This window comes from Gobio gobio (genome assembly GCF_949357685.1).
Source record: "Gobio gobio genome assembly, chromosome: 10".
Classification (NCBI taxonomy): Eukaryota; Metazoa; Chordata; class Actinopteri; order Cypriniformes; family Gobionidae; genus Gobio; species Gobio gobio.
The window spans coordinates 25,959,483-26,074,439 of record NC_137116.1 but is presented as its reverse complement, the minus strand read 5'-3'; the positions used below and the strand labels follow the sequence as shown (position 1 = coordinate 26,074,439).

Genomic DNA, 114,957 nt, shown 5'->3' with positions numbered 1-114,957 from the left:
GGGTGAGAAAGGCATAACTCCATTAACATGTTTATTGCAAAGATCAATATCACAATAGTGACTAAGTCCTGCTAGAAGCTCGCTGCTGAGTTCAGACTCAGAGCAATGCACTTTCAACAGGGTTTGATATTATTGTTTCCTAATAGTGCTGATAACACAGTTTGATCTGCTCATTTGCATTTAAATATGCAAAAATTGCTAATTTGGAAAGCCAGTAAGGTTTTATTTGAAAGTTGCTGATGATGAAGTCACTGGAGTAAATGGAAAATGTAATCAGTGTATAAGTGTTTATTTTAAATCTGGTTAAACGTCAAGAAACATTATTGTAGAAGCTTTCAATAGACAGGCAGACAGACAGACAGATAGACAGACAGACAGACAGACAGACAGACAGACAGACAGACAGACAGACACGCATATAGATAGATAGATAGATATAGATAGATAGATAGATAGATAGATAGATAGATAGATAGATAGATAGATAGATAGATAGATAGATAGATAGATAGATAGATAGATAGATAGATAGATAGATAGATAGATAGATAGATAGATAGATAGATTAGATGGACGGACGGACGGACGGACGGACGGACGGACGGACGGACGGACGGACGGACGGACGGACGGACGGACGGACGGACGGACAGACAGACAGACAGACAGACAGACAGACAGACAGACAGACAGACAGACAGACAGACAGACAGACAGACAGACAGATAGATAGATAGATAGATAGATAGATAGATAGATAGATAGATAGATAGATAGATAGATAGATAGATAGATAGATAGATAGATAGATAGATAGCTAGATAGATGATGGATGGATGGATGGATGGATGGATGGATAGATATCATTGGCCATTTATTTTGCGACCTCTTACAGTTTGAATTCAGTCCCTCTTGTATCTTGCCAACCGTTTGAATTTAATTTGGTATTACCTTACAGATTGAAAGATTTAATTTATCAAACCATGCTGAAATTGTTTTTTGAGTGGCCTCATGCATTCTTGCCAATAATGTTTGCAATATTTAGGAAAGAATACATCCAGTGTGACCAAGCAAAATAGTGTGGAAGTTCCTGAGCAGAAATTACAATTGGAAGAGGAAAGAAAGAGGAAAGCTTCATTAAATGACGTTTTCTAGGAGTAAGATACATCCTAAGAATCAGTTTGTTGTGAATTCATACAATTTTTTTTAAACAAATATTGAATCCCAGCAGATATCATCATTGTTATCTTCTACTTCTGTATGATATATCTCTGTACCTGATGTCCAAAATTAGTATCTGCTTATAAGACACTTCCAAGGATCTTCACAAGTAGTGTGAAGATACTATACCCCTCGTACTTCCATCCATTTCCAACTCTTGCATAGTAAGACAAGAGATATTAGTAGCCCATGGAACCCTGTATGGTCTCATGGCGGATCTCAGGCGCAGATAAAAGAAAAGGGAGGTACCTGGTAAATTATATACTTTACACAAATCATTAAACGACGAAGAACATTTCCCTCCCATATGTCAGCTAAAACATGAACACCTCTATCGCTCCATTCTGAAAAAAAACAAAAGGTTTATTGTCTGTAATGAGACTATGATTATGAAATAACAGAGTGTGAGAGATCATTTAAGGTTATTGTGACAGAACTTTGAAGCAGCACACCAGATAGAGAGAAGATATGTTATTATTGGGCCACAACGCATTCACATTTTTCAATGGAAATTAAATCTATTTATTTTTATGTTATATAATAGATTGTCTATGTGCCTAATGTGAAATAGAGGGATGGGGAGGGTGAGAACAGAGTTTTATATGGTCGTCGTGTGGGATGGCATTTATTATCAAAAAGAGTTCAGTGTATTCCACTTTATTTATTGATGTAGGCTATGTCTCACTGTAAACCCTAATGCTCAAAATAATTAATTAGTTTGAGTAGGGTAAGCTTAAATTTGAGCAAACTAGTTCAATCAAATTAACTTTTATGAGTATTTAGAACTTTGTTTTACTTTTGAGTTCACAAAACTGACACATTTTAAGTAATCTGAATTGTTTCATTGTTTTGAGTTTTATCAACTTGTTTCTTTTAATTTAGACAAACTTAAATATAACTGAAACTGGGCTCAGATTTCCCAGCATGCTTTGTCATGACACTTGAAAGGGAGAGTAAATGCTAAAATAAATGGGATATTTAGTAGTGTTTAATGTTTATAATTTAGAAGAGTTTCTGTTATGTGATGTTTTTGGGGGTATCATGGTGACGAGTGGAGCATGAGCTTGTTTTGAGAATAACAAGATATGTTAAATGTTATATTGCTGTCCTCATTCAGCAATTCCTGCGCTATGCTATGGCTATATCAAAGCATTGTGTTACCAATTAACAAATTAGCATTTATTGAATTAGGTAGCTAGCCAAGTTTCCACTACTAAAAATATATAAGTTGAGATTACATGAGCTATTATTAGCTTACTCAAATATTTCAAGTTGAGTAATTAAAATGTATGAGTACAAAATAAAAATCTGACAGTTCTGCTTACTAAAACGTTGAATTCCTTAACTTAAAAATTCAGATGTAACTGCTTACCTCAAATATTTTGAGTTTTGCCAACTCATCTGGGTTTACCGTGTACATGTAACTGCAATTCTTAAAAACAATTTGATCACAAATAATAACAGTAAACTGTAAAAAAAAAAAAAAAAAAAAAAATTCTCATCTGACCAATGAAATCTGTCTATATATTTGTTTTCCTCTTTTGGAAAGTCATAGGAAAGCTATTGTGGATTTCTTTGTGCCATTGAGGCAAATGGGACAACAAAAATTATAATTGTTGTAGTTTTCATTCCCTAGAAAAGTTGACCCTATATGACGACTTCCGCTTATATATAAAAAAAGCGTCTGTACATTTCAGCCTTGTTTTTACATTTGCCGAGTGCCCTTATATACTCTGAACAAAATTATAAACGCAACACTTTTGTTTTTGCCCCCATTTTTCATGAGCTGAACTTAAAGATCTGAAGACTGTTTCTATGCACAAAAGGCCTATTTCTCTCAAATATTGCTCACAGAGATGGGCACTCGAGTTAGTGACAGCCATTGAAGAGGAGTGGACCAACATTCCACAGACCACAATCAACAACCTGATCAACTCTATGCGAAGGAGATGTGTTGCCCTGTGGAGGCAAATGGTGGTCACACCAGACACTGACTGCCCCCCCGGATATATATATATATAAATCGTGCATTAATTTTCTTTCCTTCCTAGAAATTAGTTCATGCATTCCCTTGGAATCAAACCCATGCCCTTGGCCTGATAAAACTGAAGAAAAGTATAAAATACAAAAAGTTTTTATTATAGCCGTGCTGTCATGTTCCTGTCTCTTTCTCTTTTCCCCCCCTGCTGGTAATTTTCATACTCACGCTCTCCTCTGGGCACTTGCTCACTTTCACTTTGTCGCAGCTGTTCCTCGTTACTACTGAGAGGCTCGTTCATTCTACACCTGTCCCTCCTTTCCCCTCTGATTAGCGTCTCTATTTCTAGTTCTTCTGTCTAGTGTAGTCTCTAGTTCTTCTGTCTAGTCTTGTCCCGTCTAGGTACTCGCTGTTCGTACCGATCTACGGCCGTCAGCCAACCTTTTGTTCTATTTCCACGGACCGGTCATCCACCCGGGTCTACCGCCTGTGTTGCTTTTTGAAAGACACTTTATGTGTGACGGCTCAGCGGCCGACTTGCCAATGTATAATTAAAGAACTGTTGACTTGCCTTCGCCTTTGGATCCTTTCTCTCACCTCCTGACAGAATACTCTGGCCACACTTATGGATCCAGTGAGAGTGAAACCTTTCCAGTTTCCTCTCGAGATGCAGGGCGCCATGCTGGGCAGACACGAGGAGGAGCTGAACACCACTCGCCACGTCGTTGAGACACTGGCCGTCCAGGTGACCGACTTATCTGTCCAACTGAGTCGTGCCCAGGCTGAGGCGTCAACTCCAAGATCCCTCGAGGCACACAAACCCAGAGTTAACAACCCACCCTGCTACGCCGGTGAGCCCACCGAATGTCGTTCTTTTCTGACTCAATGTGAGGTGGTGTTCTCGCTGCAGCCCCTGACTTATTCCAAGGATCGCTCCCGGATCGCCTATGTAGTCTCTCTCCTGACGGGACGTGCGAGGGAATGGGGAACGGCCGTGTGGAACGCTGAGGCGGCTTGTCTGGGTCAGTACACTCTCTTCAAGGAGGAGATGCTCCGAGTGTTTGACCGCTCCGCCTACGGTGCTGAAGCCTTGCGCCTTCTTTCTACTCTCCGCCAGGAGGACCGGTCTGTCGCCGATTTCTCAATTGAGTTTCGCACACTGGCCACTTCATGTGATTGGAACGAGTCTGCACTCGTCGCTCGGTTCCTGGAGGGGTTGGGTGCAGACATCAAGGATGAGGTGCTTGCTCGGGAGACACCCACTCGTCGACCTGGCTATCCGGGTGGAGAAGCGCTTCGGCCTGCGCCGCCGCGCTCGCAGACTGGAGAGATCACTCCTTTCCGCTCCCCCACTCTCCACCACTCCGCCGGTGTCCGCTCATCCTGAACCTATGCAGCTGGGAGGTATTCGCCTCGATGCCGCCGAACGCCATCGGCGAATCACGAATCGCCTCTGCTTGTACTGTGGTGCGGTGGGTCACTTCGTTTCTGCGTGTCAAGTAAAGGCCAGAGGCTCACCAGTAGAGAGAGGGGACTGGTGAGCGCATCTGTTCAGACCCCTTCGTCACGTTTGCGCACTACTTTCCCTGTACACCTCCGCTGGCCGGGTTCGGCTGTCGACCGGGGCATTCCCCTCGTCGACCTTAAAGACGCTACTCCTGTTTTTGCCCTTGATGGTAGTACTCTAGCCAATGTTCGCCGTGTCACCATTCCGGTGAGTTTCACCGTCTCTGGCAATCATCGAGAGACTTTTTGGAGAGAGAATTTCTTTTTTTATTTTTCAGTCTCCCTTTACCCCGGTGGTTTTGGGCCATCCTTGGCTTGTTGACCACAATCCTCAAATAGACTGGTGCAGAGGAACTATCCTCTCTTGGAATTTGTCATGTCATGTTAAGTGTTTAGTATCTGCTGTTCCCCCTGTGTCTTCTGTTTCTGTGTTTCAGGAGGAGCCGGGTGATTTGTCAGGGGTGCCGGAGGAGTATCACGATTTGCGGGCGGTTTTCAGTCGTTCCCGGGCGTCTTCTCTCCCTCCTCATCGACCTTATGACTGTGGTATTGATCTCGTTCCCGGGACCATGCCCCCTCGCGGGAGACTTTTCTCCCTGTCGGCGTCTGAGCGCAAGGCGCTTGAGGATTACCTTTCCGACGCATTGAACGCAGGTACTTTAGTTCCGTCCTCCTCTCCGGCCGGTGCTGGGTTTTTCTTTGTGAAGAAGATCCGCGCTGTCACCGAGTGGCCCATTCCGGACTCCCGCGTCACGCTCCAACGTTTTCTAGGATTCGCGAATTTTATCGCCGCTTTATTAATAATTTCAGCCAAGTCGCGGCTCCGCTTACTGCTCTCACGTCTGTCAAGACCCGTTTTGTTTGGTCTCAGGCCGCCCAGACGGCGTTTGACCGTTTAAAGTCTCTTTTTACATCTGCTCCTATTCTCTCTACCCCGGATGTCACCAAGCAATTTATCGTTGAGGTCGACGCCTCGGAGGTGGGCGTGGGGGCCATCCTTTCCCAACGCTCCGCGTCCGAAGATAAGGTCCATCCCTGTGCGTATTTCTCGCATTGTCTCACTCCCGCGGAACGTAATTACGATGTTGGCAACCGCGAGCTGCTGGCTGTCCGCCTGGCTTTGGGTGAGTGGCGTCAGTGGTTGGAGGGAGCCTCGATTCCATTCATAGTCTGGACTGATCACCGTAATCTGGAGTATATTCGTTCGGTGAAGAGACTTAACGCTCGTCAGGCTCGTTGGGCACTTTTTTTTGCTCGGTTTGAGTTTACCATCTCGTTTCGACCAGGTGCTAAGAATGTTAAGCCCGACGTTCTTTCGCGTCAATTCGTTTCCCCGGAGGTGGCGCCAACCACTGAGGCTGTCCTTCCTCAGGGCCATGTGGTGGGTGCCGCGGTTTGGGGAATCGAACGTCTTGTCAGACGCGCACTGTCACGCTGTGTCACACCGCGCGGGTGCCCTCAGTGACGTTTGTTTTTCCTGTCCTCTGCCCATTTGGCCGTTCTCCAGTGGGGGCATTCGTCCAAATTGTTCGCTCATCCCGGGGTTAGGGGCACCATTGCCGCTGTTCGCCAGAGGTTCTGATGGCCCCCCCGGGAGCGCGACATCCGCCGCTTTATCGCTTCTTGCACCGTCTGCGCCCAGACTAAGTCTAGGAATTTACCACCGGCGGGTCTTCTCAGACCACTACCCGTACTCGCGCGGCCGTGGTCCCATATTGCTCTTGATTTTATAACGGGATTTCCTCCTTCGAGGGGGAGTACCGTTATTCTCACGGTCATTGATCATTTTCAAAGTCAGCCCACTTCATCCCATTACCTAAGCTTCCCACCGCCTGGGAGACGGCCCAGGTCGTTGTCGAGCAGGTTTTTCATATTATCGGTCTTCCCTCTGACATTGTGTCCGACCGGGGTCCCCAATTCGCGTCGCAGTTTTGGAAGGAGTTTTGTCGTCTTATCGGCGCATCTGCTAGCCTCTCCTCTGGGTTCCATCCCCAGACTAATGGCCAGGCAGAGCGGGCTAACCAGAATATCGGTCGCATCCTTCGCAGTCTTGCCTTCCGTAACCTTGCCTTCCGAACTTGCAAAGACAGAACTGCTTGTGGTCTCAGCCAACCCAGCACTTCACCCCAATCTCTCCATTCAGCTAGGTTCATCAACCATAACTCCGTCCAGGACAGCCAGGAACCTTGGGGTTGTGATTGATGATCAGCTAAAATTCACTGACCACATCACTGCAACAACCCGGTCCTGCAGATTTGCACTATTCAACATTAGGAAGGTTAGACCCTTCCTATCAGATCATGCCACACAACTACTGGTCCAAGCTCTCGTTCTCTCCAGACTGGACTACTGTAATGCTCTTCTTGCGGGCCTTCCGGCATGCACTACCAAACCCTTGCAACTGATCCAGAATGCAGCGGCGAGGTTGGTCTTTGGTGAGCCGAAGAGAGCACACGTCACGCCTCTCCTCATCAGTCTGCACTGGCTACCAATAGCCGCTCGCATTAAATTCAAGGCACTGGTGCTCGCCTTCAAAACATCCACTGGCTCTGCACCAATATACCTAAACTCGCTCGTTCAGACTTACACACCCTCCAGGAACTTGCGTTCTGCCAGTGAACGACGCCTTGTGGTGCCATACCAGAGAGGCATGAAATCGCTGTCACGGACCTTTTCCTGGACCGTTCCCACCTGGTGGAATGACCTGCCTATCGCAATTCGTGCGGCCGAGTCTGTAGCCATTTTCAAAAAACGTCTAAAGACACATTTTTTCCAGCAACACCTGACCGATCGAGAATAGCACTTATCATTCTATTCATTGTCTGTCTGTCTAATTTATTAAAAAAAAATAAAAAATAATAATAATATATATATATATATATATATATATATATATATATATATATATATATATATATATATATATATATATATATATATATATATATATATATATATATATATTTCTGTGCTAGACTAACTGAGACTTGTTACAGCACTTGCATATTGCTGATATTGTTGCCCTTCGACTGCTCTAGCTGCTTCTATTGCCCCCATTTGTAAGTCGCTTTGGATAAAAGCGTCTGCTAAATGACTAAATGTAAATGTAATGTAAATGTAAATGTAAATGTAAATGTAACCCCACCTCTTGGGCCGAGCAGCTTCCTTGGCCGGAATACGGCCACAATTCGGCTCCGTCCTCCGCTACCGGTCTGTCTCCATTTCACTGCTGTTTAGGGTACCAGCCTCCGCTGTTTTCCGCTCAAGATTCGGAGTCTAATGTTCCGTCAGCTGAGGCTTTTATCCAACGCTGTAAACGCACCTGGAGAGGGGTGAGATCCGCCCTTCTTAAGTCCCGTGGTTGCGTCCACCGAGCCGCGAATAGGCGTCGTATTAAGAGTCCTTGTTATGTCTGTGGTCAGAGAGTGTGGCTTTCCACTCTTAACCTTCCTCTCCAGTCCGCCTCACGCAAATTAGCCCCTAAATTCATCTGACCTTTCCGCGTTATTAGGGTCCTCAGCCCGGTCTCTGTCAAACTCAGGTTGCCGTCTCATTTGCGTTGCGTTCATCCTGTCTTTCCCGTTTCGTGCCTTAAACCCGTTGTTAGCGCTCCCCTACGCACCCACGGCCCCTCCCATCCGCGTCGAGGGATCTCCTGTGTATACTGTCCGCAGGTTGTTGGACGTTCGTCCTCGTGGGCGTGGTCACCAGTTCCTGGTTGATTGGGAGGGATACGGTCCCGAGGAGAGGAGTTGGATCCCCGACCGGGACGTCTTGGACCGTTTGCTCATCGAGGACTTCTATCGCTCCCGCCAGGCCCCTTCCTCGGGAGCGCCAGGAGGCGCTCGTTGAGGGAGGGGTACTGTCATGATCCTGTCTCTTTCTCTTTCCCCCCCGCTGGTCATTTTCATACTCACGCTCTCCTCTGGGCACTTGCTCACTTTCCCTTTGTCGCAGCTGTTCCTCGTTACTACTGAGAGGCTCGTTCATTCTACACCTGTCCCTCCTTTCCCCTCTGATTAGCGTCTCTGTTTCTAGTTCTTGTCTTTCCTTTGTTCTCTGCCAGAGTATTAATTCTATGTGCTGATGTGTTGCCTCTCGTTCTTCTGTCTAGTCTTGTCCCGTCTAGGTACTCGCTGTTCCTACCGATCTACGGCCATCAGCCAACCTTTTGTTCTATTTCCACGGACCGGTCATCCACCCGGGTCTACCGCCTGTGTTGCTTTTTGAAAGACACTTTATGTTTGACGGCTCAGCGGCAGACTTGCCAATGCATAATTAAAGAACTGTTGACTTGCCTTCGCCTTTGGATCCTTTCTCTCACCTCCTGACACGTGCTGTTATGTTTAAGTAAAACATAGACCACTGGGCCCCAGTATAAAGTAAAACATAGGCCCCGTCTACACAGGGAGATGCCGGCTCTACACGGAGGCTATAGAATCTAGCGGACGTGTTAGGTGTCGCCCAGCCAGCAGCTCTACAAATATCTGTCAGCGAGGCGCCTTGAGCCAGCGCCAAGGAGGAAACCACACTTCTAGTTGAGTGCGCTCACAACCCGACCGGGCAAGGCACGTCTTGGGACTGATAAGCCAAGACAATAGCATCCACCATCCAGCGGGCTAATCTCTGCTTGGAGACAGCCTTTTCCTTCTGCCGGCTTCCGTAACAGACGAAGAGCTGCACTGAGGTCCTGAAGCTTTGCATTCTATCCACGGGACAGAGCAAAGCTAGGGCTGGGTCTGCCTTCTCCGAAGGCAGGATAATGCCGTCAAGAGCAATGTCTTCATGGACAGGATTTTTAACTCTATGGACTGCAAGGGCACAAAGGGAGGTCGTTGAAGTGCTCTGAGCACCAGAGATAGGTCCCAAGAGGGTAACGAGTTAGGAGGATTTAGCCCTCGCACTTCTGAGGAACCAGAGGATTAGGTTGTGCTTTCCCAAGGACTCACCTTCGACTGCATCATGATTTGCCGCGAGTGCTGTGTCGTACACTTTAAGGGTGGAGGGAGACAGCCTTCACTCCAACCCATCTTGCAGGCAGGAAAGCACGACTCTAATCGAACACTTTCGGGGGTCTTCCCGGCGAGAAGAGCACCATTCAACGAACAGGTTCCACTTCAACACATAGAATGTTGCCTCGTAGAGGGGGCTCTAGCAGAAGTGATGATGTCTACCACAGACATGGACATGGAGTTTCCAGAGGTCCGGACGCGGGTGCCATAGAGTGCCCCCTCTCTGCCCCGCCCTGTTGGGCCAATACTGCGTAACTAACAAGACCTGCTCCTCGTCCTCCCTGTCTTTGCACAGTGTCTGTGCAAAAAGGCTCACTGGGGGAAACGCATATTTGCGCAGGTCCCGGAGGCAGCTTTGTGCCAGTGCATCCGTGCCGAGGGTCCCCTTGGTCAGGGAATAAAACAACCGGCAAGGGGTTGCGCCCGGAGAGGCAAACAGGTCTACCTGTTCTCCGAAGAGGTCCCATATCAGCTGGACCTCCTGGGGAGGGAGTCGCCACTCCTCCCAGAAGTGTCGGCTGTCGTGAGAGCTCATCGGCTGCACGATTGTGTGCACCAGGGATGTGAATGGCCCGAAGCGACCTCAGATGCTTCTGACTCCAAAGGAGGAGATGGCGGGTGAGGTGCAACATGCTGCAGGAGCGTAGACCACCCTGTCGGTTGATGTACGCAACGGTCGCAGTGCTTTCCATACAGACCAGTACGTGCTTGCCCGAGGACACCACCAGGCCTTCTCACCCACACTCTGCCCCCCCTGCACACTCAGACCACACTCGAGTCGGGTCCCTGTGTTCCACCTCGCTGCCCCACCCCGGGTACGTCTGTGGTCCCGTTGGTCCCACTTGTATGGTCTCTGGTACGGATAAGCCAGCGAGACGGGCTGGGGAGCTCTAGCCAGGCCCCCAGAGACCGCACAAATGGGGTGAGAAGTGTGGCTGAGAAGGCCTGGTGCAGGCACACTGCAGCCCTCTGGTGAAGGGAGAGGCATTAAAGCGTTGCATACTGCCAACCTCGCTCTCTTGTGGCCTAGGGAGGGAGGAAACTGCTCTTTTACTGAGAATGTGGGTACAGAACAGAAATAAAACGAAACAAAGGATTCTCCGCCCGGTCCTCCTCCGGGGGAGGGAGTGATGTGGACACCATCTCCCGTAGAGCAGCTCCTCTCTTCCCTGGGCTGCCTGTCTCTGGACTTGGTGGAGGCTTGGATGGGCTGGGCGACCCTTTTGCAGGGGTGTTGAGGAACCAAACCTTGTCGGGCTCATGCATGTCTGCCAGGTTTAACCACAGGTTGCGTTCCTGGACCACGAGTGTGGACATCGTCCGACCCAGGCAGTGGGAACATGAGTCATCCACAAACACTGTCTCAGCGTGCCGAACGCCCAGACACGAGAGACAACGATCGGGACTGTCAACTGGGGACCGATATCGACCGCATCCAGAAACACACGCTTTGAACACTGTAAAAAATTTCAGGCCTCTCCAATTTTAAATTTTCTAGTGACTGGTCACATCTAAATTTTTCAGTTGGCCAAATTGAATTTCTGTGAATTGATACAATTTAATTCCCAGAAATTCAATTTGGCCAACTAAAAAAATTAGATGTGACCAGTCACTAGAACATTTTAAATTGGAGACCTGAAATTTTTTACAGTGAAGGACTGGACTGATCAAACACACACAATCTTTACGATTTAATTTTGTTAAGGACCCAGGCAGGCTCCATGATGGCTTGTTGCCCCACTGTGAATTTGCACCCTGGTGCGGATTCATGCTTTTCAAAGACACTTGGGCTGTGTTCTCAAATGAGGGAACAGTACAACCAACAGAAACTAAATCCTCTATAGAAATGGAATTCTATCCACTAATTCATTGACAATCTCTTAAATTAATGAACATGCATTTCCCCAGTACATTCTGTGTATCATTACCGTTCGTATATTGTCTTTTATATTGCATAATGTTATGCATGCTTGATGATAGACTAGACTACTAGTTAATTTTAGCCTATCTAGCTGGTGTCTCCTATCAAAATATTCCTCATTTAATGACTGACACTTTGGTGAAAATCACTTTCTTATAGAATGCAGTGTGTTCGTTATATTTATCAGAATCCAAATGAACACACATTTCCAGCTCACTCCAATCATGCGAATGAGAATGCACCTTTGTCATTGGTCAAGCCAAACCTCAAAGGCGTGGCCTCCACACACACACCAGTCAAGTCAAGTCAAGTCAACTTTATTTATATAGCGCTTTTAACAATGTAGATTGTTTCAAAGCAGCTTTACAGTGTTAAACAGGAAAATAATGCAGCATAATTTTATTCAGCTGTACAGCCATTCTGGAAAAAACGCTGATGTCATCAGTTAATTTCAATTATCATACAGTGACAGTGTGGGCTTTAGATCAATAATTCGATCAGTAATTTAGTTTAAATGGTTAATTTAGTTTATTATTTAGATTTATTTCGATGCTTAGTTGAAAAATGTAGTGTCCCCAACTGAGCACGCCAAGCCAGAGGCAACAGTGGCAAGGAAACCAAAACCCCACCAAGCCATGTCAACCTCCTTCGACCACCACAGAGTCTCTGCAAGTTCACCGTCGTTCCTTCACTCAACATGGAAGGAATCCATTGCAACATCGGACTGAATATCTGGACGCCTTTCAAGGCAAATGCAAGTAACGTATATACAAATTTGCTGTGTAGTTAAAGGTAAAGCTGCAAACCCAAACAAAGGCCCTTGTAGTCTTAACTGGTGGTTCTCTCAGGTTTTAGACCTTTTCAATGCTTCATTGCTCTGTTCTGATCCGGTTTTCCGTCACTTCCACTCTTCATTCTACCCTATGTTTGTATGATTTTGTGTTGTGCGTTTATGTGAGTTTTGTGTTCATGTTTTAGTTAAATAAACTCTTGTGCCCGTTCATGCGATTTGATTCTGGTCTGCATATAAATACATCTTATACATATAAATACATCTGCTTATAAATTCGTCACTTTACCGAATCGATCCTAGCTATGAGCCAAGAAAGAGTTATTTTTCTGTGGCCACAGAAAATATCCTTTCTGAAGAGTTGATAGAAAATCAGTACTGCATGTCCGCTGGACGAACAGACCATTTGATTGTAATATTAATTCAGTTAGATTAAGTTAATTCGGTTAACCAATCCAAATATTCATAATTCATTGTAACGAGTTATGATTAATTATTAATATTTCCCCTTTGAGATAATTTGTTACACAGGGTCAAACTGTGTAGCTCTTTTAGAAAGGAAAAACTGCTCTGATAGGAGCTGAAGCACACAGGAGAAATGGCCGCGGCTCACAACAGTTCTATAGTGCAAGCCTGTTGGGTGCACTCACTCTCATTGAAGACGCCCAGCTCTGAGCTGTGAAAACAGCTGTTGATGTCACCGTGACCGTGACCACTACTGCTCGCGCTGTATCACCCGCACCAGATCCAGAGCGTCCCTCCCAGAGCAGAATCGTTGAGTAACCACTTGTAGAAAAACAACAAACTGAGAAAACAGCAGTCGTTCGGCTCCGAAGCAGAAAGCAAAGATGCGGTGCTTCCACTTGCTTATTCATACCCGCACTGCGGGGAGGAGCGTGGAATGCGTGAACTGCATGCCAATGTTCATTGGCTCGTTTAGTTACACTCAAAGTAGATTGGTCTCTGAAAGCGATCCCCAATTTGACTGAAAGGAAACAGTCTATATATTTTTTTCCTCTTTTGTAAAGTCATAGAAAAGCTATTGTGGATTTTCTGTGTGCTATTGAGGCAAATGGGAACACAAAAATGATATTTGTTGTAGTTTTCATTCCCTAGAAAAGTTTACCCTATATGATTACTTCCGTTTATGAGAAACCCGGAAATATAAAAAGCGTCACATTCCAGCCTTGTTTTTACATTTGCAGAGTGCCCCTATATATAAAACTTTGATTGTTTTCAGGGTATATTCTGCATTCATTTTCTTTACTTCTTAGAAATTAGTTCATGCATTCCCTGGGAATCAAACCCAGGACCTTGGCTAGTGCCATACTCCAATGTTTGAGCTTCAGGAACACACAATTTAGACGAAAGAACTGAAGGATTGCAAACCCAACTGATAAAACTGAACAAAAGTATGTTTTTATTATAGCTGTGCTGCTATGTTTAAATTAAAAAAAAGGTGTGAAACTGCACATACCTGCCTTTACTAGCAGTTTCAGGCAAACATTCATTAAATATGTTTGTATCTTGACTTTTGTATTTGTCTCAACAACATGTCAACTAAACAAGCACATTACATGTATAGTATCTTCATACTACTTGTTGTCCTTGGAAGCTTCTTATAAGAAGTTACCAAGTTTGGACATATGGTACAGAGATATATATGAAACGGAAATAGAAGATAACAATGATGATATCTGCTGGGATTCAATATGGGCCAATCTTGTTAAAAAAACAAACATGAATTAATTCACAACAAACTGATTCATATGATGTATCTTACTCCTAGAAAACGTAATTTAATGAAGTTTTCCTCATCTTCCAATTGTAATTTCTGTTCAGGAACCTCCACTCTCTTTTGCTCATTCACAGCGGATGTATTCTTTCCTGGATATTGCAAAAATTAGTGGCAAGGATTAATGAGACCACTCAAAAAACTATTTCAGTATGGCAATTTCGGACCCGCTTTATATTAGGTGGCCTTCACTACTATGTACTAACATTTTAATTAATCATTTGATACAATGCACTTATTCTGTACATACATGTCTTTACATTGTACTTACATTTTAAAAAATACCTTCATGTAATTACATCTGTAATTAATTTCTGTAGTTACATTTGTAATTACACAGTTTACCCTTCCCTTACACCTAACCTTACCCTTAAACTTACCCATACCACCACACCTGTCCCTAACCCTACCCGTATCCCACCTCAATATCAGCAAAAGTGTTTTGCAATACAATTTGAACACAGTAAGTACATTGTACTTATTTTTTGATGTAGGTACATAGTAGTTAAGGCCACCTAATATAGAGTGGGGCCGCAATTTCTAAAAGTAAGAACTTGGAATTGTATTTATTTATTTATTTTTATGTTATAGATTGTCTATGAATGTGCCTAATGTGAAATAGAGGAATGGGGAGGGAGAGAAGGGAGTTTTATATGGTCGCAGTGGGTGGGATGGCATTTATAATCAAAAAGAGTTCAGTGTATTCCACTTTATTTATTGATATAGGCTATGTCTTCACTGTAAACCCTAATGCTCAAAATAATTAATTGGTTTGAGTAGGGTAAACTTAAATTGAGCAAATTAGTTCAATCAAATTAACTTTTATGAGTATTTAGAACTTTTTTTTACTTTTGAGTTCACAAAACCGACACATTTTAAGTAATCTGAATTGTTTCATTGCTTTGAGTTTTATGAACTTAACAAACTTAAATATAACTGAAACTGGGCTGGGCAAATTTCCCAGCATGCTTTGTCATGACACTCGAAAAGGGAGAGTAAATGCTAAAATAAATGGGATATTTAGTAGTGTTTAATGCTCATCATTTAGAATAGTTTCTGTTATGTGGTGTTTTTTGGGGTATCATGGTGACGAGTGGAGAATGAGCTTGGTTTGAGAACAGCTATGTTAAATGTTCTATATTGCTGTCCTCATTCAGCAATTTGCTGCACTATACTATGGCTATATCAAAGCATTGTGATACCAATTAGCAAGTTAGCATTTATTGAATTAGCTAGTTAAAGCATTTGCAGAGTACCCTTATTTATAAGAAACTAGTTCATGCATTCACTGGGAATCAAACCCAGGACCTTGGCTAGTACCATGCTCCAATGTTTGAGCTGCAGGAACACTCTGAAATTTAGACGAAAGAACTGAAGGATTGCAAACACAACTGATAAAGTAGCCTACTATACAAACAAAAGTATGTATAGCCGTGGTGCTATGTTTTAGGTAAAAATGTGTGAAACTGTGCATACCTGCTTTTACTAGCAGTTTCAGGCAAACATTCATTATGTTTTTATCTTGATTTTTGTATTTGTCTCAACAACATGACAACTGAACAAGCACATTACAGGTACATTTGTTTAACACTTTGCATTCAGGCAGTATCTGTTTACACTGAGTGCAAATAGCCAACCCTGTTGACAAAGGCTAGTTTAGTTTCACTATCTCCGCCCACCATTGATCAGATTTTTTTACTTCAACACAAACAGTATACTTGCATTTACATTTTGTGTGATTATCACCTATCACTATTACAGTAGATAGCACCCACAGGCCGGTATACAGTCATTTTTACCCTTTATGGCATTCATTTTATTTGAGAAGGTTTTAAAAAAGTCAACAAAAGTGTTAGTTCACCCAAAAATGAAAATGATCCCATAATGTACCCACCCTCAAGCCATCCTAGGTGTATATGACTTTCCACTTAGAAGAAACAACCACTGATTTAATTCACTCACAAATGAAAACACAAAAAATAGTTGTAATAAATGACTTGAACTTTATTGCATTTTGTGCAGACAAGTCTATAAAATGGTCCAGAGAAACCATTATTCATAGAACATAGAAGCTTTTGACAAGATAAAACAATAATTTAAGATATCTAGTTTAAATATATTTTCATATAACACAATTGAGACACAATGTTCTATTTATTTTTAAAATATTAAACTTGCATGGACACACAAAATAAACAGCTAGGCTAAGATAGAAGAAGACTATAATGTGTCATATATTTACAAAAGCAACTGCCACGGTTTAACCTCTCTTTTTCCAATAAAGTGATATGTCACAGAGTCATATACGTAAAGAAACAGAAGCACTCCACCTTTTTCCCTTTTACAGTCACGCTCACAAACACACACTCCTTTTGACTCCTTGTGAGAAGAAAACATAAAACACATCACTAATCAAGATCACTGTCTTTGGATCTACACTGACTACCATACAAAAAAAAAAAGTGTCAAACTGCCCTCCTATGGAGAAAGTAGAAATGTTGGCTGTGTAGAAACGCTCTTGCACACATTGCTGGGAAAGTTTCAGAAGTATCAGAAGACGTACGTTGCCATTAGAAAATCACAATCAGTGCTTAAGAATTGGAGCTGAGGCCTGGAGATTAACACACCAACATGCTGAAACGGGTATCGGGAGCACTGAATGAATGATGAATAATTCTCCTGCCAATCTAAAGTAACTGCAAAGCCCCTTCTGTCTGGTGTATCCCAACTTGACAGGATAAATCAACTGTGGCAACTTCTCTTCCCATGATTAACTTCATCAAGTCTGGCTAAACAGCCCATTCTATATGAGTCAGCATTCTCAATATTGCATCTGAACACATTCTCATACACGCCGCTTCAGCAATCACTCTGAAATAATCATTAGCACCTTCTGAAACACCTGCAACTGCAAATTCGATTAGCTGGTTATTTTATAAGCCCTGTTAGTCGACTAGTAAACTGCGTTATACCAGTATAGAGCACAACAATGCCCGTCTCACCACTTGGTTCCGAAAGTAATACTTTTCCCATTCATTTCTCCCATAGGGATTTCAAAAAAGTCTTTGTTAAAGTGTTATAAGCAATAAACCAAGCCAACCAGCTACAAGATGAATCATAACTTTACAAACTTTGGTTGGAAGCAAAAAAATACAAAGGTACAAGACTGTGTACTCTACGGCTTTAGTGAGAAAAAGAACTACAATGCCATGAAGCATTGCGAACAGTGTAATCAAATTAAAAACGATGCAGAAAAATAAAATATGCATGTAAAAATGTTGATTATATAAACAATTTACTTTAAGTTTATTGCAAAATATGTCTATTAGTGCTGTCAATCGATTAAAATATTAACAAATTAATTTCACAATTTTATGTAATTAATCACGATTAATCGTACCTAACATTACAGTTTTTAACATATTTTCATATTGTAATAATTTCACAGTTAATCTCCAAATTAATGTAGAAACAACATAAATACATTATATTTTAAATATTTGATCTAACAGGTAGGAAATATCATTAAAGTTATCAAATATCTTCATAAATTATGCATAAATTATCATTTAAATATAGATTAATCTTTATTAAAGCTTACAAAAGTTATTCAGTCAAGAGCAGTAAGTGATTTTCTCTTTGTCTTTTGTTCTTTGATTTACATTAAAGACAGACAGCAGCAGGTTTATTAGGGTGCTGTTACTTTAAGATCTGAAGCACATGACGCGGATCTCATTTTCTCACAACTCTTTACGTTCATTTAAGACTTTATTTAGGACTGTGCTTACGAGGATACTTGACAAAACGGGAATTTTGGCATACTTTTGTGTGTTTTTGTCATGTCATGAAAGAGAACTAAATGCAGCTCTGAAGCGGCTTTCTGTGTGAATGAGTCAAGTGTGTGAAATTTACAGACAGTACAGATTTAAGTTTTTTTTTTTTTACATCTTATTGTGCTTGAATAGTTTAATAGTAGTTGAATGAAAGATAGCGTAATCATATACTGTAGCACAGCCAAAGGATGACGAAAAAAAAATGGATGCTGCGTTAATGAATAAATAATTAATTTGCCCTTTTTCGACTGTATGGTGGACTTTTTCTGTACAGCATCATGGGTAATGTAGTTATCCACTACGAATTCTGCAGTTAAACCCAATTATTTTAAAACTAAGTTGAAATAATGCTGGTTGATGGCTTCAATAGAAGCAAATACTATCAATTAACAACCTCGTAGCTCACAGTAAGTCCTTAAAGATTTATGTTATCATTAAAAATGAATTTCCTTATGGAGTCAATGAATGGAGTTTTTACCTTTGGAACCAGACTGTTGCACTCTATAGCATTGTTGCAGGAGTTCCATGTCAACTTTGCATAAAAACATCATGATTCATCTATATGCATTCTAAGGGCACATTCTCACAGAACACTACTTTTCCATTCTTTTTCAATGTAAACATGTACTAGACAATCTTCTTTAACCACTGCGCTCATGTTTTGCGACTTTTACAGCGTCTTGCGCATGACACGCCGTGCTAAAAATGTGACACTCAAATTAAAATGAGTTAAAACGCGTCTCTAGACCTTGCACATTTTTTCGTTCTACTGACAGGCGTCTGACCCTAAGGGGCCATTCACACAGAACACACTTTTCCATTTCACCGTGCTACTTTTCCATTGTGGAATTTTCCATAGATGGACGTCTTTAACCGTTTCGCTCGTGTTTTGTGTCTTGTGCACGACACAGCGTTCTAAAAGTTCTACGTTTAAATTAGTTCAAACGTGTCTGTAGACCTTGCACTTTCTTGTTCTACTGACCGGCGTCTCACATTTTTAACTGCAAAAGCGAACCCTAAGGGGCCATTCACACAGAACGCATTTCAATTCACATTCAATTCAACCGCGCTACTTTTCAATTGTTTTTTGATGTAAACACGCGCTAGACGGATGTGTTTGGCGGTTGGCTTGTGTCTTTTGCAGCGTCTCATGCATGACGCAGCGTTCTAAAAACGTGGCGCTCAAGTTAAAACAAGTTCAACTTTTTAAACATGCATTTTTTTTCCCCACTGACTCGTGTTTTTAACAGCGAAAGCACGTTCCAAGTGAATCGGCCCTAAAGGTGTTTACTTTAGGTTCCCTACAACAGTGCTCCACAGCGAGGACACGAAAGAAGAATAAAAACACCAACAAATGTGATGTAGATATGTGAAAAAGAAACACTAACTTTGAAATTTTCACAGTGCTCATTTCTAGTTATGCTTTGGCCAATTTGGGGTGACTTTAGAGTTTACCGCCCCTTAGGGAAGATAAGGAACGACATGCTATACAACACAAGGTTTATGACACTTCTTTATATCTTCAGCCTTGGGGAAGGATAAGACGAATCTGATAAAATGATATCGAAAAGCCCTTTGCATCGATGTGAATTCAATTCAGATATTCTATATATATCATGATGAATGGGACTTCAGACATCATTGTCATCCGCAGAGTGAAACCTCTGTTATCCAACAGCCAATATGGCTTAATCGCGACATAGTCCCGGCATGTTTTTCTTTGCATGACTTTAAATAATGTGGAAAGTTCTCATAAAACTGCAAGTCACCCTGGCAGATACGGAAGCTCTGATTTCAATCTATAATACCTATACCACTATAAACAATTCAGTAGAAAGTAATTTTAGATCCTCAAAGAACTTACTAAACTGTAATTGCATAGGACTCCAAAGAAGCCAAAACTTGTCTTTTGTGTTGTAAATTCTAACGTATGGTACAGCAATGCAAAAGTTCCTTCAGATAAGATTATCATTTTAGAACTGAAGCAATAAACTTGGAAGAATTATGATAGGTAGCACTTATTACGTACTTTGCAATTTCTGTTTTGGATAAAAAAAGATCAGTTGAGCATAACTAGAATACTGATAAAGAAAACATACTTAGCTATAATTCAAATTCTTTTTGCAAACAACGACTTGGTTAAAGATCACTTCTAAGAACTTATAGACCACAACCTTTACACACTACCTTTCTACTACAAGTGTGAACTTTGACATGACAACATATGAGGAAAGATGAGGTATGTTTGGATAGTATAAGGACAGACTGGCGGTGACATTTTGACCAACCATCTGAGTCGTTTTGCCTGTCTTTGAGTTGTAGTCCTCAAAACCCTGTAAAACGTTTTTGGGCGTCTGAACGATTCGATTTAAATGCAAAAAACATCTATAAATATTGATTTTTTTTGTTCCTTTATTTTTTTCAGTCTTATGTTTTGGGGGAGTGCAATATATATTTACATTTTAATGAAGGTAGCAGCAACCTTAGCACAAGTCGATTTTAAAGTTTAAAACATACATTTAGTTATTTTCCTTTTTAAGTATCACAGTTACACAAGACGATATTTTACTAATCTATTCAGTAATCTGATATATTCCTTTTTTTATCATTGCAATTTTACAAAAAAATAAAATAGTTTTTTAGAGAAATGTTTTTAATATCTTCTATTTCTACCACACATGGACTAAATAATATGCTCGTGCTCGTGAATTGAACAGTCCGCATCAGTCGCTCACAGATGCTGCTTAAATGTAGCAAATTAGTGTCGTCTTTACAAATGTAAAAATTAATGAAAATGTCAGACATTCATGGCAAACATTAGACGTGATTTTAAAATACTATGCGGTTAAAATATGCTTTTGTTCACAAATTTGATTTGGTGAAAAAGGATGATTTCATTACAATAAAACTGCATCTGGTTTACAAAGTAACTGGTAATATCAGATACATGATATGTTTTGATGCCGTGACCCAGCACTGTCCTTTTCTATATGAAAATGCAAATATTGGTTCGTTTTTAAAAAAAAAAATTTTTCCTCTCATATGGCACGATTTATATTTTGTGATTTGGCAAGAGATGTACATATACCATGTTTTTCCATGATTACAATCAATCAAAAATTGCTGAATGAATAAATAATTTTCTTTGTAAATAAACATTGGAAATATAAATACTAATTCTTTTCTATTTACATTCCTTTAAGATATATGTAATTCTACTATTAAACAAGATTATTCAGGATTATATCTTTATGGAATATTTGTATACTGTATATGGGTTTTCAATTATACAGCAGTTCTGTTTAGACTCTCTCCACAGTATGTACACGTGTGTGACTGAGCTATATAATTCATGTCTGCTGATGATATTTTTCCATTTCATGGATCAAGTCAACATATTTTGTGAAAGGAACATATCCATCAACCCTCCAATATTATAAAACCCCTTTAAATCTCCTTCAGTACAAACACACACACATACACATTACACACACACACATGCGATCCAGCCCTCTCATATCGTACAGTATATGACTCTTAAAAGGCTGATGTAGTCAGAGGACATGCAGATGGTCAAGGGCAAAGCTGATAGTCATTGATCCAGAAGTGCTTATATTAAACACTGGCTCACATTAAACCCTGGTCAATTCTGTCCTTGGTGTAAAAACACACCTCGGACAATTACGTGGTACACTGGAAGACTTGTTTTCAACAAAGAAAGATTCCACTCTATTTACCCTATGATGGACAATAAAACAATGGAGTGACCGTATAGGAACAAAATATAAAGCCTAAAGGGGCAGTCACACTAGATTGTGAGTTTCATTCACTTATATTTATATGCAAAGGAACATGGAAGAATGAAGACGTGTATTTTCATCTTTTGCTGCATGGTGGACTTTGAGCTGCCTATTTAAATATCTATAAAATGTTTAACCAATAGAGGTTTTAAAGGGGTTATGACATTAGAATTCAAATTTGCCTTGATCTTTTGAGAGGTCTGTGTACCATTAAAACACCCTGCAAGTTTCATGGCTTAAAATGTCCTCCTCATTATGAAAAAACAACAACATTTTTTTTATTTAATCAAGCTCCAAAAACAGCTTGTTTTGATATTGTGGGATCTGTGATGTCACACGGGCAAAATATTTGCATATGACTGCCTCAAGAGCATGACATCGACCAATAGTTTTACATCATCACACCATAGGCCCCGCCCATTGCTGTTTGCATCGCTTGTATTTCAGAACACTAACGTGCAATAGCGTGTGGGAGTTAATACCATTTCCTATGCAATAACGACGTTAACCAATCATAACAGAGTGGCCGTTTACTGACACACCTTAAAGGTGCCGCCCCTTAAAAACTGATCATTTCAGATAGAGGGTCATATATATCTATGTATAATTTATTTTTGTGCAAAAATAACTTTATTAATATTATAATGAACCTCAAGGAACATATTAAAATAATCATGTCATGACCCCTTTAAATGTAATATTGCCATTTAAACGTGGATGAATATTCTATCTTGGGAATTATATACACTACCATTCAAAAGTTTTTTGGGTTGGAATTTTTTTTTGTTTTTGTAAAGAAATTAAAACTTTTATTTAGCGAAGACATCAAATTTAACAAAAGTGACCTTTACATTGTAACAAAAATAAATGCTGCTATTTTGAACTATTCATCAAAGAATCCTTAAAATATTAAGCAGTACAGCTGTTTTCAACATTGATAATAATAAGCAGCAAATCAGCATATTTCACTGTTTTGATCAAATAAATGAAGCCTTGGTGAGCATAAGACTTCTTTCAGAAACATTAAAAAACCTTATTGACCCCAAACTTCTGAATGGAAGTCTAATACAAGTTTAGATGAAAGATGCTGGATGGCTTGTAATGTTCACTGAAAACCTTTCAGCATTTAAAATTGACTGTATTTTTTTTAGGTCCACCCAAATTAAAGTTTTGCATGCTTAAAATCTAGTGTGACTGTCCCTTAAGAGTGTTTTGTTCAGATATATAATATTAGATAAAGTTTAGATGGATCAGAGTATTTGGTCGGGTGTCACTGGAGAACATGGGCTTTTGGAAATTAGTCAGAATATAGTAATAAAGACCAACTCAATCATTTACTGATCTGTGTGTGATGTACGCTGTTGAGTTTATGAAGAATGAAGCCAATAAGAGGAAAACTCAATCATGTGGAAGAAGTGACATCTACTAAGCTGGTGTCTTTTTAGACTATGTAGTGCAAAGTCATCTGATATGTGCTGGGGCGTTATTGCTCATGGTGTAGGTAGGGGTTACTGGGACGTTGCGTTTATGCAGTGAGGGACAGAGAGGTGAGGAATATTTGGTGGTTGAGCTGAGCCCCTCAAGAGTAGATGGTAATGACCTCACGTCCACCTCCACGCACGAGCAGGACTCTGTTGAGACCTTCAGTCAAGACCTCAAGGAACTCCATGTCTGTGTGTCTGAAGTTAAGCTGCAAACTTTGATGTTTACATGAGAGCAGCCCCTGTCATACACAAGCAGGACGTAACTTCACTGTAAAAAGTTTTACGTCAGATAGACAGATTATTTTTTTAGACGAAAAAAGGATACAGTTCTCTTCTCCAGTGCGGTTCCTAGGTGGTCCAGGCATGTTAAGCAGGACTAGTTTAGCTTCTTGCGACTTCTTCACAATGACCTCGTTGAGCTTCTGCGCATGGTGCATGCGCCTGACATTCGACTGATTCCTGTATAAAACATCATACGAAGAGCATTGCAAAGACGTTTTTGTGAATGTGAGGTGTCTTTATGACTCTTGATATGACTACATTTTTAGCATATTTCTGCTTATCAGAGAGATATGAAGCATAATTGCGTAAAAAAAAATCTGAAGAAATCAATGGAGTAGCATTAGTGTTATCTTGAAAGTGTACTCACAGGTTCTCCCATTCCCTGAGGCATGAGCAAAGGAAAATAACGGTGAACAACCCAGTGAACAGAGAAATTCAGGATCACAGCACAAATTCAACCGCATTTTAAAATGAACAAAAAAAAATTCAATTACTTTTTTTAAACCATAACTACAAAGGTAAGTATGTGCCATTATATTTTTTATATATTTATATTGCAGGCAATCATCGGCATGTCTAGTGTCAAAAAAACAAAAAAACTAAAAAAAGGTATATAATTGATATGTTTTTATTTAAGTATTTTATTTTTAATTTAATTGATACATATATTTATACACACTCACACATATGCACACACATTTTATTTAAATACATTTTAAGTATTTAAAATTTATTTTTTATTATATAGTTATTAATTTAATTAAATTACTTAAATTATTTAGAAATTTTACTATTTATTATTATTATATCTTTTATTTAAACATATTTTAATAATTTAAATTTTTTTAATTTAAATTATAAATATATTTATTAGTTAATTACATTACTTACATTATTTAAAATTGTACTATTTATTATTACTAATATTTTCTTTGATTATGTCTTCTATTGTATCCAATTAACAAGATCGATGAACGAAATGATTCAGAAATGATTAAATGTTATTGACCTTGAAAATAGCTTTTGTAACTCTTTAAGGAGGTGTAACTTGAGTTTCGTTAAATTAAAGTGTCAAACCGATGACCTGGTGCTCCAAAGAAAAAAGTTAAAATTTGAAAAATATCTTGATTTGCATGGGTCTATACCTTTTTATTATTATTCTTTTTTGTTAATTTATGCATCAATGTTGGTATAATACCAAATCTCTATGCAAAGGTTTGACTAACATCTCACTCTCAATTATACAATGATTCAATGAAGATCCTTTTTCACTCAAATCTTATTTTCGATTGATTTTGATTCAGAATAGCTACTATTATTCACCTGACACAACATATAATTAGTACAGACCGTCATTATCTTAACTCACGGTTTCATGTTGAACATATCCTTTATGGTTTCAGGGTTGACCACTGCTGGGTTATTGATATTCTCCGTATCATCCGTCCAGGTCATCTGCATCTCCTCTCCGGGGCTCATGGCCGCTGGTGTGGGAGCAGTAGGGGAGGTGGGGCTAGTGGGGGTTGGGGTGGCATTTTTTCCCTGAATGAGTTGAACCTGTCGAGGACGGGAGAGACGGAAAGACTAAGAGAAAGGTAAAAAGAGTGAGAGGGCAGAGAAGAATAAAAACAAAAATTAAGAAGTGAGAATTGATGCTTTTCTGGTAACCTTGTTTTCAGAAGGACAAGGAAAAAAGAGAGGAAGAGAGAGAGAGAGATGCACTGCCAGGGTGTTAACAGAAGAGAACGATTTTCTAGTAGATAATGACTGAGAGAAGAGAGAGAATAGCAAAAATAGAAAGTGATAAAGAGATGCTATCTTCATGGCTGATAGGTCCGTGTTATCATCTAATCAGCCAGAAGGAAGGGCGTGATTAGCTCAAATGGAAAACATGCACAAAGTCAGACACTTGATAGATAAATGCATAGAGAAAAAAAAACTGAATGACAGCAGCTACCTCCTCCTCAGGTTTCTCTTCGCCACCTCCTGTCACTGACTCCTCAGCGATACTCCTCTGGGGGTGCAGGTTTGAAGGGTTCTTTCGCCTTATAGAGCCACGGGACACATCTGTGATGCTCTGAATCTGATAAGACAACATCAACGCTGTTAGACTGGTTCAAACGGTTAGATTAATACTATTTATCAATGCTGTATCTAAATGTCTGTTAGAATAAACCTTGTGAAAATTAAGTGTGCTTAACTGTATTGAATGTGCACTGAATGTGACATGGTCTGCAACAATGCTTAGGTAGGTGGTACGTGTCAAAGTAACATCCCCATGGATGGCAGGACCCAAGGTTTTGCAAAAGAACATTTCTTAAAGCATCACACTGCATCCGCCGGATTGCCCTCTTCCCATAGTGCATCCTGGTGCCATGTGTTCCCCAGGTAAGCGGCACACATGCACCCGGCCATCCACGTGACGTAAAAGAAAACGTGATTCATCAGACCAGGCCACCTTCTTTCATTGCTACATGGTCCAGTTCTGATGTTCACGTGCCCACTAGTGGCGCTTTCGGTGGTGGACAGGGGTCAGCATGGGCAGTGTTGCATTAACACTGGTCTGTGGCTATGCATCCCCATACGCAACAAACTGCGATGCACTGTGTATTCTGACACTTTTTTAACAGAACCAGCATGCACTTTTTGAGCAATTTGAGCTACAGTAGCTTGTCTGTGTGATCGGACCACACGGGCCAGCCTTCGCTCCCCACGTGCATCAATGAGTCTTGGCCGCCCATGACCCCATTGCCGGTTCACCACTGTCCCTTCCTTGGACCACTTTTGATAGATACTGACCACTGCAGACCAGGAACACCCCACAAGAGCTGCAGTTTTGGAGATGCTCTGACCCAGTCGTCTAGCCATCACAATTTGGCCCTTGTTAAACTCGCTCAAATCCTTACACTTGCCCATTTTTCCTGCTTCTTACACATCAACTTTTGAGGATAAAAAAGTTAACTTGCAGCCTAATACAGTATATCCCACCCACTAACAGGTGCACTGATGAAGAGATAATCAGTATAAGTGGGTCAATTCTGAACTCTGAAGTTCATCTAATTGCATTTAATATCAATTTAAACTATACAATTTTCATTTAATTGCATTAACATGCAATTAGGTTTAAAAACGTGTAATTTACACGTAAATATATTCTCTTAAAATACACTATTTACATAATGAATACTCTTTTTAAAAGTATGCTAAAGTGCTAAAATACTTCTTTTTTCACAAGGGAAGACTCTGTTCTTTGATTTGATCACAGATTTGATTTGATTTGATCTGTGGGAGCATAGATACCTCTCTCTCACGCTCGTTCTTGGTAAGATGCATCTCCTTGAGGATTTGCGATCGCTGCTCCATCACCAGGGTCTTTTCATAAGTGTAAGCTGAGATGTCGCTGTCATGCTTGAATTAAATGAAAGAAGAGGTTAGAATGATGGTCACCAGTATCAACTTATGTGTGTGAAGTAAGCGTGTTTGTTCCTCACCATTTCAACCACCTCAACCTCAGCATCAAAGCGCAGGTGATAGAGGAACGTCATCAGGTCTTTCTTCATCTGAATGCTGTTGTCGTCCATCTGAGCCACAGTGAAGATACGCATCTTGCACTTCCTCCACACCTACAGTTGAAGCACAGTTATTGTCCAGGGCTGTGTTTCCTCAAAATCGTTTTGAGCCAAGTTGATCGTAGAGACCATTGGGACTAATGGTTCTACGATTTACTTAGGCTTACACTGCTTTTGAGAAATAAGACATGAACTGAATGTGGTCTCAGTTTCAATCCCTAGTGAGCGGCCTCACTAGGCAGTAACTGATTTAAAGTACTGAAATGAAAGCTTAATTGCAACACTTTACATAGGCAGCGACTCCATTAATGCTCAATCACTCACTTCACATAACATAATGAAAGACTAGACACAATTCACACAGTGAAGTGTTTGACGTTAACATGTTGAGCAAATAGTTAGAAACTCTGACAAGCACAACAAATGCACAGCACACAAATATTGGGTTAAATAGATTTATATGAATAAATTTGATAAAAAAAATGTAAATATGTAAAATGGAAATTGTTATATTATGTTACATATTACAGATAATTTATTATAGCATGTCCAATTTGCCTGTATTTGGGTGTGAGCAAAAACATGACATTTTCATGTGTGTACCTTCTTCCAGAAAAGGGCGGGGAGCAGCATTTCATTTGCATTTAAAGGTACACACATGACAACAGCATGTTTTTGCCTTTACAGCTCGTGCTTTGGATACTCCGGCAACAACAAAACTGGAGAATCTCACACAGCGAAAATGTCAGATTTTGTCGAGGATATAAACATGGCGGACTATGTGCGGCTCACTCAGGGTGGTATCTATGCTAATAGGACAGATTAACACCAGCCATGGGCAGGACTTTCCCCTATTGTGAGGTCAGGGTAGGGCAAAATCTGGAACAGCCTATTTTCAGACTCTACTTCTGATTTATGGGGATTATAAAAAAAGGAGTGGGTGGATTTTATTATCATAGGCTGGTTGTTTACACACACTGTGGACACACATCACTGTTCAAACACCTTATAAAAGTGAATTTTGCATATAATAGGCCTTTAAATGCAGCATGCCTTAATTGCTGCCTTCAATTTTGAAAAGCCTTGGAGTTGCTTTGGTTGCACGCCTCTGATGTCTAAAATGCTGTTTAGGTAGGCAGTTGTACGGTTCTTGTCCACAATCAAGCTACCATTATCTACCATCTATAATAAAACATTTGTTCCAGCATTGTTCTGAACACTCTGCCAACATGTATGTTATGTATATGTGTTTGAGTACCTTGTGCTGGCGCAGAAGAAAGGGAAGCAGCATGAGCATGCCTCCATCATGGACAATCCACCACACGTCAATGTATCCCTCAGTGAAACGTTCTCCATTTGACGGATATGCAGAGATGTTCTTCGGCACCATCAAGGCCAACTGAGCTGCGGTGGTCTCCCTAACAACCTCTGTGGGGAAAACATCAAAGCAATATAGTCAACCACACTTGTTTGTGTGGTCATACATATGGCTGCATATAAATAAGAGTGATATTTTGGATAAAAATTGCAATTGTGATGTAAAATGCGATTTTAGAAAAATTCCAGGTTTGCTGTGCTTATTTGTAAGGCTATTTCACAAAATAATTTGGACTTTAAAATTGCTAGATCAAAGCCATGTGTCTAAACAAGTTGTGTTCCAAATTTAAGTTGATATCACAAAAAAATAATAGGTTTAATAGGTTCAAAACAGATTTCACAGGATGCATTTTGATTGTTTAAGCTTGTAAAATATATTAATTTTTTAAGATTACTAAAATACATGATAGGGGAAAACAGCAATAAAAAAGTGTCTGTCGCAGATGATCACTTTTTACACTGTAACATGCTTCACTCTGAAACATGTGCATGTCCATATCACAAATTAAATTTTATTTCAGTTAATCATACAGCCCTAGTCATACACATGCATGCAGTTAATATTCATCTACGACGATATCTATGCATCCTTTATCATTCTTTATCATTGCTCATAACAGTCAGATCACAATTATCCTGTGTTATCATAAGCAGTAAATCTACGCTGACACAAAAGTCCTGAAAACATGGGTAAAAAGGTCATCAACCAGATATGAGAGATCTTTGCCACACTGTCCAAATTAACCCACCATAAATGAAAATCCATGTCTAGTCTTACCAATGAAGTTTCTGCAACGGCGGTGCTCCTCAGCTTGTTTCCAGTTCTTGGGGAAACTGACCAGAACCGCATTGTGGCGAAGGCCACCTAGACCTCCAGCTTGGATCAGATGCGAGGTGGCATCCCGCAAGTTAGATGAGATCACTACCTGACTGAATCCTTTCACCTTCTCAATCTCCATCAGCTTCCTTATGGCCTGAAAGAAATGGAGGTTATTAGTGTCCCATTTCATGTTAAAATGGATCATTGCCTCGTTTGGCTTCAGGAGCTGTGTGTGCATACTTGGTCTGCTTTCTGTGCTTGTGGTTGGTTGTTTAAATAGGTGCCCTCCACACACGCTCCCACAATGGTCAAGCCCTTGCCTGCTTTCAGCTGATTGGTCAGCGACAGCAGTCGAGGGTGGTCCACGTTCTGCTCTCCATCCAAACCCACAAGAACCAGAATCTGGGGCCTGGAATATTGATAACATTTATAATTATGATGACCGTTTTAATTTATTCTCAATATTTTGGAAGAAGTTTGATGTGATATACTGCATGCCATATACACAGACATATTGATCTGCCACCAACCTCCAGTTTTTAGTGTGAGGAGGACCTTGCTCCAGCCTCATCAGAGCATAGCGGGCGGCACTCAGAGAGATGCCACGTATCCCATCGCCCCACTCTTTCTCTGCCCTAAAAACACCAAAAACACACAACCACACTCAGTTTAGCCCTTTTCAATTTCCAGCCAAAAATAAGTTAGGATTCTTTGATGGGACGTAAATATTTTATTAATCAATTCCATTTTTTAAACTTTTAGTTTAAGTTATAACTCTGTAAGATAATATATTACATACAGTATATTTAACGGTTTTATTACTGTTTACTGATATTACTGTTTTATTTAGCTTTTTAAAGACACAAACATCACATAGTAATTCACATCACTAGTTTCTAAAATAAATAAAATAAAGGTGTAAACATTTAATATTATGGTCACACTTTAGTTCAGGGTCCAATTCTCACAATTTACTAACTATTAACTACGACCTATGCCTCAATAAATTCCTAATTACTGCTTATTAATAGTAAGTAAGGTTGTGGTTAAGTTTAGGTATTGGGTAGGGTTAAGGGATATAGAATATGGCCATGCAGAATAAGGCATTAATATGTGCTTTATAAGTACTAACAAACTTGTTTTTGCCAATTGCAACTAGTTAATAGTTAGAATTGGACCCTAAACTAAAGTGTTATCAATATTATTAATAGATATTGCTGTCAACCTAATGAAATTATAGTACCGTTCAAAACTTTGGGGTCAATATGATTTTGTCTTTTAAAGAAGTAAATACTTTTATTCAGCAAGGACACGTTAAATGTATCAAAAGTGACAGTAAAGTATACAAATTTTAAATAAGATATTCTTTCAACTAAATCTTGCTTTCAACATTTATAATAATCATAAATGTTTCTTGAGCAGCAAATCAGCATATTAGAATGATTTATGAAGGGTCATGTGACATTTAATAGTTATGTTGTTGAAAAATCAGCGTTGTCATCCTAGGATTAAATTAAAATTAAAAATATATTATAATAGAAAACAATATTAATTGTTATAATATTTCACAATATTACTGTTTTTATTGTATTTTCTAAAAAATAAAAAATAAATGGCTTTCTTACCATTCTTACCAACCCCAACTTTCAAACATTAGTGTAAATACTCTTCAGATAATATTTGAATCATTTACTTCCTTGGCTTTAGTACATTATAACACAGCATATATAAAATCTAATAACTGAATTCTGGAAGCATGTTATTTTTATAATACCATGCTTAATATGTATCTCAAACTGTACAAAAGGGTCTTTATACAGTACATGAAAATTAATTTCCACCATTTTATTTTAGGAAAAGGATCCCTTATAAGGGGATCATCTTATTTGGGAAGCCAAAGGTTAAAATCCTCTGTATTAGGTAAAAATCCCTCACCATGTCTTTCACTAATAATCATCTAAAGCTACAGTATATACATTTACTGTGAATAATTACCAAGCCAAATTCATCAGACCTTTAAATAAATCCTCTAGCAAAAAACCTAAAAACTGTACCAACAATAATGCTTTTTCTGCCAAGAGTGAGATTGATCTAGACTGTGTGAAAATCATTAGGTTTTTCCCTTTTTTGTCGAGACGCTTCCCCATGAGGCTAATTTAGGCTTGCTTACCCGCAGAATTCGATGTACTTGTAGATGCAGCTGGCAATCACCATGGCAATAATGGCGTAGTACCAGGAGCAGAGGAACATCAGGGTAAGACACAAGCTCATGCCCAAGAGTGACAAAGCCCTGAAGAAAGATCATCTCAGTCTATATCATGATCATTTGTCCAGTTAGTAATTGTTCACAGTTAAATAATTTTGTATCAGCTGTTACAGCCACAGGTGATTGTATTCTTAGCGGGGGAAGAAGGACTTAATTATGTGGTGTGATGTCTGTAGCATTTGCTTTAACATTAAAGGTTACGAAAGACTAGACCTTTAACTTTCATCCACTCAAACATGTATTTGTATATGTGTAATTATGTACCAGTGGTAGAACTTAAAGCGAGGCCTCCAGTTCGGGGTCCTGAGGAGTGTTTGCAGCGCACAGGCCAGGTTTACAAACATGTAGCACATCAGAAAGAACCTGTAGGGGGAAACAGAGCAAAACCTCATCAGTATATGTAATATGGAGAAAATAATTCCTCTAGAAAGTTTGTATGCTTTGTTTGGCAGCAATGAACCACTATTTATGTACTTATATACTAATTTATTTGCCATTGATCAATAGAAATATATTTTATGTCAAACTGAAAACAAATTGGACAACTTTTATTAGTGTTAATAAACGTCTGGGTTCCGTATGGTAACCCTCATTCCCTGAAGGAGGGAACGGAGAAGTCATGTCGGTTGTGATCGACGAATTGGGATCACGCAAGGGAGACCAATTCTCTTCGAGTGTAACTAAACTAGCCAATGAATATTGGCATGCGGTCTTTGCATCCCACACCCACACTGTGCGGGTATAAATACGGAAGCGGGTGCCCTTTTTTGAGTCGGTGACCTGGTCGTAGCGAAGGTACAGAAGGGAAAGAGGGTTACCATACGTAACCTAGATGTTCCCCTTCAGTCGGTCATTACTACTTCACGTCGGTCATGAGGAAGAGTCTTAACTGCCATTCCACATGACCCACTCAGTGAACGCTGGGAAAGCGTGGCCCCTCGGAGAAAGGGAAATGCTGTGGAGCCACATCCTGCCCGAAGGGAGGTATCATGTGGGAATACACATATGTACTAGCCAGTCTAGGGTAGTGCAACATATGGCATGTCTCTGGGGTGGTCCCAGCCCGTGGGGTGGAGAGCGCACCGTCAGAGACGACAGAGCGCAGGGTAGCCGTGTCGTGGAAATACACATACTGTATGGGGTATGTGCAGGGACCCTGCATATGGACACCCAGCCTAATACAGGTTCTAAGCCAATGAGTAATAGGCCTGGCATCAGATGCTCCATCACATCTGACCACCGGAGGGTAATGGAGGAACTCACTGGATTAGTCATTACTCGGTAACCCACTAGAGCAATGAGCGCACGTATCTGGCCTGATGGCGAGAATGGCGCAGCAAGCTGACACTTGAGCGATCTCCCCGTGCTACTGGCCGCTGGAGGATACAGGAGGAAACCGGCTTTACACGAAGGCTATAGAATCTAGCGAACGTGTTAGGAGTCGGCCAGCCCGCAGCTATACAGATATCTGTCAGCAAGGCGCCTTGAGTCAGCGCCCAGGAGGAAGTAACACTCCTTGTTGAGTGTGCTCGCAACGTAACGGGCAAGGCGTGACTTGGGATTGGTACACCAAGACAATAGCATCCACTATCCAGTTGGCTAACCTCACGCTTGGAGATAGCCTTTCCCTTCTGCTGGCCTCCGTAACAGACGAAGAGCTGCTTTGGGGTCCTGAAGCTTTGCGTTCTGTCCATGTAGCATCGCAGAGCACAGACAGGACAGAGAAAAGCTAGGGCTGGGTCTGTCTCCTCTGGGGACAGCACTTGCAGGTTCACAACCTGGCCTCTAAATGGAGAGGAACCTTGGGCACATATCCGAGCTGGGCCTCAGGATCACAAATGAGTCAGCCGGCCCGAACTCCAGGCACGATTCGTCAACCGAAAAAGCCTACAGGTCCTCTACCCTCTTGATCGAGGCCAATGCTACAAGGAGGACTGTCTTAACTGACATTAACTTCAACTCCACCGACTTCAAAGGCTCAAAGGGAGGCCTCTGAAGCACCTGATTTCCTGCCGTTGATGATCTGTCCGTCACAGGTTGTGTGACTCTGCCACTTCCTGTGGAGTTTTTTTTCTGCGACTTAACAACAAATAATATAATTTTGGTCGACCAAGCACTGACTAGTAGTCGGTTAGTCGACTATAAGGGGCAGCCCTATTTAGCTGTAGTAACAGGACTGTTTTGAGATTCATTGTTTGTCTGGAGCTGCTGTGCTGCTGGCAACTAACAACAAACTCTTGCTTGTATATATTCTTGTGTACTGTATGTTAAATTTTTTGTTCTTCCTTGTTGTTCGTTCGCCATCTTCACTTTATTTTTTGCAAAGCATTATTTTTCTCCACTTCAGCTATGATAAAGAGACATCCAGCAATGAAGAGAGGGGTGTGTTTGGGTTGATTTCAAATATCAACAGTGATTCTCAGGAATCGCTAACTGTACCTTTAAGGAAACATTTAGCTGGGACTGTTAGTGAGAGCTCTCAGTACTCAGTATGATCAGTCGTACCATGGATATCATTTTAACAGTTTCCCTGTGCCACTGTCTCACAGTAGGAGGCTTGGTCTTGATCCACTGGAGTAAAACACATCTTCTTGCAACTAAATGAAGCTTATGTAATTTTTTTTCTTCATGTATTTGTTAGTGACATTCCTCCTGAGATATTCAATAAAACAAATCCGGCACCATTTTTATCTCATTAAAAATTACATAATTCTTTTTTTATATCCTGAGGAGAAATTGTAGAGTTTATATTATTTCGAAACCGAGGCGTACGCTGTAGCCTGTAAAGGATTATTTATTAATATTTTGTGAGTCTGTTGTTACATAAGAATGTTTTTCCCAAGAGACTCTTTAATTTTATTCCAATTAAAAATAATATATATTATATAATAATATATATTTATATTTATATATATATATGTAGAATTCAGATGCAAAAGCCTCTAAAAGCCACTTCGGTAAAAAATTATATAACGATACTGAGTGAATGCTCTCCGCATATAGTATACGTTCATAAAATACTTTCACTTCAAATCCCAGTCTCAGCCCATTCAGAAGTACCGGTACTTAGCTAGAAACCTATACATAGAAGCCTGACAAAAATGCCTTTTTTTTAAAGAAAAACGTCAGAAGAACTTAGAGGCTTTTGCATCTGAAGTCTTCATATACACCAATCAGGCATAACATTATGATAAGTAATATAAACATGATGACCTAATATTGTGTTGGTCCCCCTTTTACTGCCGAAATAGCCCTGACCCATTGAGGCATGGACTCCACTAGACCCCTGAAGGTGTGTTGTGGTATTTGGCATCAAGATGTTAGCAGCAGATCCTTTAAGTCCTGTAAGTTGTGAGGTGGGGCCTCCATGGATCAGACTTGTTTGTTCAGCACATCCCAGAGATGCTGGGATTGTATTGAGGTCTGGGGAATTTTTTGCACCCGGACAGCTGCTGCAACAAACGGTTTGCATAACCAAAGAATTTCTGCACATCTCATGCTCATCTGCATGCTCGTCGTCCTCATCGGGATCTCAACCTGACTGCAGTTCGTCGTCTTAACCGACTTGGGTGGGCAAATGCTCACATTCGATGGCGTCTGGCACTTTGGAGAGGTGATCTCTTCACGGATGAATCTCGGTTTTCACTGTACAGGGCAGTATGGCGTTGTGTGGGGTGAGCAGGTTTGCTGATGTCAACGTTGTGGATCGAGTGGCCCATGGTGGCGGTGGAGTTAATGTTATGGTATGGGCAGGCGTATGTTTTGGACAACAAACACAGGTGCATTTTATTGATGGCATTTTGAATGCACAGAGATATTGTGACGAGATCAAGCCTGTAGTGCTTCAGTCAGAAATTGAAGCTTTCGCGCCTCGATCGCCCCCCGGTGGCTCTCCATGTATTAGAATGGGCGCGAGACACACTAAACAATTTAATTACACTTCAAATAATTGTTTCCTAAAGAGGGTTTCTGTCATTTTAGGCAGTTTTTATTACAATAATTTCATTTCAAGTGTTCGTTTTTTAAATAAGTTTAGTTTTAGTGAGTTATTTGATGCTATAAAAACGAGGGGTGTGACGTCATGATTGACAGCTGACATTGACGGCTTCTCTGAATGAACTTGTCACTGAGGCACTAACTGACTTTTTTCTGGATTTTTGGGAGGAGATTGGAGCTTTAGCTTTAATTTCTACACTTTCATAACTGTTTATTTCACACCAACATAATGAATTGTTCTGCATCTGCGAGAGTGTGGGCGGGCTTTTGATAATCGCGCCTCTACTTCCTGTTCTCTACTGCGCAACTCCGGTCCCGAGATCGCTACTGCGCAGACTCGGTCCCAAGATGTCAGCGCCGTGAGCGGGCCTATGAAAGCTTCAACTTTGGTCAGCGGAAGTCAATGAAGTCGCGTCGTCCATATTTTTTTACGGTCTATGGACGAGATCCTGAGGCCCATTGCTGTGCCATTCATCCACGACCATCACCTCATGCTGCAGCATGATAATGCATGGCCCCATGTTGCAAGGATCTGTACACAATTCCTGGAAGCTGAAAACATCCCAGTTCTTGCATGGATAGCATAATCACAGGAGGACATGTCACCCATTGAGCATGTTTGGGATGCTCTGGATTGGCGTATATGACAGCGTGTTCCAGTTCCTGCCAATATCCAGCAACTTCGCAGAGCCATTGAAGAGGAGTGGACCAACATTCCACACGCCACAATCAACAACCTGATCAGCTCTATGCGAAGGAGATGTGTTGCACTGCGTGAGGCAAATGGCTGTCACACCAGATACTGACTGGTTTTTGGACCCCCCAATACAGTAAAACTGCATATTTTAGAGTGGCCTTTTATATGTGTGTGCATATAACATATTTATTCAATATATTCAATTAAATAAATAATAAAATATGGATTTATATTAAATAATTTAATTAAAGAAAATTATATATTTTTTAAATATATAATAAAATAAGGTCTGTGGTAAACATAACTTGATTACGTAAACTGCACACGTCATGTTATGTTTACCTTAAAAACCCCATTATAAAAACCCATAGGAAAATCTCGAGGGAACCACTTCCGGGTTTTGATGTCATCCCTGCAGCACTTTATTGAAGAACAGGCTTTTGGAAAACAGGCTATTCAGCATAGTGAAGAAGTTTTATTACAGCAATAGTGAGGGGAAACTGTTTATTGCTGTTGTTTCTCTGGGAATCATAAAGAATGAGGTGCGCTGTGTGCATTTGGGAGACTGCTCGCTTACATAGACAAAATGGGTGCGACTGAATCCAAGGAGGCGATGATGATGCCAATCTCACAGATGCAGGCCGTCAGGAGGAGAGCCCATGTGGGTTCACCGTTAGCTTTGCCATGACCAAAAACCTGAAAAAGAAATATTACTTAGTATGATTAAGTATCGAAGCATCAACAGAGAGATAATCAGAGGGCAAACATATACACGTACCCTGAGGAAAGGAATGATGCCATCGCGTGCGATAGCTTGAAGGAGGCGGGGTGCTCCTGTCAAACTCTGAAGCCCCGCCCCACAGGTGGAGAAGAAGGAGCCAAACACAATGACCCAGGGCGATGGCCATGCCAGGGTGCCAATAACCAAGTTACCATTGACACCTTCCCCAAATCTGTGTTTAGAACAGTTGATATTGTTATTGTTATAATATCAGACAATGATATTGTTAGTATTAAAATAACACTCGTAAGGCTGAAATAATATATAAAGATTAGGTGAAAAAACACCTAAGAAAGAAAATTAGAAACATCACCATGGCAATTAAAGCCACAATATGTAATATTTCGCCACTAGAGGTCGCTTATTCAAAACAAAGGCGTAGCTTGATGATGCTCACACTGATTTCGCACACTGCAGTGAGCTAGATCAATATCAAGCATGGTAAAACATGGTACTCGTGGTAAATCAATAAAACGAGATTTAAACAATAAGACTAACTGTATTGAGCTATGTATCAAATTAGTTTTCTGTCGATTAATGTATCCAAACAGTTGCTCACCTGTCTAATAAAACACAGAATATATTAAAGTGTCTTTGGTGTTTCCATGGAAATCGAGGGTAACGCAGGTATGATGTCATTGATAGGCAACACACGGACACAGTCCGTGTCCTGGTTAAAATTGCTTATTTCTCTGGATTTAAACATTCTTGGAAACATTTGGGATAATGTAAGTACACAAGTCAACAAAATATATAATATTGTTAAAATATATTTTAATCCAAAAATCTTACATATTGTGCCTTTAACTGAAATAAAATAAAGTTTAAGTTGAAAAACAAACGTTTCTAAAACTAAAACTGAAATAAAATAAATTAAAGCTAAACAGAAATGTTTAAACAAAGACTAATGAAAAAACACATACACATAAAAGCACATACAACATAAAATTCAAAACTGAAAATATGAAATTAAAAGCTAATTCAAAAATATTAATAAATACTAGAGTAGTATATAAACAATACTAAAATAACAGTAGTTTAAAAATAAAACAAATATGTTTTTTTACGTGGAAATTAATCTAATTAATTAAATTGATCTGAACTGTACTGACTGAAATTGAAGTTTCAGTTAAATTGGAGGCTATACTGAATCTAAAGCAAATCAAAAGTAGAAGCAGGTTATTATCATTAATTAAAACCTTAAAATAACATCCTCATTACTTAAAGGGGTCATGCATTGGCATTTATTTTTTTTATACTGTTGTTTGAGGTCAACTTATGACGTTTGTGTGGTTTTTACAATCAAAAACATCATAATGAATAAGTAATAGGCTATATTACTTATTAGAACGCTCGGTTTTTATGGGCGTGCCGCACTGAAGACTTGGAAGTAAACGCCCACTGCTATGATTGGATAAGCTTTGCATATTATAATGAGCTTCTGCTCCCCTGTCAGTACACGTGAGGAATTGTTTTGAAAGCGCGTGGGAAAACGGCAACCGGAATGATTTGCCCACAGAGCTCGCAAAATGTCTTTATCAAACAAACACAATGATTTATCCCTCATACACCCACAATTAATTGGAATGTTATTTTTTGGCCTGCCTGATCGGTGGATATAACCACAAACTGTGCATCACTAACACACACACGCACGCACAAGCTTCACTGCAGAGTCAGACAAATCATCATGATCAAAACTTCCGCGATTTAATTTTTCCTTTAAATATCAAGTCAAGAGAGTGAACAACGCACATCAAGAAAGGAATGTTATTTCACTATTTAAGATAGCCTGTCGGCAGGCCGGTGTTACATTTTGGTAGCCTGTCTGGAAAACACAAGGGCTTCGGGGGACAGGACGTTGGGCTTAGCGAGCCCTGGCCCAAAAATGTTCTAGTCTGATCACGAATCGCAACACAATGAACCAACAACACCTCAAATAAAGGATTCTCCAGCCTGTGACAGTGTGCTAAGTTATGTTCAGTTTGACACGTACACATAATCAATAGATATCAAACGATCTGTAGCAATGCAATACTATCACATATAAATAAAAAAATTTACTCACGTAAGTGTGTTGCTTCATTCATTTATGTAATCTCATCCTGTCTCTTGTTTACAAACGAATCCGTGGTGAAATTAAGGAACAAACGCGCAATGTCTCCCCCACGTGAGCTGGATATTCATTAAAAATAAAGTTCATCCATGGATTCATAATATTAGAATCCGAATGAAGCTTATGCAGCATGTTTATTGCTTTGAAGTTTGATCCGGTTTAGCTCCACATAGGCCTATGTTATTTATCTATAACATGCCAGGCACGAGTCGGTGGGCAGGGCTACAGAATCAGGCGTTCGTCTTCTTCTTCTTCTTCGTCCCCTTACAGTGAAGTCACCATTTTGCGCCGCCATTGTTTCCTCAGTAGCCCTAAATGGACAAACTGCTCTACAGAGCACTAGCTACTCTCTGCTGTCTCAGACGACGACATCTTTGTCCAGTGTTGGCCACTGTAGCTTCTCTATGTGCTTTGAAAGGGAGGGGTGGGCGGTTGCAATTCACAACTTCACCACTAGATACCGCTAAATTAAACACAATGCACCTTTAAACTCTTAGCTTTCTTTATTCATTGTTGTGTGGTTGTGCTATATGCTCTATTCCTTCCGATTTTGGATGTATTATTAAAGACTTTTCTGTTTTTGCTCCTATGTCGTGTGCTTCATTACATCCGCACATGACAGCAACATTTCTTATTTTCATTTAAGGTTGAAGTACTTAATAAACTAAATAAACCTATATAGACATATTTAAAACAACAAAAATACTAAAACTTTAACCAAAATTCAAATTTAAAAAATTAACAAAACTGTATGCCAGTGATACTAAGAACTACAGACTCACTTGTCCCTCAAAACAACTCCGTCCACACAGGCTCCAAACAGAATCACACTAGACATGTCTGCAAGAGCAGAATTTTAGGAGAACGACAAAGCAGCAAAAAGGCATTCACCCTATTTCAGCTATTTTACCACAGATGAAATACATCAAGTCTTATAATTTTATCATTGTCATTTCCTGGATATCCAGTTACACTGTGTATTGTATATTTCAAGATGTGCAGTTCTGCAAGGTGTCATTTAATTAAACAAAGCTGGAGTGGTGTTTTGCCTTTGGAATAAAAGGATACAGATGAAGGAGGTGGTTGTGATGGCCAGGATGGTACCAACAGGGATGGACTTCTGAGCATCCTGCAGGTCACCAGAACGGTTGGAACCAGCCATGATACCTGTGACATACACACAATTACATTATGTCAAAAAAACACTGGTATTTGTGGGTAAGGTTTTGCCTAGATTGAAGGTAACAAATGTCATAACAAAAATGGTAAAACTTTCTTTTTACTTTTTACTGAATAAAAAAAAAGTAATTTGGATTATTGTACTTAGCATAATCTTGTTTTTAATTGTTAGTTATTTAATTAAAATGTATTTTTATTTAAAGCTGCAGTCCGTAAGTTTTTGCCTCTTTGTCGCCATCTCTATTTGAAACCTGCAATTGCAGTTATTTGAGGAATTATCATCTTTGCGTGGGTTGTGCATTTTTGTGCATGTGGATGAATCTAATGTTTTGAGGAGTGTGTGTGGCTGTCATTCATTCAACGCACCGGCATGGATACCGTACTTCGGAATCACAGATTCTACGTGATGGAAGTAAGACCAAAATAAGAATTTTCACTGGAAAATTTCATCCGAAAAAGTAACATGCCTGCCACTTTTGTTCTGACCGAGATAAAAAGCCTTACAATAAATCGCGCTACCAACGGTGATTAAATCAAACGATCCCGTAGCTTAAATCACATCAAACCGTACAAATTATTATTATTGTTATACTTTGTTCTCAAATTGTTAATGTTAACAACATCAGCATTGCGTGGCTATGTGTATTTAGTGTGTATTAGCATTACCTGTACATTTCAATTTCTGTACAGTCTAATCTTTTGCTTTTGACTATGGATGAATCTCCAGTTGTCATTGATTGTCGTTTGAACCTTTCTGGATTACAATCCGCCCTCAAAACGATACATTTAATTATTCCAGCTGCTGTGAGAAAAGGCTATAAATTATCCTCCACCTGCAGCAACCTCACATGTACTATAGCCAACTAGCTGGACTCCTTCTTTATGTATACAGACATGACTAATGACGTTAAGACGAACGGCGCCATTCTCGAATTTCCCGTAGAAAGCTACCAGTACCACTCAAATTAGAAGACATTATTACAAGCTTACACTGACTGAATGTACTTTCTCAAATTGATTTTGGATAATTTTAAACCAAAAATGTGACGGACTGCAGTTTTAAATTTATCTTTATGAAAATTTGTTTCAAGTAATAATTAAAAATAAAATTATATCATAAATCAGATTCAAATTAACGTGACTTTACATGTAAAATATGGCAATAATAAAGTATACACTCTGAAAAAAAGGAAATAGACATTTCTATTAATAATTCCCCTGGTAGTTATCGAACTGTCGTACTGACCCGTGACAGAGGGGAAGTAGATGCCAACCAGCAGGGTGAAGAAGCTGGTGATGTCAGCCAGGACATATCGGTTAGTGTTGGTTGGTGTGTCTTCAGGGTCGAGTACTGCCGCAATACCTCGTTTCTCTATGAATGAATTTTTCTCAGCAAACATGCTGAAAAGGTTTTCTGTGAAGAAGAAAAAAAGATTCACAATTTTCCATGTATTTTTAAAACAAAATTACATCAAATACTGAATCAGTAAATTTTTTAACATTAAAGCTAAGCAATAACATTACTGGTATACTCAAGCATTTCAAATATTGCAATGATGTTCGAAACTCGAAACGAAGAAATTTTTTCAACATCAATATTTTAAGTTTTAAGTTCATTATATGTATATTACATATATATACCCTTTATATACAGTCAAACCAAAATGTATTCAGACACCTTCAACATTTTCTCACATTATCACAGTTTATTCGCTATTGTTTCGAAAATGGTAATACAATACGACAAGAACTGTGTCAGAACAAATTCATCTTGATAATGTCAGATAACTTTGATAGAAAGGTATGTAATGAATTACAATCAACCAATCAAGCATATAGCGTCAGTTCTGGCAGGTCACGTTAGTCAAACTCGGATCAGCGGTCTGTCAGCTGATCACGTCTACCTAGGAATATAACGTATATAACTGCATACATATATATAGCTCCTCAGTACTATCAACAGCTATCGCGTTTCTCCAGAGCTCATTTACCCTCCTCCACCCCCAGCTCCTCCTCTTGTCAGTCAGGATTTGGTATTCTGATTTCCCTTGAATCGGACTAAATTCCTGAATCACGTTGTACATGTAATATCAACATTAATGATATCTGCAATACATTATGTTGGTTCTGTTCTGTTTACCCTAAGGGGGGTTATTGCTTCTCTCCCTGCTCTTATTCATGTTAGGCTACATGGATGCGCAGGGAGTTTTTGCCCAGAACAGAACCATACCGTCAATCCAAACTATATGCTAATAGTCAATCAGTCATCTTTGACGATAGTAGTCCTGACAGATATCAGCTGTTGGCTGTTCAATTTAAGTACACAATTAGATAATACCAATTTAGGTCAACCAATTACCAAGCAACGCTTAAGTCTGTGGTGTAAACGGTCGTATTAGAAATGAAAGAAAGAACACTTAAGCAAAACATGGTCAGGTCAAAGTGTCTGAATAATTTTGGTCCCAAATTTTTTATCAATTTTAGTGGTAGTCCACTGTATGAGGAATTTTTGGGTATAATATGTCAACGTTTACATTATTTTGCCATCCTCACTTACATAAATGAACTATAGTGTCCTGCGCCCACTAGTAAAAAATAAATAAAAAATGAAATAAAAAATATATATAATATATTATCATATAAACATCAAAATATGGGAATTTTTTTTAATATTTGTAAATATTTTAAATATCAGGGAAGAACAAAACACTAAACTTAGTTAAGGTATTTATGATTTTACAAAATTATTTGGCAAAAAAAGCCAACAATAGCGACAGGTTTTATTTTACTCTGCAGAATAAATTCATAGAAAAACAACAACAAAAAAGCTCACAGGACAAAGCATACATTGACTACAACATAAACAGTTAATAATATTTCATTGATTCTCTCTTGTTTTTGCATGTGTCCATAATTTCTTTGTATGACAGCCTGGCCATAATTATGTCCACACCACTTGGCATTACATTATCACAAATAAAACAATTGGCTCCAAGCACAACAACTACACAATATGCTTACAAAAAAGACAATCATTATGCACTGTTGTCACTACACTGCAAAAATACACTATCATTCAAATGTTTGGAGTCAGTGAAAATTTGTTTTTGTGTTTTTGAAAGAAAACTTTCACACTAATCAAGGCTGCATTAATTCAATCAAAAATACTGTCAATAGAGTACAGTAAATAATACATTAAGATAGTGAAATATTACAATATAAAATGATTGTTGTCATGCTTAATATTTTTTGCGTAAATCTTTGATTAAAAAAGAACAGCATTTATTTGAAAAAAAGTATTAAAGTATTATTCATTTAAAATAGTAAAAGTGTTGTGATGAATATTTAAGTATCAATGTCTGTAAGTCTTCTAACCTGCCAGGATGCCACTGGTGACTCCAGGGATTCCCTGGATCTGACTAACGTTGTTGCTGTTGAAGTACTCATCGCAGGTGGCATTCAGGAACTCAGAGTCACAGAAGGCTTTCCAAAGCTTGGTGGTGACCGTGGCATTTCCCTGCTCTATGGTCTTGGCACAAATGTCAAAGCTCTTTGACACAAGAGTTCGGTTCCCGAGCACACACACCCTATTCAGGATAAGGTCTGTATGATTATGGACGCTCTGTGCCCTGAAGTAACATTCTGAATCCCCAAAAATTCTACTTACGGAAACTCAGGTGGATCAAAAGATGTCTTGATGACCCCAGCATAGACAGCGAGAATGGAGAGAATGACACAGGCGAGGAACACAAGCGCCAACTTGTTGACGTACTTCACACCAACAAAGACAACTAAAGACATCAAGGAGAGCACGATGGTACCGTACACACGCATGTTATTCAACAACGCTGCCTCTGCCTCTGCTCCCTCCAGACCTTCCATCTTGAATATGGCAGCTCCTGGCACAATGTAGATCTACAAAATAAATAAATAATATTTTAAAGATAATATTTTTTATTTAGTACTGCCCTTCAGAAGCCAAATATGATATTTACATGTTTCACAGAAGACAAAATAAGTACAATTTACCCCGATCATCCAATTAAAAAAGTTTACACTCCCCAGCTGTTAATGCATTGCATCAAGTCAAGTCACCTTCATTTATATAAAGCTTTTTACAATATAGATTGTTTCAAAGCAGCTTTACAGTGATAATAGGAAATTAATGGAAGAGAGATTGTTTTGGCTTTACATCAGCTCTAGAGAAAAGTTATTGTCCATTTATAGTACATTTTTGATTCATTAATTTCCGTTGTAAAAAAACGTTAGTTATTTACTTTGGGGCCACTTACACTACACTTTTAAAGGGGTCATGAATTGAGAAATCAACTTTCATTCAGCCTTTGATATATAAAAGTTAATTGTGATATTAGAATATCCTGTAAGTTTCGGAGCTGAAAACTTCCTTGTTAGTCAAAGAAAAGCTTTTATTGAAACCAGGCCCATCAAACGCTCAATCTCAGAATGTGCCAAGCTGTGACGTCAGAGTGTGGTGAAACGCCGCCTCAACAGAAGATGAAGTACGCCTGACGCTCACGTCAGACACCGCACATTTGTTCCTTCATTTCACTGCGGATTCGTTTGTAAACAAGAGACAGGATTTTCAGACAGGATGGGATTACATGAATGAATGAAGCAACACACTAATTTGAGTGAAAAATGTTTTTTATATGTGATAGTATTGCATTGTTACAGATTGAAACTAAATTTTTCAACTAAATATCTAAATAAATCTAATTATTAAACTAAATTAACCATATAAACTAAATTATTAATCGAATTACTGTTCTAATGCCCACATTGTCACTGTATGATAATTGAAATGAGCTGATGACATCACCGTTTTCTCCAGAACGGCTATACGGCTGAATAAAATTCTGTTGCATTATTTTCCTGTTTAACACTGTGAAGCTGCTTTGAAACAATCTGCATTGTTAAAAGCGCTATATAAATAAAGTTGACTTGACTTGACTTGATTGTTTGATATCTATTGATTATGCGTACGTCTCTAACTGAACATAACTTAGCACGCTGTCACAGGCTGGAGAATCCTTTGTTTGAGGTGTTGTTGGCTCATTGTGCTGCGATTCGTGATCATGTATGGGCCAGGGCTCGCAAAGCCCAACATCTTGGGGCTATGTGTTTTCCAGATAGACTACCAAAATGTAAGCCCGTCGACAGGCCGGTGAATCTTAAATAGTGAAATAACTTTCCTTTCTTGATGTGCGTTGTTCACTCTCTTGACTTGATATTTGAAGGAAAAATACAATCGCGGAAGTTTTGATCATGCTGATTTGTCTGACTCTGCAGTGAGGCTTGTACTTGCGTGTGTGTGTGTGTGTGCGTATGTGTTAGTGATGCACAGTTCGCATTATATCAACCGATAGGGCGGGCCAAGTAATACAAAATAACATTCCAATTAATTGCGGGTGGATGAGAGATAAATCATTGTGTTTGTTTTGAAGACATTTTACGAGCCCTGTGGGCGATTCATTCCGGTTGCCGTTTTTCCACACGCTTTCAAAACAATTCCTCACGTGTACTCACAGGGGAGCAGAAGCTCATTATAATATGCAAAACTGTTATCCAATCATAGCAGTGGGCGTTTACTTCCAAGTCTTAATAATAACCAAGCGTTCCATGAGAGAGGCTCAAAACCAGGGTAGAAAATAGCCTATTAATTATTCATTATGATGTTTTTGAGTGTAAAAACCACGTAAACGTCATAAGTTGACCTCAGACAACAGTACAAATTTTTTTAAAAAGCCAGTTCATGACCCCTTTAGCTAAAATAGACATTCATTTTTAACTAAAATAGAAAACTTTAATGCGTTCTGGTCGTTCATTTGCATGGCAACAATGTTCGGTGGCTTGAGAACACAAACTTTGAAATAGTTTTGAAAAGATACCATTATCATCGTCATATAAATTTAAAAAAAAGAAAAAAAAGGTGAATCTGTGAGAATTGAAAAATGATCCCATAATTTACTCACCCTCAAAACTACCTGTTCAATCTTCACAGCATTGTGTCACTTGTGCACATCTCAGTTTCTCATTTCTTTGAACAAGTTGCAAATGCTTTGGTACATCCATGCAAATGATTATGTACAATTCTCTGCTGTTTCCTACATTATCAATTGCTTGTGTCATGTTGATCAAAATGTATTATAATTTGTGCTATGCAGTGCTGTCTTTTCCTTTCTGTATCGCAATGACATGGTCTGTCAACAAATTACAGTACAAACAGTAAAAACGTTAATGCTAATCTTGTCCAGTCTCTTGCAATCAAACTCCCACATACACTAAGGTGTAACCTACAATTTACAATAATTGTCATCAAAACTTTAGCCATAGTTTATATCAGAACATCCCTCCAGAGTACACTGTTATATTGACAACATGACTAAGCAATTTGACTGTCTTATCCGTACACAATGACACAAGGACTTGTCATTGTCTCACTGACATGTTCATTGACACAGATATTTACTTTTGAGAGATGAACTAAGGATTTTGAGCAAGAGTCTGGCTTTTGCAGGTAATCCATGGTGTTTTGCTATTTGTAAAAATTGTTTTGAGAAATGCACTTACTGTTTTGCAAATGTCAAGGATGATTAGAAAAACTGTAAAAATATCCAGGCTTTTCCAAGCTTTATAATGGGAGTGATGCCTCGGGTTAGAGGTCACTCTCCTGCCGGAATTTGACTCGTGTACGGCCGTTACCAGAAGCCAGTGATTATAGTTTATAAAGTTATAAATATGGATATTTTTCTTGTAAAAACGCATTGCAGAAGGCCTTTAGTAACCTATTGGAGTTATATGTGAACTAACCCTTTAATTATTATATTATATTGACAGTATAAATTAAAATACAATTTGTAAAAATCATCAGTAATCTAAGAAAAGAGATGCTAAATAATATAATTTACAGTTTGGACTATTGCCTACTGAACTTGCAATGTTTGTATCAATACATTTGGCTTTAATGAGTTTGAATTGAACAAATTGTCATTGAATGTCAGATTAAGCTAAAAACCAATGAAAATGTACCAGCAGGATTTCGATGCAGCCCAGGATGTACATGGCTCCTGCAAAAGTGGTCCCCAGGTAGAAACATATACCAACGGCCCCGCCAAACTCCGGCCCCAGTGAACGGGAAATCATGTAGTATGAACCTCCAGCTATAAGTACACAAACAGATTTACTATTAAGTATACACATCTAAAGAGTTAAATAGAACAGCATTTCTCATTAGCTAATAGTAGCTATGTTTCCATCTAATGTGGCAAATTTTACTTAGTGCAAAATTGGAATATTGCATAAAACGTTTGCGAATACAGCACTGTTTTCATCCCTTGAGTTCAAGAGAACAAAATAGTCACTTCCTGGGAAACCGGCACCAAAAACCTATACTAAAAATAGAAGTTGCTGCAATCAAGGAAGAAACTGTGGCTCTTTTTTCATACAACACAAATATGGATGAAATGCAATGAACACTAATGTTATCTTGCATTCGGAGGCGGATGCCTAATGTTTGGGAACGCAATTGTGTGAGACAGTTCTGGGACATAAAATGCCAAGTCAATTTGATGACAGATTTTGGCTCAGGCATTTCAGAATGACCAAACCAATATTTGAGATGCTGTGCAATGAAATTGGTCCACTGGTTAGTCCAGTTATCCAATCACATTCTCTGTTGAGGCAAAGTCATGTGAGTTTTTTATTGTGCATCAAGGGATTTATTCTGTAAATGTGATTCCATCTTCTTATTGGAAAAAAAAAAAAAAAAAAAAAAAAAAAAAATATATATATATATATATATATATTCACCTCAATTGAGACAACTTTTTTTTTTTGCGATATCCCAAAATCCACATAAAAATAAGTGGATTGAGACATCATCATACTTTTTTCTTCTTGAAATGACATTCGAGAATTCAATGACTTGAAATGAAATGCACATATACAGGCTACTGTTATTTCAAATAAACACAGAGACGTGCACGCATCCACACAAAATAACACACAGTTATGAGTCCGGAGCTGATATCAGCACAGTTGGGAGCTGTACTGTGCACTGTAGCTAACTGCCCATGAAGAACAACAGGACAGCCATCCTCTGGGCATCTGCACACATACACAAACACTGTGAATTCTGCTCACCTGGCACAACTCCATTGGTGGCAATAGCACTCATTGAGATCGCAGTCAGCATAGTCTGTAAATAGAGTAAATAAAGATCAATACAAAGGGGACAATGAGTGACAGAGACAAGAGGCCCCCAGTTAGTCCTCCAGTGACTCGTGAAAGAAAAATGTATTTATTAGAAAATAAACATTGAGTAAATTAACTCTTTCCCCGCCATTGATGAAAATTTTCAACATGTGTGCGACAAAGCTTCCTTGTCATTGACGGAATTTTCCGGCTTTCCGTGTTTTCACTGTTATATGCTATAGGGGGCACTATGACACATCTTTAGAAAGAGTTCTAAATCTTCAGATAAAAACACAAGCGAAAAAGAAGCAGAAACCAGCGATAGCATATGTAAGCAGATGCATATGTAAAATAGCGTGATCATGTGATGTGGATGTAGGACCCTATTTTATCGATCTGAGCACATGGTCTGAAGCGCAGGTGCACTTAGGGCATGTCTGAATCCAATTTTTCTAGTTTAACGGCGGAAAAAACAGTCAGTGAACCAGGCGCATGGTCCAAAAGGGTTGTACGTAGTCTCTTAATGAGTCATGGGTGTGTTTTGGGCGTAACGTGTAATAAACCAATTAAGAGTCTCATTTCCCATTCCCTTTAAAAGCCAGTTGCGCTTGCACCATGGCGGATTCACTATTTACATTGGATTTGCGAGCGGAAAAAGACTGAGCACTTCTCCAGAGAAGAATCCTTTAATTTTTTATATTTAAAAATGTTTGTGTGCTGCTGCGCATCCCTGTGTGTGTAAACCCACCTATAGGCGCATATTACTAACGCACTCTTTAAATAACAAAAATATATAAATACTGCAGCATTGACTTTAGACCAGGTTTTTGTTGGTAAATGGCGCAGTCATTTTCAGAAAAATTGTATTGTTCCCCAAAGTATTACCAAAGAATGCATTAAGCTAGAATAAAGAATACTACAATTTTTTGTTTATGTTTTGTTTTATTTTGATATGTTGCATGTTCATATATAATTAAACAACTAAATATTCTGTGGGCCATGAAAATGCTGTGAAAATTATCAAACATGCTGGTGGTGGCTGATAAAAAAAATAAATAATAAAAACTCTGGCAGGGAAAGAGTTAAGAAATTATGCAGTTGAGGAAGATTTTTTACTGGTTTAGCCGATTTATTTGGTTGAAGGGAAAAAGGGGGGGAATTATTTTTGTCCCTGGGAGCATGAATTAAAGAGCATAAACACATGACTTCTCTAATTATTTTGTACCATTAAGAATATGCCACTTTTGGAATGTAACAATATGACATCTTTGGGATGAAATTTAAAATTTTACATTATTAATTTGTTTACATTAGTTAACAACATTATTTAACATGAACTAACAATGAACACTGAACAATAGTTCTACAGCATTTAATAATCTTTCTTATTGCACGGCTCTCTGAAACGCTTGATTCTGATAGGTCAGTAGCAACATTCCATGGTCAGTTATTATTTTCCAATAATGACAGTCATCAATAGCAATGCTGTCTATCCGACTTATCCGGTTGTTTGATGTCGGCACTTCTTTCATGTCTCTCATTTCACACTGCGTTTGATACGCTCTGTCTCGTTTAATTCAAACATTCAATAAAAACGGAAGACTTAGTAATAACAGGCCAACGATAATATTGCTGAAGTGTTTGTCCTGTTGCTAGAACGATTGTTTTGTACACTGTAATAGATTATAAGATAAGAAACAGGTAAGATTTTAACACAGTTCATTCTCATATCAATTGTCCCCGAATTATTTATGGGGTGGGAAGCTGTGTAATAAGTGATTTCAATGTACATTATCCCTTTAAATGCCATCTTGTTTAAACTTTTGCAACAATGTAAACATCTTTACTGTCACTTTTGATCCAATTAATGCATCCTTGCTGAATAAAAGTATTGATTCAAACTTTTAAATGGAAGTGTACTTGAGCACATTTGTGCACACTTATGTAACTTGTATGATATTTGATGCACTCAAATTCTAAAATAGGAAGTTAGAATATTATTTATTTGACAGCACTAAGTATTCATATACTGCAAATAAACCTTGTGAATATGACTAGTGAGTGTGGGTTGACAGAATTATTCTGCTGGGGTTTGGCAGGGTCAAAGGGGCATGATAAGGAATTTATGGTGGTAGAATCTGAAGGGACAGCTTTCAGCTTTTTTATATCAAACAATATTAAAAAAGATATGACAGGAGGGGAAAGAGCTCAGAGTGGGACAGCACTGCACATTCACTTACATAATACTGCTCAAACTCACTCTGAAACGAAACACCGCAGCAAATATTCACTCGTGAGACACGAGCGTGCACAGAACGCATGCTAACACACACGGCAATCACCAGCTGCAGAGAGGCAGCTCTGAAATCAAACGCCTCATGTAAGCATTTACATTTACGTTCTTGGCAGAAATTCTGTCTGACACGCTCACATACCGACTTACCAAAGTGACTTACAACAGAGTGATTGTATAACTGTAAGCAATCTTCAGTTAAAGGTGCAGAGGGGTAAAAGGAAACCTTAAGCTCTTGAGAGGGAGTCTCTGGGGGTCATGCTGCATAATGGTAATAAAAAAAACTTATTTTCCAGGACATCTTTCTGTTGGTGTGGATGCTATAAAATCATTCAAATATGATGGATAGAGCTGCTATTTGTGGAGAATGAGTGTTTGAGTGTATCTGGTGTAACAGACTCCCACACGGCTCAGTGCATGTGCGTCTGAGACTGACCGTGGAGCAACACATGAAGACGATGGCGAAGGTTCCCAGGACGCCTCCAACGCCCACCAGCCAGGTCATCCTGAGGAAAAGGATCACCCCCAGGATGTTCTGCATACATGGCAGGTAAACGCCCATTATCGTGCCCATTCGTGGAGCCTGCCAATCAAACGATCAAACAATCAATAATCAGGACACCATGTAAATCTATTAACTGCTGCTCAATATAATTCACAGACGGCATAATTAAAAGGCCATTTTATCTGATTGTCAATCAACATCCACCCATTCAATGATTAGGTACCATCCATCAACATACACAAGAAGACTGAGGTGCATGAAAGTCGTATGCCATGGTCATTTGCCAGCACTGTTAAAGCTGTAATTGATGTATGCAGCACAATATTTGACCTAGAGGGTAGAAATAACGGTTATTTTCGTCAGTTACGGCTCGTTAGATCTAGCTTCCCGCTTTAAATTATACACAGAGATAAAGTGTGGTAAGATTACATTTGAATGAACGAGTTATAGCATTTATTTGATAATTATTGAGAGAGTGTGTGTGTTCATGTTTTTCTATCCCGGTGGGGACTTCATCATACCAAATGAGTTTTTTTGAAAATGTAAAAATGCAGAAAGTTGTGTGAGATGGGTAGGTTTAGGGGGATGGTTAGTGTACGTAAGGGGATAGAATATACAGTTTGTACAGTATAAAAAAAACATTACGTCTATGGAGAGTCCCCACAAATATAGTAAACCAGAAGCTGTGTGTGTGTGTGTGTGTGTGTGTGTGTGTGTGTGTGTGTGTGTGTGTGTGTGTGTGTGTGTGTGTGTGTGTGTGTGTGTGAGTGCGTGTGAATTACTTGCTTCTGTGCAGCATCTTTCAACTGTGAAACTGCGAGTTTAAAAAAAAACCCAGTGATGTTATCATGTACAGATTCGGTAGCAAAGCTATTTTATTAATAAAAGTCACAGGGCAGAGTTGATAAGTTTCACCGATCTCTGTGTCTGTGGGCATGTTTTTGTGAAATATCAGGACACAAATGTGTATAATGACATGGGTATGACATAGGTATTACAAAAAGAGGGTGAAATATGAGGACGTTCCCCATGTCCTCACTTTTCAAAATGCTTATAAATCACACAGAACAAGTTTTTTTTTTTTTCACAGAAAGTGAACTGCACAGTCTCCTGTGATGGGTAGGTTTAGGGGCAGGGGCAGTGTAAGGGGATAGAAAATACGGTTTGTACGGTATAAAAACCATTACACCTATGGAATTTCCTCACATTTCACAAAAACAAACGTGTGTGTGTTTGTTCAACGAAAGCAGCGCATTAATATAGAACAGTGATTAAACTGACTGGAACTACCTGTGCATTAAACGGTTTTAATGCACACTTTCCAGCCAATCAGAATCAAGTATTCAGGCAGACCATGGTATAAAGGGCTTTATTCAATAGATATTGTTTCAAAGCAATAAACAGGAAAATAACAGAATCATTGATGCAACTTTCATCAAATATCCACACATTCTGATGTAAAGCAGCTCTAAAAAGTAAATTATGAAACAATTTCGATTTAGGGATAAAGTAGCTCTACAGAAGACAATTGTGTTATCATCCAGGGCTGCGTTTCCCAAAAGCATTGTGAGCCTAAAGTGATCGTAGAACATTTGTCACCAGGCTTACGATGATTTTGGGAAATGCAGTGATTTGGCAGTCTGTAGATATAATGGAAGAGTTTTTGTCACCTGCACAGTTTTCTTGCGCGCCTCCTCATTGTTTTCTGCCTCCTCATGCTCTTTACTGCCCTGAGTAAGGTTGGAGTAGTTGGCGAGGCTGCTCAGCAGAGAAGATACCATAGGACTAGTGTCCATCTCCTCCTACAAAACACACACACATACAAACAAGGGTAAACCTAAATTCACACTGTATGCAACCCTTTGAAACACTCATTAGCCATGCTGCACTACCTCAAACAGAGCCATGTTTTTCCCATCATACTGCTGGCTTTTCTCCACGTCACTGGTGCTGCTGTTGATAAAGGGGCTGCTCTCCTTGGATGTTGCATCTCCTGTGAACATACATGAATTAAACATTGGTGTGTATTATCATAATCTGTGCTAAAGTAATTGACAGTGGGCCCAACAATTATTTGGTTATTTGGTCATATTAAAAATAGAAGGATGCTTGGCATTAGTAAGATTTTTAATTCATTATTTATTAATACTTTTATTAAGCAAGGATGCCTTAAAAATTGACAGTAAAGACATTTAAAATGCTACAAAAGATTTCCAATAAATGCTGTTCTTTTGAATTTTCTATTCATCAAAGAATTCTGAAAAAGAAGTGTCACGGTTTTCACAAAAATAGTAAGTAGCACAACTGTTTCACCATATTATAATGATTTCTGAAGGATAGTGTGACACTGAAGACAGAAGTAAGGATGCTGAAAATTCAGCTTTGCCACACAAATAAGTTAAAATATATCTTGCAATAAAAACTAGTTAGAATCGTTATTTTAGAATGTATTAATATTTACATTTTATATTGTACATTTAATGTATAATAATGTACATTTAATATAAATATTTAATATTGTACAGTATATTGCCATAAGTTTGGGACACCTGCCTTTACATGCAAATGAACTTTAATGACATCCCATTCTTAAAGGACTCTTCTGTGCAGGCCAGTCAAGTTCCCAAACTCGCTCATCCATGTCTTTATGGACCTTGCTTTGTGCACTTGTGCTGTAATGTTGGAACAGGAAGGGGCCATCCCCAAACTTTTCCCACAAAGTTAGGAGCATACTATTTTCCAAATTGTCTTATGCTGAAGCATTAAAACTTTATGCAGAAAGTTCCTTTCAGGGGCCAAGCTCAACCCCTGCAAAACAAACACACACCATAACTCCCCCTCCACCAAACTTTACACTTGGCACAATGCAGTCAGGCAAGTACCGTTCTCCTGGCAACCGCCAAACCCAGACTCATCCGTCACTCCAGAGAACACATCTCCACTGCTCTAGAGTCCAGTGGCAGCGTGCTTTACACCACTGCATCCGACGCTTTACATTGCACTTGGTGATGTAAGGCTTGGATGCAGCTGCTCGGCTATAGAAACCCATTCCATGAAGCTCTCCACGCACTGTTCTTGAGCTAATCTAAAGGTCACACAAAGTTTGGAGTCTGTAGCTATTGACACACTGTGTGCCTCAGCATGCGCTGACCCTGCTCTGTGATTTTACGTGGCCTACCACTTCGTGGCTGAGTTGCTGTTGTTCCCAATTGCTTCCACTTTGTTATACTACCATTAATAGTTGAATATTTAGTAGTGAAGAAATTTCATGAATGGGCTTATTGCACAGGTGGCAACCTATCACGGCACCACATTTGAATTCCCTGAGCTCCTGAGTGCTACAAACATTCTTTCACAAATGTTTGTAGAAGCAGTCTGCATGTCTAGGTGCTTGATTTTATACACGCGTGGCCATTGATGTGATTGCAGCACCTGAATGAAATGATTTGGAGTGATATCCCAATACTTTTGGCAATATAGTGTATATATATATATATATATATATATATATATATATATATATATATATATATATATATATATATATATATATATATATATATATATATATATATATATATATATATATATATATATATATATATATATATTCATATTTATAGAATTATGCATTGTATTCATCAAAATCAACATCAAGTAAAAACAATAATCCATTTGTGATTTGTCAGACATTGCTCCCACTGGATTTGCTTACCTATAAGATCAATGTCATTGCATTAGCATATAATACTAAAGAACGATGTTGTAGTGGTATCATCAGATTTACACATAAGCATATTCAGTTTTAAATGTTCCCTGTTCTCTGTAAAGAGTGCTTAGTCTCACAGCATTTACAGAATATCTTGTCATATCTCACAAACGTGTAAAAGTGTAAGTCGTTACAACTTCTTGTCCATCAGAAAGAAAAGAACAGGAAGGATACATACGATTGTAAAAAAAAAAAAAAAAAAAACAGCAGCGCATCAACATGGAGCACTCCTTGAGTATCAGAGTGTGTGTGGATGTGTGTGGGGGTGAGGAATTCCAGGATTTCTACATACTCTTCCATAGCAACAACCCGGTTCTGAGCCTATTTTTACACTACCGCTTTCAGCCGCACATCCTTTATCACAGGAACCTTTGATCGGTTCATTCTGAAGTAGCGCAACATACACCCTCACAGGTTCAGAACGATGCTCTTGTGTCCTATAAATACGTGATGGTTTTTAATTGTGTGTATTTCTAAATTGTAGTGCGTATTGTAATTTCTTTAGTATGCTGTCACCTTCCCTGCCTTCTCTAACATAATTATATGTGGGAGAATGCTCATTAAATGGCCAAGGGAATCCTGCCTCTTAGCTTGCCCGGTTTAATCTGATGTATTAGTTTAATTAATCATGTTTCCTGCTTCGTACATTTTAATTTTCACAGCATTTGCTGCTTATTGACCTGCGACCCTATGACCTTTAAACACACAATTCATCACCTTGTCATTTCATCTGTCACCGCTGAATCAATACGCCACCAAGCCTTGTGCTTTCTACAGTAGTTTAAAATACAAGGACAGACACACACACACACACACACACACACACACACACACACACACACACACACACACAATCATGCTCATCATCATCAATCATCATTGACAGTCTTGCGTTTTTTAAGCTTTTAACAGTTTTCAGGACAAGCAGAATTCATTTAAATGCTTGATTGCCTTTCAGGCAAAAAAAAAATCATTTATACAGCCTTTATAGATACAGATATATATAGAACTTTAATCTTGTGAAGCCAATAAAAAGTCAATTATTTCATTTGAGTGTCCTTGGTCTCACAACGCTTTAATCATCTTACTTTTTGTTTTATCACTTGGTTTCTGCATTTCTTCATATGTAACTGTAGTGTGTTTTCTCTCTATAATATTGGCTAAAACTCCTACTTCTGGCTCTCTTGACATCCCGTCCCACAACCCCAGCAGACTCGCACTGTAATAAGCAATAATGAGAAAAAGATTGGGTTTACAGATTGAGATAGATCCTAATCTTTGACATATTGTGTGCTGTGTGGTAAAATTTATAACAGAAGCATTTGTTTCATTGTTACAATCCCTAGGAGAGACCCCAAGCATCTCTATGCCTATTACAAGGCATCATCCAGATATCAAAGAGGGGGTTGTCTGCTGATTCTGCCCTGCTGTCCATTTGAATGTCTCCGGTTTCGCAGTGTTGCAGAGGCAACATCAGGACAAAAGACTGTAGCCGATGCTTGTACTTTTCTTATAGATATTCTTTCCACTGCCTTTTTATACACTTGTTTATTCTTGAGCTCTGTCCACTTAAATACACACCAGCCCTCTTTTCTAAAACATGGGTTATAAAGCAACCCAATTGATTACTTACACCAATCAGGCATTATGACCACCAGGCTAATATTGTGTTGGTCCCCATTTTGCTGCCAAAACAGCCCTGGCCCGTCGAGGCATGGACTCCACTACCCTAAAGGTGTACTGTGGTATCTGGCACCAAGATGTTAGCAGCAGATACTTTAAGTTATGGAAGTTGCGAGGTGAGGCCTCCATGGATCTGACTTTTTTGTTCAGCACATCCCACAGTTGCTAGATTGAATTGAGATCTGGGGAATTTGGAGGCCAAGTCAACACCCACGCCCATCCATGTAATGTAAAAGAAAACGTGATTCATCAGACCAGGCCACCTTCTTCCATTGCTCTGTGGTCCAGTTCTGATGTCCACGGTTGGCGCTTTCGACGATAGAAAGGGGTCAGCATGGGCACCCTGACTGTTCTGCGGCTATGCAGCCCCATACGCACCCAACTGCGATGCACTGTGTATTCTGACACCTTTCTATTAGAACCAGCCTTAACTTCTTGAGCAGTTTGAGCTACTGTAGCTCGTCTGTTTTATTGGACCACACGGGCCAGCCTTTGCTCCCCATGTGCATCAATGAGCCTTGGCCGTCCATGACCCTGTCACCGGTTCACTAGTCACCTTGTCAAGTCAAGTCACCTTTATTACTACAGCGCTTTTCACAACACAGATTGCTTCAAAGCAGCTTTACAGTGATGATAGGATATTAATTATGTTTTAGATGAAAAGCTAAAGTAAGTTTTTGATTGATTAATTTCTGTTGTAAAAACTAATTTCAAAATGTAATAACACATGTAAAAAATATATTGCACAATAATGTAAATATTATTATTATAAGTGTGAATCAAAAAAATAAAAATGGATTTTAAAAAAATAAGCAGGATTTCATCTCTTAAATGTCTTAGTGTGTGTTTTGGTCATAATTTAGACTTTTCTTTAAATCTAATTCAGCTTTTTATCTCATAATTAGGACTTTGAATCATAATTTATATTTGTATGTAATAATTTTGACTTTAAATCCAAAATTTAGAATTTTTATCTCAGAATTTTTAACGTCCTAATTTCAACTGTTCATCTCACATTGACTAGCATGTCATATTTTTTGACTTTTTATCTAATAATGAGGACTTTTAAAATCATATTTTTAACTTGTTATCTAATAATGAGGACATTTAAAATCATATTTAAAAAATTTTATCTCACTATTATGACTTTATGATAATTGAAATGAGCTGATTAGTAATATAGTTGAATATTTAGTGTCCCCACCACTGTTTCTTCCTTGGACCACTTTGGATAGATTGTGACCACTGCAGACCGGGAACCCCCCACAAGAGCTGCAGTTTTGGAGATGCTCTGACCCAGTCGTCTAGCCATCACAATTTGGCCCTTGTCAAACTCCCTCAAATCCTTACGCTTGCCCATTTTTCTTGCTTCTAACACATCAACTTTGAGGACAAAATGTTCACTTGCTGCCTAATATATCCCACCCATTAACAGGAGCTGTGATGAAGAGATAATCAGTGTTATTCACTTCACAGGTCATAATATTGCCTGATCGGTCTATTCTAATATCATGTGCGATAAAATTATATTTAGGCAATAACACACGTTCCTATCTACACCCGAATCACAGCTGCAGTGATTTTCAGACCAACATCATGATTATGATACTGCTTTCAAACAACAGTTCAAAAAACAATAAGAAGTTAATATTGTACATTGTGTATATATATATATATATATATATATATATATATATATATATATATATATATATATATATATATATATATATATATATATATATATATATATATATATATATATATATATATATATATATATATATAGTGGAACAGCAACATGTCTCCAACAGTATCGTTCCTGAATTAATCAGTGTTTGTGATTCGGGATAAAAAAAAAGATTGAGTGAATGATTCAAGGACTCCCAAATAAATTGTTTCGTTGAATCAATGTTTTTTTTTTTTACAAAATGCTTGAACAAATTATTCAAATGACTAACCCATAAAGACATAATTTGTCATCACCTATTGGCATAACTTGCAAAGTCACTGAAAAATCCCCTTGTCTGGAACTCAAAAATCATGGGGGTGTACGATTTGTATCGTCTACTATTATTATTATTGTAACGTCTACACAATAATTGTTTTAATGATGTGCAAGCTGACATTAATGAGTATCAAAAGTGCTGTTTTTTCCCCCCATATATCATTGAGCATGTTTACATGCACGTTTACAACCCGATTATGCTTAATAAGCCGACAAAGCATGGTGTGATGTAAACGCGTTAACCTGTTTTCCTTTAATCCCAAGGTCATAAACGGCTTAAACATAAATCAATCGACACAAAATGTGTCCTTTACCCTGATTTTGCCCGGCATTTAACCTCCATAAGCTGCGTTCTGTCGGCTTATTGAAGTGAGCATGTGAGATATGTGACAGGAAAGCATCCTTATTGTCAACCCGTTCTCACTCCCAAGGCATCAAATTCCGACGCATGGTCAAGTGCTTTCCGCGTCACAATAAAGACGCTAAAGGTACCCCTAGGCGTCACTATATTGACGCGCCGAGTGCTCCATTCATTTCAATGAGAAACCTTTGGCGTCAGACACAGACGCGTCGGGCATGGGAACGTTATCGTCATGATGATCTATATTGGGTTATGATTTTGCCATTATGACATGTTGGACTGTGATTCTCAATTTAATCAACCAGCATAATTTTACTTACGTTATCTAGACACGTTTTAACATGTAACCCAACCCCATTCCATCCCTAAACCTACCCATTTGTGTGGTATAAAACGCAGATATAACAGGCAGAGTCGACTGCATGCACAATTTATTCAAAAAATACAAATATTCCGAGGCCAAGCGATTGATTTGTGTGAAGGAAATCCCCAAAAGCGATCAGCGTCTCCATCCGCAGAAGATCACGAACACATACAATTTCAAATATTGCCGCCCGTTATGTCAGTTTTCATAGTGAAATTGCATTGGCTCTCGTATGTCTCGTGACCAATTGCGTCATTACGTCAGCTTTGATTGTAAAATGTCATTGGTTCTCGTGTGTCTTGTGACCGAATGCGTCATGCTAAAGAGGCGTGTGTATTATTTGAATGAGATATGAATGAGTGCGTTAACGCTGCGGGATCATCATCTCAGCGATTAAAACATTAAGATCAACTCTGTTCTTTACATGAAGACATCGTGTGACTTCAGAAGACTTGGAATGCAACACGAGTTAATACTTTTATACTGTTTTTGGTCAGTTTTTGCAATAAATAGATATGACTGTAGCCTACTTCTATTTGCCTGTTATGTCTTTTAACTTATATTGTTTGGGAGTGGGTAGGTTTAGGGTAGGAGTTGGGTTAGCTGCTCCAAAATATAAAAGTAACCTTTAAATATGAATAAAATATTAATACAATCATGTATGCTTTTACAAATGCAAAGAATAAAATGCGTCTTGATCTGACGCATTGGGTAAACAACTGAAATCAATGGAGCACCCAGCGCGTTGATATAGTGACGCCTAGGGGTGAATTTAGCGTCTTCGTTGTGACGCGGAAGGCACTTGACCATGCTTCGGATTTTGACGCCTTGGGAGTGAGAATGGGTTGTTATTGTGGATTTAAGCACATCCAAACAGAGCGAGCATTTCGTGGTGAGGAGGAAATATTTCACAAATATTTCTTGACACGAGAACACGCTTTGAGCGAATACATTTAATTCATGATTCCATGTCCGAATGATTCAGCTGTTTAAATTAATCGAATGATTAAACTCATTAGTTATTTATTTTTTACGTGTATTTTTTATTTTTTACATTTTAGTTACATACATATAGTTACAATACTTGCATTATTTATGTGGCTGTAAATGCAGTGTAAATACATTCAAGACACCTCTGAGTGTGTCATCACTCATCCATATTGTGCCCTTGAACAAGTCCCTTAACGCCATATTGCTCCAGGCAATCTGTTCCTAGATGTACTATAAGTAAACTTTTTTGGAAAAGAGCATCAATTAAACGATAAATTAGTAAAAGTGTCAGTGATATTGCTAATAGAAAATCTGGGTTAAATTATCAGCACCACAGTACATACTTCAAACCAAACAGTCTCACTTGCATATCAGCATGGGTGATTAGCATGATGAGTCAGTAAAAGCATACAGCAGATCAAGGAAAGAAATTCATGTTAATGTTATGCATATTATATATAGAGTGAGAGCCCATCAAAGACTAAATAAATGCAAATTAGTGGTGAGCAATATGTGTAGGCTGCATGAGTAAAGCTTTTCTGAATGCAACATGAGCCTGATGTTCTTATCTCATGGAGTTTAGATAAACACCCCTTGTGGAAAATATTTAGCACACTTTTAAAAAGAGTATTTATTAAAATATATGTGACCCTGGACCACAAAACCAGCCATAAGGGTCAGTTTTTTGAAATTGAGATTTATACATCAGGACCTATTAGATATTTGGCCGAGATACAACTATTTGAAAATCTGGAATGTGAGGGTGCAAAAAAATCGAAATATTTAGAAAATCGCCTTTTAAAATTGTCCAAAGTAATTTGCAATGCATATTTCTAAAAATACATTTTTTTATATATTTACTGTAGGACATTTACAAAATATCTTCATGGAACATGAACTTTACTTAATATCCTAATGATTTTTGACATAAAAGAAAAATCGATCATTTTGACCCATACAATGTATTGTTGGCTATTGCCACAAATATACCCTTGCGACTTATGACTGGTTTTGTGGTCCAGGGTCACATATTTTTTGTTTTTACATAAAACAAACATGCAATTATATTGACATATATCAACAGTGTACATCGTCTGTGGGCTTTTATTCCATTAATATTATCTGAAAGAGTTTTTTTTTACCAAAAAAACAAAACAAAACATACTTTTAAGAATTGGAGTACACTACAAGGAACTAGTTACTGACTAGCTGTTTGCTGCCTTTACAATGCTAGTCTATTTTCAGAGTCATGATCATGATATCTGACTTCTACAATTTGGCTCTTGTTCAGTGAAATTAAAACAGCACTGTACTCATTCCCTCTAAGCACCTTTGCCTTTCTATAATCCACCGTTTTAAAATCTGCTTTTCAAAGCCCATTTCAGCCCTTGACATCAAAATAATCTGCTTTTTAATTTTTTATGTTTTGTCTGTCCCTTTCTCTTTTCTCTTTCATTTTTGTGGTCAGGTTGCATCACATTTAGTATGTCCCATATCAGAACCACACTTCATAACTCTCAACATTTATGATGTGTATAGGATCCATGTGCTGCCCCTTGTGAAGTACACTTTAACATACCTTTTTTTTTAAAGTACCTTTTAAAGTATGGATATTTCAATACACTTCACAAGAATATAATGTAAACTGGATGTAATGTTTTCTGACATTTATGTATGTTATTTACAATGATATTAAAATGTGTTATAGTTTAAATGTATATTAAATGCAATGTGTTGAACTTAAGTGTGCTTTTTGGCCCACTTAGGACTTAAGTACATTTTTAATTTTATAATTTCTTCTATTGTCTTTGAAATGTGGTTAAAGTGTACTCTTAAATGTACTGACAAGCATTTACAGTATGTTAAACTAAAATATACTTTCTCATTTCTTTTGAAACGTGTGATTTTTTATGTATTTTTGAGGCATGACAAAGGATTAAAACAACGATTTAAAAATCGATTTAAAGTAAAACTTAATTTGACATGATACCAGTATGCATCTTTTAAAAGAAACAGTCATGAAAGTGTACTCTCTACAATTATATTGCCTTTTATTTCTGTAATATTATATTATCTACAAGTACAGGACAAGATTTGAAGTATACTACAATTTCACAATCAATACAATTAAGCAGACTTCTTTTTCACGAGAGAGGTGTTAGTCCAATTGTGGAGAACATGATGCAGAATTCCAGAAATTCTGATAAACCCAAAGTCCAGATGTGGGCAAAATGTAGGTCTATGTGGAGCATAAACACCATACCATCAAGCTGCAATGAGTCTAGTTTAGCTGACGACTATAGGGATTCAAGCCATTTCAGGTCCAGCGCCTTAAAGGTCTATGTGATCTGAGAGCGTATATTCCCTAAGGGTCCTGGTGTTTGTCATTTATGTCAGTTCCTGAACTGAAGCTCCTTTATCTAACAGAAGGAGAGAGGGCAGGTGTTTGAGAACCCACAGAACTGGTTAGCTCGTGTCCTGTGCTCCCTGAGGCTGATTATATCAGACTCAGCCGCTGTGTGGAGCTTCCTCAATTTCCTTCACAACTGATCAGCAGAGATAGCAAGCCTGAGACTGATGGAGTGGGATGGAGGCATCAGTGTCCTAAATGCATGGAAGGTTTGTGGTGGGCTGAGTGAGGGGCAACCAAAAGCCATATTTGCCGGCCAGTGTGCAGTTGGTCATGGTTTTCATCCCACTCCATACCTCCTTCATGGTGTTCTGACTAAGTTTGCAATCACGCTTGTGCTGTTATCATTTTTTCCCTTCCTCAAGTACCATTTTCATGTCTTCCTGCATCCTCTTTGTTCCCCTTTTTGTCTTCAGACCTTCTTTTTGCTCACCAGGTCCTTCAGTTCTTAAGTGATTTTTTTTTTGTTGGGGAAACAGCACTATACACACAAAAGTACCTCAGTGTCATTTTATGACTCACAGAACATGTCTTATTTGGTTTACTTCAAGTACTCCTGTAAAGCCTCCGCTATTTCTGCTTTGGCCTGGTGGTAAAAGGCACCATTATATGTTATATGGTCAGTTTGCACTATGCTCCACCCAGAGGTCCTTTAGAAGTGTTCTAGAACTCTCGTTGTCTGCTATAAAAGTGAGATATATTAAATTTTTCTTGGTTGATTAGAATTAATCATTGAATATGATGATTCACCATTCTATCTGTTCTCTTCTACATCCACATACCGTGCAATCCCAAATCAGTGTTATTAACATTAACATCAACTCAAATAAAGTAAAAAAAAAAAAAAAAAATGATACATGGAATATTATAAAACCCGCCTACAAGAGAAACATTAATACACTTTGGTTTAGAGTCCAATTCTCACTAGTAACTAGTTGCTTATTAGCATGCATATTAGGATAATGACTGTTTATTTGTACTTATAAAGCCTTATTCTGCATAACCATATCCTTCATCCCTTATTCCTACCCAGTACTTAAATTTAACAACTACCTTACTGAAATTAGAGCTCTCTGGAAAAGAGTAAACTTTATAGCCTTTGGTTTCTTCTGTTGGGTGTATTTGGTTTTGGGATAATATTTTTCTTGGTTATTGAAATACAATTGCTGCAGATTAGATGTATGCTTCAACTATTCCTTGATTGAAATGTTACATAACACCGGATCAGAGATGGATCTACAACCCGTAGCACAACTCATCCTCCTCACCCAAGATGAGAGCTCCCTTGAGGACAACATTAGTGTGTTCATCAGCCTAGCAAACCAGGCAAATTTTCCAGATGATTCCTAAATGGCTTTCTTTGCCGCTGGACTGAATGAACCGCTGAAGTTTCTCTTTCATGAGATTCCTCGAAGGGATGCTATCTCCGAGCTCCACCTCCACCGCCGGTCCAGGCTTCACTTCTGTTGCTCCTGTCCAGTTCCCTGGCCCCACCTCCTTAGTTGATTTCACCCAGTTACCTGGTCCTGTCTCCTCGCTGGTTCGCCCAGTTTCCTTCTGCTCTGCCAGCTTTTCTTGGCCCTCTGGCTCCACTGGCACAACCACAGTCTCCTGTCCAGTCAGTTCAACCATAGTCATAGTCGAAACTTCAAAGTCCTGACCCTCTTGCTCCACGTCAGCTTTTTGATGTTCGCCACTTCGACCCATTCCCTCCACTGTGGCTTCTCACTCCCTCAGCTCCACCATGACTTATCATTCCTCTGGCATCACTGGGGTCCCTCGTTCTTCTGACTCTGCCATGATCTGTCATCACCCTGGCTATACCACAGACTTCCAGGCATGCGGCTGAGTCTGGACCCTCTAATCCTTCAGCACCACCAGGGTTCTCATCCCTCCATCTCTGCCGTCACTCTTCATCCCTCAAGCTCAGCCTCGGTCTTCCGAGCTCCCAGCTCCACATAGAGCCTCAGTTCCTCCGGTTCATTGTGACCCTCCAGTCCAACAGCATCAACCTGGTTCTCCAGCCCTTCAGCTCCACCTTGGTCTCCAGCCTCCGTGACTCTGCCTACCTGGCTTTCCCCCAACTGCACCCCCTAAGGCTCCACCGTGGGTCTCCATCTCTCTGGGATTTCCACCCTGCCAGTTCCGCCGTGGACTGTGAACTGGGTGTTCCTCCTCTCGGGGGTCCTAGTCTTCCTACCCACCCCCTGATATCCATCACCACCTCCTCCCTCTACTTTAGTGTTGTTTTTGTTTACGGCACCAGGAGGAACCTAGATTTCCTGATTTGTTTCGAATGTTTTAGTTGTGTCTTGTTTAGTTCCTAATTTACTTTTGTATTCATAGTCCTTGGTTTCTTCTGTTGGGTGTCCAGCAGTGATTGGGCGGGTTCCAGCCTAATTGGGCGGTTTTGAATTTGATTTTGTGTGGGTAAAAATGGGTTTGGCCGAGTGGACAACATTTGGGCTGGTTTGGGGTCAGTTCGGCAGTTTTCAAAAATCTAAATTGTATAGTCTAATTGCTTAATAAACGAAACTCAAGTGTGCTTGTACTCCATAAAATCAGTCATCATGACACAGGCCCACGCAGAGTCAGCTGGCGTAGGTGTTGATGTCACAGACGAGCATGCACTTCCAGCCAATCAGCAATCAGCAGGCAGCCGTGCTGACAGTTTTTAATGCGATAACTTGTAGCTGTATATTCAAGTGATCGCTATGCCAAGTGGAATGCATATAGAGTAAGTTGCATCTACAGTAAAGAGTGGGAGAGTGATCTAACTCTCAAACATGGATTATACCTGTGACTCGAACGTGTGTGAAATAACTGCTAATTGCGTTGCTTTTCCGATCTCTTATATTGGGCACTTTTTGGCTTATTCCTACTGTTGATATTTGTAACGATGTCCACTGGAGACAAGTTGCAGAACCCAAGTGCAGTTTTATTCAATATATCAAAACATATAACAAAGACTTGGCAAAAACCATAAACAAAAGACTTGACATAGCTTAACTAAAGAAAACATGACTTGGCTTTGACTAAACAAAACTTGACTTGGCTTGGCTAACTAAACTGGAACAGACACAAAGACTCACCACCAATGGGTTACAACATTCAACAAAGAACAAGGCAAACATGAGGGCTTAAATACACAAGGACTGATGACAAGACAAGGGACACATGTGAACACTGATTAGACAATGAACCAATAGGTGTGTTCAACATCGGCTGCGGCTGGATGCAACTGATCTGCGAGAGTAGCCGCGTGCAGGCGGGGAGGAGCTGCAAACGGAGACGTGAAGTTAGACACGATCTGCTTCCCGCAGTGACGCTCGCGCTGTGTTTGCATACTTTATCAGCTGAAGTGAAATAAATGCAATATTTGGCAATACACAGATGTTTCAGAGACATTATTGTCATGTAATACTTTATGTAGCCTGCTGCTTAATACAGTGTGTGTTTGTACAAGAATAAAGTTCAACATATAAGCCTACACTATCAATGAAGTGGGGTCTACGTTTTTAATCAGTTTTATTTTGATAAACATGACAATATAACATCGCGACTACATGAAAGGAGGTTTTACTGTTATAAAAAACAGATTTGTGCGCATTAGTGGAGCTGAAGTTTTTAGAATAAACACGAAACACACATGATCGCTGTTATGGGGTGAATCTGGCCAATCGTGGAACAGCTGTGTCGTCATCAGAGTCCGTGCAGCCTCGAGCAGCCGTTCTGGAGAAACTGCACTGGCTGTATTAGCCGGCTGCTCTCGAATCGCTCTCGCGGCACTTTGTTGACATACGTCACTGTCATGTGACATCGGCGCTGCCTCAAGTCGGACAAAATTTCTAACCGGCATGCACTGCTTCAAGTCAGCCGCCGATCGGTCTGCGCATTGCTGGGTGAAGTCGAACAAGCCTAATGACACAAGAACACATGGCAGGATCACATGAGGGCAAGGGCATCACATGACAAGACCAGGAAGTGCATGACAGAGAAACATGACCAACTCAGAAACATGACATTGAACACGACATTGAACATGATAAACTAAAAACATGAAACATGAACATGAAACAACACCAAAACACCCTGTGATAATATTAAAATGATGCACGTGTTTTTCTGAGGGATTGCCGTTTTGACAGTTTCCGCCTGGACATTTTAGTCACATTTGCTAATTATCTTTAATATATTTGCCCTGTTTTGATCTGTTTTCCTGGGAAATTAAAAATATAAAAATATTTCACATTTTGGGAGTTAAAGTTTTGGGCGGTATTTTCTTGGAGTGGGCGGGTTTTGGTGAGCTTTTGGGCTGGACATCATCAACCGAATCTGGCAACTCTGGTGTCCAGTGTTGTCTTTGTGCTACAGAGCTGTTGCATTTCTGTTTCTCCTTGTTGGATTAATATTTTGTTCTTGGATTATCGTCTTCTTTTATTTAAATATAATGGCTGCTTGATCCATGCTTCAACTCTTCCTACACTGCAACGTTACAAATTGAGCTATTGCACTCAGAAATTGATATAGAAAATATTAAAATATGATTCAGATCAATCTTACTAGCTGAACATAAAAATAAAAAAAACAATCAACTCCTTAGAGGTCCTTTTCATGACTACGTTTCCTATACACTCTCTATTTACCATAATGCCAACCTCATTCGGTCTCTTGAGAAGAAATCAATTACATTGCATCACTATTGGGTCATGGCCAAAGAAGTAACTGGTCTTTGTTTACTGAAAGAGGGATTGCATTTCATGAAACTATTTATTTTGTTTCATAAACAGCACTCTACTTTACTCTTTATGTATTGTATGCCAGCAGCGTGAAACAATATCCTTTTTAATTATGATGGTAAAACAGCTTTCCCTCAGGACAAAGGCCTTTGTGTAGTATACGCAGAGAGAGAAACGACTGCGTGCCCTGATAACCCAGAATTTGCTGCTTCTCTCAAATTATCCTCCACTTTCAATCCAAAGAGCCAATCATCACATCAGTGATCATCCCGGCTGGGTGTCAGATGTATTAGAATCAAGATTTCTTTAAACCTCTGACAAGCATTTTCTACAATGATGCATCACCATATTGTATGATTTGTATTCTCAAAGCACAAAATTAACTATCAAACTCTTGATACAACTTATATCAAGGGTTTGATTGTCGTTTTTAATTTGATAAGTCTCTTTATAGAAGTTTTTTTTATCTTATCTGAGAATTTTCATAGAACTCTGCAAAGCTGGAAGCCAACAATTATTAAAGACACATTTTATTAGCCAATGCATTCCCTTTGAATCGAACCCATGTCCTTTTCATCATCAGCTCTGAGCTCTACTAGTTGTGCTATGCAGGAACAAGTGATTTGGCCTGAGTTTTATCAGATCTAGACAGAAAGCGGGGGCAGAACATAGGGACAGCATCAGGGTCAATCCTGGAACAGACAGGGTCAAAGAGAATAACCCAAAAAGGATTAAGCCCCAGATTTCCTGTTTGTTATGCGAATGCCTTTTCACTGTAATATCAGGTCACTTCCACTGAGTCTTTCATAAAGACAGAACAAAGAAAAAAGGATAAGGATAAAGAAACCACAAAAGATATTGCTGTTAATTAAATACCTGCTGATCCTCAGATTCAGAAGCTCTGATGATAAAAACAGTTAAGACCTGAAATATTAAAAGTGGAATCATGTGATGTCTGCTCATAAGCTGCAATGAGACCTAAAAACTTGGCTTCATTTTAGAGAAAACTTACAAGAGAAGGAATGAAGGAAGCCAGAGGAATAGAGACATTGTGAGAGAAAAGCTTGAGGCATGTCACCTCTCCTTCACAGTTCTCAAGTGTATTTAATTCAGCAGAAATAAACCTAAACTTGGAAAAGTTACATTTCTGTTTTGGTGTGCATCTTTTATATGTTTTTTTTTTCTCTCTCAGCGGTTGGACTGAAGCATTTATCCTCAAGCCAAAAGTGCTGATTCATTAAGTTGGCATTGATGACAAAGAAAGTAACACTATGCCAACTGGCTTAATCTAAACAAACTTAATGGCAGAAGGCTTCAGTGTGGGCAAAACATAACAGTCTGAATTCACAACCACAGAATTTGACATATGGTGGAAATTTGATTGAGAAGCCCTTCTGAGTCATTTATCTAATTTCAAGCTCTTCTGTATGTGCTGTGAATGTTTTGAGGTGGCTCTTCATTAGTCTTTCAGATCCAAGAGCTGACTAGTCTCACATAGCCAGACATTTGACTATAGTGTGGTGGTTCTCAAACCTTTTTAATAAAACAAAAATGAAGGAAAATCTGGGGGAATCTGGGGCAATAATTTGCCTGACGAATGCAATTGTATTAAGGTGGCTTAAGAACAAGTGGCTAAATGGGACTAGAGCGTTTGAACAGATAAACTCATCTACTCGCTAGTCTGCTTTCACAGCCTCATTGTGTTTATACTGTAACTGTGCTTTTGCAAGCTATCACAACTGAAACTTTCAGGTAAAAGGTTTTTGAAGGGTTATGTTGAAGTCATATGACCGTGGCGTAGTTTGTTTATAGCCTACGTTTAGCTTTTGACTTCTGCCGATAGTATTTACATTCCAAAATGTAAAATATAATATAAAAACCAAATTTTATTCTGTGAAGATTATCACGATGAACAAAAAAAATCATTAGCTTTTGTTATTCTCAGTCCTTATTTTCTGCAATAATCCAAAAGCCAATGGAAAAATCCTATTGGGTTTTTGTCGAGGGTTGGCCTACAAAAATACATCATCCCTTCATCACTCTATGAGAATATATTAGAATTTGAAAAAAGATAATGTGGCACTGAAGACAGGAGTAATGGGTGCTGAAAATTCAGCTTTGACATGACAAGAATAAATTATATTTTAAATTATATATATATAAAAAAACACTACCATTCAAAAGTGTTTTTAATATTTTTGAAATAAGTCTATATGCTCACCAACAATGCATTTAGTTGATCATAAATACAGTAAAAACAGTAATATTGTGAAATATATTAAATAACCCTTTTTCCATTTTAATGCCAATTTGGTGCTCTATTATAGTTTTTTGTTTTTATTGTTGAAAACAGTTTTTTTCAGGATTCTTTGATGAATAGAAAGTTCAATAGAACAGTATTTATTTGAAATGTAATTATTTTGTAACATTATAAATGTCTTTAATGTCACTTTTCATAAATTGAATGCATCCTTATTGAATAAAATTATTAATTTCATTAAGCACTAATCTTATTCTTAAATTGTGCTCTGATCTTCATCTATGTCACAATTATAGACAAACACAATCTGACTAAACTCGTAACACACAAAAAGCATGTGTAAAAAATACTTTTAACAATTTATTGAAGACATTAGATGATTGGCAGGGTAGGCTGGAAAAAGGTTTTCCTGGGTCCTGCTATTAAGCATAACCTATCAAGACAAAGCAAACAATTTGTTAAACTAAAGTCTTATAAGCAGCTACAGAAAACATTTGGTGAAGATTTTGTTGCTAAAGGAGGATCTGCAATTCGAGGGTCCACTTACTTACTCAATAAAATTATTTGTGTGATAGTTTAGTCAGATTGTGCTTGTTTATAATTGTGAGTTCAAGTAAGGTTTTATGATAAATCAATGCAGAAATCCAAATATTTCACAAAATTGTATATATGCTCTTTCATTCTTATTTCATACTGTTACGGTGTGCTATTAAACTGAGGGTCAAAAGGTTCTGTGCAACAAAGGCAAGCATTGTTCTGTGTCTAAATCTCTAGTCATTCATAGTCTTTGCACTCAAATCCTTTGTGTGGTGTGTGTGAACATTATTGACATCAACCTTCACGTTCCCCAGGAGAGCACACCACCAATTCAGTGATTTAAGGCTTACATAATGACTGTCCAGACCACAAGTCAGAAGCGCAGAGAGGACCACAGCTGTGTGTCTGTAGACCATAGCCAAAGGCAGTGCTGCAGCTGCAGCGCGTGTGGCGTTCTGCAGAGATCCTTCAGTAGTGCCATCACAATGAATGTGATTGTGGATCAGTGTTTGTATTGTGTGTGTTCACATAGCGAAACAGACAATATATAATATGCATATGCATACATATACATGTATTGGTATATTCTGTGACTCTACTGCTAGAGCATGGCAATAGTAATGCATGAACATGGGTTTGTTTCATGGGGAAAAATGTATACCTTTAAAGCTCTATAAGTTGTTGTGGTGGGTAAAAGTGTGTGTAAGTGTAATATGTATACACTAAGGCAGAAAATGTTTAGCAATTTTTAAAGCATTTAATTATGATGCTTGAATATAGTGCCGTATAGTTAAAGGACTGTATATATGCAGGAACACATTCTATTATGCAGTTCATAAAGATTGAAACAATTGTTTTGGACTTCATTGGGGGACATGGTGCATGGGGGATATTGATTACTCAACTACTATGACCTACAGAATCACTACATTCATGTAATGCTCAAAGCAGATCTATGAAGTTATCTACTTACCTTAATGACTTATTAGCAGTGTTGGGTAAGTTACTCCAAAAAAGTTATGAATTACTAGTTACTAATTACATTTTCAAAAGTGTAATTAGACTACTGTACAAATTTCTCTCTCCAAAAAGTATTTAATTACTTATTACTAATTACTTTCTAAATCCTATCAACCTCGACTAGTTAAGTGATTCAAGGATATGAAATTCATTCAAATACATAATATAAAACTACATCAATTATTCTTATTAACTGACCAAAGTATTACAAAAATAAAAAGGATAGATAAAAACATGCATTTTAAAGTTAGACTTTAAATTTTGATGTTAAGTCCACTAATGTATTATATATAATTGTTCTACAGTCTATTTCAATTGCATGTGCAGTAATTAAATTACGCAAAAAATAAGAGTAATCCCTTACTTTACTTTTTCAAGGGAAAATGCACTCAAAAAAAAATTAATGCCTAAACATAAGATTTATGTATTTGAATTGCATATAAATTTTCCATGCATTTGGATTACATAATTTTAACATAAACAAATTAATAAACTTAATGTGATTCATATATGTAAGTCATACATAAATGTAACAGGTAAGATTTATGTAATTGTATTGATAAACTGAATGTGATTCATATATACCAGTTATATGTGAACGAAACAGGTAAGAATTATGTAATAGCACACAGAAAAATGCCCATGTTAAATTAACACTTCCTAGTGTTCATGTGTGTGCTCACTATTGGGTTAAAGTACCATTGAATCAGTGTTAAAGTTAATGAGATAATTGAGTGATGATTGAGCATTAATGATGAACACTCGATGATAATGAGCAGAATCACTGAAGGAAAGAGAAACACAAGAACTACAACTGACTTCAGCCACAGCCTTAGATGAAATCAACTGAAGATAAAAGAAGACATTTAATCCTCTCAGCAGATGAGGATTAAACAACTCCACGAACAGCATTACCAGCATCACACATTACTGACCAGACTGACTTTATTTTTGTCATTTCTTTTTTAATGAAAATAATAGTTTCTTTGGAAGTCACCATGCTGGATATTAGTGTTTGCTTTAGCTGGGCTCTTGACCCTTAATCTTTAACTTTAGCCTTTCTCTGGCTCCTATAACTGTGTGTTTGTAAAGCACATTTGTTATGTCAAAGGAATCCAAGAAAAAAATGTATCAGGTGATGTTGGCTATTTGTAGTGGCCAGAATCACTGATCTCATTCAGAGTGTAATTCTCTAGGAATAGAGGTAATGTGTTATTCATTTTGTATTATTCATAATAATAGACGTGATTCTACAGCACAAGATCCAGGACGGTTGTGGTAATCGAATATGCCGATAAAAAAAAAAAAAAAATAGTGCGCAAAAGGTTCTAATCTACAGCATTACTGAGACACACACAGACATCATGAATCAGTGTATGAATCTCTACAATGGTGACAATAAAAAAAAATTCAGATAAACAGATCAACTCTGAACATAAAATAAGCAACTAAAATGTCACAACAAAAACAACAAAAGTAAAAGCAAATATTAAGTATCAAAGAAACTTTGTCACAATTCAGATGCATAATGTATTCGTGCCGCAATGCATGCTGGGACACATGGGGGGGGGGTTGATTGGTGGTACCCAACATGCACTGCAGCATGAAGCTTTTAATTGATTGTCACCATTGTTGAGATTCATACATGGATTCTTGATGTCTGTGTGTATCTAAGTAATGCTGTAGATTTAAATCCTGCATATTCTTTGATTACTACAACGGTGATGGAACTCGTGTTGTGAATAAAACAAAACTAGTAACACATTACCACTCTAACCAGAGGATTAGGCTCTGAATGAGATCAGTGATTCAGCCACATGATGATGTCAGCATCAATATACAAATAGTCAATATCAACTGACAACATTTTCTCTTGGATTCCATTGTCTTAACAAATGTGCTTTATAAACACACAGTTAAAGGAGCCAGAGAAAAACTAAAGTTAAAGAGTCAAGGGTCAAGAGCCCAACTAAAGTAAACACTGATCTCCAGCACGGTGACTTCAAATTAAACTATTATTTTCATTAGAACAGAAATGACAGAAATATAGTCAGTCTGGTTAGTAATGTGTGAAGCTGGTAATGCTGTTGTTTAATCCTCATCTGCTGAGATCTTCAGAGATTTAATGTCTTCTTTTATCTTCAGTTGATTTTATATAAGGCTGTGGCTGAAGTCAGTTGTAGTTCTTATGTTTCTCTTTCCTTCTGTGATTCTGCTCATTATTATCAGGTGTTCATCATTAATACTCAATCATCACTCAATTATCTAATTAACTTTAACACTGCTTCAATGGTACTTTAACCCAATAGTGAGCACACACTACTTTTTCTGTGCACTTTTACATAAATCTTAACTGTTTCATTTACGTAAAACTGGCATATATGAATCACATTCAGTTTATCAATACAATTACATAAATCTTACCTGTTACATTTATGTATGACTTACATGTATGAATCACATTAAGTTTATTAATTTGTTTATGTTAAAATTATGTAATCCAAATAAACGGAAAATTTATATGTAATTCAAATACATAAATCTTATGTTTAGACAATACATTTTTTTTGAGTGTGTATTAAATTACTGTAACTTATTACTTAGGAACTAGTTACACCAAACACTGCTTATTAGTCATTCTTTTAAGACTGCTGCATGTTAATTGCAAATAAATGAAAATGTATTATACACTGTAAAATCCAACAGTGATTCTAACTAACACTTTTTATATAACTTTACTTAATGTCTTACCTTAATTGTAAAAATCGAGTAATCTGTACTATTCACATACTATTCCTTGTTTACTCAGAAAACCCAAGTTAAGATTAATTGATTGGTTTGAGTGCCATTTTGTCAAGCAAAAAAAATAAATAAATCCCCATCATGGTGATCAGTGTTCACTTTGGTTGGGCACTTGGAACATTCATATTATTATAACTCTCTTTTTTTGATCACGTTTTTTTTGTTTCAAAGGAAGAGAAGTAATAAATAGGTTGATTTTAAAAGTTGACATAGCTTTTTTTGATTTAGTAAGAAATGAAGGTCATCTTTTAAAATGACCATTGTAAAGTCATACAATGATTGTTTACAATTTTATTGCTAACACTTACGTCATAAACACTTTCAATTGGGCTGATAAAAGCCATCTATATTTGTAACAATATCTTGCAGCTGATCATACTTGAGTCTCACACAGACTTCGACATTCAGCATCAAAACACAACAATGGTGGTAGTATACTAAAGTCAAGAGTATATCTAAAGTAAAAGATCAAGTACTCTCTACAGTTCTTTTTTAGTTACTAGAACTCTTGTGTAAGTAAACTATACTAACTAAGCATTTGTACTTGAAATATGCTTAAAGTGTATTGACAAATGTACTGACAAGCATTCATGGTAACTTTAAAAACATAATTTATTTTGAAACTCGTATGTCATGTATTTAAATATATTTGTAATTACACATTTATAATGATGGAGTTGCAATTTAGTACATTTAAAATATATTTAATTGAACTGTCATATCAAATAACAAACTACAGTTTCATTAATCAAGTGCTTTGCGTCTGCTTTAGTATGTTAGTCAACTCAATAAAACAAGTGTATTTATTTAAACCATTGTAATGCTTTACTGGGTGGTTGCCCTGCACGCTCAATAAACAAACTCCAGCTGGACCAAAATGCAGCAGCTAGAGTTCTTATTGGAACCATGAAGTATAAGCATATTAGCCCTGTTCTGTCAACACTGGATTGGCTCCCTATTAAACATTGCATTCATTTTAAAATCTTGAATGGTTTAAGTCCTTTGCGTCTGTTGTGGTCTCAAAATTCTGGTCAGTTGATACCTAGAATATCAAAATTAACTGCAGAAGGTAGATCCTTTTCCTGTTTAGTGCCCAAACTCTGGAACAGTGTTGTTCGGAAGACAGACTCACCATGTCAGTTTAAATCTAGATTAAAAACACATCTTTTAACCTAGAATACACATAACTCACTATCACATTTCAGTAAATTCAAATCCATTAAAGGATTGTTAGGCTGCATAAAGTAGGTCAATTGGAACCGGGAACACTTCCAACAATATCCAATGTAGGCTACTTCTTACATCGTAAGAAGAATGGCATCTACGCTAATATTAGTTTGTCTGTCTCATCCTTATCCCGAGGTTACCGTAGTCAGATAGATAGATCAGATGGTGGACTTGCACCTAGACACTACCACAACGCAGCCCTGAATGTCAGCTGAGACCCTGTCAACTAGACAATCCCCTGTGAAGACCTCGTCGACATGACAGCCATCGGCACAGATCCTCAGCAAAGACCACGAGAACCAGACAAGTCCTCTGCATAGTCCCTGATGGCCAGCTTTGTCTCCACACAGCCGTGATGAATTTTCAAGCAAAAGGATCTGTATGAAATATTTTGAATGTTGTGATGCAGACTTGTATTAAACCCCACCATATTCAGTGATTGGCCAGAGGAGAACTGACCGCCACCAGCAAAATTCGATGTGATAATTAAATGACACTATATATGGAGCAGATTGTTTAAAACACCAGCAAAGGGACAGATAAGCTCAGGTTGTGTCGCTCACGTGGTAGATTTATCACAAAATGGACAGTTTACACCAGCTTTCAAATGCTTTACTAGAAGTGTGACTCACTAGGATTATCCCACATGCAGCCACATACAGAGTGGGTGACCGTGGCATGCTAGATATTGCATTAATTTCAGGAAATAGGCCACCTGAACGCAAGCACACATGCACAACGTCAGGCTCAGACACAGCCACAGCTGTCAGATTAATTTCTGCAGATATTTTCCACGCAGGGTACTGACACACAAAGTGGCGCATAGCTGCAAAGGTGCTGCTGTTGGCCTGAGTAACATCTCCCTCCCTCCTTTTCTCTGTCTTCATCTTCCTCCCACTCTTGCTCCCTGTCGCAGGCTCTTTGATGAAATCCCCCAGCTGTCTGGCTCTCCTCACACTGCAGTCTGCCAGCCACGTATCCTCTTCAATAGTCGAAACGCACCTTTCATAGACTCTCCCTATCTGAACAGATTCATGGCCATATAAAAAGTCCCTGCTGTACTGAAGTGATGTGAATACTGTAAGACATTAGTGCTCTGACGCAGCAATCTTTTAACACTAACAACAGGGAACGGTTAAATGTCGAATCTGGATGCTGAACGTTCTTTAATGTCTAGGTTCATCGGTCCCAAGACTTGCATGGACTTAGAGATGACACAGCATGGAAGTAAAGGGGGAACAGTCATTCTGAATTAAATCAATGGTTGCCAAAGGACAAGTAAAGCGTTGCCAGGGAACAGGTTGCTTAGTAACAACAAAGAGTTGACTGGTATTCAACGTCTTAATCACAACATACCTTCGCTAGCCTGTCAAACTGCGTCCTTCAGCACAGGAAGGTTAAACATGAGAACATTTTGCAATAAATTACAGCTTAAAGGGGCCGTATGATATTGATTTTGTCGCAGTTGATTTGTATAGCTTTTTTGTAATATGGTTGCTTGCACATCAAAGTCATTGAAGGAATAGAAGTAGAAACAGAGCCTAAAGGTAAAATATAAAATATTATCACTTTTATTAGTACATGTATTCTACTGTTTAAAAGTTTGTGGCCTGTAAGATTTTTAAATGTTTTTGCTCACCAAGTCTGCATTTATTTGATCAACAATACAGCAAAAACAATTAATAATAATAACTCATCCTATTTAATATATTTTAAAATGTAATTTGCAAATTTGTGATGGCAAAGCTGATTTTTTAGCTTCATTACTCTAGTCTTCAGTGTCACATGATCCTTCAGAAATCATTCTAATATGCTGATTTGCTGCTCAAGAATCATTTCTTTTTATTATCAATGTTGAAAATAGTTGTCCTGCTTAATATTTGTGTGGAAACCCTGATAAATCTCTTTGATTGAGATCCTCCCCCAGTGCGATGAAGAAATTAACTGGTATTTTATTCTTCTGGTGTCTCTGAATAATCTATCCTACGTCTTATTTCTTCTTCGTGACTGGGTGGGCCAAGTTGCTGAATACTGAATTGATATGCAGATGTGGGCAGTCAAAAGTTAAAGAAAGATCCTGTGCTCCACAGCTCCATTTAAACTATACTTAAAATGTTATATGATTGTGCATTTGGAGATACCCAAGAAAAGCCGTCCTGGTGCTGGGTAACTCAAGGGCAGGGGCTGATACTGTACAAACAAACTTTAAATCAAATCAAAGTCTCTCCAGATCTGATATACAGCTATTGACACCCACGGACAGCTATTAATACAATAAGCCAGGCTGAGAGTCTCTCTCTCTCCACAGGGTCACTCTTACTGTGGATCAGATTTAATCTCCCATAATGGCTCGTCTGGCACTGACATCTCATTCTCTTGCAGTACATTCCACCACCTCTCATCTCCTATACACTGTACATTCTATTCTATTCTATTCTATTCGAGTCTATGCTCCAAATGACACATTACACCACAAAAGTAGCATAAAACGTAGTTCATACAGCATAAATGCTATAAATTACAATCATTTAGGAAACAGCTTTATGTGATGAACAGGCTGAAATTAAGCAATGTTCATTGAAGCAGCAATGTCCAATTTGTGAAACAAAACGTACTTTTGAGTCAGATCTATTCAAATAGTCATTTCATCCAGTTTATAAAACTGAGCTGAATGATTCATTGGTTAATCAAATTGATTCTGAGTTAGGTTCAGCTCATTGAATCAATGATTTGACTCAAAATGTTCTTTTGAGTCAGATCGTTTCAATTAATCATTTGATCCAGTTCGTAAAACCGATCTGAATGATTTATTGATGAATCCAATTGATGCTGGGTTGGGTTCAGCTCACTGACTCAATGGTCTGACTTAAAACATTCTTTTGAATCAGATCTTTTCAAAAAAAAATTCTAGTTAATATTTCTAATTAATATTCAGCTGAAATGTTGTAAGTATGTAATATCAAAAATATATAGGTCCTGCCTGCTGTGGTTAATACAGGTCCCTCTCTGTCCATAAAAGTGGACAAAGGTTTGATACATTTTGATTGAATCTTGGTGGACTAACACAAACAAACTGCCCAACACCATCAGATAAAGATGCTAGAACAGATACATCTTAGAGGGCAAGAAGAAGACCTCATGTACTAAGCCCGGGAAGGACAGGACTTCTCATTGGTCCACGTGCAGTTTCTGCCCTTCACCCATCTTGACTAGTTCCTAAGGTGACTGCAATAAAAAAATCCTCACGACCTCCAGATTTAGCATCAGTGGGTGAAACAAAGAGAGATCACAATGATCCATCCAAATTCATTCATAACCACGTTTGGACACATTAAAACTAATGTAAACTACACATTTAGAGAAATAAGTATTCTCAGTGAAAACTATTTGTAATGCAAAATCTTACTCAAATTCAGCTGTTAATGTAGAAATGAATAAATGCATGACAATTTAATCTTTGTTTAGAATATTGCCAGCGATATTCTGGTGGTGATTTGGTAAGTGAGAAATGCATCGGTAAAACTTTAAAGACTTCTAACTGTGTGCTTTATGCAAATGGTTTCAACAGAGGGAAGAAGGGTGGGCCACACTGTGTGCGCCCCCCTCTGGTGCCAGCAGCCAATCGCAGCACTAAAATGGCTAGCACTAGCGCCAAATTCCAAATCTCCTCCTCATCGGAAAGGGATAAAGGTATCCTTTCAACAGACACTCCTGCTTCTGAGTCTCCCATCGGATTAGAGATACACCGTTCTGGATTTCAGTTCTGTAAGGGGAGAGACATTAACAGATATGACCACGTTCTGAGCCTCTGGCCCATTACTTCATGTTCAAGGCTGTTGAAATTGTTGCCCAGCACAACCAGTGGAAAACATCTCAGCCATCAGATTGCTCACTCAACCATGCGGAACGTAAATATCACTTTACCAAACCTCTTTCCGGAGACTTTGGCATTGTTGTATATTATCAGTGTCTTAATTTTCTACTTTAGATTAGAGGTAATATAGCCGGTGCTACAAATAATCTTTTGTTTATTTGTTTGATGCATAATAAGGTTCTTCACCTTATTAGTTTCAGAGAAACGAGTTCATCTTTCCATAAGATGACATAAATACCAATCACTATATAAATGGTGTCCATGGGTGGGCGAAATTAAAATCACTACATTTTTAATATCCCAGTTATCTGGATGAATACCCAGAATGAAAAACTCAGGATCTAGTGGTAAACTCACTGAAACCAAGAGAGCCATATAATATTATTGATTTCTTTCTAAAACTCTTTTATTTTCTCACACTCCCACATACAATGAATTAATGCACCTTTAATACATTATGGATCTGGTATGTTGCTATTCATTCTGTTTACTTTTAGTGGAGTTACATAAGTATGCGCATGGCTAATCTGGATGTAGAGGACTCCTAAGAACCTAATAATAGCATGTATGCTATTAGGCAAGACATGTGACCTTCACCTTGACTTCATTTTGACATTTCTCCAGATTATTTGCTTCGGGCAACTCATAACTTGCAAGTATTTATGGTATATCTATAATTTTTAAGTTTTGTAACTATTTTTTTTTTTTTAAATAAAAAAAAAAACAATCTTCCGTTGAAATGAGACTTCTCTCTAGTGATGTATGTCGAAATTCTCTAATCATTATCATTCATTAAAATTGCAGATTAAATCTGTATTATTTTAAAATCCAAATGCAAAAATGCATCTGTAATCTCATGCCTTAGGTAAAACTGTGACATTTCTTATGATCAATTGATATGCAGCATAATATGAGTCCAGCAGTGAGCTGGAGTACCTATCTCTATAGGCCTATTGTTGAGGGGTTCTTTCAGGAAGGCATCTCTGACCTTTCTAGAGAGTTCCCTAAAGTTTGACCTCCCTGTAGGACATTTTTATGACAAGATCCTTAATTGCACATTCAAGCATACAGGCAAACTACATATGCACATATGCACACATTCAAAACTTACCTAAGCTTTTTTATTATTGTTGTTGTTGTTAAATTGGACACATGAATGCATGAAAAGGTTGGAAAGAAATTTACTCTTGGTTCCAATTCAATAAATAAGCAAACCGTCACAGTGTTGATGCCATTCAGCCCTGCAAACTCAGATCTCTATCTTTCTCTCTACATGCAGTCTGACCTACATAGTGGAGAACTACTGCCTGATGGTGCATGCAGCTGCCACAAGAATCCACACAAACACACACACACACACACACACACACACACACAATCAGATACGTATGTAATGCACCAGACATAATGTGTATTCATGCTTAAAATCCACATGATTCATTCAGCTTTTTCATCACTACTGTGATTCCTTCAAACATAAAACAATTTGCATGGAGTCACCTGATATATACTTATATAGGCTATGTGACAGGTGATTCCACGCAGAATGTTTTATTCAGCACAATTGTTTTCAGCATTGATAATAATAATAAATGTTGTTTGAGCACCAAATTTGCATAAGACATGATTACATGAGGGTAAGGAAGTCACATGACAAGAAACCAGGAACAAAACTTCCGAAAAAAAGACAAAAAAACAAATGTGACATATCCCCCCCTCAAAGGGTGGCTGCAGACGCTCTAATGTCACACTCATCCCAAATCCAAAACAATAAAAATTCCAGGGGGGATGGAGGGCCAGGCCCATGAAGTGGACGAGGGCCTGGATCATGGCCTGGACAGCATGGGTAGCATGGGTGGACCAGGACCGTGGAGCAATGTAGGGCCTGAAGTGTGAAACTGTGGCGGACCTGGACTGTGGAGCAGTGGATGAGACCATGGAGGATCAGGCTCTAGAGTGGTTCCAGTGGAGATGTCCGTGATATCGAGCACAGTGAGTTTGTGGACCGGCTTCGTGGTCATAGAATGGGGTAGAGTGAGTTTAAGGATGGCCTCAATGGCCATGACATGGAAGACCAAAAGATCGGAGATCCCTTGTATACTGTTGATTGTTTGTTTTGCTTTTTACTTCTTTATAATTTATTCTTTGTTTTCTTTTATTCTTTGTAAAGCACTTTGGTTGTGTTTAAATGTGGTCTATAAATAAACATTGATTTCTCATTGATTGATCAGAGATGGTCGTCGCCGCTTCTGGAGGAGCTGTAGCGGTCGCTGCCACCTCTGAAAAAGCTGGGGAAGTATGTACGGCCCAGACACACAAGATGGCAGCTGCCGTCACAGGCAGTGCAGATGACGGTGGCAGGAACTCTGGGACCACTGGACTTGGAACTACAACGTCCATAGTATGTAATTCCAGAGCAAGGACAAGCGCAAGGAAGTCACATGACAAGAAACCAAAACTTCAAAATAAAATACATGAAACAAACACAAAACTAAATGTGACAACCATACAGACAAATAAATGTCAATGGTATTGGTGGCCGAAAAACTGCATGAATGATGAATGAACATCAAAGGCATCAAACTCACAACGAGAGCTTTGTGCCAATAAATAAAAAAATTCCCTTAAAATGTTTGTGTAATTACTTATTTATTTATACACTATATAGCCAGAAGTTTTGGGACGTCTGCTTTTACATTACTTATTTACTAACTTTATTGACATCTCATTCTTAATCCGTAGGGTTTGATATGGAGTTGGCCCACCCTTTGCAGTTATAACAGCTTCAACTCTTCTGGGAAGGATTTCCACAAGGTTTAGGAATGTGTTTATGGGAAATTTTGACCATTCTTCTAGAAGCGCATTTGTGAGGTCAGGCACTGAAGTTTTAACGAGAAGGTCTGGCTTGCAGTCTCCGCTCCAATTCATCCCAAAGGTGTTCTATCGGGTTGAGGGCAGGACTCTGTGAAGGCTTGTCAAGTTCCTCCACACCAAACTCGCTCATCTATATCTTTATGGACCTTGCTTTGTGCACTGGTGCGCAGTCAGGAAGGGGCCATCGCCAAACTGTTCCCACAAAGTTGGTATGCTGACGCATTAAGAGTTCCTTTCACTGAAACTAAGGGGCCAAGCCCAACCCCTGAAAAACAACCCCAGACCATAATCCCCCCCTCCAATCTTTACACTTGGCACAATGCAGTCAGGCAAGTACCATTCTCCTGGCAACCACCAAACCAGGACTCATCTGTCAGATTGCCAAACTGAGGAGCGTGATTCTTCACTCCAGAGAACACGTCTCCATTGCTCTAGAGTCCAGTGGCGGCGTGCTTTACATCACTGCATCCGACGCTTTGCATTGCACTTGGTGATGTAAGACTTGGACGCAGCTGCTCGGCCATGGAATCCCATTCCACCAAGCTCTCTACGCACTGTTCTTGAGCTAATCTGAAGGCCACACAAAGTTTGGAGGTCTGTAGCTAATGACTCTGCAGAAAGTCGCCGACTTCTGCGTATTGTGCGCTTCAGTATGTTCAGTATGCACTGACCCCGCTCTGTGATTTTACATGGCTTACTACTTCATCACTGATGTTCTCAATTGACTTTGTTATAATAACCACTAACAGTTGACCGTGGAATATTTAGTAGTGAGGAATTTTCACAAATGGACTTATTGCACAGGTAGCAAAAGGGACCTGGTTCTGTGGTCAGATGAAGCTATAAAATTAGTTTTTTGGCAGCAAACACACCAGATGGGTTTGGTGCAAACAGGGATAAAAAAGTATATCCATGTCCACAGTTAAAAATATCGCTGGATCTTTAATGTTGTGGGCCTATTTTTTTGCTGGAGGTCCTGGACATCTTGTTCAGATATATGGTATCATGGATTCTAGCAAATACCAACAGATAAAAAATCCAAACCTGACGGCCTCTGCTAGAAATCTTATAATGGGCCTATAGAAAATTAGTGGGGTGAACTGAAAAGAAGCACCAACATGGAGCTGGGAATCTGAAGGATTTGGAGAGATTAGTTATGGAGGAATGGTCTCTGATCTCTTGTCAGGTGTTCTCCAAACTCATCAGGCATTATAGAACAAGACTCACTCAAGTTTCGGAGCTGAAAACTTCCATGTTAGTCAAAGAAAAGCTTTAATTGACACCAGCCCCAGCAAGCGCTCAATCTCAGAATGTGCCAACCTGTGACGTCAGAGTGTGGTGAAACGCCGCCTCAACAGAAGTAGCCTACGCCTGATTCTGTAGCCCCGCTCACCGACTCATAATAACATAGGCCTACGTAGAGCTAAACCGAGCAATAAACATGCCAAAGAGAGCAAGATATTGCGCTGTGCCTGGTTGCGGAAGAACACAGTCGCTGCATAAGCTTCCTTTGGATTCTAATATTAGGAATGTGTGGTTGAACTTTATTTTTAATTAAGTTCCAGCTCACGCGGGGAAGACATTGCACGCTTGTTCGCTTCATTTCACCGCAGAATCATTTGTAAATAAGACACAGGTCTTATTTACAAGACCTGTGACCTGTTATGTACAAGACCTAAGAACTCTTTAATGTCAGTACATCCAGCTGCTCTTAAAAAAGGTAATTTGTGTAGTATGCAAGGATGAACTGGACACAGGAACACAGCGACTTTTCTTAGTGGGTTGGTTGACTTGTAGGCCACCTGTAAAAAAAAAAAAAAAAAATTTCCGATTCGCAGGACAATGAGCCAAGAACACCTCAAATACAAAGGATATTACAGCCTGTGACAGCTTGGTAAGTTATTCTGTGACTGGTTAGACACGTACACATAATCAGGTCTAACAGGTCTAACCAGTCACAGAATAACTTACCAAGCTGTCACAGGCTGTAATATCCTTTGTATTTGAGGTGTTCTTGGCTCATTGTCCTGCGAATCGGAATTTATTTATTTTTTTTATTTTTTTTTTTTACAGGTGGCCTACAAGTCAACCAACCCACTAAGAAAAGTCGCTGTGTTCCTGTGTCCAGTTCATCCTTGCATACTACACAAATTACCTTTTTTAAGAGCAGCTGGATGTACTGACATTAAAGAGTTCTTAGGTCAGATTGGTCTAAGATAGACCTGCATACTGCTACTTAAAAGGCCAGCTTAAAGAGATCAGCGCCCGTACATGGAATTCCAGCCAGCAGAGTGGCTATTAAAGGTTCGTCCCACAGAGTGGGAGAGTAGGACAAAGTGTGAAGAGCCAATACTGGCAGACTTCACTAGACTTCAAGGGCACATGGTGTGAAGAAAGTCCTGTTGAAAGAGGACATGCTTTTGGGACAAAACACACACAGAGTTTCTTTTCGCACCAGGGATGGGACATAATATGTCACTGTCTTGCGGATGAACATGTCAACTGCCTTGAAACCCCAGGCAAAGCTCCGCTTAGAAATCTGTTGTGTCTGTGAACACGTGCTATGTCATAAATCATATTGCCCTTGGAGATCATGTTGTCTTTATCAATACAGCCATTTCTATGAGACACACAGAGCTGTGGAAAAGGTCACTAAAAATGACGGAAGATTAAACTTTCATACAATGTTAATGCCGACTCCAAAAAGTAATTACTAATTACATTATTATTGTGTGAAATCTAGCATGATTTATGCAGATTAGAGCAATAAAAGTGTCAAGGTCAAAAAAACACAATGATTACTGTTAGCTAAATGGAAATAAACTAAACGTTTTAATAAAATTATTCCCTAAACATGCTCATGTACAAACCCATATGAGTCAACATTGAGAAATAATTGGCAAAAATGTGCAATACTTCTGTTGTTTTGTATTGCATGTATAAGCATGAACCTACATACCCACATACATGCAGACATACACAAAGCCAAGAGCAAAAATGACTGACGTGTCTAAGGTGACAGATCATCATTTTCTCATAAATAAAATCTATTCATAACATAGTTTGACAGAGAAATGAAACGTGGAAATCCATCAATTCTGGACTGTGGACCAATGCAAATGGAGAACAGAACTAGGGCTGCACGATTATGACAAAAATCATAATTCCCTAATATATATATAAATATATATTGGTTTGTTTTCTTTGAATAAAAAAGGTAAAAAATATGCATAGTATTATAATGTTATACTAAAAACAATGGGGAAAAAACTTAAGATAAAAAAGTATATTAAGTACACAATATTAAGTATATTAAGTTTTTTTTTTTTGGTAATTGCGATTACATTTTATTGAACGATTACATAATTGTGGCATCCGCGTAATTGTAATCACGATTACAAATTCGATTCATTGTGCAGCCCTAAACAGAACTGAAAGAAAAATACATGAAAACCGGCTGAGGGATTTAGTACAGTTCCAGATGAGAAAAGGAGATCCTCACCCTACTCAGAAAGGAGGGAGAGAAGAAGGAAAAGAATAGGCGATTAAAAGAGAGAAATGGAGAAAGCACACAGTGCGCTCGGGGTGAAACTGACTCATCCAGCACTCACAGGGACAGCATGTACCATGTCTTCATTTCCATACTCTTGTTCTCAGCAGTGTATGGACAAATGTGTCGCTTCCATAGAAGTGTATAACTAGACTGAATATCAGCAGTTTTTATGCCTAAAAGATGACATATCCATTCCTATGCCCCATGGCACTTTGCACGAATTATGGGTGTAACTACTGTTAACCTTTAAACAATCAGTGAAAGGCTCGCACTATGAACGCAATAATACTTTTTTTTTTTTTACTTGGTACAATGAGATGACATTATTCTACTCACCCGTAACCATAGAACATTAAAAGGACATTTAAAAGTGTAAAAGCATCAACAAGGTACTTCCAACAGACCATGAATAACCCCAAAAGCGCAATTATTTCCACAGGATAAATGGACGGGTTAAACTGCAAAAAGTATACACCAATCAGGCATAACATTATGACCTAATATTGTGTTAGTCCCACTTTTGCTGCCAAAACAGCCCTGACCCGTTGAGGCATGGACTCCACTAGACCCCTGAAGTTTAATGTTTTGTAAAAATATGTACGTGAAAACAGTTTATAGTTTACAGTTCAATATGCAGGAAGTTAATATTGAGTAAGGTACATTTTAGACACAATTTTATTGGTTATTTTATGCTTTTGCTCCGCAAACCCAAATAGCTCCAAACAAAGCCACTGCTGAACCTTTAGTTTAATGAATGATTCAATGACTCACTCATTTCGTTCTTGAACGCATAACCATTTTTGAATTAATCAGTTGAGTGAATGACTCAATGAGTCCCTCACAGAGGCAGTCACTTGTTTAGTTTTTGAATGCATAAGCGTTTGTGAATGAATTAGTTGAAATACTGACTCACTCATAGGCAATCACGTGTCGCCACCTATAGGCATAACAATGTAACCTGAAGGGCCCTTTCATATACCGAGCGCAATGCAACGCCGGGTGCGGGTTCACGTTCAGCTACATGTTTTTTAAATAGCAAATGCACTCGCGCCCATCTGTTCACCCATGGGTGCGCTGGTCTGAAAACGAGGTGCATTGTTGGCACGTTGCTATTTTGAGGCAGCTGAAAATGACTGCGCCAACAAAAACCTGGTCTAAAGTCAATAACGCAGTACTTTTTGTGTTATTAAAAGGGCGCGTTAGTAATATGCACCTATAGGTGGGTGCACAACGCACGTAAAATCTGCTTATTACACACATAGGGCACACACAAACATTTTTAAATATTAAAATTAAAGGATTAGCATTCAGTCTTTCCACTTGCAAATTCCGCCATGTAAATAATGAATCTGTCATGGTGCAAGCGCAACTGGCTTGGGAGATGAGACTTATGATTGGTTTATTGCAATTACGCCCAAAACACATCTATGACTCATTAAGAGACTAGGGACAACCTTTCTGAACCATGCGCCGGGCACGTCAACCGTTTTTTCGTTGTTAAACCCCAAGTGCACCTGCGCCATGCGCTTCAGACGATGTGCTTAGATAGGGTCCGAAGTAAGTGTTACTGAAATAGAGAACAGGGGAAAAAACTGGATGGATGGCCAGTCAAATACAGGGTTCATAGAAAAATATGAATCGCTAATGCACAGACTGAAAGTCTGTCTGGAATGAGCAAAAACAGACAAACAGTAAAAAGTCCCAGTGCTATTGGGATGTTACATCAGCACTCTTGGAACGCAGCTCAATCAGATTCAAGGATCAGAACTGCAGACCTATCTATAAGAGTAACCAGAAAACAGAAAAGATGGGGGAACAGAACTAAGAATACAAACTGGCATCATCTGCATGAGCAACACGATGTGTACCACAATGTGCACCTCTCTCTGTTTAACATTCATTGCGGTTATTTAAGACTAATTTAATTATTTTTTTCAACGACACTGCATTCTCTGATTTGGCACTTCAGACTGAAACTTAATCAATTCTTAACTCACAGTAGGAAGGTGACAACAAACAGAGCAAACACGCAGACCTCGAGTCCCAAACAGACTTCATTCTTCTCAATTCAGTGGACACAAATAAAGAGACTCTGAGGCAGAAATGTCTCACACTCACTCTTGGACATCACTGTAGTGAGTGTTCTGTTCATGCATAACCAGCAATGAGAGTATGTGCTGCCAACTCTCTATGCTATGTTCACAGCTTCACACAGTCAGTGTTTGGAAATGACAAACATATTTAGAAATAGGTGTGACTCTTCAGTATGTAAAGTATGCGGCTGCTGCATGAATTAGCATATAAAAAACCATAGCAGATCTTGACAGGTGGAGCTGGTGGAGGTGGAGGGTTTCTGAGGAACTACAGCACCAGCTTACAGTGAACACTGAACCTAGGGTTGGCCAATATGACCAAAATCTTATATCCCTATATGAGTACATTTATTTGATGATAACGATGTTTATCACCAATTTTATTGTTATTTCTTGTTATTTTTGCTTTAAATAAGGACATGCAATCAAAATTGAAATAAAAACTAAAAAATCTCAAGCTTACAGAAAACAAGTAAACAGTCAGTGATAAATTAAGAACAACGAAACTTAGTATAAGCAATAGGACAAAACATTACAATAGTAAAATTACAAATTTAATTGACCTACCTGTGAAATTTCAAGCACTAGAAATAAGAAATAACTACATAAATTGTATAAAGTATTCAAATGTACAAAAACAAGTTTTTCACCCAAAGATTTTAACTATCCCATACTTCCGGCGGATCGCCTGAAGTATAAAAAAAAAAAAAGCGTAACTGGCGCGAAGATGACGTCGGCTGTAGCATAAGCATAGAAACTGTGAGTGGCGTTACACTTTCTTTGTAACTTTAATACAGAAGGCTGTCCGCCGGAAGTGATATTTTACTTCATAACGTGTTAAATATGGATATTTTTCTTACAAAAACCCATCAATTCACTTCAGAAGGCCTTTATTAACCCAACGGAGCAGTGTAGATTACTTTTATAATGGATGGATGCACTGTTTTGGTCTTCAAATTTTGGGCTGCCATTCACTGCCATTATAAAGCTTGGAAGAGTCATATATATATATATATATATATATATATATATATATATATATATATATATATATATATATATATATATATATATATATATATATACATGTCATATACAGGATGGCTTGAGGGTGAGTAAATTATGGTATAATTTTAATTTTTGGGTGAACTATCCCTTTAAGTCGTAACCAACTGTGTTTAAGAGGATACTCGCAAAGGCGGACATTTTGACACGCAAGTGTGCATATTTGACCATTCAAATGCAATAAGGTACCAAAAGGAAACTCGGTTCAGTACCTTCACACTGTATGAGCAGCGTATTTATATGTGTGCACTAAGAAACAGTCTCTCAACAGAGTACATATACCAAAATGAGTTCTCTTTCACTGCTTATTGTGCTTGAAAGGTTTAACATCACTTGTTTTTAAACTGCAAGGCTTAAAAATGCATTCAAGTTATACGCTTTTGTGACGGCACATGTGATTAACCTTCTGACAACTTGTACAGTGCATGAAGTCTCACTGGTCTCTCATCTCCTCTTTTCTCTTCAGACTGTTGTCTCTGTTCTTTTCTTATGTCTCACCTAACATCCTCTGCCCTCCCCTCTGTTCTCACCCTAAAATGGCTTCCAAGGCACCTGCCAGAGACAGCTGGCCATGACAACTTAACAAAACCATCCATCAAGGGCAAATACATCAGCAGGATTACAGGAGGGCATATCAAAATCCTTTATGTGGCATTAGGGAAATATTCTTATATAATGCATGGTCTTTTGCAGTGACATAATACTCACTACACTGCTACAATTACATAAGAACTACATCCCCCTGACCCTAAAACACATGAAATACACACCTACACCAGGAATTATGTTTGCAACGGAATACTAGCTGACTACCTACGCTGTCTACTATTTAAAAATAAAACATGTGAAGTATTATTCCACAAATTATATATGAACTCCACGTCACATGCAATGGTGTTCAGTTGTCATCTAATGAAACAGTAAAAATAGCTATGTTGCATTTAATTTAGTTTTGTGTAATAATGTGTCTTAAACTTTGACAGTCCAGTCAAATATTTAGCCAAGTTTTAAATTTTAAATGGAATGACAAGAAAAGGAAATTACTCGCACAATATGTATGTTACAAAATAATTACTTCATGATTTTTTTCCACCTCATCAAAAAGGTGAACTACAGTACTTTCAAAACAATTCATAAATGTTAATGTTTCAGAAAACACCACATATGTTGAATCAACTGAATTCAATTTGAATTACAGTTCTGCATCCTGCTTACTCTCTTAAGTATAATTTGAATTTAGTTCCCAATTCATTTCTCAATGGCTCATCCGCCTAAAGGCCTGTTCACACCAAATACAATAACTATAATGATAATGATCAAGATATAGTTTTAAAAATCGTTCTAAATATAACAGAACAGCAGAAGCCGAAAGTTTAAAGTTTTCGTTTTTTTTACGCGTAGCCTACGCGAGCGTATGCGCACAATCGAACGCACAGCCATGCAAAGTATTCTTCTTGACTCGTACGCGTACACATGCGTTTGACGCATGCACAGTTTTGAGCAATCTCTCGCCACGAGTTACAACCCCATGTAAATACCAAGCGGCAGCCTCCCCCAGTTTCTCTTGAAGCCAATAGGGAAGTGACTTAAAATGCAATTCATCGACTGGCCACTAGAGACAGGCTCCAAAAGGGAGCAGAATGTCATTGAGTTCCATGTTAAAAATGCCCAACTTTACAGCAGAAAAAACATGTTTACAGCCTGGTACAAATTGTCGTTTTTGTCTATACGGCTAATTTTGCCCTTCATGACAACTGCAGGGAGGGGGGTATAACTAATTTGTTTTACATTATATAAAGCCCTAAAGTTTTGCGTAATTAAGAGCGTGGCCACTTTGAGTGACTGGTGGACTGTCGTTTGTCTGCTGTCTGTTAGTCATCGCGTCACCTCAGCTCCAACCATGCCCTGCCTCTTTGCCCTTTTTCTGTTATCCAGGAGTTACACGTTACGATGCGCAGACAAGATGGCAACGGCCAACTTTGAGGCTTCAAAACTGCTTTTCAGAACCCTATGGGTGACGTCACGGACACTACATCCATATTTAAAAAAAAAATAATAATAATTAAATGCGCATATGCAACAAAGTATGCGTGCTTGTCTGTCACTTTAAATGCTTGAGCTCAGATTACAGCAAGATGGATTCTGATTGGCTGTCAATGTTTTTATTCTTATTAGCTTATTCTTATAAAATCGTTCTGTAAGTGATTCCAGGGATATTGTTTCTCTTTGCTGTTATCGTTATAGCTGTGGTGTGAACTCTGCTATTCTTTCATAATGAGAATGATTTTTAGAATTATATATTTATCATTATTTTTATAGTTAGCATCCTTTGTGTGAATCAAAAATATATATACATAAATGTGACTTGAAAGGGCCTTTAGAATCACTTTCAGAATGTTTTTTTTTCCCAGCTGATGAAAGAAAAAACAACAACAACAGCCAATCAGAATCCATCCTGCTTTAAAGAGCTGGAGCATTTAAAGAGGTAGACAACAAACCTGAAGCGGGCTTTGAATAAACAGAACGTTATTGTTTTCTGGTAAATGCTCATATATTTATTGTTATCTTTATAGTTATCGTTCTTGGTGTGAACGGGCCTTAAAACATATGCAAATGCATTACATTAAGCTGCTATAAAAGACAGTAGTCACTGTAAATAAAACTAAAACTTTCAAATTACATATACATAACCTGATGTTCTTAAAAGATTAACTGCCACCATTTATCACAACAGTCTGCTTGTCCATGAACTCAATAGCTCAGCGCTAAGCCAGATATATTTGTTAATAAACATCCGACACAGTCTCTGCCTGGATCCTGCCTATGATCTGACAGGAAATACATTTTTGTTTCTTGTCTTTTTGTTTCTTGTCATGATTGTGGCAGCTTGTGTATCAGGCACACACTCACACTACAAGCTTAATTTGCTGTAAGTTGATTGGCTGAGAGGTGTTGCTGTTGTTGACACATGACGTGTTGATTAAAACACATCAAACAGATCAACTAACGTGTGTTCTCTTGTATCTTTATCCAGGCAATGCTGCAGTTATGATTAACCAGCAGTAAAAGTGTAATAGTATTTATTAGCCTCTGTGTCTTATGAAGGAATGTCATAAATAATGAGATTTTACATGCCTGTTGACAATCCTGAATATACTTTATGAGGTAACATTGAGGGGTGCACTTTGTAATACGGTTTATGTGAAAGTGGAGTATTACGACTTTATGAATACTGTATGTTTTGACATAACTTACAGCTTCTGGCAGCTCCTTTTTTTTTTCAAAGAAAGAGTGAGTCATGGTATTATTGTGATGGCGGTGTCTGCCTGCACAGATAATGTTTTGTAAGATAACCTAAAAATGCATTGCTTAATTCAAGTCAAATTATTTTCTACATGACTGAATCTACCTGAATGCATTACTCTAGGTTACACTAACCATCACCACCAATCATATCAGATAAAAAATAGTTGGTTCCTTAGTATATATGCCCTTTTACAAAGTCTTAATTTTTGTTTTTGGGTCTACTAGAATAGGTTTTCATGCTTTAATGTACAACATTTTTTTTTTTTTTTGCATATTTTACATTGTTGCCCCACTCTTCCCAGTTTGTCAGTAACGCTGTGTTTAGTTCCTGTCTCTATGAAGCCCTTCCTTCCTAAACCACAATATGCTCTGATTGGTAGACTGGACCTGTGTTTTGTGATTGGTCAACCACTTTTCGGAAATGTCATGCCCCTTGTGCAAGTTTCAGCTCACAACTAATGCAACTTAGCCTAGAAATCTAGAAGCACTCTAGCGGCAGCAAATATAATTTGCAGCCAGGGCGTCTAACAACTTTCCGTTGGCTTGCGAGGTGGAAAACCAAACTTTAGTCAGGCCAATCACATCGTGTATAGAGTCGGTGGGTGGGCTTAACATAATGACGGCAGAGTTGCAGAGTTGTCTACCAGTGGTCTTTCGAATCTCGCTTTGGCAACGACTCTGGAAGACTTGGAGTTGAGCTTTTCTTTGAGAAAAGAACGGCACTGAAGTCATTCTTTAAAAAAGAAGATGTGTTCGGAGTTTTGCCGACCGGATACAGCAAAAGTTAAATTTATCAACTAGCTTCACATTCTTTGTTGCTCTGGTTGGTTGTAGCGCTATCCTAATGCGTGCAGAGGGAATTTGAAAGACATCCGTTTATCCCACCCCTCGGATTGAGCCCTGCCAATGGTGTGTTCCCAGACCCAACATCTTGATGTGGGTCTGGCTTGTCAGGCTAAATGCAACTCATAGGGCCCTATGAAATCCTTTTATTTTTTTCTGGATTTGATTTTTTTCCCGTTTTAATGTTTTTGGACTCCATTTTAATGGTTGATTTAAATGTTAGTAATCAAAAAGCATGTCTAATTAATTTAAATCTTGAAACTTATACTATTTAACAATAATTTATTAAAGGTGAAATAAGTTTTATAATTTTTTTTTCTCAAATTCCGTTTGAATTTTTACCAAATTCTGTGTTTTCTGTTTTAAGTTTTCTGGATTCCATTTGAATGGTTTGATTAAATTGTAATAATCAAAAAGCATGTCTAATTATTTGAATTAATAAAAACATATATATACATATATATATATGAAAATATATATATATATATATATATTTCAGGGTTTTTTTTAAGAAATAAAAAATTATGGCAAATGAAGGCATAAAACATTAATTTAATTTATCATGTGAAATTAAACAAACTTATTTAAAAAAAAATTACAACAGTAATATATTTCTGTCACAATTTCAAGTTAAACGAACACGCCGACTTTTTGGGACTTTAGCTTATTGACCGTATCCCCCAGGGTTTGATAAGTCCATACATACCATTCTACGGTGGCCCAGTAGTGCACAACACAACGAAATTTAAAAAGGATACATAAGTTAACAAAACAACAAAATAAATCCACAACACAACGAAATAAAGCCACAACACAACGAAAAATCCACAACACAACGAAATAGCCACAACACAACGGAAATGCTCCCGACCACTAGGGGGCTCTCGCATATTATGGGGTTCCATACTCGGAGTGCGGTAAAGTTAGTTTTCCTTGCATTGTTCTATAGATTCGCCAATCTTACAAATATTTAAACACTACGATCAGTTTTAAGTGTGTAGTTGTATATCGACATGAAATATCAATTCAAAATCACCTACGTGCAATAATACTCGAGAACGCTTTGACCCGCTGCCACGGCGCTAAGGGAGCGTCTGCCAATTCCAACAAGTTGAAACATATAATTTGTATGAATTAAATAAACTTTTTTTTTTAATTTTCAAATTCCAATGTTGTTCCAAAGCTGTGGAATTTTAACATGTCTGTTTTTAAATGTTAAAAGCAATTTTAATTCATACAAATTATACGTTTCAACCAATTGGTGGAATTGGCAGACGTCCCCTTAGCGCCGTGGTATCGGGTCAACGCATTCTCGAGCATAAATATGCAGCAATAATGCATGTAGGTTATTTTAAATTAATATTTCATATCAATAAACAATGGTTAGCCTAAATACTGTTAAAACTAATTGTATAATCTAACTGTAATTGGTATTGATTTCTTTGTAAGATTGCCGACTCTATAGAACAGTGGCAACTTTACCACGCTCCGAGTGCCCCCGAGTGGTTGGGAGCATTTCCGTTGTGTTGTGGCTTGATTTCGTTGTGTTGTGGCGATTTCGTTGTGTTGTGGCTCGTTTCCGTTGTGTTGTGACTTGATTTCATTGTGTTGAGGCGATTTCGTTGTGTTGTGGCTCGTTTCCGTTGTGTTGTGGCTTAATTTATTTGTGTTGTGGCTTGTTTTCGTTGTGTTGTGAACTTATGTTTGCTTTTTATATTTCGTTGTGTTATGCACTACTGGGCCACCGTACCATTCTCATCTCCGTACATGCCATAACCCCACCGCTAGCCTAGCTTAGCACAAAGACTGGAGGTAAATGGCTCCAGCTAGCCTACTGCTCAATAAGTGACAAAATAACACCAACATTTTCCTATTTACATGTTGTGATGTGTATAGTTACATCGTGTACTAAGACCGACGGAAAATGAGAAGTTGTGATTTTCTAGACCGTTATGGCTAGGAACTATACTCTCATTCCTGCGTAATAATCAAGGAACTTTGCTGCCGTACCATGGATGCAGTGGCGCAATGATATTACGCAGTGTTAACTTCTGTCAACATGTGACAACCTGCTTGCACAGAGAGCGTGCTGGGGACTATTTTCAGGCGCTGCGTAATATCATTGTGCCGCTGCAATGCTGTTCTTTAAGAACAAATAGTTCTTGTTCTGTTAGTGTGTGATTGGTTTTGAGAACAGCTAGCGCTCTAGATGTTACTAATTTAGGGTGGTCCTGTTATGTTTTAATGTCGTCATGTGTCTGCGGCTGTTAAAACAGGTCTGTGCCATCTGGCCTGGTGTTCACTTGACCTGAGACTTCACCACAAGGACAAGCAGCCATCACTGTACACTCTCTCATCTTTTTTGCACATTACCAGACTATATTTTTCCACATCTTTCTGTGCTGTATATAAAATTAAGCCACCCATATCTAATTAATAAAAGTAATAGTTTTTGTGTAATAACACCTCTTGGACCACAATGATATCTTTGACACTGTTCATAATCATGTGTATAGTTTGGAGCTGTGATGTGTTTGGGTCTTTTAGTGCCTCTAAATTCAATCACCAATCAATTTCCTTCTGCTTTGAATCCAATTTCTCAACTAATCTACTCCAGCCTTCTTGCTTGCTAACAAATGCCAAAGATCACCGGTGTCATAATGCAATCAGAAAATATCAAACCTCATTATCCACTGAGAGAAAACACCAAGGGTCAGGTGTGTCCGGCTACTCTATGAGTGATGTAACTGCACTTTCATTATACAGTAATACACATTATTTTGCAAGAAAAGTCAGCATTGGTGTAAACTGATAAATCATTACACAACATAATGACATTCTCTCCACTAAAAGTTCAGCTGACAAGTCTTTGAATTTGAAGTTTTGAGATGCTGTCAAAGAGTGATAGTAGAGAAAATAACATATTTACAGCCAACCACAGTTTTCTGTCTATATGATTGCAAAAAAAAAAATGACTTCAAAGTCAATCCTTGTTGCTTTTTGATATATAGCTTTTCAAAGAAAAATATTTTCTCCAATATTTTAAGTGGGTTATATGATCCACTCATTTAAAAAATACATTCTATGGGTAGAAAACTGTTTGACTGATTAGAATCAGAAAAGATTAGACAAGATAATTATAGGTAACTGAGAAAGGTATGAGTGATTGAGAAATTCATGCAAAGCATCTGTGTAAACTATAAAACAGACTATGTTTTTTAAATATTCTTGGAAAATTGTGATTTTTGTTTTATGGGTAGGAATAAAAATTCAAATAATAATTTGAATAGGTTGAATAATTGTTATTTCTTTCTATCTTTCTCTCGGTAACACTTTATTTCAGGGTCCAATTCTCGCTATTAACTTGCTTATTAGCATGCATATTACTAGGATATTGGCTGTTTATTAGTATTTCTAAGGCACATATTAATGCCTTATTCTGCACGACTTTATTCTACATCCCTTAATCCTACCCAATACCTACACTTAAACGCTACAAAAACGTACTAACTATCAATAAGCAGTAAATTAGGAGTTTATTGAGGCAAACGTCAAGGAATAGTTCACCCTAAAATTAAAATTCTGTCATCATTTACTCTCCCTCAACTTGTTCTAAACCTGTATGAGTTTCTTTCTTCTGCTGAACACAAAAGAAGATATTACGAAGAATGTCGGTAACCAAACAGTTGATGATCCCCATTGACTTCCATAGTATTTTTTTTTCCTACTATGGAAGTCAATGGGGATCATCAACTGTCTGGTTACCGACATTCTTCAAAATATCTTATTTTGTGTTCAGCAGAAGGAAGAAACTCTTACAGGTTTAGAACAAGTTGAGGGAGAGTAAATGATGATAGAATTTTCATTCATGCTCAAGACAAACGTTCAGAAACGTTCTAATACGTGTGTGTGTGTGTGTGTGTGTGTGTGTGTGTGTGTGTGTGTGTGTGTGTGTGTGTGTGTGTGTGTGTGTGTGTGTGTGAATGTACTTTATGTATTAATTTATTTTATATTAATACATTAATATTGAATTGAATAACTTAACAATATTGAATTTGAGCTTAAATTTAAGAGAGTTGTGTCTGCTTTGAATTCCCCCAAAATGAGAACGACAGAACAAGACTGTTTTGGGACAGTTTTAGCTGGTGAGCTACCAAGCATGAATTTTATGACCAAATAGGCATCAGCACCACTGCAGTACTGTCCCTACCCCCTGATGGGAGGAAGAGAGAGAGAAAATTCAGGGCAGCATTGGACTTTGAAGGAAGCGAGGCAGAGAGAGAGAGCGAGAGAGATCCTTTGAAAAGAAGCAAAAGCTATAATGCAGCAGTCTGCAGCCAGTTCCACTCATGTCTACACAAAACAGATCAGTTCGTCAGCAACAGAGGGCCCAGAATGAGTGTGCATTCACAATGCATGCGATCGCAGACTGTTTCAGAACCACGGAGAGCTCCACTGATACTGGCAGCTCAATCAGAATCAATTTCAGCACCATGGACAGAGTCTCTGCTAGAACCACTGCAATCCAATCATGACACTTGTACTACGGTGCATTTAATAAGGGAGCTGTTCATTTAATTGCCTCAACAGATGCCATTTGTAACATATGAGTGCATACATGCACACAACGTTTCGCCACTCATGAGTATGGTATAGGTTCTGCTGTACTGCAGGGGGTTGATAAGAACGCATGCGAGAGGAGGTCAGGTACAAGCTAATTTAATTCCTCTCTCACGGCTGCAGCTCTACCTGTAGGCACAAAGCTCTTTTAGAAACCGAGATCTTGCATCTGAGACCCTGTTTTCCTTTTTAAGAGGTTAACGACATGAAATGCACCGAAGGTCTGCTTTTGACGCTACAATTATTCCAATTATTTTTGAGGATGTAAGACAAAACTGCCTGTTTAAACGAAATACGATTAAGCAACTGACAGACAGACAGACATAGAAAGAGCTTGATGGAGAAAGGTTGTGTCGACCCCTTTACTGCAAAAAAAAAAAAAAAAGAGGTAAAAATGGAAAATACATACTGGTAAATTTCTGCCAGGATCATTTGTTAATTTTAAGCCTAGAACACAGCAAAATGCAATGCAACATTCAAAATAAACACCTGTGAAAACATTTCTTCATATTAACACATTACACACATACATAACACGTACATTAGGCCTATTTTTACAGACTTTTCTTAGAATGCAAGGAGGTGACAACGCTGGACCATCCACACACACACACACACACACACACACTGCTGTCTATACTTCCTAAGACAGACACAGAAAGCATTATCATTCTCCTCACAGCAACCTTGCAGCACGAGCCTTTGCCAAAGCTGCATACACACCAACAAACACACACACACACACACACACACACACACACACACACACACACACACACACACACACACACACACACACACACACACACACACACACACACACACACACACACACACACACACACACACACACACACACACACACACACACACACACACACACACACACTCAAGAATTCCCAACCATATCATTCCTTTAAAGCTTTTCTCTCTTCTTTTTCATTACGCACACCACACACACACACACACACACACACACACACGCATCATTGATTATGATAGTACAAGAATATTTGCACTGACATCTCGTATCTCCCACACACACTCACAAGCAGCTATCTGTCATTGGCGCATGATTGGTCTCTATTGCACACACACACACTACAGTTTGAACTGGTACCATAACCAGTGACCGGTAAAAAGGCACATTTGCTCATTTTCTGCACACATACACACACACACTCCTAGTTGCAGGATCAGACCACTCACCCTGACTGTTGGGTCCCCCATCGCCCTCTTCGCATTCAGTGAGGTTGTTGAGCATTTTGGAAGATCGAGCACAGATCCCCTGCTAATGCTAACACTGCTGCTGTGTCCACCAGCCTCACGTGCACACACACACACGGATGGAGGAGGAGAAGGCTAGTGGTTCTCTGCCTCTCTCCTCTCAAGAAAGCAAGCAGTGCTGTGCTTCAGCAGACTGGAGTCCCTGCTTGCCGTTTGCTGCCTTGCGTATTGACTCTCTCTCTCTCTCTCTCTCTCTCTCTCTCTCTCTCTCTCTCTAGGAGGAGGGGTTGGGGGGACAGAGAGGCTGCAGGGACGTAAATGATGGAATGCTTAAGAGCAAATTTTTTTCTCTCAAACACTCACACTGCATGTCGTCTCTCTGCTTCTCTCTCCGCTATGCATCCACAAGCTGCCTGTGCCTCACCATTGTCACAATGCAGTGATCAGGATTTGTCTTTGCTTAGGTTTACCGTGCCTACTGTTTCAATTTCTATGACATCACCATGCCAATCTGTGTTCATTTCAGAAATTAGATGAAATAAAAAAAAAGAGTGCATGTGGTCTACTAGCTTATATTTTCAGGTGGTTGTTTTCCTTGGGAATTCACTACCCAAAAGATCTGAATTGTGCATTTATTTAGTTATTTACTTTAGGAAAATGTGTAGTCTGTGCAAGGGTGTAATGGCTTGTTGCTAGGTCATTGCTAAGGTGCAGAGTGGTTTTAAACATGTTGATATGTGGTTGCTAGGGTGTTCTGAGTGGTTGTAAAGGTGCTGCTATGCAGTTGATGGTCTGTTCTGGCTGGTTACTAATTTGCAAGTCCACTGCAAGTCCAATTTGCAAGTCTGAAAACTATAGATGTTTCTATTTTTGCCCTTCCTTGCTGAAAAGAGCAGCACAGCTTGTTGCTAGCATATGCTTTGCTTTAGATGGTGGTCTGTAGAGAGCATATAAGCAAAAAAAAAAAAAAAAAAAAAAAAAAGAACATTTTGGTAACCAGCTATACCAGCACCAAACCAACACTAGCAAGTATAAAGCCTGGCAGTATAAGTATGTCAACACTTTATAAAAAGGTTTCTAAACATTTTCAATAGCTAATATGAAATAATTAAATTTAAATATATATATATATTTTTTAATATTATTTTAATATAATTTAAAGTATTTATAATATAATAAATTGTTTAAAATATGTTGAGTTTTATGTTAATTTCCACAAACACTAATCCAATTTTAACATTTGCAGTTGTATAAATTATGTTAATGTAGATTAATAGGAATGAGCATGATTCAACTATTGTAACGGTTATGTTCTATGTGTGGACTTGTATTTTGGTTATTTAATTTTTTTTTTTTTTTTTTTTTTTTTTTCGGTTCCAGAAATATCTGCATACACACGAAACCACTGATACTGACTCAAAACAATGTAGCATACATGCCAGACCAGTATGTGGCACTGTAATTCTGCCACAGAGATACATAAAAAATGGAGAAGAAGACTTGGAGCATGCGCGAGACGTGGGGGGATGACATCACCGTTTCACAGTATTTACGATTTGGCTGTACACACAAAACGTGTCATTTTCAGATTTATCCACTCTGGGACCCGGTTTCAAAAAAAATGTGGGGGAGTACTGTAATGTTTATGTTCTATGTGTGTATTATTGTTTTTCCTTTGATTCCCATGTTTCCTTCCTGTGTTTAGGTCCTGTTCCCTTTGTTCTCATTGCTAGTTGGTTTCTGTGGTTATTTATTGGTTAATTGATAATGTTCAGCCGAGTCTTGTTTGCTTCCTCATTTAGTCATGTATTTAAGCCCTCAGTTTGGTTTTTCTCTTGTCCTGTATTTTCTTTCCGTGTGTGAAGCAGTTACGCTGATTTTTAAAATAATTAAATTATGTTCAAATATTTTAAAAATTACTTTAATTTAAAAGATTTACAACAAATACATAATTATAATTGTATATGATAAAATACAAAAAAAGTCATATTTATGTTCCTTTCCACATACACTAATACATTATAACATTTGTTTATTATTTATTGTTCATTCAGAATACCTAATGAATTAACTAAGGTTAATAAATTTGCCTGTTTTCTTTTCTAGACAACTGGGTTTGATATTAAATCACATATGGGCATCGATATTTCAACTCTGCCATTTCACGAGACACATGAATCAAACACCTCGACGTTCTCCCTTAATGTTTCTATATGTGATGAAATACTTATGAGGCATAAGCCATGTAAGGAATGATTGCCAAAGGCTTTTACAGGCTCTATGTCATGCTACAGGTTATGGAATGGTTGTGAGATTAAGTGATGTAGAAATCTTGCTTTCTGCTGTCTTTTACACACACTTTCCTTTTGACCTCAGAGGGAAACTCCACTGAGTCTTCTTCTGAGAGCTTTCTATAAATACAGAGAATAAATTTAGGTATGGGAGATTTTAAAGTTTTTTTTCCCCAAAGTGCAGGATAGTGAGAAAGGGCACACAGGAATGAGGAACTCACAAATGGTTGGACACATAAATGATAGAATGCACTTACGGATCTGCTCAGAGTCAAAAGGTGGATGGGGGTGGAGAGAAACATTGATGGATAAAAGCCACTGTGAAGCTGGAGAGGACAACGTATGTATAGAAATATGTGGCTTTGGAACAGGCATTAAATGTTTATAATTTAATTACATGTATAATATCTCATGACCAAGTCCACAATCCAAACATCTTTATGTTCTTCATTATGTGTGTATTTTGAGTGGACATTTCTCTCTGTAGATGATGAGGTTATGGTACGTGACAGAATCTGAAATACACAATTGAGTTTAGAGTTACAGTTTGTCTGTACATTTGATTATGTAAAAACTATTATAATGGCCAAAATTTGCAAAAATGAACAGTATGTGAGCCTTTTACTGTGTTAAAAGCAAAGTGACATAAATTCATGTGATAGCTTTAATGTGTTTTTGTGACTGGGTATGTTTAGGCATAAAGTAATAATGAAAAAATAATATGGATCATAAATTCAATATCTCTTAATTTGTGGAGAAGAGATGAGTATCCTTAACTGCACAGAGCTGCTCACACATGTTCCATTAAACTAAAAAAGAGTAAAATACATGATTGGTAGGAAACCAGTTACAATATTTAAAAGTTAAAATTCATAGAGATTTTAAGAAAGAACTCATTTACCTGTTGAGAGTGTGTTGACAGTCTGTGTCAAGGGCATAGGTTTGATTTTGAAATCGGTGAGGACATCAACGGAAGCTGAGGATTCAGGAAATTAATAGGATAATGTATTAAGGTTTTTTTTTACATTTTGTCCCCACAATGTAGGGTTTACACTCTCTCTCTCTCTCTCTCTCTCTCTCTCTCTCTCTCTCTCTCTCTCTCTCTCTCTCTCTCTCGCTCTCTCACACACACACACACACACTAGCGTTTAGGTTTGCCACTTATCCCGCGATTGTTAGGCCTATATATTGAAAACTGCACTGTCCCAGAATCAATATGTGACGCGAGTTGCCCAGTATTTTTGTGCACAGAACTGTTGACTTCTCCCTTAAGGCCTGTACACACCGGGACGAATATCGCGCGCGCTTATCGCCAGCGTTTTTCGTAACGTTTTTCGGCGCGTCTTGAGTGTTCACACCCAAGCGATTTTCACTGGCGATGCGCCGAGTGAACGTGCACATTCAGTAGATAGCGCTCCCGGTACACAAGGTGGTGCTGCGGCACTTTACGCTTCTGACACTCGCTTGTCACACAGAAGAAGAAGAGAGACAGTATTTACATGCTTGCCAAAACCACAGATATATTATGTCTATGGCCAAAACCATTAGCACACTTTTTGCTAACTGGCAAGCAGCATTAGCAGCTCATCTTCTTCTTTGTCTACTTACTACTTCTACGTCGTATCAATGTGAGCTCGGCAAGACCGTTTTGTGCTTAAGCGCCACCAAGTCGTGTTTTACTGTCACTTCAGCAGCTCCAGGCACGTGAACAAAAGCGCCGATCTCATTGGTCGGCCAGTTTTTAACGCGCCGCGTCAAAATAAAAAAACGAACCCAAGGCGTTTTGTTTTTAAATGACGCTTTTACGTCTGCCGTTTTGCACGTCGGTGTGCACACTCACATTGGCACCCTTTGTTTAGTCACGAGGTGTTAAACGTCAGCGATAAACCCGCGCGAAAATCGTCCCGGTGTGAACAGGCCATTACCGCATAGGTTTCGAAGGATCAACAAAGCCAATCGGATCAGTGCTATGGGTTCAGGAAGAGGGACTCAGCTCTATTAACCATTTGTGTGCCAGGAATTGCGTATTTTTCACAGATCGCTCTTGTAATTGATTTTTTTTTATTTAAAGGAGATGTTTCCTGGTTTAATAAAATAAGTAATACATAAAACAATACACAATCAGACAACAATGGTTATATATAAATATTTTTTAATTTATGATCGAAATTATTGTTATAGACAAATCAGTGTGACTGGATATTGGTAGGGAGGCCTACGAAATTCTAAGCCCCTTTCTGTAGATTTCATCCTAAAAGTGTACGTAAGCACAAAAGCTAGATTTTGCGTACGCCACAAAGTTTTCACATTTATAAAACCATGTGTAGCTACACCAGAACCTGTGCAAAAATCCCTTTATAAATTCCATCCAGCAGAAGATTGTGCATACATGCATCTCTACCCCGTATCCTCCCCGAAATCACCATATATGGGGCTTACAACCCCTAGTTTTACTATGCATAACCTCATCTGCATATCATTTACATACATATTCCCATCCACGTGACACCATGTTTAACACCGTCAAAGGTACAAGACATTAAAAAAAATATTAGATACGGACTATAAATGCCATTTGTGCCTTACACATTACATTGATGAAAATCATTCAATATCCATTTTATGTTTCAGAATAAATATATATATATCATTTTTTGTTCATTTTAAACAATTCAAATCAAAGTCATGCTGTTTTGCTGGTAATGTGACCATATCTTTTGGGCTCTAAAGGCTATTTTTAATTGAAACAGGCCAACTTATTTATTGCGGTGTAAATACAATTGTCTGACTTGGTGAGTCACTGACAAAGTATTTTAAAAAGGAAACGTGCACATCTTACCGTTTTCTTCATTTTATATCCTTCAAATACAGTGGTATTTGTCATCATTTTGTGAAGATGCCTTGCACAATATCAACACCTCCGTGCAGCTGCGGTTGTACAGTAATCTATTATCATTGTACCTATTCAAACCGGGCAATGGACCGTTCGAAAAATTAATCCTGCAGTGTCTGTAATATCGAAGTAAGTGTGCATCACTGATCACTGTTCTCGCTAAAAATATTTTGTGATGACATGAGATCTGCAGTTTAGTTTAAAGATTAATTATTGGAATTAGCCTATATCTGATCCTTGCTGTCATTAAAACAGCATCACAGGATCAAATGTAGCACATCCGTAAATTCATATAATTTTTGTTTAACTTCTGAGTAATGACTTTATGTAATTTCAGTGCATATCACCATTACTGAAACTGGAACATTAATATAAATGTGTATGTCAAAATGAAAATAGAGTTTAAAATAGTTTTTACTTCATTACTTTTCTCACTCTAGTAAAAGAGTTTGTACACTTGGGTCAGAGTTTGCGTTCAGGTGTGCAGATTGTCCCGTCAAGTTTGTTTTTATAAATCACAACTTATGCATCAGAAGTGGTGTACGCCTCTTTTAGGGCCGTTTTGTCGCCCCTGGTCTGAGTAGTTTTATAGCTGACCTCCAGAAAATCAGTAATGAGGTGGTTTTGTCAGTTACAGATTTGGAGAAAAAAAAGGCGGAAATAAAGAACCGTAAACTCTAACACAAAGAACCATTTCAGCATATAAAATGTTCTTCAGGACGATAAATGGAACTGTTACTACGTGTAAAGAACTATTAAAGAACCTTCTTTTTTAGAGTGTACAACACAAAACTTGTAATGTAAACTGAATCCGAAAGACAGGGAGAATCTGAAAAAAATGGACCAAAGAACCTGCAGATATGTGGTACCAAGGTCCAGAGTGATGAAAAGAAGATAAGGTTTTGAGAAGTATCAGAGCTTGCTGACCTGGCTATATTCATGCTGTGAATCTCCACTGAGACTACCACTTTTTCTTCTAAAAGCATTTAAGTGTGGCATCTCTGCTATTTTTAGCATCAGTAGCCCCAGGAAACTTTTTTTTTTCTGAACTTCGAAGATTTCTCTGTGATTAAATAATCTGTTCACATATCTGTCTATATTTTTGAAGTGTAAAGACATATTTCTGGATATGGTTCTAATGGCATGCCTGTAAGAAAATTCACAAATTAAAGCACCTTCACAGATTTTTGACCTCATCGTCAACTTTATGTTTGCCCAAATCCAAATACCTTGTCAAAAAAGTATAAGGCAGTTTGTTTGCATGTTCATTGTTTTTACATTTTTAGAAAAAGCTCCAAAAAAATATGTCAGTTGAAAACTACATTATATTTCACAGTCACTGCACCATTTCATAAAATTAGACATCAATATACCTCAAAATAAATGAGTTTTCTAATGATATAACACTATTTAGTTGTCATTAATAATATTCAATGGCAAATGCTCTGGTAATTGTGTAAAGATATTTGGTGTTAGGAAATAATATACTTTAAAAGAATATACTCAAGTATGAAATGTTTTTGGATACTTAATTGCATAGTAATTGCAATTAAATGAAAGTGTACTGTCTGTTCTGTGTTCCTGTTATTCTGAGTTCATTGTTAAAAATAAAGCCTGAAACTGCTGCACTTGGATCCTGTTCCTTCTTACTCTACAACCACTGTGTGACAGAATTACAGACCCTAAAATATGGATCTAGCAGCAGTGGAGCTTCTCCTCCTCTCCCAGGGGGATCTATCCCTCAAGGCCCACACACAGGTATTTGGATTAGGTTCCCTTTGTCTGCTTTGATGACACCAGCCTCTGACAGACCTCGGGGGAGCTTCCAGGATTATGTGGAGTGGGTGCTTGTCCACAATGGATCCCCCTTCACCATCGTTGAGAGTGAGGAGAAAGACTGGGAATCAGCCAAGATGGCCGCCACGCCTGAGTCTTCAGCCAAGATGGTAGTTACGCCAGAGTCTCCAATCCCAGAGTCTTCCGAGTGTGCAGCACTGACCATTGTGGCCACGGCTATGTTGTGTGTGTATGGGCAGCACACCCCCGTCCAGAGAGGACCCCGTCCCCCATCCCGAATCCAGAGAGGACCCCGTCCCCAGTCCCAAACCCAGAGAGGACCCTGTCTCCTGTCCCGAGTCCAGAGAGGACCCCGTCTCCTGTTCAGAGTCCAGTGATGGCTCCAGCCTCTGATCAGCGTCCAGTGATGGCTCCAGCCCATGAATCCGCTCCAGCCCAAAAGCCCACTCCAGGTCACAACCCCAAAACTCCTCCCAAGGAAATTTGGGGTGTGTGTGGGGGGGCGGCTATATGCTATATGGCCTCGGCCATAGTGGGCGAGCTGAGTTACCGGGGCATATTGGGCCTCAGCCATAGTGGGCGAGCCGAGCTACCGGGTCAAGACCACGAAGGCAGAGCCGCCCTCGTCCCCTGAACTACCGATACCTCCTTGGTCCCCTGAACTGCCGGCGCCACCCTGGTGACTCCCACTTTTTTTTGTTCTGTTCATGTTTGCCTGTTATACCTAGGTTGCGTCCGAAACCTGGAAAATGCTGCCTTCGGAGGACACATTTCAAGGCAGGAAGGCACCAAGGTACGTCCGAATCTAATGTTAGCTTCACTTCCTGTCTCCTGAGATACCTTCATCTGATTGATTTTTGAAGGCAGCATATTTGTATCCTTCGCTGCCTTTTGATATCCCACAATCCTGTGCATTTTATTCTGTGACAGTTGAGCTGGAAAAAAAGATGGCATCCAAAAGTTGCGTTTGCTGGTCAGTTTGTGTGTAAATGTACGGTTTTTTACCAACATTTTCCTCTTCTGATGTCATTTTTATCGCAAAATTTATAATGCAGTAATTAAATATTTGTTTAATTCTCACCAATGCTCTCTTTATTTTGCTGTACATCATTAAACTGTTACACTGCCTTAGAAGTCTGTCTGAAATTAAGTTTTGTGAGGTGCCTTCATGTACAAACAGTCAACAAGCCAGCTGCCTAGGTTTTCAGACGCAGCCCTAGTCTTCCCATGTGTGTCATTGGTTAATATCACTCACCTGATGTCTCCTTGTTAGTTCTCCCTTGTGTTTGATTCAGTAATCCCGGTCAGCTGTCTCTTGTTAATTATCTTGTTAGTTCTTTGTTTGATCAGTGTATTTAAGCCCTGTTTCAGTCTGTTCCTTGTCTGTTCTTGTTGCGTTTGGATGGTTGTTCCGTGTTCATTTTATTCTGAGTTCATTGTTAAAAATAAAGCCTGAAACTGCTGCACTTGAATCCCGTTCCTTCTTCTACAACCAATGTGTGACAGTGTCCTATAGTTTAAAATTATATTGAGTACAATTAGTTGAACTTTAAGGTCCCATGATGTGGATTTTTTTATTATTTTAGAATGTTTCCTGAGGTGTACTGTAAGTATAATTTTTGCATCATAAAATGTCATAATTTAGAAATAAAAGGCATTTTTCTATCCTGATTTTAGTCCTTTAGCTTAAATGCTCTGTTTGAAGGGGCGTGTCTGCTGTGAGACTTCAGTGTAAATGCCCACTGTTGTGATTGGCTGACATCTTTGCTATGTGTATTACATGTGGAACCCCTCTCGAATACTTTTACCACATTTTTTTACTATAACAGCTGTCGAGATTAACAAATCGTGAAAGTGTTTAGTATAGAATTATTTTTTAGATCTTTTCCCATAACATGAAAGGCTGCAGTGAAGAGCATTGAGTAGACAGACAGGCTGTTTATTGCGTGAATGCAGTGATCTCATCATTGCAACGCTATTTTTATCACAAAATGCTTTCACCACAACTAACAGCAAACACAATATCGATATGAATACAGTAAGAGCTTCGTTGTGCAGCATAACAGCATCATTCATTATAACGGCAGTTTGGGCAAGTGTGCAGATATACTTGCGACGTGTGATTGACTGCTCCGAACATTATAAAGAGAGTGTTCTTTGATCACTCTCTTTAGTCTAATAACAATTTGAATAACAGATCATGCTACTACGAGAAACAATGTGAAGTTGATCATTTAGTCACTGGCCTGATTCACTGATGCACAAACAGTATTAAACGATTTAGAAAGAAAGTCTGTGTGAACTTGAATAATTAGCTACACATCAGAAATCACTGATCACAGATCAGGCATTAATGAACACTGTTACTTACTGTTTGTGGCGGTGCTGTCGAATCCATATCGTAAAATTCTGTTTGTAAAGCCTGTGCTGACATTGCGACTGAATTAAATGAAAAAAATAAACTGAATCCATATTCTCCAAATTCTCTGGGTGGGCAAAGCAGAGAAAGGGGAGGTAACCTTTCCCCATATGGCGACATATAGGGAAGATTCCAGATTGGCCCATCTGAGCTTTCATTTTCTCAAAGGCAGAGCAGGACACCCAGGGCTTGGTTTAGGGCATCTCAATTTCTAGCCACTGGGGGGCCATATACAGGCTAGGGGAACTCATATTAATGTTAAAAAACCTCATAAAGTGACATTTTCATGTCATGGGACCTTTAAGAACTTTTTTTTCAGTGAGTCGAATCAGCAGTTTGGATCGCCAAATTTCGGCAGTTTGGCGGTTTGACACGCGATCCGAATCATGATTCGACTCACTGATTCATAACGCTTCGAAGCTTCATGAGGCCGTGTTTTGAAATCGTCATCACTATATAAGTCGTTATTTAGGGGTTTTTTTGCGCACAAAAACTATTCTCGCCGATTCATAAAGTTATTTTAGAACCACTGTAGTGAGATGGACTTTGTAACGACGTCTTTAGTATCTTTTAAGTGTCTTGAGAGTGAACCGTGCATTGTGCCAATGGAGGCCTTTTAGAGCCATCAGATTTCAACTAAAATATCTTCATTTGTGTTCCGAAGATGAACGGAGGTCTTACGGGTGTCGAACGACATGAGGGTAAGTAATTAATGACAGAATTTTCATTTTTGGGTGAACTAACCCTTTAAGAAACATGAAAGTATATTCTCTTTTAGTATACTTAAGTGGCTTTTTATTTCATTAATACAATGCTGCAAGTGCAATTTTTTTTATATACTTTTAAGATTTGAAGTACACTACAAGTGCACATTCAATACAAATAAGCACACTTGTTCTTTTTCACATGCTAGGCCAGTAAACATTATTTATGGATAGTTTATCAAAAACTTTTAAATACCAGAAGCTGAAATAGTCACAGAAGCAAGGCTGACAAAATAACTGCTGCTTCCAGAATCTGCAAAGATCTTCTCTGCTGTGCAAACTGAAAGGCGTGGTCCAGATGTGGACCGACCTCCTCATGTTTGCTGGAATCTGAAAGTCCTGCCATGACTGGCATCCATCCTGAATGCCATTTTCATCTGGGCCAAGCGGCTTTAGCGCTTAACCCAGGGGGCACCTCCCATCTTTACGCATACACATATACGCGCACAACCCTCACAGACTGCAAAAGCTGACCTAATCCACAGATTAAGGCCATTGAGAAATGTTGCAATTTGCTTTTTCATTTCAGCTAAAAATGAAATAAGAATGTAAGAGTCATCTCACTCGATTTTGCACAAGACATGGATATGAGTTCCTAATAAGCTATGACTATCCTTCTTTGTAACGTTTGCTTTGTGCTTACTAGTTAGGGATTCTCATTTTCATCATGGCTTGCCAGAGTTTTAATGGAATTGAACTGAACTGTCCATTTAGCCTCAGGACAACCAAGGACATTTCCTGTGTACTGGGATTATAGAAAGCACTAGGTTCACCAGCAGCTGTACTGGGGTGAAGATTAAAATCGAGGGCTGAAAATGACCGTTTTGGTGACGATCATTCACAAAGTGCTCTCTGGATATCATTAAATGATTTTGCGTAAGGTGAAATGCCAAAGGACAAGATGGACTTCCAAGAAATGTTTGAATCTCATGATGTCATGATTTGGCTGCACAGCCTCACAGAGGTTTAAAGGTTTACAAGGACGGTTATTATATTATGTTTATATAATGATTGATATAATGATAATGTATGGGGCTGTTTTTCAGGGGTTGTTTTTGACAGGGCCCCTTACTTCCAGTGAAGGGAAATTATTAGTTAGTTCACCCAAAAATGAAAATTCTGTCATTAATTACTCATCCTCATGTCGTTCCAAACCGACCTTCATTCTTCTTCGTAACATATTCGGAAGATATTTGTGATTAAATCCGAGAGCTCTCTGACCCCTCCATAGACAGCAATGTAATCAACACTTTCAAGGCCCAGAAAGATAGTAAAAATAAAATGTTAAAATAGTCCATGTGACTACAATGGTTCAACCTTAAAGGAACACTCCACTTTTTTTGAAAATAGGCTCATTTTACAAGTCCCCTAGAGTTAAATAGTTGAGTTTTACCGTTTTTGAATCCATTCAGCCGATCTTTGTACCTAGCGGTAGAACTTTTAGCATAGCTTAGCATACATCATTGATACTGATCAGTGCATTAGCATATCATTCAAAAAATGACCAAAGACACTTTCAATATTTTTCCTATTTAAAACTTGACTCTTCTACAGTTACATCGTGTGCTAAGACCAACTGAAAATGAAAAGTTGCGATTTTCTACACCTATATGGCTAGGAACTACTTTCTCGTTCCTGTGTAATAGTCGCGGATCTTCGCGATTGTACCATGGCTGCAGCATGGTAGTGTTCCTTTAATATTATGAAGCGACGATGATACTTTTTGTGTGCAAAATAAAAACTTTATTCAACAATTTCGTTTCTAGCCAACGTAAACTGCGTAGGAGACTGACAGGCTAGAATTAAATTGTTGAATAAAGTCGTTATTTTTGTTTGTTTTTGCAGACAAAAAGTATTCTTGTCGATTTATAACATTAAGGTTGAACCACTGGAGTCACATGCACTATTTAAAAAATGTTTTTACTATCTTTCTGGGCCTTGAAATTGTTAATTATATTGCTGTCTACGGAGGGGTCAGAGAGCTCTCGGATTTCATCAGAAATATCTTCATTTGTGTTCAGAAGATGAACGAAGGTCTTACGGGTTTGGAACGACATGAGGGTGAGCAATTAATGACAGAATTTTCATTTTTGGGTGAACTATCCCTTTAATACTACAACATATAATGACATTTTGGATTAATCCTATGCTTGTGGGAACAGTTTGGGGAAGGCTCTTTTCTATTCCAGCATGACTGTGCCTCAGAGCAAAAAGCAAAGGTCCATAAAGACATGGATGGATGAGTTTGGTGTGGAAGAACTTGACTGGCCCACACAGATCCCTGTCAAACACCTTTGGGATGAGCCTGAACGGACATTGCGAGCCAGGCCTTCACTCTCAGAAAAAAAGGTACAGTGCTGTCACTGGGGCGGTACCCTAAGGTACAAAAGTGAAAAGGTACATCTTTGTACCTTACTCACCCCTAAATGGTACATATTAGTACTTAGTACATTAGTACTTAGTACATTTCAGTACTTTAAGAGTGCATATTAGTACCTTAAAGGTACATATTAGTACCTTTTTGGTTTTGTACCTTAGGGTACCGCCCCAGTGACAGCACTGTACCTTTTTTCCTGACAGTGTTCTCATCCAACTTTAGTGCCTAACCTCACAAATATTCTACTGGATGAATGGGCAAAATTTCCTACAGAAACACTCCAAAATCTTGTGGAAAGCCTTCCCAGAAGTGTGGAAGCTGTTATAGCTGCAAAGGGGGAACCAAATCTATATGTATGTACAATGTATTTTTTTTAAAAGTCAATTTAAAAATGAATAACAAACAATCCAAAATATTAAATAAAAATTAAATGAGGGTACATAACACACAGTTTCTGCCAATCTCATGTTAATCGTAAGTACATTTAGAGTAGTATTGCATCCTTCATATCTCCAAAGAGTCTTTAGTTGTATCATATTTATAAAAGACAGATATGCTGTACCGATTCTTTCCGAAAACAGCCGAACTCGTGGAGGCGTGCAGTGGGCAGAGCTAAAGAGTCACAAGCACACACACACCGATTGCCAACAAAACACAGACATTTGATGCAATTTCACTCACCCCCTGCAGTTTCGACTAATGACCAGGAACAAACAAACACACTTGCAGAACTCTGTTGCTGTTCCAGAAAAACAAACTGCATCCACTGTTTCCTTAATGCTTATTTGGGAAGCTGAACAAGGTTATTTTTCCCTCACAACCAAAAACACACTTTAGTGACAATGTTGATTTCGTGGTCTAAAAACAAAATAACAGAGCTGCCAACAGCTTCCGTAACCTGAAAGAAACATTGATAGATGTGCTGTTGCTCTCGCTCTGGTTGATGTGCGCACACGCTCATCTGGGAGAAGTGCCCATAGTCAAGTCAAGGAAAGTCACCTTTATTTATATAGCGCTTTTTACAATGCCGATTGTTTCAAAGCAGCTTCACAGTGTTAAACAGGAAAATAATGCAACAGAATTTGATTCGGCTGTACAGCCGCTCTGGAGAAAACGGTGATGTCATCCAGCTCATTTCAATTATCATATAGTGTCAATGCGGGCAGATCAGTAATATAGTTTAATATTTAGTGTCCCCAACTGAGCAAGCCAAAAGCCAAAGGCGACAGAGGGGATGGTGGCAAGGAACCAAAACTCCATCAGGTGAAATAATGGAGAAAAAAAACCTTGGGAGAAACCAGGCTTAGTCGGGGTGCCAGTTGTTAAAACTTGTTAGAATCCTGAAGGAGTGCATTTGGCACAGAAATACTCCGTCATACGTCCAACTTTTTGTTGTTGTTGTTGTTGGCCATGTTTAGCATGAGAATCCAACTCACAAAGTGTAAATAAGTCAGAATGCATTAAATAGCATTAGATCCCCTTTTAATGCCAGTAATTATGTTAATGCTAAAATCCAAATACATATAAGCACATTGTGTGAGTTTGAGTTTGCATATGAGTTTGTTGTTCTATGTTACGAAGTCTGTCCAGGTCTTCACAATACAGGTGTGATAGTCACTGCAGTACAAATTGACTTCACCTTTTGCTATAACCTCAGTTTGCAACTCTGTTATTGGCACTGCAGCGAGAACTGCTGAGATTTATGAGCAGCCAGGGAGAGAGAGAAGCAACGATTTAAAAGAAAAGACAGAAAGAGAAATTGGGCCTGTCCTGAATGCACCCCTGGAGGACGTCAAGGGCATATTGAATCTTTCATTCCACTCTTGCAGTTAGCCTGACCTTAAATTATGTGGTATCTGTTGCAAGGGAGGAAAAAAACATGCTAAGTGTGCTGTTTAATTATTGGCAAGGATTTGTGCATGTGTATTTGGGAGATCAGTTCGAAATGTGATTTTCACTCACTGATGCCTGAATCACGATGTCTTACCCTGACACTTAATTCAATACGATCCATCAATTATTGAACTCATCATGTGAGCTCATAAAATTTTCCTGTTTTATTGTTTCCGTAGGCCAGCGACAGCAAGGTCATGGGTTCAGTTTCCAAGCAACATATGCTAATAATAATTTAAAAAAAAAAACATACCTTAAATTTGCTTTAAATTAATTTAGAAGATTTATCAATTGAAGTTTGATCTATCTAATGAATATTAAACACTTCTAAACAGGATAAAAAAGCTTTGTGATATATATAGTCTATACTACACTACAAAAATATTGGTTCTAAAAGGGGGTTTTCTTAATGTGACAAATAGTTTAATAATCTGAAGAGCCTTTTTCCATTAAAGTACCATATTTTTAAGAATGTATGAGTTTGGTTTTTGGGTCTACAGAAATATTTGACTTCTGTAAATGACCTTTTGATTCAAGCTATTTACATCATTTTCAAAATCAATGATGTTCTCAGAGTCTTGTGAGCCATACAAGCTATACAAAATATAATCTGATATATTTTGATAGCATTAGCATTTTGATAATACAGACATTTATTGTAATGCATATTGTGTATCTTCTTGTTTCTAACCTAGACTTTTTATAGAAGGCTGGTCACAAATCCTTGCACAATCCTAGTGCATGTGTCCCATTTACTCAGCCATCTGAGTCACACTTTGTTTGAAGAGGTGCCACTGTTGGCACTACACCGATGTTACGTTTATTTGGGCTCTAAAAGCATGAAGGCCATTATTTGTTGAATGATCTGGTCTGGATTCTACAGAAGCTTGTTTCCGCCATGGAATGAAAGAAATGAAAAAGGTAATTTACTAATAAAAGGTAATGGACCCACTTTATATTAGGTGGCCTTAACTACTATGTACTAACATTTTAATCAATCATTTGATACAATATACTTATTGTGTACATACATGTTTTTACATTGTACTTACATTTTTAAAAATACCTGCATGTAATTATATCTGTAATTAATTTCTGTAGTTACATTTGTAATTACACAGTTTACCCTTCCCTTACACCTAACCTTACCCTTAAACTTACCCATACCACCACACCTGTCCCTAACCCTACCCGTATCCCACCTCAATATCAGCAAAAGTGTTTTGCAATACAATTTGAACACAGTAAGTACATTGTACTTATTGTTTGATGTAAGTACATAGTACTTAAGGCCACCTAATATAAAGTGGGGCCCTTTATTTTAAGGTGTCCATGTTACAGTATAATTACACATTTAAGAACTGAGTAATAAGAATTAACTTCATGTACTTACTATAGGGTTAGGAATAGGGGTTGGTTTAGGGTTAGTTGCATGTAATTATGCATAATTTATAGTTGTTGCT

At 38.5% G+C, this 114,957-nt stretch overlaps 1 protein-coding gene across 1 annotated transcript; it reads right to left on the bottom strand.

The window, feature by feature from the left end:
* Positions 1 to 20,478: 20,478 nt before the first annotated feature.
* On the bottom strand, positions 20,479 to 99,255 carry slc12a5b (solute carrier family 12 member 5b). Its single transcript, XM_079826738.1, has 26 exons — positions 99,043 to 99,255; positions 53,328 to 53,428; positions 53,106 to 53,237; positions 51,367 to 51,513; positions 48,587 to 48,641; positions 47,474 to 47,604; positions 44,091 to 44,338; positions 43,799 to 44,010; positions 41,670 to 41,837; positions 40,313 to 40,411; positions 40,027 to 40,084; positions 37,126 to 37,300; positions 36,925 to 37,043; positions 31,919 to 32,017; positions 31,559 to 31,678; positions 29,919 to 30,023; positions 29,629 to 29,797; positions 29,347 to 29,542; positions 28,450 to 28,619; positions 27,114 to 27,245; positions 26,923 to 27,030; positions 25,580 to 25,705; positions 24,992 to 25,206; positions 23,990 to 24,004; positions 23,666 to 23,799; positions 20,479 to 23,527 (listed from the first exon to the last, which is right to left on the bottom strand). Exons 1-26 carry the CDS (start codon positions 99,095 to 99,097, stop codon positions 23,436 to 23,438), a joined length of 3,381 nt encoding a protein of 1,126 aa, XP_079682864.1. The 5' UTR covers positions 99,098 to 99,255; the 3' UTR covers positions 20,479 to 23,435.
* Between the last annotated feature and the right edge of the window lie 15,702 nt (positions 99,256 to 114,957).

Bases quoted from the DNA above. Each gene is read 5' to 3' on its own strand.
- slc12a5b (XM_079826738.1), bottom strand. From the start codon at position 99,097: ATGCTCAACAACCTCACTGAATGCGAAGAGGGCGATGGGGGACCCAAC. The intron at 37,301-40,026 runs GTGAGTCTGTAG...TTCTAAACACAG, and splicing joins GGAGTTGTTTTGAGGGACAA to ATTTGGGGAAGGTGTCAATG. The intron at 28,620-29,346 runs GTAAGACTAGAC...TTTTCCCCACAG, and splicing joins CCGTTGCAGAAACTTCATTG to AGGTTGTTAGGGAGACCACC.